The 144,179-nt window shown below is 39.6% G+C and overlaps 4 protein-coding genes across 5 annotated transcripts; 2 read left to right on the forward strand and 2 right to left on the reverse strand.

Moving 5' to 3' along the window:
- The first annotated feature begins 631 nt into the window (after nucleotides 1-631).
- LOC103044888 (protein FAM124A) lies at nucleotides 632-24,372 on the forward strand. The gene is made up of 3 exons (XM_007238331.4): nucleotides 632-820; nucleotides 11,653-12,416; nucleotides 20,794-24,372. Exons 1-3 carry the CDS (start codon nucleotides 787-789, stop codon nucleotides 21,640-21,642), a joined length of 1,647 nt encoding a protein of 548 aa, XP_007238393.3. The 5' UTR covers nucleotides 632-786; the 3' UTR covers nucleotides 21,643-24,372.
- A 5,452-nt stretch (nucleotides 24,373-29,824) lies between these two features.
- ranbp2 (RAN binding protein 2) lies at nucleotides 29,825-68,087 on the reverse strand. 2 transcript variants are annotated; one of them, XM_049484754.1, is made up of 29 exons: nucleotides 67,877-68,087; nucleotides 62,479-62,546; nucleotides 62,278-62,389; nucleotides 61,342-61,494; nucleotides 59,913-60,143; nucleotides 58,715-58,857; nucleotides 57,575-57,770; nucleotides 55,940-56,240; nucleotides 54,287-54,465; nucleotides 53,079-53,260; nucleotides 52,845-52,968; nucleotides 50,229-50,390; nucleotides 50,002-50,139; nucleotides 48,880-49,011; nucleotides 48,576-48,782; nucleotides 48,401-48,484; nucleotides 48,049-48,190; nucleotides 46,470-46,564; nucleotides 42,142-46,348; nucleotides 40,946-41,023; nucleotides 37,063-37,242; nucleotides 35,378-35,446; nucleotides 34,884-35,080; nucleotides 34,031-34,202; nucleotides 33,798-33,890; nucleotides 33,202-33,356; nucleotides 32,771-33,044; nucleotides 31,911-32,245; nucleotides 29,825-30,828 (listed from the first exon to the last, which is right to left on the reverse strand). In XM_049484754.1, the coding sequence occupies exons 1-29, from the start codon at nucleotides 67,946-67,948 to the stop codon at nucleotides 30,523-30,525; spliced, it is 8,787 nt and encodes a 2,928-aa protein (XP_049340711.1). In that variant the 5' UTR covers nucleotides 67,949-68,087; the 3' UTR covers nucleotides 29,825-30,522. The 2 variants fall into 2 exon arrangements, with proteins under 2 accessions (XP_049340711.1, XP_049340710.1); XM_049484753.1 differs by lacking the exon at nucleotides 40,946-41,023.
- Nucleotides 68,088-68,813: 726 nt separating this feature from the next.
- Nucleotides 68,814-84,938, reverse strand: LOC103044279 (LIM and senescent cell antigen-like-containing domain protein 1). Its single transcript, XM_049485100.1, has 11 exons — nucleotides 84,613-84,938; nucleotides 81,728-81,887; nucleotides 80,288-80,354; nucleotides 79,983-80,103; nucleotides 78,594-78,743; nucleotides 77,262-77,412; nucleotides 76,375-76,467; nucleotides 74,884-74,932; nucleotides 72,071-72,146; nucleotides 71,366-71,520; nucleotides 68,814-71,276 (listed from the first exon to the last, which is right to left on the reverse strand). Exons 1-10 carry the CDS (start codon nucleotides 84,783-84,785, stop codon nucleotides 71,382-71,384), a joined length of 1,179 nt encoding a protein of 392 aa, XP_049341057.1. The 5' UTR covers nucleotides 84,786-84,938; the 3' UTR covers nucleotides 68,814-71,276; nucleotides 71,366-71,381.
- A 3,923-nt stretch (nucleotides 84,939-88,861) lies between these two features.
- LOC103046118 (GRIP and coiled-coil domain-containing protein 2) lies at nucleotides 88,862-114,750 on the forward strand. Its single transcript, XM_049484974.1, has 23 exons — nucleotides 88,862-88,945; nucleotides 90,648-90,704; nucleotides 90,796-90,880; nucleotides 90,998-91,065; nucleotides 91,406-91,510; nucleotides 92,492-94,720; nucleotides 94,839-94,881; nucleotides 95,772-95,872; nucleotides 96,055-96,153; nucleotides 96,668-96,787; nucleotides 97,897-98,061; nucleotides 98,759-98,863; nucleotides 99,776-99,938; nucleotides 101,096-101,196; nucleotides 103,188-103,265; nucleotides 103,467-103,604; nucleotides 106,696-106,817; nucleotides 107,752-107,928; nucleotides 108,659-108,876; nucleotides 110,513-110,704; nucleotides 111,346-111,485; nucleotides 111,673-111,874; nucleotides 113,005-114,750. The coding sequence occupies exons 1-23, from the start codon at nucleotides 88,940-88,942 to the stop codon at nucleotides 113,076-113,078; spliced, it is 4,788 nt and encodes a 1,595-aa protein (XP_049340931.1). The 5' UTR covers nucleotides 88,862-88,939; the 3' UTR covers nucleotides 113,079-114,750.
- The last annotated feature ends 29,429 nt before the right edge of the window (nucleotides 114,751-144,179 follow it).

Genomic DNA, 144,179 nt, shown 5'->3' on the forward strand with positions numbered 1-144,179 from the left:
ACTACAAATCAGCACACAAACACAAATCCCAATAAATCATCACAAATTCCCAGAACTCACTATAACTTATCACACAAACACAAACCAACACAAATCCACACGAATCACCACAAATCCACACAAATCTACATTAAACACCACAAATCGACAGAAATCTACACAAATCCACATGAATCACCACAAATCCACACACATCCACACAATTTACCACAGCCCACTCACTATGACCCAACCGTGCCCCAGTTTGACCAGGTTACCTCCTGTTTACTAAAGCGGTTTTGTTTGTCAGGCTGAGCTGCAGTGTTCCTCCACCTGCACTACATGATGTCCAAAGTTTGCGGACACCCATTCTAATGAATTTATTCAGCTACTTTAAGTTTACTGACCCAGAGCATGTCTGGCGCCTTTAGAGAAGTACAGCCAATAGAACAGGACTCTCTGGAGCTGATAAATAACCAACATCAAAACAGATATGAGTTTTCTCAGTTCTCGCGTGCTCCGATCTCGGCATAACTTGAAGGAAGGATGAGCAGCCAATCCCGGAGGCATACTGCTCCACTCGCCAATCCGGGTGCAGGGGGCGGGGCTTTTGTGAGTGGGCGACAGGAACGCCCCCAAAAGGCCGAGTTTACCTGCTGTCCTGAGGAGCTCGGTGAAGCGCGTGCTGCGCTGTAGTTCGGAGGCTCGTGCAGAGGACAGGGGGCAACAGGTGCCGCGTGAAGCCCGCGCGCGCGCCCGTCCCGCCCCGCTCCGTCCCGCGGGAGATGGAGAAGAGCCCAGCGGAGGATGAGCGCACCGAGCCGGGAGCCGAGACCGCGGGGTGAGCGCCCACTGCTCCGCTTCACCACACACCACTAAACCCGGATTATACCGACTTTAGAACTAAACTCGAGCTCCTGAGCTAAACTAACTGAACCAGAGGGGTTCTAGATCAGTAGAACAGCAGAAGCTTAGATCATTAAATCATTACAACAGTAGTAATTAAAACAAAAGAGAACGGTAGATCATTAAATCATTAAAACAGCAGATCAGTAGAACACTAGAGAATGGTAGATTAGTAGAACGGTAGATAACTAAATCATTAGAACAGATTAGATCAATAGTATGATAGAGCAGTAGAACATTAGAATAGTATATCATTGGACCAAAGAACATTAGAACAGTAGATTAGTGGAACAATATACCAGTAGAACAGTGGAACAATACAACAGTGATCAGAGGAACACTAGAACAGTGGTAGAGTAGGTGATTGGATCAGCAGAACAGTGGAACAGTAGAATAGTGGAACAGCAGAACAATATACCAGCAGAACTGTAGAATAGTGGAAGGATAGAATAGTAAAACAGTGGAACATTAGAACAATAGAACCGTAGCTCTGTAGGGAAAAGTTACTGTATTGTATTTTCAGGCTGATCTTTGTGCTCCATCTGTTGCTGGGTATTAAGGCTCAGGGCATCTGGCAGAGCTTTACACTGCAGCCTAATGCGGTTATCAGCAGCCAGGACAGCTAAAGAGCAACCCATAATATTCAGTCTCTGTCCATCCTTCTCTGTATTTGATCAGTGTATTGATGGCTGAACAGGTTTACATGGCCTGATTAATAGTGAATGTATTGACTGGATCTGTAGGCCGAGCTATTTCACAGACAGGGATTAAGACTAGTCTCTGACTGAACAGCATTTTGAATAGAGATTTTCCATTAAAAGGTATGGCATCACATCAATGGCAGTAGCGCACATGATTCCCCCCCAAAAAAAACCCTCCCTCAATATATTTTTCGCCCTCTTGGGTGTTTTTTTCCCTCTTGAATTCATAGGTTGTCCTTGCGTGCAGTGTGAATTGTATGATTTTGTGCACAAGTGTTTAAAGGGGTGGGTTTGACAGTTTTGGGGTGGGGTCAGGGTCACCTCCCTCAGCGAATGCTATTGGCTGATATCTCCAGGGTTTGTGACAAACCACCTACTACCAACAGCCGGAGAAGGGTGAGAAAGGACAGCAGAAGAGTTAGCTAGCTATGCTAAAAACCAAACAACCTGCTCTCCGGCAAGAACTTTTGTAATATCAGTCAATAGCATTTGCTGAGGGAGGTGACCCTGACCCCGCCCCCAAACTGTCAAAACTACCCCTTTTAACATTCGCTTGCAAAAGCCTCACTCCAGCAAAAAGAGTCACTGCAGGCAATTTGCATACTGCGTAAGGACAACTGTGAATTAGAGAAACAAAAAACAGAGAGAGGGAGAAAAATGAAGCTTAGAAGCGATATTTTGTTCAACTAAAGGAGCTAAAGGAGAATTTAGTCTATGGCTGGGTTAGTTGGTGGTTTAGGCAGAGGTGTGTGAAGGTAGAGCTGGCCCGTGTTTAGGAATGTATCTGTGGTGGTGTAAAAGCTGCCACTGTGGGATTAAGTTTGGAGTTTAGGATTAACACTGACTGCAGCTTCATGGATTTTCAGATAAAGCTGTGCTTTACTCCCAGTAAAGACTGGAGTCAATCCTCAGCTCCTCTTTACCCACAGCTTATTTGTTGTGACAGTGAATTTTATGGATTTGTTTATGTTTCACTAGTAAATGACAGCTGCCTGTTTATTAGGTATTAATAAGGCACCTTGCAGGCAAACCATTGCAGTTAGAAGTATTTATATTTAAGAATCAAGGTGATAAATGGTGTAGCCGGGTGAATCTTTACTTCAACGATTTTAATTAATGAAAATACATATTGCATTTTAAACCCACCATGTAACTGAATGAATTTATTGCTTTAAATTAAGTTTTTGTTAAAATTGTGTTGTCTAGTAGTAGACTGGCAACATATTTGCATATCCCCACTGACCATCATTACATTTTCAGTGAACATCAGACATCAGACAAGTGGATATTTGGTGCTAATGTGTTTAACTAAATATCTTTATTATTTTCTTTTTTTTCAAAAAAGTTTTATTCAACCCTGTCACATTATCCAACTTAAAATTAATAAATCAGTTCCTGTGATATCACTGAGGAAATGACATCATGTTTCTTCAAGGACAAACGGCAAATAACAGCAAGAGTCACTTTTTTAGCTTAAATTGCAGGTTTTTTATTGTCAAATGGAAACAGGCTCAACATTTCGACTGCAGAAAATTACTAACCCTAACTGTCACTTAACCCTCTGAAGTCGAACAGGTTATTTAAGCTATGATTTCGCGTATATAATGTTAAAGACCTGAATTAGCACGACAATCAGATATAAAATATTATGTAAGTGCATAATTTTGGATAATTGGAAAAGTAGAATAGTGGAACAGTAGATCATCAAAACAATGGCGCAGTGAAACAGTAAATTATCAGAACAGTAGAATATTGGAACAGTAGAACAGTGGAACAGTAGATTATTAAAAAAATAGAACAGTAGATCCTTACAACAGTAGATCAGTAGAATGGTAAAACAGTAAATAAAATGGTAGAATGGTAGTCCAGTAGAGCGGTAGCTCATTGGAGCAGTAGAACATTAGAACAGTAGATCATTGGAACAGTAGATCATTCTCAGCTGGACACCAACGTCAATATGTTAATGTTAATGTTAATTTCAGGTTGAATGTTGGTCGTGACGTCAGATGACAAAAATTTACTGTCAGGATAATGTCTAATACTTTTATGTGCCTGCAGGGATTAGATCATTGGAACAGTAAATCATTAGAACATTAAAACAGTAGATCATTAGAACATTAGAACAGTAGATTGGTAAAATGGAAGACCAGTATGCCGATGTACTGGTCTTCCATTTTACCAATCTACTGTTCTAATGTTCTACTGATCTACTGTTTTAATGATCCAATTATCTACTGATCTAATGATCTACTGTTTTAATGTTCTAATGATTTACTGTTCCAATGATCTCATTGGAACAGTAAAACGTTTAAACAGTACATCATGAAAACAGTAGATCATTCGAACAGTAGATCATTAGAAGAGTAAATCATTAGAACAGTAGATCACTAGAACAGTAGATTAGTAGAACAGTAAATCCTTGGAGTAGTAGAACATTAGAACAGTAGATCATTGGAGTAGCAGTACATAGGAACTCTAAAATATATAGGCAAAAACTGGAAACATTTCTCAACTGCTTTTTAGTCAAATAGTGATCATACTTGAGGGAGGAAAACATACTTAAACCAATTGTTTAATAGGGCTGCAACTAATGAGTAACTATAACTATAAAGTTACTATAACATAATATTAATGGAATGGACAAAAGACAGTATTTCCCTAACACTTAACCAGCTACGTTAATGTAGCCAACGAAGCAGAAGGAGAGGCCAATCGGGATGCTCTACTTCTCACTATGTACGCTCTCTGTCTCGCTCGCTCCATCCTAATAATAATAGCTTTTCTAATTTAGGTGTTTGTATATAAAGTTGGGACTTTAAAGCAGGACTTTTCTTTATCCTCCTTATAGAAAGCCCTGTAATGTTTGGACAGTAGCTTTTCTAGTGAGTTTGTGACGAGTTTAAATGCTGTATTAGTGTAGATGTTCTGCATGTAGTCTTGATCTTATACTTTTTATTATCTAGTCATTTATGGAGTCATTGCTGTTTGTCAGTAACTGAAAACTGGAATCAGTGAAAACAATTTAACGGCTTAGAAAGAAGAATAAAATCATATAACACTGATCAGAATTGACTGATTATTATGATTAATTATTTGGGCAAGAAAAAGTTTTAACCAGTAGAATTAACTGTACAGATTGGACAGATTAGATTATGAGTCTGTCTGAAAACATTTTGCGCTGCACCTATTGCTGACAGTGATGTGCAACAAATATATACAGGGGTTGGACAATGAAACTGAAACATCTGTCATTTTAGTGTGGGAGTAAAGTAATATTTTGTACATGTAAAGAGGTATATATTAATTTATGACTTTACATGCACAATTCAAAGAAGTAAATCCCTCTATATTTCACAGAGCTGTCTAGTGTTGAGTGCTGACCCGGTGACTGTGTTTAAAGTTCTGTTTTGAGTGTGAAGTAAACAGTGTGTTTTTGTGCGCTTCTTACTAAAGATAGGACCTTATAAATTCACTGTGTTTTATTTTAATGTAATTAATGTATTGGATAATAGACGCAGCATTACCATCAACCACAGCAGCTCCAGTCTCTCCGTGAGCTAATAGCGTTAGCTGTTGGTTTGAGTTAAATATCATTTGTGATAAATGCGATGTGTATGCCAAGTGACACTGTACACTAACACTACCAGACGAGGACTGCATGATATTTCTTAAATGTTCTATTCCACAAGTAAGACACAAGTTTGTTATCAAGTTACAGTATGTTATTATTAAAGCCATCAGAGACATTAATGTAGTTAAATGGCTGTTTATCAATCACAATTCCCTTGGTTCTCCAGTCAACAAATTCATTAAGTTCAGTGTGAATTAAAATGATCTTCCAAGCTACAGTATTTATATATATTTAAAAGGGCAATAGTTACTGCTCTTGATTTTTTTTCACCTTGTATTTAGAGTTAGGAAGGTTTATCTCTTGTGCTGAATAAATGATTCTGTACTCAGGAACGATTCTGAACTTTTTTTCTGAGCTGTGAAACGATTGCTTAATTCCATTCCTCTCTTTTTTTCTGAGTGAATAATTATGAAACTTTGTTCGTTTGCTGTTGTTTTTCTGTTTTACTCGGATAAAATCTTACAGTGAGGAACAGCAGCAGGAGCTACTGTTCTCATATCACAATGTTTCTCCTAGTAGGACATTGTGTCATTCCATTGTGTTAGCTTGTTATGCTAACTGGCTAGCGTTAGCTAACGAGCTGTACTAGTATGCTTCTTTGGCGGTGCTGTTTTACACAGTGCTCGGTAGCGCCTCTAGTGGTATGGTGGTATGTGAAAAATGGGAAATGAATAGCCGGTATTCCATTAACCGTTTTTTCACCCAGCAATATCAGTGAGTGAGTTTACACATATTTCATAATTAAAGTTTGCCAGTAATCTAATCAACATATTTACATGAACTTGGATAATCAGATAATGGGAAAACTTATCGCAGCAACCAGCCAATAAACTCACAGAATAAGAATTAAGGTAAACATGTAAAAAACAAGCTTCTCAACGCAGCCTTTTAAGCACACAGAGTTGCAATAGGACCATACATCAGCTAGAAGATGAAGATTAGTGAACTCTTTTAGTTTCAACGCCACTCCCAAATAGGGTTGTCACAATATCAGAATTTTGACTTCGATACCGATACCAACTGTAGTATCACGATTCTCAATACCAATACTTACCAGTACCAGTACTTAATGCCAGGCATGTCACAATTTCTTTCTAACTGCTGTATCAGATTTCTGAATTCGGTTTTCTAAATTGTATATACAGGCACTTGCTCAATGAATGTATGATGTACTAAGCTACAGATTTATCATATTTTCTGTGTCTGTGTAGCACAGATGTAATGGTAGCCTGACTGTATGAAGGGGTGGCAGAAGTTAAGTTCTAAATATGGAAAATAGAGTAAGTAGAATGTTTAGTAATGATATGTTAATTTGAACACTCATTGCTCCATTTTATTAATCAACATTTTAGCATTTTAAATAAGCCCACGCTCATTGTAACGATCAAGCAGGCTACGTGCCTGATATTCAATTTGCAATGGAAACAAAAAATGTGAACATCTCAAGTTTACACAATAAGACGGTAGTTCATCTATCTGAGTGGGTTTATATATGTGAGTGGTTTATCTATCTGAGTGGGTTTATATATCTGAGTGGGTTTTACCTAATGAGTAGTTTATCTATCCGAGTGGGTTTATGAGAGTGGGTTACACCTGGAGAGTGGGTTTATCTATCTGAGTGGGTAACACCCGCCTAGTCGGTTTATCTATCTGAGTGGGCTTATGTATCTGATTGGGTTCATCTATATGAGTGTGTTACACCTGCTGAGTGGGTTTATCTGAGTGGGTTACAGAGTGTTTATTTGAGTGGGTTTATCTATGAGGAGGTTATACCTGCTGAGTGGGTTTATTTTTCGGAGTGGTTTTATCTATCTGAGTGGGTTACACCTGCGAAGTCAGTTTATCTGAGTGGGTTCATCTCTCTGAGTGGGCTCACCTGCAGAGTGAGTTCATCTATCTGAGTGGGTTTATCTATCTGAGTGGGTTACACCTGCAGAGTGAGTTTATCTATCTGAGTGGGCTCACCTGCAGAGTGAGTTCATCTATCTGAGTGGGTTTATCTATCTGAGTGGGCTCACCTGCAGAGTGAGTTCATCTATCTGAGTGGGTTTATCTATCTGAGTGGGTTACACCTGCAGAGTGAGTTCATCTATCTGAGTGGGTTTATCTATCTGAGTGGGCTCACCTGCAGAGTGAGTTCATCTATCTGAGTGGGTTTATCTATCTGAGTGGGTTACACCTGCAGAGTGAGTTCATCTATCTGAGTGGGTTACACCTGTGAAGTAGGTTTATCTAAGTGGGTTTATCTATCTGAATGGGTTACACCTGCCAAATGGGTTTATCTATCTGAGTGGGTTTATCTATATGAGTGGGCTCACCTGCAGAGTGAATTTATCTATCTGAGTGGGTTTATCTATCTGAATGGGTTACACCTGCCTAATGGTTTTATCTATCTTAGTGGGTAAATCTAAATGAGTGGGCTGCACCTGTCGAGTGGGTTTATCTATCTGAGTGGGTTAATTTATCTGTGAGTTTGGGTTTATCTGAGTTATATTTAATTTGTGTAATATTCTTGCCTTTTGCTTCACTAACTGTCCAGTACTGATCATGCTCATCTTGTGTTCTGGCTGGTCTTTCTGCTTATGGGTTTTCCCACTTATCTGCTGAGAAACTACAGAATTAAACCAGTGCAGTGTGTTAATCTAGACTAAAGGACTGGGGGATTATATCCAATATTAGCTCTTTAATCTGGACAACAGGAAGCACAGTCCTGATCAGGAGACAGATGGACACACACAAATTAGTTTTGCTATCCTTTTAGGGTCCGTCCATTTACTTAATAAATGTATCTAATTTATACTACTCCTAATACTACCACCATCTTGTCTCTTTCTCTCTCTCTTTCTCTCTCTCTCTCACACACACTAGAATGTGTTGAGAAGGAGGTGAAGTGAAGGTCACCTGAACCACATGCAGATACTGTCTGTATCAGCCCCACCCCCTCTTCCCCCCAGGTTTACTGACTTTATTCTCTTTCATATTGTTCAGAATTACATGACTGAAATAAATGAAAAGGTGGGAAATTATTACATCATCCTGTATATAGTACAGAGTAAAGTAATAAGGATGATTGGGCATATAGATTGTTGATTTTGGCAAATGTTTACAAAAACATGTTTAATGTTTAAATAGAATACAATTTGTACACTAGCATTTTTATAGTTTTTTTTTTCTTATGACGTACATAAATCATGATTTAATTGATTCTGATGGTAATAATGTGGTCATGTGACCTGTGTGTTGAGGCGAGGCAGTGAGAACTGCGTTGTTAGTGTTGAGAATGTCTGTAACATTTGTAAAGGGTAAGAGCGTAGCGTTCCCTCGCCCCGCCGTGCCCCCAACATTAAACAACAAACAAACTGGGACACGTCCCCGGAGTGAAACCAGGAGAACGGGGGAAGGAGAAGGAGTGATAGAGAATAAGAAAAGGTGTAGCACCACTGAACTTTACATACAGCCACTACTGACAAATCTGAGCCTCTCTCTGATCCTGCTCTATATTCCTGATCTAAATATCAGAATTCATAAAGAAACACTAATAATATAAACATATAAGAGTATTAAAAATAAATTTTCCTTTAGATTTTCTAAACTGGAATGAGGAGAATTTCCTCTGCTGGGATTGCTGTGTTTTATTTGTGTGATTTTAGTAATAGAGCAAAGTGTTTTTAAACTTGAATACTCTCGACACTCTGATACCAGGATTTTTTAAAATAATTTTCATACCAAGAACATTTAACACACTTACCCTCCCTCTTCTGATACTAGATTTTTGGTAGGTTCTTCACTTGTTGTTAAAGATCCTACAGTACTCAGAAGTTGAATAAGTGTAGGGTTGTTTGCAGTGTTGTTGAGGTTTTAGAGGCGTGTGGCTGTCTGTATTACGTGGAGTTGTATTCGGTATCGTCCAGTCATCAGGGGTTTCGAGTACTTAGGTTATATATGTAGAAAAACATTGTGTAGGCCATATTTCACGCTCACAGTCAGAAGTACTAAATGTGACTTGAGCGTGAGAATGTGTGTTCCCATACGCTAGTTTGATTTCAGCCGTACATACATTTCCAATAAGTGATGCGTTGAAACCGTAGCAATGTTTTTTTGACTCCCCGGCAGAATCAGACTCCCCTTCGTGTGCATGAGCGTCGTGTAAACACGCGGCCACTAGAGGTTATAGCTCATTAGCTTTTAGCTTGTTGCTGCCTTCTTTGTTTGTCCTATGGTTTGTCCTATAGGAAAATGCACGCAATTTATATGCTGCCGCTGTAGTCTGACTGACAAGCTAAGAGACTGAACGTCATGCAGCCCGTAAGCAGTATACTTTAAATAGCAGGATGCTTTGATTTTTATTTCTCTGCCCGGACCCGACCCGGCCCGAGGAAAGTGATGGAAAATCTCGGGTGGAGTCCTGGCTCCAGGAAATAGTCTGTGAGATAGTCATAAAATTTTTAATACTATTTTTATTTTATATAAAGCTATGGCCTGATAATCACCATATAGCTAAGTAACAAAGTATTATTGTTAACGAAAACGAACGAAATAACAAAAACTGAAAGTGAAAGTTCTCCTTAACTGAAACTAATAAAAACGGTAATTAAAAGAAAAAAATAAAACAAACTGAAATTGCAGATTGAATACCCTCATTTTCGTGTTTGTTAATTTATTTGTAAGCGCTGTTTCCACTACAGCAGTTTAAAAGCAGGTGGTGTTGTGCCGTTTCTGCTCCCAAAGGGGAGACGGATTCTGCAGGGTCAGATTTCGGCAACGCGCTGCAGCGCACAGCGCCTCGCGGTCCGCGGATTTACTTATATTTACAGCGCTCGAGCTAGCCGCGAAATAACGACAGAAAACCCTGAGGAAACTGCAGAATTCTGTATGGGATTAGAATATGAGCGTGAGGGACATAAAAATCTGTTTTGTAGAGAAACAGGAGATGAGGAATATTTGAGAAGCAGCTGTAACTTTACCTGTGAGTAACTCATACACCAGAACACCCCACGCTGCAGGATAAACTGATAAATCTGATCATTTCGGTGGTTGGTTGGTTGCTGGGGTTTTATTGCCACTCCAGCACAAATGTGGCTATTTGTGGCGATAATTTTGGTGAAAACGAGTGAAACCTGTAGAGTTTAATGAGTTTTTGCTGTATGATCTCCTCAGTGAGAATCCCTTACCCATAACCAATCAGTGAGCTGCTTACCCCTCCCACTGCTCTTTCTTTGTGGATGCGCAGAATGTCTTAAATGTCCCGTTTTTCAAAGTACAGATTTGGCACGTCACGTGGTTAATATACCGTCACTATTTTACAATACCATCACCATATTTAAATACCGTGGTATACCGAAATACCGTCATACCACCCAACCCTATACACGTGCCAAAATTATATTTCTCAGCACCCAAAGGTCTGAATGACTTCTCCTTTATGATAGCAGGTCTAGCAGGAACTGATTGTATTTACGTTACTTTGATTGCAATAACTAAAGTAAAGCAGCTAAACTCCTCCACGAACCAACGTGCGCTCTCCTGCAACGGCATCTTGCAGAAGGGCTGCGGAAGTCGAAGCGCAATATAGGTTAGGCTACTGGAAGTGACGCCTCGCAAAATCTGGACACAGTACTATCTAACTATAACACTTAAGCATTAATAAGCAGCAGGTTATAAATGTAGGCAACTGTTCATAACCACAGCAGCCCTGTAACAGGTCATGAGAAGAAAATGCTCTTTTCCCTACGAGCTTCTTAAACAGTGCACTTTGCACAAGGAGAAGCTGTATGGGAGAGTGATGCGAAAGAAGCCATTTCTGCAAGCACGCCACAAACAGAGTCGCCTGAGGTGTAGAGTTAGAGTTAGACTCTGTTAGGAGTATTCAAATTAATAAAATGATCAGGGTGCCCATACTTTTGCACCGGTCCTGAAATATTACTGTGTCCATCAGTTATTAGATATATCAAACTTAAATGGCTGTTGCAAACACCCAAATATTTAGAACTAAAAATGATTAAGATTAATAGGGGTGCCCAAACTTTTTCATAAAGCTGTAGCTGAGCTGACATCCCATTTCAGCTCTGTATATAAACTTCCATATGATGCGGTTTACCAGGCAAACATTAATGTGCAGTTTGCAGTGTCAGCCAGTTTTTCTAATGTAATCAGAGCGATCGACTGCACACCTACTGATATAAAGGAGAATCTGAGGAGGAATTTTCTTATGTGAATAGAAACACTTTCATTCTATAACAAAGGCAAATAATATGTGATGCACAAATGCACCATACTTATGTACTGGCTCAGTACTAATGTAGTTGGACAGTGGATAATAGACCTCAAATTCAAAATGTAAAGCTATTTTCTCATCTGTATCTACTCATAAATACAGTAGTACAATACTCATAGATTAATAAAGAAAGCTTTTTTTGTGTGTATAATCTGTTTCAGGTGATTTATCCATGGGGGACCTACAGGACCCTTTTCTGGTGTCCATTCACATCATTGCAGATCCGGGTCAGGCCAGAATGATCCAGCGTGCTGCGGACCAGGTCCTGTCTTGGCTTCACCCAGAGCTTACACTCTTCAGGGTGTCAGAACGTGCAGCCGGGCCACCCAGGAGGTCCAAACTCTGGCAGCAGAACCCGGCGAACGGCCCGTCGCCCCAGCCCGCCCTCGCCGTCATCCTGTTCCTGCAGGAGGAGTTTGGGGGTGAGGAGAGCCGGGAGAGCCTCTACGATCACCTGAGACAACCACCGTGGTGCTACCACCACACAGAACGCGTGAATGGGCGTGGTCTGCTGCCCCTCTCGTCCACCAGCCAGGATTTCTTCACTCTGGCCCCGGGCACGCCGCTCTGGGCCCTCCGCCAGGTCCACTACGGCAAGGAGATCGTCCGCTTCACCGTGTACTGCCGGTACGAAAGCTACGGCGAGCAGGTGCAGCTGTACCGGGTGCTGCTGCGCTGCAGGCTGGCGCAGAGGAAGGAGGACTTCTGCTTCTGTGTGGTTTATGCCAACCGTGACCTGGAGATCCAGCTGTCCTTCAAACGAATGCCGAGGGGACAGAAACCCATCCCCACAGAATGTGCCATCATGGAGATACGCGTGAGGGACGTGGGCGGGCTTGTACCCCTGTTGCCCCACCCCTGTACGCCCATCAGTGATGTGCGCTGGCAGACGGAGGATTACGATGGGAATAGAATACTGCTGCAGGTGAGCATGTGAGCGTAAACGTGTGTGTAATGAACAGTAGATTACAATGATCAAATAGAAAAGTGCATTTTCTAAAGGAATCACAGAATGGTTGCACAGCTCAACAAACAAATAGACGAGTGCCCGTCAGTTTGGCTGTGGATAAGAGACGTCCCTGTTTAAAGAAGTATATGTAGTTTAGTGGCTGCTGGCTTGGGAGTGTGAGAAAATTTAATGAGAGTAAACAAGGGATGCAAAAACAACAAATAGATGAGTGCAGGTCAGTTTGGCTGTGCATTACAACTTGCAGAACTGTGCTGAAGGATTATGGTGGTGGCTGTTTTACAAAGAGGAGATTGGGTTATGTCAGGAGGCAAGTTATCTGTGTGGGGTTAATCCTCTGAACCTGTCCAGCGCCAATCCCCCAGTCCCAATTCCACACCCCGAGTTGTCAGGTATAGAGCACAATAGCAGAAACACAGTGAGTTGTAGCCATGGAAGAGAGCAAGCAAACTTCTGCAGAAGATGTAAAATATTAAATATAAAGGAATACATATTGGCAGCTAGTTCAACATGTGGAGGACAACCAAGAAGGCAGATGCTGAGCTGAGCTAAATTTCTCCTTTGTGAGTAAGCACTGAGCTTCAGCTATGATTCACCAACCAAGTGGGCTGCATTTTGCTAACTGAGTTATATAAAAATCCACATGAATTTGTTAATAATGTGAAAACAATAAAAACATTGCAAACCTACGTTTGCTGATCAGCTTACCGAGTATGACTCAACTTTTCTCGATCTGGCAACCAAAGTGATCTTCACATCAAGGAAGGGGTGGGCAGGCAGGGCATATTTCTCTCTTCAGTATTTGGAAATTGGACTGGTGTAGCCATTTCACGACCTCACTAGTACTGATTGTTGCTTAAATTAGCAGACCTCCAAATCCACAGAATCCACCAAGTACCAGACTAACTGACTCAAGTGCTGACGATAAAAACTCAGAAACACAGAGAGAAATGCAGACAGACAAATCTGGAATAAAATCACATCAAATCAGAGAGAGGCTGTTCTCACTGTCAAACAACAGACTCATTATACAGCACCCCCTGCTGCTAAACACACACACACACACACACACACACACACACACACACACACACACACAGAAACAACACACAAACACAGAAACAGCACACAGGCATGCTGTGGTAAAACTTTGCTCTGCACAAGGGGGCACATATTTGGGTTCTGCCAGTTATTGCCAGTGTTGTGGCATTACAGAATGGTTGGTTTTGCAGTTACACATATTATTATTATTATTTATTATTATTATTATTATTATTATTATTATTATTATTATTATTATTATTATTATTATTGTTATTGGTGTATCAGGTGACTGGAACTTAACACTAAAGCAGGTTATTAGAACTTGCTTTTTGGTTAGCTGTTGTCTGCTGAGGGACACTGTTGCTGAGGGACTGTAAGGGGGCTCTGGTGCTCGGATAAAGAGAAACTAACTGGCTAGCCTAAGCATTGTGAGTGTGGGACTGGGCTACAAAGTCACCAACTGTGTCTAAGTGAAGAATTCGCCAAAATTTGCCAGATAGAAGTAAACTTTGTCATTACCGGAATAGAGGAACCAACAAACCTCTCATCAGGGCCGTTGCAACAAGGCAAGCAAACTTGGCTATAAATTGGCTATGGCCCCGAGCTGTCCTGGGGCCCCCAGATAGTGACTGATTATGAATTGAATGCAACAATAAACTGTGTGAGCCCCCTTAAATGGGTAATGTGTAATGGGCAATGCAGGAAAATACAACAACACTTTTATTAGAAGCAGCCAGCCAGGTTCGTGATTCCTGCAGCCGGAAAAATATGAAATTCCATCAATCAAGAAGCCAGTGCCTATGTGTAATTTAGCAGCAGATAGGCTAGTAACACAATATATGGGTAATGACTATGTTAGCTAAGCTACCTGCCTGGCAGTCAATGCTAGTAACAGTTAGTACACAGTTAGTATTTTGAACGGGCTGATAATATGGCTACACACTGTAATATGTAATATTTACAGGATAAAGAAAACATACATCTATTCCTGATTCACTCTTTATCATATTTAAACATGACATTGCAATAGTTTAACATTATTAACTTTGATAGTGTCGTAGCTTCTCTTCTATACTAGCTGTTCTACCGTAATAATCTATCTACCACCTTATGATAATTCTAAGCATCATGTAGCCTGATTGTAATGTGTAATGAGGGTTTTGGGGGGAGAAGGTTGGGGCTCCAAATGCCTTAAACGACCCTGCCTCTTATAAACAGCAGCAGTGAAAACGTACTCAAGTTCCAACAGCAAAATCTCACATGAAGAAAAGTGAGATAAAATCTTTTCCGGCTCTGTAAAGGTAAGGAATCTCTCCACTATGGTGAGAGACTGAATGGGTCCAGAGACCACTTTTAAAGGTGTGGGGATGTGCGGTGCCACCCATTTGTTGGTATTGAAGTTTCTCAAGACATGATACACATAAGGAATGTCATCCACTGCACCTAATAGACCAGCAATGAAAGCAGACATCTCTAAATGAAATGGGTTAATCTTTAGTGTGATTGGTTTGATTTGGTGATAAACTGTAAAGCAGAGTGAGACCAAGGAAAAAGGTGTCTGTTCCAAACATTAACACACTGTGCCTAAAGATAGACTTAAGTGTAATCACACACTTTTAATAAGTGCCGGATAAGTCCTGATAAAAGTTTTCCTGTAAAGAGAGACTCAAAGGTTCCTCCCAAGTGCTCCCAGCTGTTTGCCAAATGTCTGATTATTCCAGTATTTCCAGATTTCGCTAACAGTGGCGATTGCTCTAAGACTGCAAGGGAAGCTCAGCTTCCCCTAAAATGTAAAAAATAAGTGATTAAATATATACTATTGTGTGTACATGTCACTGATTAAATATGCGCTACACCGCACTGAACTCAGAATCAGCTTCTTATCACTGGTAACACCGCGGCTTTCCTCTCACTCATTCCCGCAGCTTCACAACACTGCTTTAAACAGTGCGGACGCTGAGCGTCCGCAGACTTCAATAGCGGAGTAAAGCGCACGGCGAAACGAGACGAGTCATTAAAAACGACTAGCGACAAATCCAGCTTCTATTTCTGGTGCTTTTCTGTAGTTGCTTGTGTTTGGAGACTGACTTCTGTACTGTTGTCCATGCCTCTTGATGAAACCATCTCAGGACATAAATGAACAGGGGCCAGTAGTAAGTATTGTGTTATCATTAAAAATAATTAAAATAATTTAAATTAATAAAGGGATTATTTAAGGAAATTAAAACTGTGTGAAATAAATTTTTATGTGCATTTTTTCCTTTACCAACTTTAAAGATTTTGCGTAATGTTTTTTTTTTACTGATCATTTTATGTTTATTCATGTCATAGCGTGTTTTTTATGTCATTGTTCAATGTAGAGAATGGGTACCTTTTTGTTTTGTAGTGAAAACTTGAAAATAATGCCTTTTGTTTACAAAAAAAACATCTCAGGGAGAGTAGAATTTACGTATAAATAAAACTACATATGTTAAGACATAGGCCGAAATTGAGCTTCCTCTCCTTGAAAGACCAGCATCCGCCACTGTTCGCTAACTGGAGTATATTGTGATGTCACAGTGCATGTATAGGGGAGAGTGGGGTGAGTTGTGCCAGTTTTTACTTAAAGTGACTTTAAAGCGAGACCATGACATGATATATAAAAGCTAGACAAATTCAATACAAAAATATAGCCGCAAGCGGCAATCATCGGGTTCAAGCACCAACTGGCACAATGGTGCCAACTAAAGCATTGAATGGTGATGTGTAAGAAGGTCTAATATGATTGGAGATGCCCTGTCACATTTAGAAATTATCAAGTTTTTCACCTGTTATTAATGTTGAGCAGAGGCCTTTCAACCTGATCAGTGCTTAAATTCACATGTAAATCTAGTGAACTTTGTAGGATATTCATTAAGTGAGTTAGAACTAGTCAAAAGGTGTCTACATGTTATTGGTATTGATCAGGTGGCTTTAACCTGAATGTTCACAAAGTGGTATTCAGATTGACCTTTGAACCTGTGCAAAACAAGCTGAAATGTTTGACCAAACAAGTTTAAATTAACACAAAGGAGTGAATGTTCTGATATGACATGTAATTACGAAGTTATTATAAATCTAGTTCTGAATTAAATGGCACTTTATCAAGCACCAACTGGCGCAATGGTGCCTACTAGAGCATAGGATGGTGATGTGTAAGAAGGTCTAACACAATTGGAGACATTCTGTCACATTTAGAAATGATCAAAAGTCTTTCACCTGTTATTAATGTTGAGAAGAGGCACAAAGGAGTGAATGTTCTGATATGACATGTAATGTCAAGTTATTCTTAATCTAGTTCTGTATTAAATGGCGCTTCATCAGAGTGATATTGTACAGAGGTCTTTAACATTGTGAGATTACAGCAAATACTGCAGAGTTACAGCAATTTAGGTTAGAAATTCCAAGGACGCACAGATTGCTTGATGCCTGGAGAGTATTGTATGTGAAATTTTCACAAATGTTTTTAATGAACATTTACCTAGAGACTCTACAGTGTGCAGCAAGACTGACATGGAGGTGATAGGCCAAATATCCAGAGCGTAGTTTCAATATAGCTATTTTCTAACAATTAGCAATTATAAATGAACAAAGCACTTTTTAAACATAGTTGTATTGAGAAATTTGTCAGAGCCACTGTACTAAATATGGCAAAAACAATTAGATGTCAAAATAGTACAGCATGATTGACATATGCTCGTTTTTTTTGCAACAGCGCCCCCAGTGGGCGGATTGTTTCAGCACTTTGCAGGTCACTACAGTGTCTCCACCTGAACATAACTGCCAAATGTCATCCAGATTGGGCAACATTCAGCCTGCCAAAATGTCTGCTGAATGCTGATTGGCTGATGGTGTTCAGCCATGTTGATTGATTTAGTTGCCCTTTGAACATCCTTCAGAGGATGTATGATAGATTCTGCATGCAAAGTTTCAGCTTGCTAGGTTGCACGGTTGCTGAGAAACAGTGCTCCAAATTTACCTCTTGAAGTGAATGGGGCATATATCCGGAAGGACTAATTTGCATATGGCAGCCATATTGTTTACATATTTCAACATTTTTTGATGAATATTGAAGGCCATGCTCTCATGAGTATTTTGATACCAAACATGCCAGGATTGGTCAAAATTCCAAGGACTAGTTTGCAAAAGTATGTTTTATTATGCAAATTAGCAAAAAATCTAAGTAGACGGAAGTGCATGGTCAAAATTGGAAAGTTGTTGGTATTGACCCAAGGAATCCATCAAAAAAAGAATTTTGAATGTAGGTCTTATGGTTTTTGAGTTATTGAGAAAAATGTGAAAAATGAATTTCCTTGTTTATAGCGCCACCACTTGACCAATCGATGCCATTTTTGTTGTCCCCCGAGATGCACTGATCCTACATCTACCTACCAAGTTTCATGTCTCTGGGACTTACAGTTTCGGCTGCACAACTGTTTTTTCTGAGGAAAAAGAATAATAATAATAAGAAGAAAAAATTTAGCAAAAACAATGAGAAGAAGAAGAAGAAAAATCTTAGCAAAAACAATAGGGTTCTACGCACCTTCGGTGCTTGAACCCTAATTACTAATTTAAGGTTTTTTTAAAGTTACTTTACAACATCAAAGACCAGTTTGAGCATATCTCTTAACTCCTTCCTGACACACCTTAATTCCTTTGGACACACCTTCTCATTCAGTGTTTTTTCTTTATTTATTTATTTCATTGATTTTCTACTTTGTAAATTAATATTAAAGAGATGAAAACAAGTGGAAGCCCTGCATGTCTTCCTCTTATAACTCCATGGCATGATATTCTATTTCTATTTTTGGTATAAAATTAAGAATGTCACATAGATTTAGTGATAAAATGTAAGAATACAATGTACAATTACAATAAAATATGTTTAAAATATTTAGAAGTGCACAAATAACCCCAACCCAACCATTTTGGAAAATGTTTTTTTTTTTTTAATAAATGTGCTTACCTCTCATTCAATGAGGCGCTATTCTTTGCAGGATGAGTAAAATGGCTTTTCAAAAATGTGTGGTCACATGACCAATTTCTTCTGTGGTTCCCTAGAAACAGGGGGTGGCACATCTTCCCCACTGGCACAAATCACCCCACTTTCCCCTACTCTTAACCGGAGTATTCTGAGATGTCTCAGTCTGTGCTTAAGTAAAAATAGAGTGTAGTAGTGGAAATACACAAGCAGTGTCTAACACAGCACCTGTGAGATTCCATCCAAACACTTTAAGAGAAACCCTAAAACTGAAGAAGTTGAATAATCTTCATCTTCTAGCTGATGTTTGATTATATTGCAGCTCCATGTGTTTAAAAGCTGCAGTGTAAAGTTCGTTTTTTTTTTTTTTTTTTTTCGGGAGAGTGACAGAGTGAACGATAAATTAAAAGGGAAAGAGATAGGAAGAAAGAGGAAGAAGGCAAAGAGAGGGAGAGAGACAGGGAGAGTGAAAGAGAAAGATAGAGAGAAATGGAAAGAAAGAGAAAGAAAAAGAGAGAGAGGGGTGCAGTGAGGTGTGGAGGAGGGAACAGTGGGTCTTTGTTACAGTGTGATGCTGTTCTGTGGGCGGAGTTATATGTCAGTGTTCTTTCTCAGAGCAGTAATGGTAAAGCTGCGGCGCGTTTCACATCAAGCTGTAACTTTAAGGGCACAGGAATGTCATTGTATGCCCACTCTGGACCGAACACACACACACACACACACACGGGCAATGCCTGTAAAGCTGTGTAGAGTTTTGCCCCTATGAAGATTTGGTGGTGAAATGCGTAGGGCTGGACAATTAATCAAAAAGAACTCAAAACCAATATTTACAACTGATGTATATATATTTACCCACATGTGTGTTCATGTACTGTCACATTAAATCATACTACCATGTGTGTAAGTCACATGACTACACGTGTGAGACAGGGCCATTCTCTGCCTCTATATCTAAATAAGGATATAATGATTTCAAAGAACACTTTAGATGCACATGGACAGACACGTGTTGGTTTAAATAACCTTTATTAATTCATTGATAAGCTGTTTTTGGAGCTGTTTGAGTTTGAGTTTCATTTCAGGTTTCATGGGGGGGGGGGGGGGGGGGGGTAACACTTCTTATGACCCTGAGCACACTATCCCCACTGTGAAACATGGTGGTGGCAGCATTATGCTGTGCTGATGCCTTTCTGGAGCAGGAAAGCTGTTTAGAGTTGATGGGAAGTTGAATAAAAAGATAAATACAGAGGCTGCAAAAGACTTGAAACTGGGAAGGAGATTCACTTTCCAGCAAGACAATGATCCCAAACATACAGACAGGTGTACAGTTGAACAGATTTAGTTCTTTCCAACTATTTGTGTTTAGGTTAAAGCTCTGTTTTATTGCTGTAACGTTACTTACTAAAAATATCAAGTTTAAATCAGGTGACTCCGAAAAACAGGCTGTGAGGCGGCTGATGTTGGGATATACATCATAAACATAATAAAATATAACATAATAAAAATTCTGGTGTCTTAAAACTATTTACACATAACTTATATCTCTCCTAAAAAGCGTTTATTTTGGTCAGTAACTGTCTTCTGTTTATTTTCTATCAGTGTAAATTACCAGTGTTTGCAGTGTTTGCGTGGATGTAATTAGGAGAATCTGTACCAGGTTTGCCTGGCACCTGTGTGGCATTAATGTGGCATTGGCCCCGCCCAAGATTGGTATCGGCGATCGGCCGATCGAGATAAAGGACGATTGGTGATCGGATTCGGCCCCCAAAATACTGATCGGTCCATCTCTACTCTCCAGCCAACCTGGCTGAGCTTAAGCTGTTTTGTAAAGAAGAATCGGCAAAAATCTCAGGATACGCTTGTTACAGAACAAAGCTCATAGAGACATACTGCAAAAAAACTTGCAGCTGTGATTGCAGCAAAAGGTGGCTCTACTAAGTACTGATATAGAGGGGCTGAATACTTTTGCATGTCACACTTTTTAGACATTCATTTGATTAAAATTTGAAAACCATGCATCATTTTCATTCCTCTTCACAATTATGTGCTACTTTGCGTTGGTCTTTTACTTAAATTTACAATAAAATGCATTGTAGTTTGTGGTTGTAAGGTGAAAAAATTTAAAAATGTTCACGTGGTAAGAATACTTTTGCAAACTGTACTTAGTGTATCTTATTCCTAATGTTTATTTTTATGTAAAAATGAGAATAGGTTTAAATACTGAGTGTTGCTTATGTTCAGTGTTAGCATGCTATTCCTGTGCCTTCAGTCCTGTTTTTCTCTCCTCTGCAGGTCGCAGGTCCCTGGAAGCAGCACAGACACTCCAACACCCACCACTCTCAGCCTCCTCCTAATGACTCCGCCCCCTCCCCACCCACCTCGGAGCCCGCCCACTGCCCACCTTCCTACGGCCGAGGCCCTGCGTCTTATCGGAACCGGCGCTGCCGCAGCTCCTCCCGCGCTCACGCTCAGAAGAACAGCTCCCCGCGAACACGGGCGTCCCAGACCTCGCTCCCGCTGCTGTGTGAGCAGGACGATCCGGACCGAGTCCACAGAACCCCGACACAAACGACCAACACGGGACGCATGGGCCCGCGCTCCTGCTCTACCTTCTCCCTACCGACTGAAGGATTCGGTAACACAGGCTCCTCCCCTCCTGCCCCTCGGCCCCGCCCCCGCAGCTTATCCTCGCTCGCTTTGCCTGTGTTCCGCATTAATGTAGACGCGCTGGTGGGGGCAGAGGAGACGGACGTGGACACCGGACAGGCCGTGAGCAGCGATTCTATCGATCTGTCTGTGGTTTCTGCTTACCTGAGACCACAGACGCTCAAGCGTTCCAAAACCACTGGCTCACGGCCGCTCATCACCCCTCTTCACCAGGACAGTAGTCACGACCTTAACCTGCAGCCTGAAAACACCTACCTGTCCCTGAAACGCCACGCCACGCCCCCCCAGACCAGCACAGTGTCCTCAGCAATCACACCCAGCGCCGTTCACGAGCCGTTACCAAAGAACAGCTTCTCGTTACAGGCCCCGCCCCCTGCACCACAGGATACTGACCAGCATCAGAACAACGGCACCGGAGTACCAGACGCTTCCCAGGACGGCGTCGAGGAGGACGGCCAGGAGTTCTACATCTGACGCTCGGTCACAATCACAAAAAGGAGTAAAAACATGTATATAGACTTCTTACCTATATGTTAAATATTACCATGAACGTAAAGTATCCAGGCCTGGAATAATCACATAATGATTACACTAAAGTGGATCATACCATTTCCTCTGAGATATCATTCCTCTCCACTGCCTCATTCATGTACAGGGGTAGGACAATGAAACTAAAACACCTGTCATTTTAGTGTGGGAGGTTTCATGGCTAAATTGGAGCAGCCTGGTGGCCAATCTTCATTAATTGCACATTGCACCAGTAAGAGCAGAGTGTGAAGGTTCAATTATCAGGGTAAGAGCACAGCTTTGCTCAAAACTTTGCAATGCACACAACAGAGTTCAAAAAAGGACAAATTGTTGGTGCACGTCTTGCTGGCGCATCTGTGACCAAGACAGCATGTCTTTGTGATGTATCAAGAGCCACGGTATCCAGGGTAATTTCAGCATACCACCAAGAAGGACAAACCACATCCAACAGGATTAACTGTGGATGCTGTAAGAGGAAGCTGTCTGAAAGGGAGTGCTAACCCGGATTGTATCCAAAAAACATCAAACCACGGCTGCCCAAATCACGGCAGAATTCAATGTGCACCTCAACTCTTCTGTTTCCACCAGAACTGTCTGTCGGGACAATAAATTATTGTTGTCTAAAACCAGGTGTTTCAGTTTCATTATCCAACCCCTGTAACTTCATTAAGGTAGCACCTGCCCACCCTCTGCACAATGCGAGAGAAGCTGCTATCAAGCTTTCTTAAACACACTTTATTACATTTAAGAAATCACTCACACCAAGGCTGGGTCCAGAAACCGCAAAACTTGCTCCTTTTTCCAACCAATCCTCCTCCTCTCCACTGTCACTCGGAAACTGATTGTGTGGTGCCATGTTACCATATGTCCAAATACCTAATAAAATGATAAAAGACGCTTAAAATCCATCTACAAGAGGGTTCCAACAGATGATACACCAGATTATCCTTTTTTTTTTTTTTTTTTTTTTTACATTTTTTTAGAGTGACATCACTGTGGCCACACCCACAGGGCACACGAGCACATTATTTAATGAATGAATGATTTATTTACCAATGTATTTTTGTGAATTGTATATGTGTAGAAATAATTGTGTATAATGTAGAAAAATCTTACATGACTGTAGAAAATTTATATTCACCTATTATGCACAAATAAATACATATATAAAATAATGAATACACAAGGCTTCCACTTTTATCTAATTGGCAAATATTTTATACATTTTCCGAAATGTTGTGTTTTTTCTGCAATGAACAGGAGTTTAAATATCTACTATTAATTAACACAGTTAAAATGATGAGCATATATGTAGACTTTGCAGCAGCTGGGATTGGCTGGGCAGTATTAGGAGAGCTAAAAGCAAGCATTGTGATTGGCTCAATTCATCAGTAGTCCTATCTGAAAGGGATCCCTTTCTCCTCCATTCCTCCACCTTCTTCTAGAGTAGAAGAGGAGGAGAAGCAAATGTATTTGATGTATTTACCTTTCCTCCCTTAATGCTGCTGTGGCAACACACAGGCTTCAGGTTGAAGATGCGTTTTTAAACTTAATATCTTTATCTTTTAAGGTGTAATTTAAAATAATTCACAATCCAGGATTAGTTTCATGTGGACTTTTAGTCATTTGGGCAAAAAGCAGAAATACATATAACTCATAAGCACTGAACATCCACTGCAGACTGCAGAATGTAACACATGCGCCTTTTTAAGGTGGAAGGTAACTATGTTTTAAGGTGGAAGGAAAGTGTGAACAGTAAACTAAAAGCTTAGTACTCTGGTAGCTACAGTAAACTCAAATATTCACCCAGTGAATCAGTACACTGATGTACAACTGAGAAGTTAAAAATATGTTTACTGGTAAAAAATGATTTAAAGTTTTAAGGCAACTATTTACAGATTTAGATTTGTCTGACTATAAAGGTCATTGTGTGGTATGTGCCACATTAGCTGCTGTAAGGGGATTTATCCTTTACATACTGTAGACATTAGTTACAGTAAGCAAGAAAGACACTGTAAGATTGTAAGACTTTAATTCTGGACTGGTTTCCCTTTACATCCTGAATAAAAACTGCAAGGCTCAGTAATGCAGTACTAGCTGTAATGTGTGAATTTCCTGGAATTGGTCTTAAAATCCGAATTGTCCAAAAAAAAAAGTGTCTCACACTGCAAATTAACCTGACCATGATTCATCTGATCCAGACTGAGAACAACTCTTTTGGTTTGAACCCAAACTGAAAAGTCAAGAGTTTTAATGACTTTGTGTCATTAATGTCATTGTATTCTTTTTTTTTGTTGTTGTTGTTGTTATATTTGATATATCAGCCTTGTTTATTATTTGTTTTTTTTTTTTTTTGTTTTTTTTGGAGCAAAGTATAGTTATTGTATTTAAGTTTTATTTAACTGGGTTAGTCCTGTCAGGGTAAAATTACAGCTGTGTGAGATGGTATAGTTGTATTTAAACATATTATAATGAAAGCTTTAATATTGTAAATATATTGAGCAATTTGTGTGGGTGTGTGTGTGCACTTTACTTGTGAATAGCTTTTTTGTGTTTGTTTTTTTCTTTAATTGAACAGAGATGTTTGGACATGATTATCTGTTGTCAATAATACATCATTTTTATTAAAGTGTAAATTAAAAGAATGTGCTATTACTTATGAGACACTTGGTACTTTGAAGATATAAAGATTCATGTGGGACAATAATGTAACTTATCAAATGCATTTTTATTTAATTTGATAAATTATTTTTAACAAAAAAAACTTTGATAAAAAATTTAATATATTTAAAACTGTGAAAAGGGGTTAAAGGTTTGTTGGTATGTGTGTGTTTTGTTCTTTACTGAACATTGTGACAAACTTAAAAAATTGTGAAGTACATTTTAATTTATTTATAAAATAGAATGAATAATGCATAATGGGAAAAAGGTACAGCTATGTCCAGAAATATTTGGATATTTATTTTGATAATAAAATTTTATTGCATTGTTGATCCTATCGTATCGACAATAAACTTTGATTAGCATGTTGAGGATATATCATTAGTGCTTAAAGAACCCTAATACACTACAGAGAGAGTAATTAGTCCTATTTAACTAAATATAAATCACTGTATTACACATGAAGGATCTGCCATTTATGTATTTTACCTCATAAAAATATATTTAAATATTATGATATTATATTTTTACCATCTCACTCAGCTCTGTCAGTGTGATTATATTCATCATAGCTGCTGGCTTTTATATTTTTCATATTTAAAAAAAATCCAAATGATATTAAATAATACATGCTAAAATAAATATACAGTATGCAGCAATATAGGTTTAGAGTCCAGAGTCTGTGTAATTTAGTCTCAGTATAAATACATCTGTTCTGTGAAGGTCTCAGTGGTTTGTTAGAGATCACTAGTGAACAAACAGCAACATGAAGAACAAGCAACTCACCAGACAGTTCAGAGATAAAGTTGTGGAGAAATGTAAAGCAGTGTTAGGTTATGAAAACATATCCCAAGCTTTAAACATCCCAAAGAGCACTGTACAATCCATCATCCAAAAATGGAAAAGTATTCTACAACTGCAAACCTACCAAGACATGGCTGTCCACCAAAACTGACAAATCGAGCAAGTAGAGCACTGATCAGAGAAGCAGCCAAGAGGCCCATGGTCACTCTGGAGGAGCTGCAGAAATCCACAGCTCAGGAGGAAGAATCTGTCGACAAGACAACAAATAGTCGTGCACTCCAAAAATCTGGCCTTTATGGAAGAGGTACAAGTAGTTAACCATTGTTGAAAGAAAGACATACGAAGTGCTGTTTTGTAAAGAAGAATGAGCAAAAATCTCAGTCTCTAGATGATCAAAGCTTGAGGAGACTAGCACCTGTAAATGAAGTGAAAGTTGGGTCCACAAAGCATTGATAAAGGGGAGATGAATACTTTTGCATGTCACACTTTTGAGATTTTTATTTGATATTCCACTTCTCAGTCACTTAAAATCTCTATAAAATACATTTAGTTTTTGGCTGTAAGGTGACTGTATCTGTCTATCGGTAGATAGATATTGACTTTATTTACATATATTTATAGTTAATGTGTAAGTTGCTTGATGTCCTGTATGTGGAGGTGTAATACATTGGCCCACTAGGGGGCAGCAGCACCCTTTAGGAACTGACTGAAAAACCCATAATCTAAAATATACACCAGTCAGGCTCCTGCTTTATAATGATCTCATTAATTGGTAGAATTAATATGAGTCGATTAAAATGTCTGAAAGGTTTATATGAAATAATAAAAATGCAAGGCTTCTATATGACAGAGGGGGTTAAAAATACACAATTTACTATGGTACTATCGGACTACATGACCAAGGTCCATCATGTTTTATTTCTTTAATTTACAAAAGACCACTGAAGCAGTGTCGTAATTTTTTAGTCGGCGCCATGTTGTTTATGTCCATATTTGAGGTTCCGTGTCCAAGCCGCTCATGTACACTGCTCAAAAAAATAAAGGGAACACTCAAATAACACAATATAACTCCAAGTAAATCAAACTTCTGTGAAATTAAACTGTCCACTTAGGAAGCAACACTGATTGACAATCAATTTCACCTGCTGTTGTGCAAATGGAATAGACAACAGGTGGAAATTATTGGCAATTAGCAAGACACACTCAATAAAGGAGTGGTTCTGCAGGTGGGGACCACAGACCACTTCTCAGAACCTATGCTGTCTGGCTGATGTTTTGGTCAGTTTTGAATGTTGGTGGTGCTTTCACACTCGTGGTAGCATGAGACGGACTCTACAACCCACACAAGTGGCTCAGGTAGTGCAGCTCATCCAGGATGGCACATCAATGCGAGCTGTGGCAAGAAGGTTTGCTGTGTCTGTCAGCGTAGTGTCCAGAGGCTGGAGGCGCTACCAGGGGACAGGCCAGTACACCAGGAGACGTGGAGGAGGCCGTAGGAGGGCAACAACCCAGCAGCAGGACCGCTACCTCCGCCTTTGTGCAAGAAGGAACAGGAGGAGCACTGCCAGAGCCCTGCAAAATGACCTCCAGCAGGCCACAAATGTGCATGTGTCTGCACAAACGGTTAGAAACCGACTCCATGAGGATGGTATGAGGGCCCGACGTCCACAGATGGGGGTTGTGCTCACAGCCCAACACCGTGCAGGACGCTTGGCATTTGCCAGAGAACACCAGGATTGGCAAATTCGCCACTGGCGCCTTGTGCTCTTCACAGATGAAAGCAGGTTCACACTGAGCACATGACAGACGTGACAGAGTCTGGAGACGCCGTGGAGAGCGGTCTGCTGCCTGCAACATCCTTCAGCATGACCGGTTTGGCAGTGGGTCAGTAATGGTGTGGGGTGGCATTTCTTTGGAGGGCCGCACAGCCCTCCATGTGCTCACCAGAGGTAGCCTGACTGCCATTAGGTACCGAGATGAGATCCTCAGACCCCTTGTGAGACCATATGCTGGTGCGGTTGGCCCTGGGTTCCTCTTAATGCAGGACAATGCTAGACCTCATGTGGCTGGAGTGTGTCAGCAGTTCCTGCAAGATGAAGGCATTGAAGCTATGGACTGTCCCGCCCGTTCCCCAGACCTGAATCCGATTGAGCACATCTGGGACATCATGTCTCGCTCCATCCACCAACGTCACGTTGCACCACAGACTGTCCAGGAGTTGGCGGATGCTTTAGTCCAGGTCTGGGAGGAGATCCCTCAGGAGACCATCCGCCACCTCATCAGGAGCATGCCCATGCGTTGTAGGGAGGTCATACAGGCACGTGTAGGCCACACACAATACTGAGCCTCATTTTGACTTGTTTTAAGGACATTACATTAAAGTTGGATCAGCCTGTAGTGTGTTTTTTCACTTTAATTTTGTGTGTGGCTCCAAATCCAGGCCTCCATTGGTTAATAAATTTGATTTCCATTGATGATTTTTGGGTGATTTTGTTGTCAGCACATTCAACTTTGTACAGAACAAAGTATTCAATGAGAATATTTCATTCATTCAGATCTAGGATGTGTTATTTGAGTGTTCCTTTTATTTTTTTGAGCAGTGTATATAGGGAATTTGAATGGGCTTTTCAAAAAGCCGCCTCTGTCACATTCTGTGGTAAATAAATATGTTCAGAATCCTGTACGTTTTGTTCTGTGTACATTTACCTCCTAAATATCACTGGATCCTCTGAAGTTCGAGATCGTTTAAAGGTAGTAATTAGAAAAATGCTAACTTTAAACTAATGCTGAAAAGACGGCCCAGCACAGCGGATGGGAATCATAGACATCATATACATAGACACCCCATCGACAGCCGCCGTCTATTGGAGCTGGTGTGCCTGCCTGGCCGCCATATTAGAGGAGGGAATCCTGCGCCATGAGTGCATTAATTTACACAAATACACCTATAATAATCACAACTCCACCAATTTTTACCCGTTTTACACACGTTTTGTTACAAACAGCAGAGATGTAATTATGATACAGGACGCTGTCACACATTACAGATATGAGCTTTCATGCTTAAATACTTTATATTATGCTCTTTAACTAAAACAGACATATGTTATAGCATATTAATAAGGTTTATTCATTTTATATGAAATATATTTATTAAATTCCTTCAGAGATGTATTTTTTGGCCTTATTGTGCGAGTCCAAATCTCATTCATGCTTTTATATTTTTTCATAATCAATCCATAATATTTAAGTTAAATAGGTTCAAAGTTTTAAAAAGATACAAAAATAAGTTTAAACTGGAGATTCAACAAGCAGCTGGCACCCATTAGGTGGAATGGTCCATATATGTATGTGTATATACTATATAATAAACAGTGTATGTTACACTTAAATAATATATGAACAACAATAAATATGGATTAACACCCCCTCCACATACAAGAACTAAACAAATATTATTTTCATTTATTTTTTTGGCCATGTGGAGGCAGCAAAAAGCATTAAACACCACACATCACAGGTTATGTACACTATAGACATTATTACTTTTTACACAATTTTACATGCACCATTTATAGTATCCAAGACCAAGAGGTTGTCCATTTCCCACTGGAGGGAGCATCAGTGAATTTGTGGAGTGGATAACATGTCCTGCTTAATGACAGCTAACAAAGAGCTGTCACCAAATCGTGTGTAAATGGGGTAAAAAAATTGGTTGTGATTATTGTAGGTGTATTTTACACCTTCCTCAGTGTAAATTAATGCACTCGGGGCGCAGGATTGCCTCCTCCAATATGGCGGCCACGCAGGCACGCCAGGAGGCATCTACGTATAATATGCTGGAAATGACCCCGGACTGGATTCTGCATAACAGCGAACTCCTGTCAGATCGTGTTTTGGATTATTATGCTGCTTCACAGAGGATCATGAAAGCATTTAAACAGGTGAAAACTCTTTCAGTAATGTTGAGCAGTGTGATGTTCAGCAGTGAAGTCGGTGTTCTTGCTTTAAAATGCAGATAATAAACAAAAGTGGCTCTCAGTTCAGCAGCGCTTCTCTGCAGGTTTAGTATTTAATTACGGTCATTAGTTTATACTAATTACTACACCTGACCCAAATAATCAACTAACAACTAACTAATCAACTAACTACCTGCCCTCACTGAGGCGACAACCAACCAGAACCACCTATTTATTTCACTGCATAATAAAGACTGTAAATGTTAAACGTGTTACAGCTGGTTCTGGAGTATCACTGACCTGTTTTAGTGATTTTATGCTGTGACACTTTTAGCTCTCCTCAGTAAGTGCAGTTAGTTCATTAGTTGGATCAGTTGTGTTTAATACGCTGTATAGATACGGCCGGAGTTCGCTGGTGTTGTGGCGAAAATAGTCCCCTGCTGATCTCTGCAGCTGCGCTGGGAGTTCAGTTCACTCCGCTGTAGCATTAGCTTAAAGTTAGCAAGAAGATACAATGTCAGTAAATGATCAATTTAGATTGATATGGGAAATAATTATTAAACTACATAAGTTATGTGTAATGTGCAAAGCATGTGTAAAGCTGTCCTGTGGAGTCCTGTGATACTTCATCCCATGCAGCTCAAATATTCATATAGTTGCAGTGGGGTGGAGTAATTAGAGATTTAGAAAGGAAAACAAAGACGTTAAATGTTTACATTTTAATTGGCAAATACAAAGGAAGAAAGGTATAATTCAAAATAGTTTAAATGATGTAAAAAAGCATAATTACCAGAACTCTTCACAGTAAAAACACACAAAATGTACTCTTCAGACCAAGTCCAAACTTTGCACTGCTTAATCCAGGAGTACATACAGCGGACTAAACCAAAACCAGCAAACTGTCCCACCCAGAGAGTTACAGAACACAGTTCACACTCTCTCTGGAAACTCACTGCAAACTGTTACAAACAAATATCACGGTTTAGGATGAGGCAGTGAAAACCAGGCCTGAAGAAACCCCAGCCTTCACCTGCAAAAAGACCTGATTATACAAAACACGCATTTCAGAACCCATGCAGGACAAGAAGCCTAGATAAAAGTGGAGAAAGATTACACTCGTACAGAAAACAACTCCAGCCTGTATCCATCAAACGCTTTCTTTAAGTGCAGCAGTAAAACAGCCAACATCAGCCATTTCACCCATTTTAATCATTTAACAAGCCACTGTTTACACCCCGTCCCCGCCCCTGTCCCCAGCACGTTTATTATAAGACTACTGTAGACTGTCTCTCTGAGCCGGCACACGCCCGACAGACGGAGAGTGAGCGGACGAGTCAGAGGGGAAAGTAGGCGTTATCTGGAGAGGGGCTTCTGAGCTTCAGGAGTGTAGTTAAGGAAAGAGTTACAGCTGTCCACAATCGACAACTTTAATGGTTTTACTGGGTTTGCCGCTCTTAGAACCCATTTCACCCATCTGCTTCACCACGTCCATGCCGTTCCTCACAAAACCGAAAGCCACGTGCTTGAAGTCCAAGTGCTCTGCTTTTTTGAGGGTGATGAAAAACTGGGAATTGTTGGTGTCTCTGCCACGGTTGGCCATGGACAGCAGACCCGGTCCGGTGTGCCTCACATCGAAGTTCTCGTCTTCAAACTTCCCGCCGTAAACGGACTTCCCCCCGGTGCCGTCCTGATTAGTAATGTCTCCACCCTGAAACACACGCAGAACCCACACGATCACCACAGCACACAAAGTTCTTATAAATGTTACAACTGCACCAATTAACAACAAAAAAAACAAACCAAAAAAATATCTGTGTGGGAAAATAGAATTGAGAAACTCTGGTGGGAAATTAATTTGGGGTGTAGTCAAACATGAGGAGTACAAACTTTTTTTGCAGAAATATTAGAGAGATATTTTCAGCAACAGCTGTTAATAGTGTAAGAACAGTTATTTATTTGCATGGGAAACACTATGCCCCTATCGCGAGTATTCTAAGTCTGTTGGGAGCATCGACTAAAAGCGCTGCATTTCAGAATACTGAGGGCGAACAGAGGTGGGCAAGTTTCACTGCACCACAAGTGAATTTTTCACCAGATTTTTCCTTTACTTAAAATGTTAAATATTTGAAATGTAATTAATTAAAATGAATAAGACAGACAAGCATACATTAAGGCAATTTCATCTATTTATTCCACTGGGTGTTTGTGTTGAAAGTGCTGGAAACTTTTTTTCAGTGTGAGCTCAGTCCTCTGTGGAATGTTTAGAAAATATGCATGAGTTGGCCTGTGGGAGGAGCCGGTAACCAAGGTAAGACGGATAAACACTTCAGAAATGAGTAGCATTTTCAGATATTTTAGATTAAAAAAGATAAAATGTCTGTGTGTAAGGATGTGAAATTGCGATAACTCCATTTTGAAAATTGCATTAAATTGTAATTCAAATTAACCAAATGAATTGTGTAAATCGCCTAGCACTACTTTGTGCTACAATAAATGTATTAGTTTCTCTTTGTGTTTTAAGCTGCTGGAGGCCTAATTTCTCATCAGGATCAATAAAGTGTATCTGTCTGAATTAACACGGTACTGTAATCACAGAGAGCCAGACGTCATATCAGTGAGCTGCTTAGGAAATTTGTAAAATAAAAACTATGCTGTATTCAGCCTTTTTTCTTTTGGAGTTTTGGGAGATTTGATTTGATTTTCTTTATCAATGTTGCTACAATATAAGAGCCTTTAAAGATCTACAGTTACTCTGAGTAAGCGAACACTAAATCAGCAGCTGCTTTTTACCTGACACATAAAGTCTGGGATGATCCGGTGAAACACTGAGTTGCGGTAGCCGAAGCCCTTCTCTCCGGTGCACAGAAGTCGGAAGTTCTCTGCAGTTTTAGGAACGATGTGAGAGAAAAGTTCGATTGTGATCTTCCCAATAACGTCGTCGTCAGCGGAGACCGTGAAGAACACCACGGGGTTGTTGGGTCTGGAAAGCTCTGTGATTCTGGAAGACAGGGTGGCGTCTGCCTGGCCGATACGGGTCTGACACTCGGTAAAGGACTTCCTGAAGGACTCGGCCAGTTCCGGGGTTTTGAACTTTGCGGCGAGCTGTTCAACCTTTGCATCGCCCTCTGTTTAACAGAACACACAAATCAAAGAGATTAAAGCTTAAATGCAAATAAACACACTGCCCTCACTGCGATGTATTCTGAACTATAGAAGTATTTAGACCACACCCACAACCAATATTTTTGTTACAGACTCTAGCTAGTCAGCCATGTTTGTTTGCTCTTGGATAGTTAACAAGCTAAATTTTAAATTTAAACACATTTAACTAGTGCGTTTTAAAATCTAATACACACTCGGACGCTGGCCTTGCAGTCAAATATCTTACAGGAATTTTAGACCATGCTGTTGCTAAATAACTGCAATAATCTGATGCATGTAAATAAAATGCATGTAAACCGACTCTGACTGTATTCATCTTAAAACTAATGTGTGGTGTACTTTAATATCTACATAAATCATCATGTACTGTTTAAACGTTGCCATATTGTGTAAAGATGTAAAAGATGTCCTCTTCAATAAACATTAAAGGAAAAGTTTCTATATTATGAAACATTTTAAATGGAAAAAGGGCGTCTCGGGTGGTGTACCTGTATAGTCGTTAGCTGTCCAGACGAGAGCGTTGGCGGACGTGTTCATGGGTTTCAGGTCCATGGCCGTCGTGATGGTGTGGTTGGCGCAGACCTTCAGGACCTGCTCGCGCCTCATCAGCACACGGTAGCACCTTTTACCTGGATGGAAGAGGATCTTTATATCGCCGACGCCTCGCTCCTTCCACTGGTTCAGATCCCGATCCCACCGGTAGAGCTTCGTCCTCTCCTTAAAGATAATCTCCTCATCCTCCTCACCGGACTTCACCTCCACCTGCACAAACACTTCATCATCACATTACTGCAGAAACACCAGAGAATGTCAGTAACCCTGATCAACACCTTCACAAGAACTCCGGTAATCAGATAACTGTGAAGCGAGTCAGACAATAATCAGATTTCTCACAGAATAAGCACTTAAATGCAAATACCTCCGGGAGAGAAACTATCGGTTCGAAGTGGATGTCTGCGTTGTTGGACGCCTCATCATCACTTCCCTCCTCGTCATTATTCTCGTTTTGGGCTGCAGCTGCTGCAGAAACGCCGAACACAGTGGCTCCAGCATTCGCCCAGGAGAAGCTGGAATCTGCAGGAGACGTGAGGCAACACTCCAGAGTTTATTTTTCCCTGAAACTCCAAACTGGCTATTAAAAAGAGCTGCTGCATCACAAGAACTAACATAACTTTGGCTATTTAAACTGTTTACAATTGTATTTATTTATTTTTTAATTTTTTAAACATTTAAAATGACTTTGTTTTTGCAGGTCAACTGAGTTCCATTTATTTTATTTAGAACTATCAAATGTACAAAACTAAAAGAAATAAACGTTTCAGTTAATGTAGTGTAAAATATTTAAATCACTGTAAACCACACAGAAAAGTTCTTTACAAGTTTGACAGAAGCACAGAGATTCCCTCTGCAGCTCCTATATAGAAATATCTACACCACATTAATTTAGAGTTAATCTAAATTAATTGCTCAGCATTAATAGCAGTCGCTGCTTTAAATAAACATCTAAAAGCAAACCTTTTGTCCCAAAAGCAAATTCACTGGAATTCTTCGCCAGATCTGCGAACGAAAATCCTCCTGCTGAGTTAAACGCAAAACCAGGAGTGGAATCTGTGGAGAGAACACCAGATAAATCACAGCCATTTACTGCTTTTCAATATGCACGTGCACACACACATACTCTCTCGTGCAAGCACACTGATCAATCACTATTCCTGCAGGAAAAATCAGGGTCGGAGCCTGAGGTTTACCCTGAGTGATGTTTGAGCCGGTGAGTGATTCAGCTTCATTGCTCTTCTTAGAGAGGTCAATGGGGCAGCCAGCATCAGCGGCAGGCTGGGCAGCAGACTGGGCGGTCTCTGTACTGGTTGCAGGTGATCTCTCCTTGTTGGATGATGTAAACTGTTCACCCTTTATTTCACCCTGAAACAAAACAAAACAAAAAAAATACAAAAAACATTTTTAAATTTTTTTGAGGTGATTACTGCAGGCTGCTCATGATTTCTTTAACATGAGTCAATTATCTCAATTATTACAGATAAGGAAATCTAAAACAAGGACATTTTCAACAAATTATCTCTGTTTTTGGGTCAGTCTAGAAAATTACTCAATAACCTCATTCCCCACATGCAGGGTGCTTCTGGAGGGCCAGACTGAGGTTATCATACTGTTGTGGTCATAAGAGGTGATTGGTGGCGTTTATTGCACTACAAAAACAGTTTACATACAAATTACTAAAAAGAGTAAGTAAATCTGGAGTCAGGTAAAATGTTCCTGAAAACAGTGATTGCACTTTATTCTTAAAGTTGCGCAGCCTGTAAGTGTACACGGTTACTGAAGGACAAACAACCTGGTTTTACATTATTCTATATGAATGCTCTGTTATTTTTTTCATCTGTATTGTATGTATTAGCTCGTATTAGCCCAGTTACACTGTACGTGATGGTAAGCATTTCTCCAATATTCTGACATATTCTGACTTATTTAATGACTGTAAATAAAATGACAGTGTGCGAGGCTGATGAGTCAGAGTTTAGGTGTGTGTACAAAAACACTTTAAATGCTAATGTTTGTAATTTATATATAAAATGATACTCCACTGACCTGAGCCTGCTGTACTTTTCGGAGCTCCGTTCCGAAGTCCTCGGGCCGGTCAGGCTCGGTATCTGTATCGCTGCCGGCACCACAGAAGAAGGTGGGAGGGAGCTGGAGGCTCTTGGCTAGTCTCTCTTCCTCCAGCGTTGGTTTCTTCTCCCAGACCAGCACACAGTCAGAGTCCCTCACAGAGCCACTGGCCCGAGCTGATACACAAGATTTTTTTAATACGTTATATATATTTTTTAATACTAATATTACATTTAAACTTGTAAAGCACTGTGATTCTAACATCATGCATAGGGTAAGATTACATCACACCAAGCAATTGTGGACAATGTTGGTGTTGGGTAATGAAGAAATACAGAAATACATATACCTGCCAAATTGAGACAGTAACTTAACAAATATCAAAATAATAACAAAATATCCCAGCAGGGTCAGGGTCAAGACTGGTCATCTGTGTGTTGCGTTAATTCATTTCAATGTATAATGTAGCTTACCGTGACGTGCAGACGAGTCGGGGTACAATCTCCCGTTTAGATTTCTCACTGCAGTTTCATAATCTTCATCTACACAACAGAAACACACATTTAAACTGATTAAGAATTGAATAAATATCAACAGATTAAATAATGTACACTGGACTATATAATAAAGATTTGCTTGATTAAAGTCAGATTTAACAAAACGTAGTGAAGAAAGGATTCCAAAAAACAAAAAACAAATATTTCACACTTATTATTTATTTTCTTTTTGTAAAACTTGCACATGGTTCCTCTAATTTAATACTGGAATAAACAGTAACACTATTTAAAGGGTACCTGCATTGGGGCTAATAACACATTCATAAGCACAGAATAAGCAGTACATAAGTAAATATTCTGCTGATGTTTGGAAACTGGGTATGGAAACAGTTGGAGAGAGAGGGAGTGTTGAGAAGTGTGTGAGGGGCGGAGACTCCCGACTGTGGTTCAGACCTAGGGGTAAGTACATGAAGTTCTCTCTCATTCTTTATATTATTTCTTTTGTTTGTTGTGTTTTTATTTTAATTTTTATTACTTTGCTTATTAGAGTGTAACATCTGAACTAGTGGGTTTGGGTAAATTTTAAACTTTTATTTGCAAATAAATAAGAAATGTATGAAGCATATTGTGTTTGTTTTATGTAACTGAAATAAAAGTATATATGTTCATACAGCGCTGTTGAAAATGATGGCATCCGAAGCCTCATTAATGTTTTGGAAGCAAGTTATGTTTTACCCACACGTTAACATTTGAGTAAAACGGCCATTCCAAACCCGTATAGAGATGTGAAGCACGGTGTCGAAATTTACTACAGTAAATTATACAAAAAAAAAAAAAAAAGAATGTAACTTGTTTTAAGTCTTCATAATATAAAATCTAATAGTTGAATAAAGGAAGTAATAATGAGAGTTACTTGTATAATTACAACAAATAATCAAACAACAAATTTTATTGTAACAGAAAATTCCCTAAACAAATTGATTTTAAATCGAATCAGGACCTTGTGGTGATACCCATTTCAGACCAGAGGTGGGAAAAGTACTGAAAAATTTTAATTAAGTAAAAGTACCTTTACTTTGCTAAAAATCTACTCGAGTAAAAGTAAAAAGTACTCAATTTAAAATGTACTTTAAGTAAAAGACATTTATTTATTTGATGTAAAAAAGTACAACAAATCATAAATTAAATAAATATTAAATTAATTAATTTGGACCTTTCAGGCAGCTTTTGTTCAGACCACCCTATAAATGAACAAAAAAAAATTTCAATGTAAATTACTTGTTTTTAAAATGTACTTGAGTAAAAGTAAAAATACCTATTTTACAAACTACTTAAAAAATACAAATTACTCAAAAAATCTAATCAATTACAGTAATGTGAGTAAATGTAATTAGTTACTTTCCACCTCTGTTTCAGACCAGTCAGATTTTTGCCACCCGACTCTGGGCATAATTTGGTACTGCAGGAGTTCTTAATCTTTCACTATGTACCCCCTTCAAAAAAACATCTAAACAAATGTAATATAAATATAATAGTCTGATATTCAACACACAGACATGATGGTGTACCATTCATTCTCAATTTCAAAAAATGTTGCAAAATTTTTTTATAATAAAATCATCCACCCACATCCTACATATGACCAAACAGTCAAATCTTACCGTCTGTCCCGTCGCTGACGTATCCTGGCTCGTTTTTGTAATGAAAGAATGCAGGCGGTAGCATTAGGCGGCGGGCTAGCTCTGCCTGCTCTTTAGTCGGCTTTCGTTCAAATACAATTTCAACATCCGAGTCACTCTGCTCTCCAGCGTCCTGTGTATCCGGCTGACTCTGAGAAGGAACTAAAAGGGAGAAACGAATTAAACCTACAGATTTAAGTCAACATATGCAGGAGCTAGAACATTAACATTCAGGTTAGAAGCATTCCTCAGTAAACTGCAAAACAAGCACAAACCATTCATCTTTACACTAGGGCTGGCCCGAATAGCGTTTTTTGAGCTCCGGATATTCGGCACTGATTCGAAGCGAATATTCGAATATTCGTTTTTAAAAAAAGAGGTAAAAAAAATAAATAAAAAAAAGCAAATCACGGCCCCTTTAATCCACTGAAAAATGTTCAATTTGCTCTGACCGACGAGACATATTCACCCCGGATTTTTGGTGTTTTTATCCCCCATATTTTTTCTGTGTTTTTAGCTCAGATTTCTTTGTGTTTTCATCCCGGAATTTCTGCTGCCCCACACCGCGGCTTATCCGCTGCGTAAGCAGGCTAGGAGGCTGCTGCACGGTTTCTCCGCTGCGCAAGCCAGCCCAGTAAATTGCTGTTTGTGTTTTCACACTTAGGCTATTTGCTTAAAAAAACAAACAAAAAAAACGTTTGTTCAGGAAGTATTTTATATTCTTAAACATTGTTAATTATATTAGAGGACAGTCATTGTAAACTGTACTTGGTCTATTTCGGTTAAAGGATTGTGCAGGGCATATTACTGATTTTGTATTTTTGCACTTGGGCTATAAGCTCAATATTAAATATTTCGTTTGTTTAGAAATTATTTTATATTTTAAACCATGTTAAATTATATTAGAGTAGAGGAAAGTCATTGTTAATGACGTTATTGTACTTGGTCTATTTCGGTTTAAGCATTGTGCAGGGCATAGCCGTATTACTGATTTTGTATTTTTGCACTTGGGCTATAAGCTCAATATTAAATATTTCGTTTGCTTAGAAATTATTTTATATTTTTAAACCATTTTAAATTATATTAGATAAGAGGAAATTCGTTCAGACATCATTTTTGTAGGCCAGGCTTTTGTAACCGATTTAGCCCCTACTGTTGCCACATTACCCCTTACGTTTTATTATATAAATCAGTTTCGAAGAGCCTGCATTTTTTTATCATGTATAATAGAGGTCTGCGCGAGACTGATTTTTAAACCCACTCTTCCACGCTCCCGCGTTTCTGTCTCGTTACCGCTCCGCAAAAAAATTGCTTCTTTTAATCCCGCGCCCGCCCGCCACATAGTGCGGTCCCGTTCCTTACCCCAGTCCAAACACCATCGGTGTGTGCGTGTGTGTGTCTGTCCATCCTGCGCGTTGAGAGTTTTCTTTAGGTTTTTTTTTTTTTTTACAATTATTACAGTTTTCTTAACTATTTATTAATTTGCTCCCGCATCGTCTGGATTAAACTCCCGCTCCAGCCAATAACAGCTCAGTTCTGTCCCGCGCGCAAGATATTCTGACGGGACCCGCGAAAACAGAAGTGGTTAGAGTGAGGTGGAACTCTGGAAAGGAGAAAAAAAACGAATATCCGAATACCAAAATTAAAAACCGAATACCTACTCAACGAACGAATATCCCAATACCCGAATATTCGGGTCCAGCCCTACTTTACACGGGTACCATATGGACAGTTACCAACCTGAAGACTTAAGGGTGCATTTCAGTGAGTAGTTGGTTATTTAAAGAACAGAAGCTGCAGACAATTATTTACTAAAGTACATTTATGTTACAATTAAACGACAATGCCCACACACAACCACACAGCTGGCTTTGTAAGTGTGTATTCAATTAAGCTTTGTTCACACTTATAGTTTTGCCTCCATGTCTTCTCTTGTCCATTTTTCCACAGATTGGCTGAGTTTGATTCATTTGGGTTTGGTTTGCTTTCACACAGGAAAACCCAAATGCAACAAAATGAGTCCCAACAAACCACATGAGTATGTTCTCTCCTCTGATTGGTCACAGCTGTGTGGGGCAAGGTTAATAAAGTAAATACACAACGGTGGTGGAGTGTTCTGGACTAGTGAGTATTTCAATGTAATTTAGCACAGAGCAGCAGAGATGCATTAGTTAATAGCTTGTAGTAAACATCTGAGAATTGCAGACTCAGGGTTGTTCTACAGCCGAGTGCGATTACTGTACTCACATCTCCCCAAACAAACCGCACCAGGAGTACAAACCAATCCAATTTAACTGGACTAAGAAGTGCAGGTGTAAAAAACACCCTTAAACAGACTGTTGAATCTTCTCTACTCTAGATAAAGAAATATTAAATATTAGTTAGCAGGCTAGTCTCAGCATGTTCCTACTGATTCAGTCCTGTACCTCCAAGCAGTGCTTCACATCCAGCTACCCTGTCTTTCATATATCATCGACTCTAAGATTCACAGTGCTTTAGAATCTCTGCTTTTTCACTTACCATTTTAAAATACATTTGTCGATTTCTACAATCAACATGTGTTCTTAAAAACTGCATCCAGAAGAAAATGCATGCAAAAATCTCATGCACCTCAGACGACAATGAGGTCAGGTACACAAACTAAGTGTTAGATCATCAACTGTAACTCACACACAGCTAATGTTCCTACAGGCTTAAAAGTAGGCCACACTCACTCACACTTTCAGTATCAGTCAAAAGTTTGGACGTACTCTCTCATTTAATGTTTTTCTTCATTTTTTATTTTATTTATTTTCTACACTGTACAATAATATTAAGACACAACCCCCTGACCCAAAACCAACTGAGACGATGATTTGAGGTGATTTGGGATGAGCTGGAGCTTCACGGCATAAAGGAAAAGGAGCGGCTATTGTTCAGCACCTCCAGAAACTCCTTCAAAGATGCTGAGAAAACTATTTCAAGTGACTCTACCTCACGAAGACCCTGAGATTAAAATACCAAGAGAGTGCAGATCTGTCCTCAACGCTTAACATGGTACTTAAGCCCTATCCGGATGGGATTGGTTTGGTTTCTCAGGGGGTCCTAGGGTAATTTTCTCTTTTATGAGTTTCGTCTTCTCGTGTTTAATAAAATAGGCTTTTGTCCACTGCAGCGCACCGTAATTACACTCTGGCCCTGCATTTCCACAGAGATCCATGTAAACACAAGAGTGAGTGGAAATCGAAGAGCATGGTCATGTGGGTCATGTGACAGAGAAAGCCAAAAAAAAAACTCACTGGTTCTCCTGTTTTTTTCAATTGCAGTCCAGATGCAGGAGTTTGATCACTGAGTAGAAGTGTGAACATTTTTACAGACGCCCCCCTGAGAAACTAATCTCTTCCGGATAGGGCTTATAAAACATTCTGGTTTGTTTACTAAATAATTCCACGTGTTCCTGTATAGCTGTAGGCAATCATAAAAAGAAAGAAAACACACTAAATGAGAAGCGGTGTGTCCAAACGTTTGACTGGTACTGTATATGTCTGCACAAAACACCGGGCACAATACTGATCCACTGTGGAACAGGTTTACCTTCAACTAGCTATTGATAATAATAAAAGGCTGTTTCTCTAGTGATTTAAACTAAAATGTTAGCAAATGTTCTGAACTGTTAATAATAATAATAATAATAATAATAATAATAATAATAATAAATAAAAAAAGCAACTTAATTGAGTAGCTGGTCACACACTAGACTTCAGAAGCATGCTGGTTAGGTTTCTGCCTGCACTAATGCTGTTTCTTTCCTCAAGCTAGAGTTAAATATGCCAACACCACCACACAAGCTCCTACGAGTCAAATCAGACGTGCAGCAACCAAATACCTTCAGAGTCAAACTGGGTGGCAGATGTGCATGTCCAAAATGCCATTGGGTTATCTTTAAAAAGCCTAAAATCCAACCCTAAAACACAACGGACGATGGGTGAGAAGTGCTGTAAGTGGATTATACTAAACAATTAGCTTATCTTACAGAGCATCTCGAGATACCGAATCTAGTGTTCCTCCAGTGCCACTCACTACACAAACTACACACACTACACACACGCGCAGGAGGGTGGGAGGGAGAGAGAAGCGGGGCTGCGCGTGGGAGAGAGGGGCGGGGATAAGCACAGGGGAGCGTCGGTGGTGAAAATTAAAACTCAGAGAAAAGCGATTTTCATAAAAACACATCGTCCTTAACTGTAAATTCGAATTAATAGATAAAATCGATTAATCGCCCAGCTCTAATAGACATATACATACACACAGTACATTATACAGAAGATCTGCATGGCCAGGCCTAAGGGAGGAAGGAGCTTTACAGCAGCATTAGATGCACAAGGTCCCACCACAACCCTTTTACAGCAGAGCCCTCTAAATTACCGTGTATGTTTATGTAAATGTACATAATACACAACGACCAGAGCTGTACAAAGAGAGATAACAAAATAGATTGGGGTAAATTATACAGTGGTAGCAAGATAATTCCATCTATGTTTGTAGGTTTTGTAATTCTTGTTACAGAAGAACATAACATAAATGTTACTTTGCAAATCCTTTTATTGCCATGAAAAAAATAAATGAAGAATGCCCAAAGCAAATAAACTACACACACAATTATGGATAAATTATTTTACTAACCCCTTGTTTTTGTTTTCTTAACCTTTATTTCTTTCTTTATTCTTTTATATTATCCATTATATTTTTATTCTATTCAGTATTATATTACAACTATTTAGATGTCCACTGGGTAATTTACATGGACGCTGTATGTTCAAAAATGGAAAAAAAGGTATATCTATATGAGGTGTGAAGTGATATTGAACAGAAAATTTCATCTGCAGTACAGTGTCAAATTTGTCCTTGTCATTGCAACAGGTGAAAGTATAGTATATTAAAAAGTATATTATTCTAATATTGGTATTATTATTATTATTATTATTTTAATCAGCAGCAGCAACTAGTCTTCAAAAGATAAGGATCTTGTATAAAGCAATTATTTCTGGAACAATTTATAAGTAGTAAAGAGATTGGTCTTACCTCTTTCGGGAACTCGGAATGGAGAAGAGGTTGGGGCTGGACTGCTTCCGAAGGTTTTGGAGTGAGAAGCACCGCTTGAGGTCGTGTCGCTGGAACCTGCAGGACTTCCAGGCGCCATGTCTTTAGAGGACACTGGGCTTCCGAAGATTTTCTGCACGGAGTCCGACCCAAACACAAATTTTGGGGGCGAAACCACATTTTTGGAGCTGCTTTGAGGGCTGCGAGCCTCTGCGCTTTTCCCACTAGGAGTTTGGCAACTTTCGTACGACTGTTCAGTCCGCTCTCTGGTGGTCTCCTCAAGCACTGCAATGGCAGCTTTACCACAAACGGCGGCAGCTTTGGACTCCGACGGCAACGAGACCTCTGTAGGAGACGCAGACGCAAGGGAAACTCCCTTTTCCTGAGCATCTTTGGCTTTCTCAAATATATCTCTGAAGGTATTTGCAGTTTCTTGCAATTTGAAGCGCACAGCTAACTGCTCCACCTTTCCATCTCCTTCAGCGAAGTCATAAGCACTCCAGATCCAGGCCTTCTCCGTTCCTTTCATTGGCTCCAGCTTCATTTCTGAACTTATCCAGTGGTTTGCGCACAGTTTAAGGACCTGGTCGCGTCTCATCACGAGTCTAGTGCGTTTAGTATCATGATGCTGTAAGATCTTGAGATCCCCGATTCCTCTTTCTTTCCACTGGTTGAGGTCTTTATCGTAGCGATACAGCTTAGCTCTGTGACTGAAAACCACCTCCTCGTTCTCTTCTCCAGTTGAAATATCAACAAGATCAGGCAAGGGCACAACCGGCTCAAAGTACTGGCCGTCCCTCTCCTCTTCCTGAGTTGTTTCTTGTTCATCATCTGTGCCCACAGAGGTCCGGCTCTGGTTCAGCTTGGCTGGGGATTTTGAAGGACTAAGTACAGGCTGGAAACTGAAGCTAAAACCAGCTGAAGATTCTCCAAAACGGAACAGGTTCTTCTGCAAAGGGCTGCTGGCCAGTGGAGAGGCGTATATGGACGTGTCTGCGCTTTCATCGTGAACGTCTTTCTGCAAATCATAGTTGTCCCATTCTAAAGTAGTTCCAGCGCTCTCAGACAGTGGCTTGATCATGGGCTCAGAAGTGCTGCTTGGAACTGCGGCGCCACTTTCTTCTGCTTTGGCTTTATTCCCATCATAAGTCAAGAAGGACTTGAGGTCCTTAAGCCCAGACTTCATTTCCTCAGCCTTCTGTATTAGGTGTGCTGTCCTGCCGGAATTCGTAAGCTTATGAGGAGTCTGCAAAGGAATGTCTAGCAGGAACCGCTGACACTCCTCAAACTTCAGTTTGAACTCTTCTGCAAGTTCTGGGGTTTTAAACTTAGCGGCCAACTGCTCCAATCTGGCATCGCCATCAGAAAAATCATTTGCTAACCACATCCAGGCTCGGTCTGATCCAGAAAGGGGCTTCAGATTCATTGTGGTGGTGATCCAGTGATTAGCACATACCTTCAACACTTGCTCTCTTCTCATGAGCACTCTCAGACGACCGTTTGAGTTATTTTTCAGAAGTTTAAGGTTTCCCACCCCTCTTTCCTTCCACTGTTGAATTTCAGGGTCAAATCTGAAGAGCTTTACGCGGTTTGAGTAAAGACACTCCTCATCCTCCTCTCCTGTGACGAGTTCAACTTTATCAGGCATCTTCACCACAGGTTCAAACTGGATATCATCATTCTCTTCAGTTTTGTACATATCTTCCTCATCTTGATCCAAGATATCTGCCCTTTGGTCTTGAGAAGGAGCTGTGAAGAGCTGCTCACCGGCTCCTTCAAAGCCTATAAAGGAGGGATCCTTCTGGCCGAACTGAAAGCCACCCTGTGAGGACTTTGCCAACTCTGCAAAGCTAAAGCTGTTGGGCTTCCCTGTGAGGAGCGGATTGTCATCGTTGCTGACCGTGTCCAGAGACTGGAGAGAGGAGGACGAGCTCATATCCTTTTCTTTCTCTCTGTGCTGCTCAGCAATATTCTTTAGAAAACTTGAGGCAGACTTTGATTCTGGTTCCGAAAGGCCAAACTTAAACCCTCCGGAAGGTGCTGGCATTGAAAAAGAGAAATTTGAGCTTGAAGTGCTTGAAGATGTTTCAGTCTTAGCTGCAGACGGCTCAAACTTAAAGGATGCAGGAGAGCTCTCCTTCTTGCTTTGACCAAACTGAAAAGTGCCGCCTGGGTTAAAGCTGGTTTTGAAGACTGTAGAGGCAGGCTGGCTCTGTTTATCACTGAAGCTGAAGCTAAACGAGGAAGACGATGATGCTGGGGCGGCGGCAGAACTCTTTGCTTTTGGATTGGGTTGCTGGCATGACACACAGTGACTGGACGTTCCTTCATTTCTTACTAGACAAGTGTCACAATCCCACTGACCTTCCTTCATCCCAAACTTGGACAAACTACTGAGAGGGGCGGCTTGACTTTTTGCACTGCTACAAGGTGTCTGGCAAGAAACACACTTTGTAGCAGAGGCTTCATTCCGAACAAAGCAGGTATCACAATCCCACTGACCCTCTTTCATAGCGAAGCGTTCAAGACCAGATCCAGACCCAGATCCAAATGAGAAATTTGATGGACTTTGATCTGAGACAGAACTGTCTGTGGAAGAATCCAGCTGAGTAGCCTTTTTCTCTGTCTGACTGGAGGGTGCTTCAGGTTTTTGAGTTCCAAACTTAAAGGAAAATGGAATCTGAGCTCCAAACCCCTTTGAAATGGTCTCAGAGCTGGTGTCCTTACCGCTAATTCCAAATGTAAAGGCTCCTGAAGAGGGAGGAGCAGCGGGGGCGTTTCCGAATGCCCCTGGTAGTTTAGCTTCGGGTTTTGTGGTGTCATTGGGATTTGGACTACTACAGCACACACAGGTCTTAGCAAACTGGCTGTTCGTCACACAGCACACACTGCATTCCCATTCACCCTCCTTTTTGGCAAACTGAGTTTTCAGATCCAATTTTTTGCCAGATGCCTGCAGTGAAGAAGACTTGGTATCAGGTTCTTTTTGCTGATCCACACCTTTAGGCACAGTTCTCTGAGCCTCCACAAATTTCAGCTTAAACAGCGCAGCCTCGTCCGCAGTTTTAAAGCGAATAGCCAGTTGTTCAGTCTTTGGCATTTCATCAGCGTAATCGATAGCATACCACACCCATGATTTATCTGATCCCGCATTTGGTTTCAAAACCATGTCTGAAGTGATGTAGTGATTTGCACAGATTTTCAGAACTTGCTCCCTCCTCATCAACACTCGACATTTACCCGACATTTTGTGTTTAAGGATTTTGATGCTGCCGATTCCTCGCTCTTTCCATTCTTTAGTTTCAGCCTCAAATCGGAACAGTTTAGCTCGATTACAGAACATCTCCTCCTCCTCTTCTTCGCCTGTTTTTACATCAACCTTGTCAGGCAGAGGCACAATGGGCTCAAAATGGGGTCCATCCTCATCCTCTTCAACATGGGTGCTACCATCACTTTCCACACATCGCTCATCAGTTTCCTCAACGTTTTCTGCTCCAGGCGTTGGCTTGGCCGTATTCGCGAAGTTAAATGTTTGGTCAGGTTTTCCAAAGAACATGCCCTTGCCTTGGGATCCGTCAGTAAAGGAAAACCCTGGGGCGGGTTTACTGCCGAAAGTAAAGATCCCACCTTGGCTTGCCGGCTGGTCTTGTGTTTGAGGCTTGAGAGCAGAGTGTCCCTCAGGTCTGGGTGGGATGTCTGAGGTCAACAGCCCCAAAAGGCTTTCGCTGTTATTCTTTAAGTGTGACGAGGAGAAGGTAAAGTCGCCATCGTTTGATTTGAAATTGGAATTGAACTTAAAAGCAGTCCCTGCTGAAGTCATCTGTGCAGCTCCACTGCCAAAAGAAGGGACTTTAGATGTTTCTACAGGAATCTGGGAGGTGAAGCTCATCTTCATGTCTGATTTGCCTTCGCCGCTCTTACAGGACTGGGCGGGTATGGCGGGGGGTTTGGTGAAGTAGCCGGGCTCTGGCAGGGCTGGGTTTGTAGATGATTGAGAAGCATTGTGACTGCAGTATTCTTCGCTGTATGGGGACAGCAGGGTTGTGGCGGGGGACTCGAACCTCAGTGGGGGGCCAAAGACCTGCTCCTGTGGATACATGCACGCAGTCTGGAGAGGCGGGGTGTGCGTCGGCTGTTGGTAGGCGTACATGTGTTGCTGCGGGAGACGATTGACTGCATAGACAGGAGCCTGAGGAGGTTCAAACAATACTGTATTAAATACCATTTTGCTTTTGGAACCATGTTATCATACGAGAAACATTCCAATAAAAAAGACTTTCTCTGAAGCCGCATGAATGTTCTGCTTATACCTTTGTTGGTGTTACACTGGCAGCAGGGCGAAGAAGATACTGAGAGTTATAAGCAGGGGACTGATTGTAGTAAACTGAAGGTCCAGTGGTGGCAACTGAAAAACAAGCAGAGAGAACATCCTTTCAGTACCACAGGCACTGTATTATAAGGCGTACTATCAATGAACGTCTATTTACTGGTCTATTTTCATACATAAGGAGCACTGGATTATAAGGTGCATTTTAAGCGACACTAAAGAACTTTAGTTCGGCAGGTCTCGCTGCTGGACGGTGGTGGGGTGTAACGAAGTTAAATAAAGCTAAGCTAAGTAAAAAAAAAAAACTAACAAAATCAAGCGCTGGAGGTTAATCTACACAGATTTCTCCCCTAAAACCGTTTATTTGGGTAAAGCGATTCCAGATAGATAGATAGATAAAACAATGAAAAACTTACTATACAAGGTAAAGATCTATCTGTAAACAGAGCAGTGCAATAGATGTTGCTAATGGTCATTAAACAATTAAATATTTAACAGAGCAAAGTGCAATGTGAAATGACATTGATTATGAAAGTGACTTATGTGACATAGAAATATAATATAAATATGCATCTGTAACAAATATAGTTCTAAAAAGAGAATGTGAACATGTGAATACCCAATCATGAGTAAAGTGTACTTGAATGTAAGTGAGGTTGGGGAAGTGTTAGTGTAAATAAATAAGCGGTTGAATAATGTCCATGTGGTGTGACTGGGTTAAACTCAGTCGGCAGCAGCATCCCGTCCCCGATGGGAGGAGTTAAAGAGTCTGATGGCTCTCGGAATGAAGGATCTTCTGAGTCTGTCTCTTTTTATTTACAGTAAGCTTAGATTTATGAATTTCTCCAGCACTAAGGCTGGAGCATTAGCAGCTAACAACTCCAGCAGTGCTAGCTGGGGTAAGGATCAGACTACCACCGATCATACTCACCACTGAATGGGGAATTAGCAGTTAGCGGCTAATGCTAAAGCCACTCCAGCACCGATGCTGGAGAAATAAACTGAAACGCCTGAACAGCATTACAATTTGGTGGAGTGGTTTTACTGCTCCTTACAACCTGACTGGTAAAATTTTATAGAAAAGACGCACTGGATTATAAGGCACACTAACGATTTTTGAGAAAATGTAAAATTTTAAGTGCACCTCACCTTATAGTACAAAAAATACGGTACCTGGCAGTGTAAAGCCATTTAATGGTAATAAAAAAGTGGATACTGCCCAAACCCAAAGGATTACATTAAAATTCCCAGGCACACTTACTAATGCACATCATATACAGGGCTTCTGTTTTGTTCTGAACTGTTTCTAAGGTGAACTTTAGTTTTTGAAAAAACAAGCACATTTAAAACACTGTAAACTTCAAACAGCCACAGAGCAGAGCAGAGCACAAAACAGGTTATTCAGAATGATTGAAAAGTTAAATACCTATTTGTCAAATTTATATATAAAAACATATTTTACTCTAAATCAGACAATGCCAACACATAGCCTATCAATTACTCAAGTCTAACACTGATCAGAGTTCTGCTGAGACTTTCTGTGAATTGGGTTACTGACTGACCTGTAAGTGGAACTCCATGGAAGGTCTGCTGTGCTGAAAAAGGCTCCTGGAGGGTTTCTCCTGAATAATTTCCTGTATACACTCTACTGTACGGAGGCTCTGTCCCCTCAGACGTGTTGTGCCTCAAGTCGTGAACCTCATTCTGCAAAACAAGAACACAAAGACTTACACTGACTGTCATTTTATGCAGCTATAGTCACAGCTGATCCAGTTATCTCTTAAGAGTTCATGATCCAAGTTACTGGTAATACTACAGTTTAAGCAAGTCTTTGTTTTTGACCTGTGATAGTGTTCTTCTATTGGACACATTTAATAAAATACTTCATGTATAAATTACTGGTTGAAATCTAACCTTTAAAGCCTCGACCTGGTCACAGAGCATCTTCAGGAGTGATTTCTGGTCCTCCACCCAGTGAGGGGGCGTCTTGGGAGAAAACTGTTAAAAAATAAAAAAAGAAGCACGTATAATGTACACGACAAAGCACCCAGAACCTTTTTTAAAGAGAGAAAATAAAGCAGTGTATTACCACTGGTCTTTTGGAGGGGGAAAGCACACTCTTGGCTGGAGAGGACATGGAGAATTTGTGCGACCCGGCCACGGTCGGATCGGCCAGAGATCTAGGGCTAGAAGTCATTGGAAGTCCGTCGACCCGGTCCATCCCCTCTCCGCTCTCTCCGAGCTGATTATTCACCTCGTTCAGTAAATCAATCACCTCCTCCATTGACACGGGCAGCTAAAATAAAAAGACAAAGAACGTAACTAATCATCCATCCTTAACCAGCAACAAGACAAACAGAAATAAAGAAATAAATGAGCTTTCGACAACAGACCTTTTCCATATCGTCTGCACTGGCATGGTAGATCTTTGATAAGTATTTTTTGAACTGGCGCAGAAAGTTCATGCACATGTCTTGAGTTTCTTCAACGCCGTTTCCTGCCTCTTCAGAAAGCCTCTGATAGATCTACAGTTCGCAAAACAAACGAACGAGACAGTCAGATCGACCAATCAATGAATCAATCAGTCAATCAGCACACACTGTACACTACAGTAAAGTAGCTGGCAGAAGAGTTTCATTAGCAAAAGCTCAGCAGCGTGAGGAAACAAAGAGGCAATTCAAATGAGGTGACGTGTGGCTTATCAGATAGCAGGTTTGCACATTCCCTCAAAACCACACCCGATTCCGGTTTCCATTGAAGATTTGTTAACGATAGGGCTGCAACTTATGATTATTTTGGTAGTCGATTAATCAGATTATCATAAAAATTTTTTTCAATTAGTCAGCGATTATTTCTGCCATGTTCTCCGCCTCTAAAAACGATAGAAAACAGCTGAACATAAGACATTAATATAACATAAGACAGTAATTTAAATACCTAGATGTTTAAATGTGGAAAGTACTGATATTTTGTGAGTACATATGTTGTGTTTGGGCACTTTTAGGGACAGTGAGTGAGCCATTTACCCATCTACCACTGTACCTCTGTCCCCAGCAAAGCAGTACTGTTACAAAAAAACGATTAGTCAAAAATGAAATTTGGAGTCAACAAATTTAAATAATCAACATTGTCGATTATATTGACTAACGGGGTCAGCCCTAGTTTATGGTGGAGTTGGTAAAGCACATTAACAGACAGCAGCAACAGTTTCTCTTATCTCTAACATGATGAATGTTAAATACCATATAATAATCTGGATTTTTCCCGGGTGATTTCCTTCCAGAAAAAGATGGGAATGCTGCCTATTTGTTAAAATCCATCAGCAGATTCTAAGGGAACATGTAGTTGTGATTTCTTTTTTAAAGAAATTTTGGCCAGGATCTAACATTTAGTGAATAGAGTTCTGCTTGCCAGGCGAAAGATCACGTGTAATGTGAACGCAGGTAAACCAGTTAAGCAGTGTTCAGTCAAAAATGTATTAATGGGAAAAAAAGTCCAATAACTGATTGAATTACCCGAGCAAGATGCCAGTGGGAGGAGACGCAGTTGAGCTTCTCGAGTTTGGAGATGGCCTGATCAGTTTTGCCCTCGATGTCCAGAAGAGTGGCAAACGCAATCATGGCCTCCTCTTCAAAGAGTTTGACTTCAGAAGCCTAAAATACACAAACCATGAGCATGTTACCTTCTCTAATCAAAAAGCAGTGGATCTGCAGACGGACGAGCGAGCGCAAGTTCTCCGTACCTGCATGTCCTTACTGTTAAAATGCATAAACAGTGGATCCAGAGGTTCAGCGATGCTGCGCCGCTTCTCAATACTCTCCAGCAAAGGAAGAACAACATTCCAGTAGTGAACACTGCGACCCACGTACTCCTTCTGATCATAGTAAGAGTTCACTCCATCCCCCTTCAATAAACCAAAGAGCACAAAGCCTTCACTTTACACACAACATTTATTATACAAAACATTTCACACAACATAATATTACAATTCTTTAACAAACAAATTAATTAATTAATTAAAGTGTGTGACAGACTCTGCACCTAAGGGGGAATTGATTTCCCAAATTAAAGTTGTACTATTAGGTCACTTCAGTTGAGGTTTTTGAAGACACGGTTGGAGCCTTCTGTGCAAACCCTTTGGCGAGTTATACAACAAGCTATGATTGCACCACATAGACATCAGGATGTACCTTTTCTTAGGGCTCAGGGTCTGTTTTACTCACTCTAGGACTTTTAATAAATAATACATTGAACATTTGGATATTTAGAGCTTTCAGATCATTTTTATAAGTCTTCTCCTCTACAGCATAATAATTATTTATTGACATAATCTAAACTATTCACATTCCCTCCTTGGTGTAATAAGAATATTCATATTTTTGATGATTTATAAGATAAAAACAAAATATGTTTCTTTCAAAATGTTGAAAGAGACCTTTTCTTTTCCATGAACATCCAACTTCATGTATTTGTGAATTCGATCTGCTCTATGAGCTCACCGAGTCCCCTGGAATAACCCACTGAAAAACCATTGAAAATCCATTGGTGTAAATTCATACTTCCTAAGGTAGTTTAACTCGGGGTCTTGTGTCATCACTTTACAGCTAATCATATCAGCTAAGGATCATGCACTGGGCACCACTGCTGTTTGGGAGAAATGTTTCTCATACTTGGGTATCAGTGTATCAGTGTAAATTGGGATGTAGGCTGAAACTCCTTATTTATGTGATCTATCAATCTAAGACATCAGTTAATTCATTACCAGATTATATACAAGTTTTACATGACTGTTCTTTTGTGCTTAAGAATGAAACTCTGCTGATTAAATTATAATAGATGTGGTCTTACACTGTTTGGTACTTTTGATTGTTTTGGGTGGAACTTCCAGTTGTAGTAAGGTTTTGGACTTTCGTTATAGTTAATTATTTTATTAGTTTATTACTGTTAAGATGTTAGACGGTGACTATGTCCAGCTCTTTTGTTATTATGTGATGATTTGGTTTTAATTTGAAGCTAATAGAAAAGAAGATCTTGATGGCAGGCATGACAGCCTCTATAAAAGGCTATTTAAAAGCAGTACGATCCTAAGACTCAGCACCACAGTATAACAGAATAAAGATTCTAATACACATTACAGAGTTAATGCATTTTGATATAACTATATATAAATGATAGAATTTCAGTTTGACAAATTATCACACATTTCACCAAATTACAAATGTTGTACAAACGCCATCCTTGGTTGTGACGATTTATATATTTGATCGAAATCGATCAAAATTATGTCATGGTCTCGAGCATCGAAGTCAAAAAGAGGATCGCCGATCCCTCCCTCTAAGCTACGCAAGCACGCGCTACACAAATGGAGCAGCACACTGTAGCTCAAAGAGCAGCCCTTTCTCCAGAGAATGTGGACATTCTCATCTTCTTAAAGAAAAACTTGAAAATATAAAATTAACAGATGTTTTGTCTAGCCTCAAATATGTTAATAGTTTTGATACCTTAAGGAGCATCTTTGTCTCAGATAAAGTTAATAATATATCTCTGTTAAAGAAAAACACTTGTCATTCTCAGGGACCGAAAAAGTCTTAAAGTCTTATTTTTCATGTTTAACTGTTATAGTAGGATAGAGTTCAGTTTGTTACGGCTCTAATTGTTCTATTATTTTGTACATGACTGTACCTGTATTGTTTTTATTATTTATTTTGTTACACGCAAAATAAGCACACTGCTGCTACCAAAAAAAGCCACTAGATGGCATTACATTTATATCTTAATTAAATTATTTAAATTTGACCATTAGTGCCTAACGTGGTGTATTACAGATCACTTGTATCACTTTGCATCACTTATATCAAGCCCACCTTTTGAAATAAGATATTGTAAATTTGATGAATCAAACCAGTGAATGACCAAAGATTAATCTAAAACTTGCATAGCACTCTCTGCTGTAAAAAAAAAAAAAAAAAAAAAGAAAATCGAGAATCAAATCGAATCGTAACGCTAAAATCGAATCGAGGATTTAGAGAATCGTGACACCCCTAGTACAACCCCAACACCATCTCCATCACTGGGGACAATATGATTATGCAATTTGCTGTCCATATGACATGCAATCACTGTTGATGAATTAAAACAAAGTACATAAATAATTGCACACTTTGCTGTGATTAATTACTATAAATAGCATTAATCTTAAACAGTGAAACTTTTTTTTTTTTTTTTTTTTTTTTTAGAGAATGGGGGGCTGTTTCTGTACTTAAAAGAGGATAATAAATTTGTAAGCATTTATGAGAGGGTTCTTAAAGATTATTTAAATCTACAGCAGGTTTTGCAGAATGACTGAAACAGTGATTACCGCTATGCTGAGGTGCCTGGACCAGTGGATGAGCAGCGCTGGCTGAAGGCCGTGTTTCTCTCTGGCGCGCAGCGTGTTCAGGCCATGCTGCACAATCATGCGCAGTTTAGCGGACATATTAGGACTGAAAGAATAAAAATAAATAAATAAATAAATGATGAATAAATTAACGAGAACTACTCCGGTAAAATGAATACAGCATTAAAAGCGAAAACTGTAATTCCGTAAACTCACACTGCTCTCTTGTGAATGAGGCTGTAGACTGCATCCCACCACTCGCGCTGTCTCTCAGAGGACAGGAGTTTGAGGAGCTGCAGGGGTAAACAGCGCGGCTCGTGCAGCTGAGAGCTGGCAGAGATCTTCGCAGTCTCCTGCAGCTGAGTATGACTCGTGAACACCACACCACAGAGAAACACCTGAAATAAATCAAATAAAGTGATAAACAAACAAAATGTTTCACATGGCAGACAAGTTTAATATCAATTTACTATATATTATTATTCTATAAATTATATTATTCCTGAAGTCATCAGAGGCATTACAGTATTAAACCCAGCAGCAGTTCCCTTCGTTCTCTAGTTAAAAATACATTCAGTGTGCATTATTATTATCCTTCTAGCTACGGTATTAATTTATTTAAACATGGCTATAGTTACTGCGCTCCTCATGTGCAGAGTTTTAATGAGTTTTATCTCTTGAGCTGAATAAATGATTCCACCAGGACCAGTTCTGGCCACACCTGGGTAAATTATTCTGTTTGTTATTTCTTTTTTTTATTTTACTCTGATAAAAACACTCACTTGTACAAACTCATGCTAACTGGCTAGCGTTAGTAAGCATTCTGTGTCTGCTTCTTTAGTGGTGCTGATCTACACAGGGCTTTGCAGCACTTCTAGCGGTGTGGCGGTATGTGAAAAATGCATACCGGTTCTAAATTCCCCTCCGGTACACCGGATGAACTAGTATACCACCCAGCACTAGTTTATTGGTGTCACAGAATTTAACAACCAAAATTTTTCATTGCAGGTTTGATTATAGCGCCAACAAGTGCAGTAATGAAGCAGTAATTTTATTTTTAATTTTTAATTTTAAGTCCAATGCAGGAGGCGAGGCTTAGGGAGTTTAGAGCGCCTATATATCAATATCAATATTTAACACCTAATATTGATATTCTGTCCCAACTCTCGCCACGATGATTTAGTTTTTTCAGCAGCTAAATCAAACTCAAAATCTACAGTTGATTCAGCCAACCGTTTTATTTTTGCTCAGTTTCATCTCAAAACTTTTTTTCAGTGCATTTAATTTTGGAGATGTTCATTTGCACCAGGTTACCAACATTGGAAATCTCCTAGAAAGGCAATAAGAACCCAGCCTTTTAATTGCAGCTGTAAACCTACAAAACGTATTGATCTCAGATTAAACAGAACATAAAGACCCTTCACCTCGAGGTCCAGCAGACAGATGGACTCGGGGGCATTGGTGTCCAGTTTAAAGGTCTCCAGAGTGAGGCGAGGGAACAGCTGCTTCAGCCACTCTTTCAGGGCTGGCCTTTCACCCATCAGAGACCACTGCAGGCCCAGCCAGGTCAGGTATTGCAGATCCCCATAGTGCACGATAGAACCTGCCAACACATACAGAACCATGAATCCAAATCCACACGCACAACTATTACCTTTAAGTTTTTTTTAACCTAATTTGTAAGCATTTTAAGCAGGACTGGTAAGTTATTATTACAGAGCAACATATTAAGACATATATGAGTGGCCTATTATCATCTTAACATAAACTCTGGCATATGTGAGCATCTCCTTTAAATTCTCTGTAATTTTTAAAGGTTTAAACTAAACTTGGTCTAGTCTTGTAAGAGATACAGTATTTACAGAATCTGTTACTGACTGATGTTCATTACACGGAGCTGTCTTCACTTCACTGCATTCAAGCTGAGCAGATTCAGCCGAACACTAAAGAGTACTGCAGCCTGGCAGTGTCAGCGGGTGATTATGTACAAGAGAGGTGGTCACTTTAAACTGTCCATACCCATATTTTAATAAAAATTAAAATGAAATAAATTGACATTAATTTTTCTCCTACACAGCTGTTTATTCCCAAACTTTTGAGTTCCCTTCACTGCATTGTGCATGTGGAAAAGCTCTTACTTTCACTATTAAACAATATCCCGAGTTAGTGTTATTTTCTATGATCAGATTTCACCATACATTTAAGTGATCGCTGATGATCATTTAAGATTTTTGCCCCTCCACATTCCTTCCTGAATGATGATGTTTTTATCACTGTCCTTACACTTTCTAATAATGCATTGGACATTATCCATTTTTAGCAGTTTCAGCCATCTCCTTAGATGTTTTCTCTGATTGCTGCATGCCAATAATTTGACCCTTCTGAAACAGAAGAACATCTTTTCCACGACCATAGCATGAGTCTTTAACAATGGTTGTTTAACAAATGAGAAGCTAATTACTGCATCAGTTAGGGTTAAATAACTTTTTGATTGCTGAAATAATTACCCAGTTATTATCCATCGAAAGGCTCTTACCTATTTACTTGCAGGTCATTTTTGTTCCAGTGTATGTATGCATGTTACTGTATTTTTTCTATAAGCCCTAAACTGCCGGTCTCTGCCGGAGACAGATGTGTGGGCACGGCTGTGTTTCTTAACCTTGATCAAATATAATTATATAAAAGTTACGTTCATTGAAATGAAATCAATAAAAAAAAGGGTCACAATAAAACAGGTTGTAAACCCCTGCTCTAAACCGGTCACGAGATTTTTATTGTAAAACTGCTGTTTACAGGAAGTGAACACATGTCAGTGTTTGTTATGGGGAAGTATCTTGGAAAAACTTGTAAGAAAAAAATCCAGTCATACTATATTCAGCTACAAAACATTTTGGTTCCATCAGTTTTATTGATATATGCTGCATTTTACTACTCCAAGTTTATCTCCCTAATGGAAACCAATCATAATGTAGTGATTTACAGTACTAAAGTCATTTAATCCAATAAATCAAATAAATGTTTTTGCTTAACAGCGAAGAAGCGTGTACAATCAAAGTAAAATGTGTAGCTTTACTCACCACTGTCCCACTTGTTAAGTTCTTGTATATCAGGTGCCTGTGCAGTAATGCCACTGATGACATCGTTTCCAATGAATGAAGAGCTAGCAGAGCCTTGTGACCCAAACAGCATCTCCATCAGACTGTCCTGCCCACTCCTGTTCCCATACACCTCCACCACCTCTGTCACCAGGTGCTCCGTCTCCTGGTTCAGATTCAGCAGCATGTGGCCTGCCTGGCTCTGACGATAGCTGGCTAACGACTCCAGAGGTTTCGGTGAGATCTGCTCACCTTTCTCAGGCCTGGTCTTTGGTCTGGGAACCTTTGGAACAGAATCAAAATTTACCATAAATAATATACTAAACTTTACTTAATGATACGCAGACACAGATGCCAAATGAGCAAAAACATTACATTTATGACATTTCTCACAGCTATTAAAAGGGCTTATGGCATGGACAATAGAATTTCTACTTTTTAGAAATAAATAACTCTGATGTTGAATGTAAAACACTGACAACTATGAAAGGTTGCTTTGAAGGTTTGTGAATTCACTGCATTTGTAATTACACAAGCTTCATATGAATCATGAAGCTCATCAGGTAATATTTAGCATTAGAACGAGCAGAAAAGGGTAATCTGCAACTCTAGTGCTGGATGACTAATGGTGACAGTTTGATTTTAATTTAACGACAGCAACTAATGTATACAACTGTGGAGAGGACAAAAGCGCATAAAGAAAAAAAACATCCAACGTTCCTTCCTCTGCTGTCAGCCAAGAACAGAAAGCAGAGGCTGCAACTGGCAAAACCTCACCAACTAGGGATGTCCTGAACACATTTTTTTGTTCCTGAGTCCGAATCACTTGGATTTGAGTCCCAAGCCAATACTTTGGCAAACACACCCAAGCTTTTTCTTTAACTATTCTTACTTTTTTTTTTTAGGAAAACAACTGTAAATATAAGTAGTAATAATTGTTCTAAATGGTCATATAAATGATTTCCATTTAAATAAGCATTTAAACTTAAACGTTTAACACAAAAACAATTGTGTGATAAATAAAATCATGATCTTAATTATGATTTTTTTTAAATGCTGGTAATATACATTATATATCCTGTGTATTATTAGGGACAGTAATAGTGTAGTGTGGTTTACACCTTGCAGACTATATTTAAATTTTTACTGTATTATAATAGGGTGAGTTGCTGAGTTACTAAGTTTAAATAAGAGCTTTAATGGAGGACATACACTAGCGTAGCTTCATATATCTCATGTGTGTGCATACACGTGTATGTAAGAGAGCACGAGAGAGAGACTTCAACACAACAGTGTGAGCATTCTCACTGCACATATGCAGGAGATTCTATAGTGAACTCATGGAGTAACAACAAAACATTACATTTATGATAAATCCGTTATCTGGATCTTTCCTTTGAAAATTACATGAACAAACCCGATTGTCGATCACGTGATCAGATCAGGGACAACCCCATCACAAACATTAAAAGTCCATCTAATTCTAAACATCCAGCATTACACCTGATTCCACTCGTTTAATTAGTTAGTAAGTGTTCAAACAGCTGATCACAAGGGCGTGGATAGAGTACCAACTTCCACGCCTTCAAATAGATTAAAACATGGCTCAACAATTACCTGATATGCAAGAAGGTAACAGAAAGCTGCTAAATGAATAACAGCTCTCCACTGATGCTCCTTCTCTACAGCCATCTTCAGCAGCAGTGTTCCAGCATACAGATACAGATGACCTTTCATTTCAGTATACACCTCCGACAGTTCGTCCGCCACACTCAGGGCCGTGGACTTTAAGGACTGCATAGCATGGTCAAAACTAGAACCACACACAGAACACAGGCACACACACATCAGGTTACATAACAACTACACTTACTGTACACCATTTACACAAATCACACACAAATAAATTAGGACAATATAGTTAAAACTATTAGCTGGTAGCTGAAGGTAATATAACACACAAAAAAATAAAGTTTAGAAAGTAAAGATTTAAGTTCCTCATCCATAAAATTAACATATACTAACAAATGCCTGTAACTGCCACGCTATGCTGTTAAAATGTACAAACTGTAACATTAAAGGACCAATAATGAATATTGGCAGTGAGTTTGAAAGTTGGAGACTTAGAGCTCAAATAGACGACAAGACTGACCCAGAGCGGCTACTTTTGTCCTGAACAGGTACGCTAACTGGCTAGCTAATTTAGTCAGGTACTTTATCACTACCACTAGATGTGCTTACTAGGGACTAGAGCTGTTTCTTATGCGGGGCATAGCCCCGCCGACCGCGGCGCTCCCTCGCACGGGGCACAGCCACGCTCCCTTGTGTAAAATACAGTCAATATAACGCTAAATACGGGTAATAGAAGAGTTTAGAATTGCTGTATTTCTCCTCTCTCCTCTCGATCGTACTCTAAGTTCTCTGCCTCTCCTACTACTCTAAACATTGTGTAGATTGTGTAGATTCAGCTTGCTGAATTTGCCAACCCGATGTAGTTTTATGGCTGGGGATGGGTGGGCGGGGCAGACTACTCTCTGTGGTGCTTTAAAACTGGACTGCTGTAGCCATTTCACACTCTCATTCTCAGTTCCTACAGAATGTACCTTTAAGAACTGCCATTAACTTCTGACGTATAATAAATCACATGTATGTAAATGAATATCTCTATTGTCCAAAGACAGCTTTCTACGACACTCTTAAAAGTTGTTGTGAGCATTTGATAGCATTCAGCAACAGAAACCGTTCACACACACTTACGTCTTAAGTGCATCCACACTTTCCTGGCATCCTTTTTCTGAAAGTGTGAGTCTCAGAAGGCTGCAGTGAGCCAGTAAAAGCTCTTTTTTAAATCGGCGACATACTTTCTCATTAGCAGATACACTCGGCTGAGACAGGTACTCCTGTAACAGATCAACAGGTAACATTTTAACACCAAAAAGTGCAACTAAACACTGCAATGTGGTCATAAAACAAATTATATATTATGAATTTTAGCTACTTAATGTTACTTAGAAAAAAGGCTTGCTTAAAAAAAAAGGGAACATAACGTATTCTTTGCACTATAAGGCACCCACCCATTCAGAGGTTAAGTATTATTGGCCTGTAGCCTGCTGCTAAACATGGCTAGCACTACTGGAGCAGCATTAGCATTACCTGCTAACTGCACTCTTTTGCTGTTTAGAGGTGAATATATCAGCCTGTAGCCTGCTGCTAACCACAGCTAGCACTGCTGGAGCAGCGCTAAAATAACCAACTAGCGGTTAGCCGCTAATGCTTATGCTGCAGGAACCTAAGCTTACTGTAAATAAACGAAAGCATTTTACTCACCCAAATAAACCGTTTTCAGGAGAGAATTTTGTTTAGATTAACATCCAGCACTCATTTAACTTTTGTTTAATTACAGTTTTGTTTACTTAGCTTAGTTTTCCTTAACTTAGTTAGCTACCCCCCACCAACACTTAGTGGCGAGACCTGCTTAACTAGTGTTTCTAAAAATGAGCCTTATAATAATGTGCGCTTTATGTTTGAAAATAGACGTTCATTGATAGTGCACCTATAATATGCGCGCCTTATAGTACAAAAAATACAGCATTCATTTTAAGACAATTTTACCCACTGTGATTATTACAGCATAACAGCATAATAATGCATGATTTAACAGCTTTATCATGCATTTACACATTATTTTTTAAGTGCAAAGAACTTCAGTTATTTAAAATGTTCTAATTCACTGTTCTTAACTAAAGTCAAAGTTCTGGTTTATTCAAGGTAATGGTGTATTCTCAGTGAGTAAACACAAAGGTCAATACTGAGGTCAGAAAAAACTACTGACATAATTATATACTGTACGAGAAGTTGATATTGTTATTACTGTGACAAGCACAGTGGGGTAGCAGTAAAAATCAGAGCGTTACACTCTTTCAGCGCACCAGGCTAATAAAGTGGTTCCACACACCTGGATAGTCTGGACGGCTGTGGTGTACCAGAACAGGCTGTGTCTCAGCAGTCCCGCTTTCTCCACAGACAGGCAGTGCTTGGCCGCATCCTCCAGGCGGCCGTCGGAGCAGTAGAGCTGCACCAGCTTGCTGTTAACATGAGCGTCGCAGGGGCGCAGCTGCAGCTCGGACTGCAGCAGATCATACAGCTGGTTCCAGCCCTGCTGTCCCTTCACACTCAGCAGCTTCTCCTACAGAAGACATGACAGAAACACGTTGGTGATTCATTTTAACACATGACATTCCACAGGAAAAAAAAACATAATGATACTGGTAAGCTTTGTAACTTTGCTTTCAGTATTCCCATATTTTAAAACAGTGATATACAGTGTGAACCAAATGTGGCAGGACACCCTTTTATTTCAGAAACTAAATACGCTAGCTCTCAAGACAGAGCATAAAGGGGACATTTGCTACTATAGATCAAAGTGTACCCTATCCCCTAAAATATTAGTTATATGCTGATTCCACTGTATCTAAGATGTATAGTGAATAAGAACAATTGTGGAATTACAGTACAACAAAAAAAAAAGAATAAAATCCAACATTTTCTGTCCTTCTGTTTATTATTAGATAAAGCCCTTTAATAGTAAAGACCTCAAGTTGAAACTGGGTATTGTGCGTCCCCTGTCGCCAGTGCATACACAGTTTCACCTTGGTATTCTGCTGCCTTTAGGAGTTTATTATTTAAGTGCTTTAAATACAATTAGTTTCAGTCATAAATAAGGAACATAATGCTTTTACTGATGCAGTATGACTGGTTGGTGGATAACTCGCATGACACGCATTGGCCGCACAAAATGCAAGAAGTTAATAAAAAATAAATAAATAAATTTTTAGGTGGTCTCTTATTTTTTCCCCCAGAGCTGTATATTATTCTGTACCTGCAGTATAAGGCAATGAATGGTTGTGTAGAATTTCCTTAAAAATGAGAATGAATTACTAACTAATATGGTGTGTGTATACATTGGTGTGAAAAAGTGTTTACCTGTTGTGTTTACCTGTTGTCTTTGACTGATATTTAAATTCTTTTGATGTTCCGATACACACTGTGCACAATACCAGGGCCAACTCACCTGATGCTTTAGCAAGGTGAAAGATGGGTGTCTGTGAAGCTGTCTGATCTGCTGCCAAATCTTTATTCATTTATTTTTTAAACAGTTTGTGGTATAATATTTTTGGTTTCCATTTCTGAACTTAAAGGCTGCCCTCACCCTGTATGATCTGCACAATATAATCACTTAATTTCAAGCCCGAGCACCGGGACTCCAGACACCTGTCTTTCTATTGCTAAAAGATATACTCTACAGAACAGAGAGTAAAAATCATGTTTAATGGCACAATGTGCAGCAAAAATGGAGTAAAAATCAAACAAGGTTGTGTACTAACCCTGAGGTCAAACACTGCAGGATGACCAGGCAAAAGCTTGGCAGCTTTCTCTACCCAGAATTCTGCTCTGCTGTCCAGCTCTGGTTTACTGCACAGAAGTTCAGCCACTTTCAGCACCAGGTCTCGCTGAGCCGGGTTCAGATCCACCGAGCGCTGAGGCACAAACAAGTACAGTTCAAACAAATAAACAAAACAAACAAAAAAAAAAATATTGGCCACATGCTCCCAGCACCAGGAACTTCATTAACTTTATTACTAGGGCCGTCATATTTTTTGCAATTAATAAAAAAAATATTAATTCAGGTTATCAGATTTACTGTTCTGATTTTTTAATTTTCCAACTTAAAATATTTTTATAGCAAAAGAAGATGCAATACATTTTGATCAATTAATCACAGAAAGTAATTATATAGATAATTTTTATTATTATTTTTAAAATCACCAGACTGCTCTAATGGTACGTGTCCACTAGCACATTTCTTCAACGCATTCCACCATGCCGGAACTCTCGGCTCGCTGCGTGGGCATTTCCGTGAAGTTTTTAAATTCAAATGAAGCAACAGAAATAGGCAACCATAAGTTTAAGATTTAAATGTTTTAATCAACCTCACTGTAATCTATTGTCCTTTAAATCCAAATTCTGCCATTTTTAGCTTCTCTTCCGTGTTTGAAAGGAATCTGTTCTGTATGTGGCACTTGTATGTGTGTGAAGTCACTGTCTGCTCTTCTCCAATTGGCTGGTCACAGCGCGGTGGCTGGATTCATTGAATAAAGTTGAGCTCGATTTAACTTCTTCACTGGACGGCGAGGCTGTGTTCAACGCAATGCAACCCAGCATGCATCTTACCATACAGTGGCTCTCCATTAAAATTAACAGGATTCGTTGAGGCCTTAAAGTGCTAGTGGACACGTACCGTAATAATTACATATAATTACCTTGTAACATCCTACAGCTTTTTCTATTTCTCCTTCTCTTTCATACAGCTGCCCGAGGAACCGGTGTGCTTTGGGATCTCGGACCTGTACTGTTAAATAATCAGATACATGCCTGCAGGAAACAAAAGAAAAAGATTATTAGATGGCACATTTCACAACAACAAGAAAGAGCTTAAAAATCAAACATTAAGATGGTATTACCTTTTAGCCAGCTCATACTCCTTAGCTTCAAAGTACAATTTTGCAAATAAAAATCCTTTCACTGGTTTCTGGAAAAAAAGATAAAAAAAAAGAGAAGTGTGATTATAAAAGCATATAAAAAAGTTTGTGATTGAAAGTTTCACCTCAATACCTTAAAAATTAACAGCTTCATAAGTAAAGTCTAACTATGGTCTAATGTAAACGGAGGCGTTGTTCAGGGCAATAAACTACATGTTTTTGCTTACTATAATAAACCTGATCAAAAGGGTCTCACTGTTACTAACAGAAAAAATATTAACTAATTAAGTAAAATGTGATGATTGCTGGCTTTCTCCAATTACATAGCAATTAAAAATATTTTGAATATGGAACAAACACTACTGGTTTATCCAGGGGGCTGTGTGTGTTGTAAGAACTGCTGAAGTCAGACACTGGCCCAACACCGTGAGATCCAGCAGCTGCTGTAGAACACACTGACTGACTGTAGCTGTGCATGTGCTGAGAAACAGCAGGTCTGCATGTGTTCCTGCACAGCTGTTCTTTACAACACACACTTACAAAACACATCAAAATCTCTGAAGCCAGAAAAATTAATTCTGAAATTGCAGAACTCAATTTTGACCAACAAGCCTGTTCACATCTGACATGAACATGTCTTAGCTCTCCTCCACAGTTTCATTAGAAATTGTAATATCTAAACACTGCCAACAGTGATTACATGCACAACAACTAATGATTATTTTGGTAGTCAACTAATCTGAAACATAATTTTAGATTAGTCAGTGATTGTTTCTGCCTCCTTATTGGCTCCTATTCCTAACATTCTTAATCACTTAAAAACAATAGAAACAGTAAATATCTGGGCTTTTAAATCCCATGTTTAACTGAGTAAATATGTACGTGAATATGTTGCGTTTAAGCCCTTTTTTTGAGACACAGACTGTGTACTGAGTAAGTAGGCTCATTACCTGTTACTGTGTTTGTCCCCAGCACTGTGTTGGGAGGTGCTGTTACAGATTAACCAGTACTCCACCCTGACATTTGAAGTAAACTATTTTTTTATAATCTAAATCTTGTCATTTATGTCAACTAAGCATGGCAGGCCTGACTGCAAATACACAGTATAACACAGATAGCACACCTGTAGGAAACCCCAGACTCATAGTTTTTAAACCTGTCCACTATGTAGAACCTCAAATATACTTTGAGTTCCACTCACAAAAACTGCTTTTATTTTGCAGACATCTAAGAGGGTCTGGAAACCTGTTAAAACTTGCTAGACTATGTCAGATTTCACAAATACTTAAATGCTGCTTACTATGAATATTAGTGCATGAGTGGTATTTATTTATTGCCTTAAACTTAAACTTAAAAAGCGCTATACAAATTATTTGATTTGAATTCTCTGACAGACCCTAAAATATATTTTTCTCCTTTTCTTTAACTTATAAACTTTTATTTATAAAATATCTAGACTATAATACAAAATGATTATCATATTTTAGTGCTGTCAAGCAATTAAAATGATTTTTTTTCCAGCACATTTTAAAAACACAGTAATAATACAAAAAATCTGTGATCATTTCTCACTTGCATATGGTCAGCGCTCTGATTCTTTATAAAAGTAAATGTGTAAAATGTGTATCATGGAAATAAATTATCACAAAACTATATACAATACTAATATTGTCCACACCTATACGCCAACATAAAATGTTTGTGTAAAACAGATTGTTGTTAAGCCTAAACGTCCTGATATTTTTCTTCAGCATTGTTTTACCAATTAGGGAAACCACCCTGACCCAGATGCAGCAAAACTCAAACCCAAACCGTAATACTACTACCAACGTGTTCCACAGATGCAACACCTTGTTTTCCTTTTACTAAATGTAACATTTCTAACCATTAACGTTCTGTACCATGTCAACCACAGTAGTTCAGTGTTCTTCTGATGGTAGACTCAAGAATATCAGTATTAAGCAGTGGGAGAATTGGGGCCTTTAGTTGCTCAGAAGTAATTTTGTTACTTTCGCTGAAAGTGAAAAATAATTTTTATTAACTGAAACCAATAGAAAAAAAAAAAGGTTTTAGTTAGGATACACTTAGTTTTCATGTGTTTGTTTATTTATAAGCGCTGTTTCCACTCAAGCAGTTTTACAGTGGGTGGCAACACGTTGCACCTCACAGTCAGTGGCGTCACTTCTGTTTACAGTTGCCATCTAACTGTGAAATAAAGACAGAAAACTGCAGAATTCTGTATGGGATTAAAATATGAGCACAACGAAGATAAATGTGTTCTGTAGTAGGGGTGGGCAATATGGCCCTAAAATAATATCACAATATTTCATGGCATTATCGCGATAACGATACTATAGGTGATATGATAAAAATAAACTACTGCAGCAAAACAAAACTTACATTTTATCATTGTATATGATATGACATGCACACCTCTAACTAAGATATTAAAAAAAAAAAAAAGAATTCTAGCAGATTTGTAACAGAAGTCAATGATTCAGAATGTCATGATACTACTAATAATAATGCACTCCAAATATCTCCATTTATCCAGGATTAAAGTAAAATAAGTGATATTGAACAGATATAATATGTCTCTAGTAGATATATAATAGGAATTTTCTTTTGCTTAAAACAGCCAAAAAAATAGTACCCTGATGTGATAATTAGGGCACGATATTTCAGGATAAAATATTGTACACTGTATTCAAAAATGTTAGCGATATTATCGTGTACGATACGATATGGCACACCTCTATTCTGTATTTAAAACAGCAGATACCGTATGCGGAATAAACATCACACAGCTGTAAGTCTATTTGAGAAGCAGCATAAGAGCCCTAACTGTGAGTACCTTTACCAGCCTTACTCTGAGTAGCTCATACACCAGAACAACTCAAGCTGGAAGATGAACTGATAAATATGTCTCTTTCTCACTCTTTCTATCTCTCTTACATACACACACATTCTCTAACTCACACACACTAAATAAACTGTATTTCAGACAGCTGTGATCACTTTCTGATGTTATATATGTGAGCTACAGTATAGTTAGTTCTGCACTAATATAGTAAAAAGTTTTATCTTAGCTGTATCTAGTGCCAGGTGTCCATTTCAATTTAATTTCTGACTTGATAATTTTGGTGAAAATGAGTAAAACCTGTATAGTTTATTGGGTTTCTGAGTTTGTTTCTGGGTTTCTCAAGTTGAGCTCTCTGATGTGATGTGCGTGTCATGTTCATGTGTGTTCTTTTGGCTATTTTAAGCAGTTTTTGGGGACAGTTAGTTGTTTCACAGTAACTGATTTTTTTGTTTTTGTTTCTTTTGTTGAGTTTTTTTTTTCATAATATCTTTTTGAATCCTGATCCTCACAAAAGTATGAAAAAAAAAACAAATGCTAGAATTAATAAAAACTAACGTTAACTAAAACTAAGCAATAATAAAGAAAATAAAATAATAAAAACTGGCACACCAACTCTAAAAACTAATTAAAACTAACTGAATTGAAGGAGAAAAAGTGGAAAAAAAAAAAAAAAAAGAATCTAGAATGAAAATTTCAAAACTATTATAACCTTGCTCCGTCCATTATCACTGAAAACAGCCGACACTAATTTCACTCTCAAATGTAAGAATCTAGAAAATTCTAAAGGGTTCACAAACTTTAAAGCACCACTGTACATCGAACATGATCTCACAGCTACAGTGAAATTTATCTGGAGTCTTTATATTAAGGTAGGATTTTAAACCATTTTTAAATTCCCTGTCTAACTTACTTGACTAATATCTACATATTTATACACATAAAAAGTTTCCTGTTATGTAAAAGGGTGTAATTGTATAATTATGTTTTTAAAATGATTAATTATTAATAATCATAATTATAATAATAATAATAATAATAATAATAATAATACTTAAATTGCTCACTGACATATTGGGGACAAAAACATCATACCACACAAGAATAAAGACAATATAAAACATACTTACAAAGCTTACAGAAACTGTATTTTCAGATATAACGTTATATAGACTAATTCTGACGAATAATACGACTAGTTTTAGGCATTAATAACAGTAATCTTACTATTTCTTTAAAAGATAGTTGTACTTTAGCTCTGATACTGTTCAGACATGTGAACTGCATCTCTCAGCCAGTCAAGGCCGGTTTAGATATGGTGAATTAGCATCAGCACCAGTAAGGATTTATTACAATTATCAGACTTGTGAGATTTGTACGGAAATGTGGAATTAACGTTTAGTACATGTAAAATAAATCAGTGTAGAGAGAGAGAGTTTAACTTGATCTTTAGAACCTCCCGCCCGTTTACCGCGCTTTCCTACAGTCAGCGCTAATGCTAATAGCCGGGTAACTGCGACTGTACAGCAGGGAGGTGTGGATAATGCGGTATAAATTATTAACGAAGAGATACGGGGTTTATTAATCTGGTGTTTATAACCCGGTTCACATTCACAGTGAACAGCTAAAAGCCCGCAGTGTACCGACTGTTCTCACTGAGGGACCGCTAGCCTAGCCTAGCCTAGCATAGCATAGCTAATACCGGCGACTCTGACACGCGCAGGCCTTCAGCTCCAGCCCCGCGCTGCCCTCACACACTGCGGCTGATACACACCCTGATCTACAGCTGGAGCTCGGTCAAATTCAATTCCGCAGTTCTACACATTAAACTTTAAACTGACCAAGTCTGAAGGAAAACTAAATAGCGCTGGATTCAGTAGAAACGTACTGATAGAAGAAAACACTGAATACAAGCTACTTTAATACATTTTAATGTTGATTATGGAAAAAAAACTTTAGTTGTTAAAATTCTGACACTGAATAAACCATCATTTAAAGGCTTTGGCTGGTTGGTGCTCTTCTACTCTCAGAACACAGACAGTTACCCTAGTTAACTGACGCTACCTAGCGTTAGGTTAGTTAGCTATTTAACGCTCAACGAGCTCGCTCACTTTCGATCTCTAATGCATTAATGTAACGTTAAACTCCGACATCAGAATTCGTTGAATTAACGTTGATTAAACAGTATGGTAGCGTTATGTATTGTATTTGCATAACGCTGTATTGTTAGTATTCAATTCTTATAAATTCTTAAAATAAAATATCTTAACTGTGATCTTGCATTGTAGCTGACGATAATGATGATGATGATTATTATGATTATTATTATCATTATTATTACTGGGGGGGGGGGGGGCTGGGGGGGGGCGTGTGAGCGTTAAAGTGCCACAAACACTAAAAGCCCATAACTAAATGAACTTAAGAAAGAGGGGGGGGGGTCTTCTCTACACAGAGCTGCTTTTGCTGGAGCCGGCCCTGGTAATGCTAATGCTAATGCTAGCGCTGGCGGGCGGTTGGTACCTGTGTGCGGGCGGGGGAGAGGCTCTCTACGGAGGAGATGTAGCGCTCCACGTCGGCTTTACTCCGCCTCATGTCTGAATCTGTCTCTGGGGTGGCGGGTGATCTGTGTTTCGCTGTTGTTCCGCTGTTACTCCGTTAATACACCGCTCTGTTTGAACACTCGCCGGGACCGCGCTCTTCCCCGAACCTGTCAAATATGGCCGCTCTCGTTTACCTTATCGCGAGATTTCCGTCCGCATCACACAATCCTATCACGCCTCCCAACAAACCATTCAGCCTATGAGGATTGAGGACGAACGTCCCGCCTCTAGAGTCGCAGCCAATAGAATGAAAGCTGCGTGTTTGCCGTCAGTGCAAGCGTGCTGCATGGAGAACAGGAGCTCCAGTGTTTTACAGTATATTACCTACGCTGTCCTTTATACGGTATATACACACTGTTCTTTCCACAATATATACACTCTACTTCACACAGTATATACACACTGTCCTTTATACAGTATATACACACTCTCCTATACACAGTATATACACACTGTCCTTTATACAGTCTATACACACTGTCCTCAACAGTCTATATACACTGTGCTTTATACAGTCTATACACACTGTCTTTTATATGATATATATACACACTGTCATCTACAGTTTGTCCACACTGTCCTTTATACAGCCTATACACTGTCTATATGCATGGTAGTGGTGTGTGAGGTGATGGTGTTTGTTTTGCTACAAGTTGATTAGATGCAGCAGTGCTGCTGGTGCTTTTTTAAACACTGCAGATATTTATAAAGATATAAATATATGTACATACTGGCTATACAAATTGTATTATAAGTAGGGTATTCTTTTTTTATTATTAATTTATAACTGGTATTAATAATAGGTGTGGTGTGAACAGAGTGGAGGCGTGAAACTCTGATGTCAGGAATCTCGAGTATTTTTTTTGGTATACATTCATTTTATTTAAATTATTTTCATTTCAAGCAATAGGCAGTGAATACTAAATAAACTCCAAACAAATAACATATACAATCCAAAGAGAAGCTGAGGCAAATCAGTGCACCTCATAGCAATACAATAACAATACATTCCACAATATATGCTAAATTAATATGCTGTATAAATGAAGTAGTAATATAAACTGAGTTTACACTGACTTCATACTGAGTATGAAGTCATACCCTCTATGGCATGGATTGGCTTTTAGGCACCAAAGAATATTTTTGATAATTGAATTTTCCTTTTAATGTCTTTGTCATTATTGTGGCTAGTTTATTTTCATTTGCATACTAAAACAGGGTTTTTTTATTTTTGTCTCAGTGCAACATTGTGCAGTTATTTTTTAATGGATATATCAACAGGCTACAATATTTGTTCCCAATAAATATGAAAAAAATCATGCTACAGTGGGCTAACCGGAGTATTCTGGGATGTGCATGAGTGAAAACAGGGTGGAAATAAGCGAGTTTAACACAGCACCTGTGAGATCCCAACCAAATACTTTGTGAGACACCCTGAAACTGCAGGTTAAATAATCTTCATTTTCTAGCTGTTCATGACCATATTGCAGTGTGAAGTTCATGTTTTACGCAATGTTTTTATCACGTCTTATTCTGTGAGATTATTGTCTGGCTGCAACAAAAATCTGATTATTGTCTGATGAGTTTTTATCTGTATTATGAAAAGCATGTAAATGCACTCAGTGAGAATCTAACTTAAAGCTACAGTAATCACACCACAGATCTAGGGACAGTGTTAGGCTTGGATTTTTGTTTTGTATTGTTTTTAATTGATTAACCACATCTCCAAATGTTTTTAGAATTTTCACAAAGTTATAAGATAATCTAAAAATTATGATTAAAGTCAAACAATATTAAAACATTAAAATCCTGGTTACATTGGTATTGCAAAGTTTGGGCATCCCTGATAATTATCATGATTCATCAGTCCACAGCACCTTATTCCAAAATGAAGCTGGCTTGTCCAAATGTGATTTAGCATACCTCAAGTGACTCTGTTTGTGGCGTGTGCTCAGAAAATGCTTCTTCTGCATTAATTACTCTTCCATACAGCCACTCCTTGTGTAAAGTGCTCTAAATAGCTGAATGTTGCACAGTGACTCCATCTGCAGCAAGATGATGTTGTAGGTCTTTGGAGCTGATCTGTGGGTTGACTATGACTGTTCTCATCATCCTTCTCCTCTGATTATCTGAGATTTTTCTTGGTCCGCCACTTGGGGTCTTAACTAGAATTGTGTCTGTGGTCTTCCATTTCCTCACTATGATCCTCACAGTGGAAACTGACAGCTGAAATCTCTGAGATCTGAGCTTTTTGTATCCTTCCTCTAAACCATGATGTTGAACAATCTTTGTTTTCAGCTAATTTTAGAGTTTTGTTTTGAGGCTTCCATGTTTCCACTCTTTAGAGAAGATGCAAAAAGAAAAAAAAACTTGCAATTGGCCACCTAAACCTTTCTCATAAATAGATTCACCTGTGTATGTAGGTCAAGAGACAATGAGCTTAAACTATTTTGAGAACGAATTAGTGCTAAAGGTATTTAAATTAATAAAACAACAAGGGTGCCCAAATGTATGCACCTGCCCAATTTTTCTGTTTACAGAATTATTGAACACTTTCTGTAAATCCAATAAACTTGTCAGATATTACAATATCATCTGATATATTTCACTGAAATTGCCGATCTGAACAACCAGTGATTTATAAAGGAAATCATGAAAATGATCAGGGGTGCCAACTCTGTATGCATAACACTGTATGCTGGTTTAAAACTTGTCAATGCATGTGTACATTTCATACAGTGACATTTTGGACACACCTTAAATTCAGTGTTTTTTCATTATTTTAAAATGTTCTGCAATAAAGATTAATATTAAAGTCATTCAAACTATGAAGAAACACATATAGAATTATTTAGTAAACAAAAATATTAAACAAACCAGGTAATGTTCAAAGTATCACCTTTTGCTTAGATGACAGCTTTTTCCATCTTAGCATTTTCTCAGCCAGCTTTATAAAAATTCATCATAAACCTAATGATGAAACTGGCTCTCATCAGAAAATCCCCCAAAAAAGAAGGGCAAGAGTTACCAGTGTTGCACAAGATAAGTTCAACAGAGTTACCAGCCTTAGAAACCACAGTTAGTTAACAGCACCCCATATAAGAACCCACCAGGGTATCTGGGTATTGCAGAATATTTTGGGTTTGTTTAACACTTTAAAGTTACTATATGATTGAGTATGTGTTCCTTCTTGGTCTGGATGACTTCAGTATTTATGTACAATATAGGATAAAATCATTGAATATTTATAACAAATACTAGAAAATACTACAGTACACATCATCAAATTTCTGCACTTTCCTCATAGAACTGCAACATTTCTGAAAAAAAAAAAAAGAAAAATTTGATTATTGAAAGTGTAATAGATGATAAACACAGTGAAAAAATGAAGAGAACGCAGAACACTAACCAACTGCTGGCGAAGATCACAGACAGATACCCATCTTCCTCTTTCGCTCCTTGGAGTCGTGTTCACGCTTGGCCAGTCTGCGCTTCAGCTCCTCCGGCATTCTTTCATAGCACTGTTTACACACCGGTTTCAGATCCAGCTCCACAAACTTCTCCCTGATAAAAACCCAAATCACTCACAAATCACTCTATTGGATATAATTACATCATGTATTTATGCTCATTAATCTAGTAAACCTGTGCATCCTGAGTACTGACATTCTCTACTGTAAGAGTGGTATTTTCACATTAGCTTTTTTTCACTGGTCCTTGTAGTTCTTTTTTTCTTATTTTTGTGAGTTTGGTTTAGTTTGGTGCAATGTGAAAACTGCTATGAAGCAGGAAGCAGTCTGGTCTTCCTGAAATCAGTGACCTTGGTTTATTTTTTTAAGTGGACTCTAGTGCAGTCCACTGCAGGTGTTTGGAACATTGATGATTCCACTTTAACATTACTTCCCTTTCCATCAGGATATCTTTAAAGTACACTGGAGTGAGGGTACTACTGTACTAATAAAGGACACTGTGATAGGACTGTAATTACACAGTCATTGAGAAAAAAGGAATTACTAAATAATAAATTCTTAATTTTAATGAAGTTATGGTGGTGAGGATGTTAAAGGGTTAAACACGCAGTGTCCTCAGTAAACAAGGTTTAAAGGGAACTTACTTAAGGGTGAGTTTAGTGCTGCAGGTGGAGCAGGTGAAGCAGCCGATGCACCATGCCTTATTCAGCGCAGACACCACTGAAAATACAGGAAATTAATCAGATTTATTATTTTTTTATTGTATACCTGCAGCAGAAATATCCATTCAGTCAACTCTAAATATTAAATATATGAACAAAAACGATTGAGGGTAAAGAGGTGACTATCTACAGTCGGGTAAAAAAAAAAAGACCTTTGTCTTTTTTACATGTATTTCTAATTGTATTATTTTTTTCCCCAATTTGGAAGGCCAATGCCCTAATTTCTGTTTATATTTACCCCCTACTAGGAATGCCTCTGATAATAGGAGGGTGATGTGAGTGCACACCTTTGTCTTTTTCTGCTGCCAATCAAAATGTTACAAAAAGCACTAGGCAGCAGCACTGTGATCATGGAGGAAAGCAGCGGATCCCCAGGTCTGATACATCAGCTTACAGACACCTGCACTGAACAGGATCACAATGGGAGTGATGAGCGGAGAGAGTGCCACCTACTGTACCCACCCAGAGAGAAACAACATGACCTACTGTACACTCTTGGACTCGGCTGCTACATCTACAGTACTCCCTCACTCTCTCTCAGACTCCGGCTGCTGATGGAGTACTTTCTCTGTCTCTTAGACTTCAGCTGTTGACGGAGAAACAGCATGACCTACTGTACTCTGTCTCTTAGACTTCAGCTGCTGACGGAGAAACAGCATGACCTACTGTACTCTCTCTCTTGGACTCCGGCTGCTGATGGAGAAACAGCATGACCTACTGTACTCTCTCTCTTGGACTCCGGCTGCTGATGGAGAAACAGCATGACCTACTGTACTCTCTCTCAGACTCCGGCTACTGATGGAGAAACAGCATGACCTACTGTACTCTCTCTCTCAGACTCCAGCTGCTGATGGAGGAACAGCATGACCTACTGTACTCTCTCTCTCTGACTCCAGCTACTGATGGAGGAACAGCATGACCTACTGTACTCTCTCTCTCACACTCCGGCTGCTGATGGAGGAACAGCATGACCTACTGTACTCTCTCTCTCAGACTCCGGCTACTGATGGAGAAACAGCATGACCTACTGTACTCTCTCTCTCAGACTCCAGCTGCTGATGGAGGAACAGCATGACCTACTGTACTCTCTCTCTCTGACTCCGGCTACTGATGGAGAAACAGCATGACCTACTGTACTCTCTCTCTCGGACTCTGGCTGCTGACGGAGAAACAGCATGACCTACTGTACTCTCTCTCTCAGACTCCGGCTGCTGACTTAGGAACAGCATGACCTACTGTACTCTCTCTCTCAGACTCCGGCTGCTGATGGAGGAACAGCATGACCTACTGTACTCTCTCTCTCTGACTCCGGCTACTGATGGAGAAACAGCATGACCTACTGTACTCTCTCTCTCGGACTCCGGCTGCTGACGGAGAAACAGCATGACCTACTGTACTCTCTCTCTCAGACTCTGGCTGTTGACGTAGGAACAGCATGACCTACTGTACTCTCTCTCTCAGACTCCGGCTGTTGACGTAGGAACAGCATGACCTACTGTACTCTCTCTCAGACTCTGGTTGCTGATGTTGGAACAGCATGACCTACTGTACTTTCTCTCTCTCTCTCAGACTCCGGCTGCTGATGGAGAAACAGCATGACCTACTGTACTCTCTCTCTCAGACTCCGGCTGCTGATGGAGGAACAGCATGACCTACTGTACTCTCTCTTTCTCTCTCTCAGACTCTGACTGCTGATTGAGAAGCTATTTACTTAGAAGTGATTTTATTTATGTAACGCAGCCTTAATTCTTATAGAGCATGAGAATTATTTCTGGAGTGTTGCTATGTTTATTTTAACTCTCTAATGGAAACCTCCACCAGGGTGGACAAAATAAATATAAAAACTCCACAAAACAAAAGCAAAGAGTGGTGACTGGGGTTGGCCTTTACAATGTCAAAGGGTTTTGTGCAAACAACCACTCTTTGGAGTGTTGTGGAGTGTTTGCGACAGTGTGGGGTTTAGACAAAGAAGTTTAGACAAAGAAGAAAGAAAAAGGCAGGAAAACAAGATCAAAGACAAAACACAAACTGCAGGAAAAAGGCGATCAAAACCTAGGCGCTTGATTTGTATCAAAAAAAATAAAGACTCAGGTAAATAAGTATATTATGGAGACCAGCTTCTGTTTCTTTTACTTAGAAATGAGGAGAAAGAGGGAGAAAACACAGAAGTACCTCAAAAGAGGGGGAAACAGAGCAGCCTCAAGTGAGAACTCCTAAAGAGGCTTGAGTTAGAAACTAAGGGTATTTATCTTTTTCCTTTTCTTTCAAACAAACAAAGACTAGGAAAGCTGACAGCTACCAGTGTGAACTGAACCGAATCAAGACTGTCCTGCACTGTCTGAACAGTGTGCAGCGCCTATAAAGTCACTAACCAGGTGTAATCAATCAGCCTGATTATTGCGTGACCCTCTTCTCCCTCACAATTTATAAAAGTAAACACAAAAAATCTAAATATTATGCCAAAATATATTACTATGTAATATTAAATGTAATTAAATAATTACCAAGCAATCAAATAATTTTAATCATTTTCTTTACTGTATCAGTCTGGAAAAGGTTACAAAAACATTTATAATTTATATTTATTTGTATTCATTCAAGTTATATTTCTCTAATATAAACGTTTGTTTGATAATATGAAAAATATAAGTACAATTAAAAAAGAAAGAACAAAATAATGAGGACAAATAAGGGGCAAATACTTTGTCACTGAACGGTATATGTAAGTGTCCTACCTTCTCCTCCAATAACTCGATTACAGTGATGACACACATTCCCAAAGAGCTGAAACGACAAAAAAAAATCTTCTTTAATTTTTGCTGTTACACCATCATTCATTCATACACTCATAGTCAGCAGTGTAACTCAACTGTGTGGCCCAAAATTATAAAGATATTTTATTTATTATTTATTTTTTACTTTTTTTGGAAAAAAATAAAATGTTGTGAAATGAAATTCAAAACATGGTTCATCTATTCATAGTCATTTCTTTATGTTCTCAAGATCAAAAGCTACTTTTTAAAAGCAGTAGCAGATATACCATAAATAATAATTATATACATGCGTTTCTCAAAACTTTATAATGCTAAGAAACTCGTTAACTTGTACTTATTATTGTCAATTAAAGAGTTTTCCAAAACCTTAAATAACTAAAGTACTATGTGAACTCTTTCGCAAATTAACTAGTAATCCGACCCTGTTGTTATTTAAGTGGCTTCTGCTTGCAGTTCAGCACCTTAAACACCAGAGGCCGCCAATTCTAGGAGAGAAAATGGCATATAATCAATAATAATTATGATTTCCAAGGTTGATTCCATATTATATTATATTATATTATATTATATTATATTATATTATATTATATTATATTATATTATTTTATATTATATTATATTATATTATTTAAACAACATACATAAACAAAAAAATTCTATCTATATATCCATCTTTGGAAATAAATAAGAGACCACTTTAAAATGATAAGTTTCTTTGATTTTACCAAATTAAAAACCTCTGCAATATAATCAAAAGGTAGGTGGATGATCACAAACCATCAAACCAAACTGAACTGCTTGAATTTTTCCACCAGGAGTGGCATAAAGTTATCCAAAGGCAGAGTGTAAGACTGGTGGAGGAGAACATGCCAAGATGCATGAAAACTGTGATTAAAACCAGGGTTATTAAGCTCTGCATCTTTTTTGTTATTTAAGCCATTTCTTATTTTCTGCAAATAAATGCTCTAAATGACAATTTTTTTGGGGAATTTGGGAGAAATGTTGTCCGTAGTTTATAGAATAAAACAACAATGTTCATTTTACTAAAAAAATATACCTTTAAATATAAATAACAGTTTGCTATTCAAATTTCAGAATATGTATATTGATATTGATTACAACACATTTCTATTTTTTCAGGCATAATAGTGAATAAATACTGGACATTTGTCAGAGTTGAATCAATGTTTGTGGTTCAATTAAGCGCAATGTTTCGGTGGAGGAGTCAACAAAAATGTTCTTTAATCTCATTTGTTAAGTTCCGCTTTGTGAAGTTCTTTGGGAAACGCTTGCTGTACTGGTTTGTTCTTTTCTCACGTCCTGTGTCATAAAGATTGATCGCTTTTGGGAAATGCAACCCTGATCATTTGAGTGTATATTTAAATATACCTAAATGTATATATGTAAGAGCTTTTACAGTTATAAATTTTACACAGGTAAAGTTAACTGTACCTGGTTATAATGCGTCTCACAGTAAGCCTGGCTCTTCCGCTCATAATGCCGATGACCCAGGAATGGCTTCTCACATTTGGCACAGACAAAATGCTGTATACACACACACAGGCACACATTCATGCATTAATGCATACTCTGGCATATGTTCATTTATTTAAAAAATATTTTGTGACAGGTGTGATAGGTCTTGCTGTTTGGGTTGTGTACTGTAGCTTCTAAACAGATACTCAGCAGACGTGCACTATTTGACTGTTTATCTCACCTGTCTCTCTTCCTGATAGGGAACTGGTTTGGCAGGCTTTACCCTTAAAGGGCTTAAAGGGCTGTCCCATTTTTTAGGGAGAGGAGTTCAACCACTTACATTTTTAATTCTGTTTCAGGGGGAGTGTGACATTTGAAACAAGCGTTAGGGTACAAATGAGAAATGGGAATTGGTCCAAGAGTTCAATTTGTCAACAGCTGACAAACCTACAGAAATGATAAACATAATACTGTTGGGTTGCTTGGGTGTAACTAAATTCAGTCAAGCTAAGCTAAGTAAACAAAACTTTAATTCATAAAAAAAAAGTCAAACAAGTGCTGGATGTTAATCTACACAGGATTTGGGTGAGTAAAGCACTTCTGTTTATTTACAGTAAGCTTAGATTTCCAGATTTCTCCAGCACAAGGTAGGAGTATTAGCATTAGCCGCTAATTGCTTGTGGTTCTTTACAAACTGACTGGTAAAATTCATACATAAGGATAAGGAACTACAACAATTCAACCAGTTTAAAAGGCGCACTGACGATTTTTGAGAAAATGAAAGGATCTTAAGTGCACCTTATAATGCGAGAAATACAGTCAGTGGTCAGCAAATACTACATCAGCAGTTCTGTGTGATTTACCTCCACGTGCCACTGCTTGCCCATGGCGTTCACCACTCTGCCCTCTATTGGCCGCCTGCAGGCACCGCAGATTGGCACACCCATTTTGTCGTGGCACGGCAGGCAGTACAGCTCGTTCTTTAGCTCTTTAGCGTCAGCGGTCAGCTCCTTCCTGTGGACACAACACTTTCCCTTAACCATGAACAGAACACCCCAAGACTAATCAGGTTAAAGGTTCTTCAGATGGTTCTTGGCATTGTTTCTAAACTCTGGTACTGGTGCCACCCTGCCCTGCCCTGCTCATTTTATGGCTTTTCCTGTTTTAACACCCCCTTGATCTGATTGGTTGGATTAGGCGTGTTGGGAGAAAGGTGAGCAGTGAATGTGGCAGGTATAAGGGTTCTATGCCACACATTTTAACTCTGAAGTAAAGACTCTCACACAAACACACTCACACAAAGCTATAATAAATATGGTTGTGATACCCCACTAATATCCACACATAGAAACATAAATACCAGCTAAAAAAATGGATGTATGTGACTGGCAGGCGACTGAACTACAGGTGACTGGTCATTTTCTGTAGGCAAAGGTGATTTGTAGCCGTGATTTGGCGACAAGTGGCAATATGATATCCTTAGCAGTGTAATACTGAATATAACAGAGAAGTTTATAGCCACTGATTCAGCTTTTCCTGTTTATATGATGCATCTTTGCAATAATACACAGACAATTTGGAAAAAACTTGAAGCGTGGATAATAGTGGTGAATGGCTTGATGGATAGCTTCTTAGTCACCATGCTATCCGGCCATATGGATAAAGACCAACACACAACAGCTCAAGCTGCCTCCAACAGACTCACAAGAGACAAACTTGAGGTGATGCAAGCATCTCACCACCTGCCAGTTTGAACACAGAGTTGGGCTGCTTTCACACCTGCATTTTCAGTTTGGGTCAGAACCAAAATAGCAGATATAAAAAGTCCTTCAAAACACCTGACCAAAAGCGCTGGTCTTGTTCTGGATCAGCTGATCCATGATCTGGTTGGTTTGCAGTGTAAACACTTTTTTTTGGATGGTTCAAACTTTATTCAGACCAATTACAGGGAGTTCAGTCAGGCTTTCATCTTCCATTAAACAATAGAAGAAAAAAAAGAAGTGGTGTTGTGCTGAAATCCTCCACTTGGTGCGCAGGCATGTCCCGCAGCAGTATGGGTACAGCAGAATATGGTGCTGGTGATTCATGCATCTACTGTAACTGTAGATTAACCCCTGTTTACCGAAATTGGATGCTGGCAGGTGGACATAACTGACACATGCACATGCACATGAGTGTTGTGTGCTGGCACTCACCCGCAGTTGCTGCAGTTGAAGTGGTCAGGGTGGTAGGGATCATTCCTGAACATCAATGGCTGTTCTTCAATCATGGCATGACACTTCTGACATACGTACTTCCCAAGGCTGCACGCTCTCTCACGGATGTGGCATGGGCGGCACAAATGTCTGGCAAGGTAAAATCAAATTATGTGCAGACAATTTTTTTTTTTTTTTTAAATGGCATTATACAATCCCTACTTCAAGAAAAGATAAACAGGGTGACGAAAGAACAGAAAAGTGGTGCTAATAAAAACAGCTGCAATAGGACTGTGAATTATTCACTATGACAGCGTGTGCTTATAGAATATTTCATATTATCTGTATAAGTATTTAAGTTAAAGCAGAGGTGGACTATGCAAAATAACAATAACTAAAAAACGTAAGTAAATTTACTGAGAAATGACTTAAAATACTTTTTTGCTGTAGTTCTGGGATGGCTTAGGTCTTAGTCCTACTAAGATTTTGTGATTGTGTGTATACAAGATATTCCTTAAACATCACACAGATGAGAGAATAAGTGGGAAAAACTCAGCCAAAGGGAAGTCCAGCATAGGGTGTCCTAACTTTATTGTCAGTGGTCAGTGCCAGAATTTTCAAACAAATGCTTTAAATGATAGTAATAAGAGCTCTGTTTTTGAGTTCAGGAACTAGCTCTTTTTATTAAAAGCGCTGTAAACAAAAACTTGACTCGTGTTATGATACAGAGATTACTCCATATATTTAGCGAAACTGTAATCAAGGTGATTTTATTAATATTAACAAGACATTGAGATTGCTCAAATCATTTTTGGGGGAAATCTGTCATAGTATTAAACACACTATCATATTTATAAAACCTAAATAAAATAACTCTTTATTCCATCAGAGAAGTGGGATATAAAAACAGAGTACAACACTATTATCACTTCTGACACCAATCTTTACACTTAAACTAATAATTAAAAATCTGATAATGTGTTTTAAAAAATCAATAGGTCATCAATAATTTCACACATCCTTATTGTTCTTATGATGTTCTGGGTTCAGATGGACATAAATATATTAAAATTCAAACTGGTCTGCTCTACTGGACTGAAGTAGCAGGGGGCCTGACTGCCTTTTTTGCTTATTTACAGGTATTTATCAAACTTGTATATTCCAGTGTCTTATTTAACTGTAATTAGTGTGTGTATGCTTGGGCCTGTGAGGTCATATGCAGAACATGTTACTAACTAGCAGCCCAAAAATATGCTGGTATGTCTGTGTGTTACTGCTGTCCATATTACTCTAAAAACATGCTGGTGTTCATTTCAGCTAAACTGGGAGAGAGGGTGCTCAGTGTCACAATGCCCTGAGGAAACTCAGCCTGGTCCAGGATTAACTCACCTGCCTGCATTCTTCGCAAAACCAATGTCAGCCAGAACGGCCTGGCAGATATCACAGCAGAAACAGTCCGGATGCCAACTGTTATTCATGGCCTTAATCACCCGGCCGATTATAAACTCCCCTTAGAAAAAAAAACACAGTATATAATCAAAAATACAGAGTAGAAACACACACAGACTGGAGAATACACAAGCACATAACACCAGAGGACTCAAAGGGGGCCCCCAGGTGCCCCCATGGCAGAAAATGTATTACTAAACCATAACATTCCTATTTTAAAAAAATATGTAATCCAGAATACTCACCGCACTGATTACAGCAGGGGGCGAACAGCATCTGAAAATCATGCTCACAGTACTTTCTGCCCTCAAACTGAAAGAAAAAAAAATAGATCAGATACAACATTTATAGATTGCTCTTAACTGGACTCCTTGTCTGGACTCACACACTCACACCTAGGAGGCAGTTTCAACCAGTACCCAATTTGCCTTTAATGTGCCATCTTTGGACTGTAAGGGGAATGACTAAACACTGACAGTGAGTGTGAGAAAGTGGGGGACACATTCAGTTTGCAAAAAAATGTTGCCAGAAACCACTGAAAAAGAAGCTGCAAATGGCAAGAGACTCAGTTATGTTGATTCAACTCAAAGATTCTATGTGAGTGTATATGTAACCACAAATGTTCACCTAACTCAAAGTTTAAACAAATGGTGTGGTTTACAGTGTGGTAGGAAGCATAGCAGCCGAAAGCGTGGGCAGTCCTGTTAATTTTGCCTGACTGAGAGGAAGATTAACAGTACAGTGTACTAATGTGGAATAGGGCCAGGCAACATATTGTAAATACTGTATAGTCAAAACCAATTTATACAAGGTATAAAACTGCTATGCAGTTCATATAGTGGCCAAGACTGACAAACCAAATGAACTGACACATCTTAGCCTTGTGTGTCTTGTTTTCTTACTTTCTTGTCTTTCGTGTTCCTGTCCTGAGTTCCTGTCTTTTCCTTAGCCTATTTGTTTCCTTTCCCCATGTGCTCTTTAAGCACATGGCCCTGTTTTGTTGTTTTGTTAGTGTTCCCACATGTCTTGTTTGATAGTCTTGTTTATTCTGGTTTTAAGTTTACCTACCTGTGTTTGCCTTATGTTTTGTTTTTTTGGTAAATCTTATTTCCTGCACTTACGTCCACCCTCTCATCCCTCATCATTCGTAACATAAGATCTGACCTAAAAATAGTAGCAGGTAAGCCCTGGGCCAGGTGTACCATTATATGGACTTCACCTCCTAATGGCACACCTGTGGAGTATGATTTGGAGGCAAAGGAGGCCTCCACTACCTGAAGAAAGCATTGTAGACAGTGTGCTAGGTTGCCCCCTCCACAGGAGGATCTCCCCTACAGAAGTGAGGAGGATTTTGGGGGGAGGTCAAGGTTGGTGCTACTAGCCTCATGCCTCAGGACTCGAAAGGTAAAGCTTATCTCTACCAAACAGCAGACTTTATGCTAGGCTAATAAAGTCTTCCACTTGTTTGACTTTTTTAATTCTTATCCATAAATTACACCAGACTTGGATTATTTTGGTGGAATTTATTTAGGTAATCATAGATTTTTTAGCATATTACAGTTTTAGAAGTTTGATGAACAGGACTTTATAACTTCATACAACATACACTATACTATGTTCAATAGAGGTATATATAACAAACCTGAAAAATTAATTAAAATGAATGTTTGAAACAGTAGACGTACCTCATAAAATAGTCCTTCTGGAAACTGCTGGAAACACTGGGCACACACGAAGCACTGCTCGTGATACAGCTCTCCATTACTGTTCACAATCTTCTCCGCAGGGGAAAAGCCAGCTTTACAGAGTTCGCAGATAGCATTCGCAAGAGCACTGGCCATATTACTGCAGGGAGACAAATACACTCACTTTAATTCAGAATTATAGTACAGCCTTGAGTCACACAACCAGTGCCCTGCATATCAGCAGCAGTGGAGCAGTAATATTATACATTTTATTATTGATACTAACTATTAGTGCGGCATTACATCAACCCTACTCACACTACTGTACTACCTCTTCCTCTGGAGATGCTAATTTGCTGTTTAATGTGTAAAATGCTGCATAATGTGTGATTATCAATCAGGGACAGTATTAACAATGCTAACCTAGGACAGTGCTAACCTCGGACAGTGCTAACAGTGCTGACCTGGGACAGTGCTAACCTAGGACAGTGCTAACAATGCTAACCCGGGATAGTGCTAACCTGAGACAGTATTAACAGTGGTAACATAGGACAGTATTAACAAAAAACAAAAAACTGGGACAGTACTAACTGTGGTAACACGGGACAATAATACCAATGCTAACTTGGGACAGTGCTAACAGTGCTGACCTGGGACAGTGCTAACAATTTTATCCTGGGACAGTGTTAACAATGCTAATCTGGGACAGTGCTAACAGTGCTAACCTGGGACAGTGCTAACCCGGGATAGTGCTAACCTGAGACAGTAGTAACAGTGGTAACATAGGACAGTGTTAACAATGCTAACCTAGGGCAGTGCTAACAGTGCTAACCAGGGACAGTGCTAACCTAGGACAGTGCTAACCTAGGACAGTGCTAACAATGCTAACCTGGGATAATGCTAAACTGGGACAGTACTAACTGTGGTAACATGAGACAATAATAACAATGCTAACTTGGGACAGTGCTAACAGTGCTGACCTGGGATAGTGCTAACAATTTTATCCTGGGAGAGTGTTAACAATGCTAATCTGGGACAGTGCTAACAGTGCTAAACTGGGACAGTGCTAACAGTGCTAACCTGGGACAGTGCTAACCCGGGATAGTGCTAACCTAAGACAGTACTAACTGTGGTAACATAGGACAGTGCTAAAAATGTTATCCTGAGACAGTGTTAACAATGCAAACCTAGGACTGTGCTAACTGGGAGAGTGCTAACAGTGATAAACTGGAACAGTGCTAACAGTGCTAACTGGGAGAGTGCTAACAGTGCAATAAGCATACATATTTTATATGTGTATTTTATTTTAGTTATAATATATGCTAATAAAGACTTCCACAATTATTTTGTCGAAAATGTAATACCAGATATTTACACTGTGATCTGAAAGTGAAATTTGTAAAAGTAAACACTACATTATATAAAAGGTCTGAGTTGAGTTAGAGATTGTGTTGCTGGTGATTTTAGGCTAGAGCAGTTGCCATATAGCAGCTGTTTAAATATCTAATTTTGTGACTCCTGTTTCTGGCATAAGCTGATACATAAGTGTGGCGTTACCATGACTCATTTCTTAAACAAGAGCTGCTCAAGGAAAGAATTAGTCTGGAATGTTGTTGTGTGCAGCTGGCACAGACATAATCCAGACAGGTCAATATCAGGATAGCGTGCCTTGCCTTTCCACAAACGCTGCCTCTCCTCCCTTTTAAAAATGGACTGTAAATAAATTTGGGTTCCCAGGAGGGGTGAGTGTTTTATATCAGAAGAAATTTAATATATAGAAAATAAAACTTTTGGAGAAACATCTTTACATGTTTTTATCAAAAATACCTCCAACAGGTGCAGTCTCCATTATCTGGTCTAATTAAATAACTAAAAGGGGTAAGCTACTTAAAACTCATAGATTTTTTTTCAGGGGATCTGTGTACACTGTGCAATGAAATCCCATCATGTATTTTTTTTTACCATTTTGTTTTAATTGAACCTGAACCACACTCACACACATGTACACACATTTACACATATACAGAACATATCAAGACCGGGACACAGAGTCAGACAAAAACAGAATAAAAAGTGCGTGTGCCCAGTGCATGCCCAGCTGAGATTACCATTTACACGAGATAAGGGGAAGACTGCTGTATTTTTATACACTGTCAAATATATCTTATCAAAGACACTTCTGCTTTCTCTTTTAGGGTTGCTGGGAGGAATATTAATCTTTATTTTATATAATTTTCTACACTTTCTGTAATGTGTGTGGAGGTGTTTTTGGTTAAGGGACATAATATTTTAAGTGGTTAAAATATATATATATATTTTGTACTATTTCAAGAAGTGTTAAGGATGTTTTTGTAATAATGTAAGTGTTCTGACAAATAATTTAGCAAGTTTTTAAACTCTCCAAGCATTTCCCGTCCACCCTGTCATCTCAGGATAACTCCGCCCCTTTAAATAAAGAACGTCTGACATAATCAACATGATAACCTGTTTTATTTTCAAGGGACTGAAAGCACTTACTGCTGAATGTTCAGCAACTAATAACATTTATTTACCTTAATATTTCTCATATTGACTCTATACTGACTCTATACTGACTAAACAGAATTCAACGTGTCTGCAGCTCTAGCTCAACTATGTTTCCATCAAATGATAATTCTTTACTATTATTGTCCACCCTGGCACACAGCTTGACACATGCATGACAGAAAAAAATTAAAATACAAAGTGGCCAAAGGGAACAGTGTGCTGATAATAGGCCGCCTCACACTGTGACAATGTGTATCAGGGACTGTGTGTGAACAGAGTTAAGACATATTCTTATTTTAAAACAGGAATATTTATAATCATATTTTATTTACAGGGAAACAACCTGCAGCTGAACTCACCTGCGAACATAGAAGTCGCAGAACTCCTTGTACACTTTGACATCACTGCGCCTCCTCTGGGAGCTGGAGAGGGGCAGGTCGGCCTCCATGCTGCCCAGCCTGGGCTGGACCCCATTTAGATGCACCCGGACAGCCTGTCCATTCTGAACTACCACCTGGTTCTGGTCTTCCATGATTTCTGTCCAAATGATCCAAACAAAAAGATTATGCAGATTTCCCACAGTAGATCTACCAGCCCAACCAGCACCACTTCTGTCCTTGATCTCAAACTGGGACAGTGCTTTGACCAGTAAAGGCCCCCTACCCACCCACTTCTCTCTCTTCCTCTCCCCCCCCCCTCTCCCTCTCTCTTTTTCATGGTAAAGGTAGGGTCACCCTTTCAAATTAAGAGCCTGACTGTAACAGGGGTCAGACCTCCTGGTCATGCATTAGAATCCTGTTCCCCTGGCAGGACTCCGGGTCTAAGCTGATTTTCCAGTTGTCAGAATAATCACATTCTGTGCTAAATAAAATGGTTCAAAACCCATTTCTATACATTGTAATTTTATTGTCCTTGTGTGTCTTTAGTGTCTCAATTTCCAATATGTTTATATTCAGGACCTTTTATATTCATCTGGTTAGAGCAAATAATTCATTTTAATGTTTATTGCTGCACATTGGTCAGATAGTCTGTATGGCCTGTAAATATCACAGTGCTGACATCATTATTAACTTGGACAGGGCTCTCAGTGGTCTAATATGATCTGAGGATCGTTGGTGCGAATCCTGGTTTATGCTGCTAGCCATTAGCAGCCGGAGACTACAGTTGACCATGCTTTCTTTGGGTGGGTAGTTGGCACTCTCTACCCTCATAACTTCCTAGGCGTCTAACTGATGTATTGGAACCAAATTGCTGCGCTTTCCTCTGAGTTGGCTGAAAAAAAAATGTTTTTACTTACATTTTTCTTCAGGACCTTACTGAATCCTCTGAATTACAAAATTGTATAAGAGTCATAATAAGAATATTGCTACTGATTGTAGCTGCTGGCATTAGCATGGATTCTGGGTTTCCACTTTCCAGTCTTTATAAAGGGTTGCTGTAACACACCCAGCTTGTTAGTTAATTATTTAGATCAGGTGTGCTGTAATTAGTATAAAGCTCGTGGGGGAACGCTCCCCCAGAACCAGCACTAAGAACCACTGAGCATAATGCTAATGCTCACTATCTGTTCTTATCTTAAAGTGGTTTTCATCTCTTTGAATACTTTAATGATTATCTGTAAATAAGGATAATAAAACCAAAACGTAATACGACCGAAGCTCCACAGATTTAGGAAACTGAATCAGCTAATCTCTACGTACCAGTAACCCACTAAACGCCCTCTCACCAGGAGGTCATGAGATCCATCTCTGGCAAAGCAACAGAGAATGCGAGCACAGAAGCCCACAGCAGTGCCAGTCAGCATTAGCATTTATTTAGTTTTTCAGAGGCATTACTTAGTAAGATTGGGTGGAAAGAGACAAATGAGAAAAAAAAAACTATTAAAATATTATACTCATATTTCAAATAAAAAATTGGAATTCAATCCAATGCAGTGTTGACTGATTCTGGTCTGTAACAGTCTCAGCTATTAAAAAACAATTTTGCATTGAATCCGGGCCAAATTAAAATTATGATAACTTTCAAATTGTGGAAACGTATAGGACAGCACTTCATTTCCCAGAATACCTTGCTTTATCCAATTCTTCAAAATGGTTGTCCAAACATTTAGGCCATTTGAGGTACATTTACCAAAACATTGTTTCATTTTATTACAAGGTAATTAGAGCTTAATGTTAGTGCTTGCACTTCCACTTAGTATTTTTTATTTATTTTAAAGTTTCCAAACACAGAGGACTTTTAACACAGCAGTTTTTCCCCAACTCTACAAATAGACTTGAACCGTCATCTCCAAATCAGGCACTGCCAGCTGCCACTGTGAGTTCTATAGCAGACAGGGGGAGGGGAACACTCCTGACACTCAGTGTAGAGTAACTGTCCTGTGTCACACTGTCCGTAACATTAAACACAGCATGGTCTGGTGTAATCAGACAGAATGAGAGGTCTAATCAAATATTTCATATTATCAGGGTACTAGCTTACACAGAAGAACAAAGTGAAGTTTTATTTAGAATAGGATGCTAATTAGTTTGCTTATTAAATAGAATAATGGCAGTTGTTTACTGATATAAAGAGTAGGTGAGAAGTATAGATACAGTCATGGCTGGAAGTGTTACCACCCCTGTATGGAATCAATATACCCCTGAAGGTATTTCTTTTTGGAAATTACCGCAACTACACAATTTGTTATCCACATGTTTATTTCCAAAATTGCTGTGATTTCACACAAACTCCAAATAATGGCCGAGACAAATTATTGGCACCCTCAACTTATTATTGGGTTCACACCCTTTTGGAAAACATAACTGAAATCAATAATTTAGTCAAATTCGATCTTTTTTTCCTCTGTTTTTAGGTGTGATTCTTATATTGCTCACACCTGTTGTTTGCCACAGATGAGCTTAAACAAGCGTCTTATGCTTGAAACTAAGTTATTTACTTACAATTTTAAAAAGATGCCAATTTTGGCTGGCTCATTTTTGGAGTTTTGTGTAAAATTATGTTAAATTTGCCGTTTTTTGTGATGTTCCAATTTACACAAATAAAAAAAACATATCTATAACAAAAGATGTATAATTGCAATAATTTCTGGGAGAAATACGTAATCTTCTGGAAATATTTTATTGGTGCCAACCCTTCTGGCCATGACTTTATCTAGTGCCAGTGATCCTTCTACCCCTAAAAATACCATCCAGTTCCTGTGAAGAGAAAATACCTCAGTGTCAGAGGATTACAGACCCCCGGAGAGCAGCTTTAGAACCACCGCAGAGTCCACAGCTTACACCTTATACCAGGAATACCCACACTGTTTCATAAACTGCTGGACAGGACCATAGAAATACATTAATAATTCCTAAACTATTATTTATAAATGATCTAAAACACTGTATTCAAACTATGAAAACAAACTGAACAATTATTAAACACATGTAGCAGGATATAAAAGGAGTAAAAAAAATAGCACACCTTACAGCAGATTATTCAGACATTCTTTTATGCATAATACTGAATCTTTAGAACATCAAGAACCTCATGAGAGCATTATAAGACCTTAGGAACTCAACATTAAAGCCAGATCAGATCTCCTAAATATTAGACATTCATTTTTTTTAATTCCCTGATTCCCAATGTTTATTTGTGCTTTTTTTGCTCAAGCATCACTAAACGCTCTTGTGTAAATTCATAAGCAGTCCAGTGAGAGAAATGAACAGTTCTTATATAGATATCTAACTTATATAACACAGCGATGCAGCACACTGTACACTTATTAACGATCACTACTGTATTTTTACTGTATTTTTAAATCAGCCCCTGCCTTAACTGATCTGAGTTCTTTATTAATCGGTGTAAATTAAATTTGATGCTAAAGAAAAAGTGCCTTATGCACTTGCACTCTGAATTTTGCTGCTACCTCCATTTTCTTCTATTTATATTATACATAATATGTCTATTTATCTTTTTTATCTAATTGATTATTTATTTTATATTTTATTCTTATTTTATTTATTTTCTAATATAATTGCTCTTTGGGTTGAACTAGATGATGATATTTAAATTTCGTTACAGATGTACCACATGTGATAAAGAGAATGACAATAAAGTGTCCTTGAATCCTTAAAGTCGTATATAAAATAAAACTTTAACATGTATATTATTGCCAGTAGTATACTCTCAAAATTAAATTGTTATATAAAAATGATCAAAATATTTAATAAAACATATTATTTTCATAGAATAGTTTGTCAACATATTTACAGGCAGTGCAAATTTTGCAGCTTTTCTGGCACCAAGTAAATGCACAAAATCAGCCATAACATTATGAACACCTCCCTGGTGTTGAGTAGGTAGTATTAGTTCTCCCATGTGAACAGACTGGACTCTACAATCTGCATTTAACCCGCATTTAAAACCTAAAAGGAAAAATTATCGAATTTAAACGCTTTTAAATTTTTTAAAGTTTTAAAGTTTTAGTTGATATTTTGGGTCCTGCCGTTCAGTGCGCATGCGCCAATCCAGGAGCGTGACGCAGCACCGACGAAGGCGGAAATAAGGCAGCTGTGGTGCTGGTTTAGCATTAGCAGCGTCTCACAAAAACTCCAGAACCTCGTTAATTCTCCGCTAAAATTACCCCGAATACCCCGATCAATATACTCTTATACACCTTTATACCATCACAGCGGCGGCGGAATGCAGGTCAGTGGTTTACTGTTCATCTCTGCAGCTCTATGAGCAAAAGCTAACAGTGGAACTGAGCTCAGTCTGATTATACATTTACTTTATTATCGCTGTATGAACTCTCACACCGAGTCAGCGTGTTTATAACAGAGTCTGCGTGTTTATCACAGAGTCTGCGTGTGTATCACAGTCAGTGTGTGTATCACAGAGTCAGTGTGTGTATCACAGAGTCAGTGTGTGTATCACAGAGTCTGCGTGTTTATAACAGAGTCTGCGTGTTTATAACAGAGTCAGTGTGTGCATAACAGAGTCAGTGTGTGTATCACAGAGTCTGCGTGTTTATAACAGAGTCTGCGTGTTTATAACAGAGTCAGTGTGTGTATAACAGAGTCAGTGTGTGTATAACAGAGTCAGTGTGTGTATCACAGAGTCTGCGTGTTTATAACAGAGTCTGCGTGTTTATAACAGAGTCTGCGTGTTTATAACAGAGTCTGCGTGTTTATAACAGAGTCTGCGTGTTTATAACAGAGTCTGCGTGTTTATAACAGAGTCAGTGTGTGTATAACAGAGTCTACGTGTTTATAACAGAGTCAGTGTGTGTATCACAGAGTCAGTGTGTGTATCACAGAGTCAGTGTGTGTATCACAGAGTCAGTGTGTGCATCACAGAGTCAGTGTGTGCATAACAGAGTCAGTGTGTGCATAACAGAGTCAGTGTGTGCATCACAGAGTCAGTGTGTGCATCACAGAGTCAGTGTGTGCATAACAGAGTCAGTGTGTGTAAGTGTGTGCATAGCAGAGTCAGTATTTTAGGACAGAGTCAATGTGTGTATAACAGAGTTAGTATTTTAGGACAGTGTCAGTGTGTTTATAACAGAGTCAGTATTGTTAAGACAAAGTCATTGTGTTTAGAACAGAGTCAGTCAGTGTCTTTAGAACAGAGTCAGTACTGTGTTTAGAACAGAGTCAGTACTGTGTTTAGAACAGAGTCAGTACTGTGTTTAGAACAGAGTCAGTCAGTGTGTTTAGAACAGAGTCAGTCAGTGTGTTTAGAACAGAGTCAGTCAGTGTGTTTAGAACAGAGTCAGTCAGGGTGTTTAGAACCGAGGCAGTCAGGGTGTTTAGAACCGAGGCAGTCAGGGTGTTTAGAACAGAGTCAGTCAGTGTGATTAGAACAGAGTCAGTCAGTGTGTTTAGAACAGAGTCAGTACTGTGTTTAAAACAGTGAACAGAGTCTACCTCACTCTGCCCCTCACTCTACCATCACTCTACCCTACACCCCACTTTCACTCTACCTTACACTTTACCCTACATTCCACCTTACTCAACCCTACACTCTACCATAGACTCTACCCTACACTCCACCCTCACTCTACCTCACTCTACATTACACTCCACCCTTACTCTACCTCATGCCACCCCCACTCTACCCTACACTCTACCCTACACTCTACCCTACACTCTACCTCACTCTACACTACACTCCATCCTACACTCTACCTCACTCTACCTTACTTCACCCTAGACTCCACCCTACACTTCTTCCTCACTCTACCTCACTCTACACTACACTCCATCCTCACTTTATTCTACACTCTACCCTCACTCACTCTACACTCACTGTAACTTGTTAAATATTTTCTTTAACCAGCAATAGTTCTCCTGAGTAAACAGGTTGATATAGATCGCTGTGTTCTTATTGCTGTATTTATTCACAGCAGGACTCTGAGATGGAGTGTGTCAGTCCATCCCCTGGTGCAGGGATTGGAAAATCCAAGGTTTGTGAAGCATATTTTAATTTCTGTATGCAAGCATTACTGTTATATGTAAGTGTGTTTCACATTTGTTTCTTGTATTTTCTCTTTAAAGTTGGACACACTGTCTAAAGAAGACCTAATTAAATTTGCAAAGAAACAGATGGCTATAATGCAGAAGTTAAAATCTAAATGTGGAGGTAAGCATTAAAACGTTGATGTCTGCTGAACATAGACTTCTTTCTAAGTTTATCTTGTAAATATTTGTTGCGTGCATGTGTGTGTGTGTGGTGTGTGTGTTCTGTGTGTTCTGGAAGATTTGGAGAAGGAAGTGGGAGTGTTAAAAGCCAGTCCGAGTGGGAGTTCAGACGGCTCAATAATACAGGTAAATGTCTGTATGTATTTATAATAGTTTTCAAGATATTATAAACATATTAATCAATCAATTAACCTTTATGTATAACACTGAATACATTGAGGGTGACTCTCATTTACAGTGTAGCTGAACTTTATATAGAAGAAGAGATTTGATAGTAGTAATTACAAATTTAATTTTCAGAATAAAGCAGGAACATAAAAAATAATACCATATAATGAATCATTAAACTTTTAACATAAAATTCAAAAAGTAAATTCAGCAGAGATCACCCTAAAACCCTATATGACTATATACTATGATCATATTGCCCAGGCGTAGTTATAGCTGCTGTGTTGTTGTGGAACAGGAACTGACAGAGAGGATGGACGCTGTGCTGCTGGAGAAAGCCGAGACCCAGCAGACCCTGCTTTTACTGCGCAAAGAAAATGAAAAGGTCTCGAGGCGTGCAGAGGTACGTTTACTGTGTCTGTGATAGGGTTCCTGGTCCTGGTCCTGGTCCTGATCCTAGTCCCAGTCCTGGTCAGAAGCTAGTTTAGAAATCGTCTGATCTGAAGTGAGCCTGTTTGCTGGAGCTTCAGAAAAATAATCTTAAGGAATATCAGTATTGTAAAGTAAAGAGGGTGGTTGCTGAGGTCATGTTTGCATTTTGTTCAAGGCTGAACAGTAATTTAATATTAATTTATATTGTGAAAAAAAAATCACTAATGGTGGTAAGACATTTAACTTATTTGCAATATTTTTGGATGTATTATTTTCAGCATATCTCTCTTGACTGACGTTTATTACAGGGAGCCAAATATAATTTTAAGATCTTTATATTTCAGACAACCATTGTTGGAATTAAAATGATTCTTTAATGATATGTCGACCATGATAACAATGATATTCTGGTACTGTGACTCTGAGATTCTTAATTTATTTTAAGACAATTCTCAATGATACTTCACAGCATCTGTCTTAATGAAGAGGAAAAATACTCCTAAATAAGCAAATACCAGGAATTATGGATTTATTGCTGTCAGTTTGACAGAATTTAACAACCAATATTCTTCACCACAGGTTTACCCTGTTCATTTGATTATAGCGCCACCATGTGGAGCAAAAAGCAGGAATTTTAGTAAGTAAAATTGGTTGGCGAGTCTTATCTATAAAAAAAATAAACATCTATATTTGACACCATGTATCCATAATGTATCTCAAATTATAAAATATCAATATTTTGTCCCATCCCTATTCCTCACAGGTATTGTGTGGCTTTGATACTTTTAAATACTTAAAAACAAACAAACAATTAAATTGTATATTTTCATTCAGTCAAACAAGAATGAATAATTTCACAGTTGGACTTAAAATAGAGTAGAATGCTTCATTTTCACTGTCTGAAGACTTTTATAACTTTTATCATTTTAAAATGTATGTAATTTCTCTACAGGAGGCCGAGGGGCAGCTAGCTGCGCTCAGGGAGGAAGTGAAGCTGACCAGTGCAGAACACGCAGAAAAGATCAGAATAATGGAACAAATGTTACAGACTTCTGAATCAAAATATAAAGAACAGATTGAGAGTTTTAAGAAGATGGAAAGTGAGCAAAACGAGAAGGAGGAAATCCAGAGGAGAAGAATGACCGAAGAATTCACTTCAAATGTCCAATCACTTCGGCAGGAATATGAAACCAAGATCTCTAACCTGCAGCAGGATCTGGAACTGGCCAAAAAAGAATGGACGGCAGAGACTGAAGCTCAGATTAAGGTCCTCCAGACTGAGCTGAAGGAGTCACAGGACGGCAGCGCGAGTCTGTGTGAGGAGATGGCGAGGCTGAGCGTGCGCCACGAGGCAGAGCTCCGGGATCTGGAGGAGCAGCTGGAGGTGAATGCTGCACATTTCGAGATGGAGAGGGAGCGGCTTTTGCTGCTTAATGAAGAGTTAGCGGAGCAGCTGGCGCTAAAGGAGAGCTACCTGCAAGACGTCCAGGAGGAGGAGGAGGACCTAAACAGGAACGGTGCTCAGAAGACCTCAGGACCAACCAGCACGCCTCACTCCTCAACAGAAGATGACCCGGATAACGATGAGACAGATGGGCTGAGATTGACCCTGCATGATTTACAGTCCCAAAACACCATGGTCCAGGAAGAGCTCACATTCCTCCGAAACGTAAAGATGGAGCTGGAGAACGAAGTGCAGCATCTGAAAGAAGAGTTCACGATGGAAAAGGAAGAGCTGGAGTTTAAGCTGAATGAACTGCAGATGACCAAAGAAGACTGCAGTAGCTCTGGGATGGAGATAGATGCTCAGACAGAAAGCGACGAAAGAAACACTAAGAGTTTCGTGCATGAGCCTGAGCATGATCAGGAGCTTCAGCAGTTAAAGGAGGTTCACCAGCTGGAACTGAGGGAGCTGGAGTCTCGGCTGGTGCTTGACGCTGAGCGGGAAAGAGAAGTTGTTATGCAGGAGTTGAGGGAGTTACGGCAGAGGAGCGAGGTGCTTACAGAGGAGAAAAACGCTGCAGTTACTGAATATGAACACACCAAGCAGATACTGCACACTCTGGAGCTGGAGCTCGGAGAGAGGACGGAGGATTTCGTGAAACAGTACGATGCTATGAAGGAGAGAGCTGCAGCGGCGGTCCGGGAACTGCAGGAACAGCTGAATGAGAAAGACACAATAATAAAAAACCTAGAAAGTTTAACAAAAGCGCCAGAGATCTCAGAACAAAACGCTCAAATCCCAACCTGCCCAGAACCAGCAGCAGAACTGCCAGAACCGCTGGAAGGAGGTTATGTGAGCGTGAGCTGGGACGAAGACAATCAGGTAACGCTTGAAAAAGTAGTAACACACTTACACCACATTAAAGATGAATGTAAAACCAGACCAGCAGACTGGGCCCGGCTCAGCTTTCAGAAGCTGGAGGATCTGTCTGTGGTTTTAGACAGCGCTTTGGGAGAGAGGGAGGATATTACGAAGCGAATGGCTGATCTGGAGAGCCGGCTGTCGTCTTCACTCACTGAGAAGGAGCAGCTGAGCGAGCAGTGCGATGCTTTAGTGCAGAACCTGGATGCTCTGAGAGCAGCAGAAGAGCAGTGTCAGACAGCTGCCCGAGAGCTCAGCAACACGGCCGGCCAGGAAAAGGCTGAGCTACAGAAACAGCTCCACCTGGTGGTGGAAGAGAGGGATGCTGTAAGGAAGGATATGGAAACGATTGAGCAGAAGCTTTTGGATGCGCAGACTCGTATATCTGCAGTCCTGGAGCAGGAGTATTCTACACCTGTAGCAGAGCAGGACGATATCTCTGTACTAGTGAACCGTCTTGTGTCCAGAGTTAAAGAAGAAACAGCTGTTCTGACCCAGCAGCTTAAGGAACAGTCGGAGCAGCTGATAAAGATCAGCTCACAGAGCGGCTCAGAACAGAGAGCTGCCGGGCTGGGTGCAGAGGTAGAGCTGCTGCAGCCGGTTGCAGGAAGTTTACAGGAGCGTCAGGCTGAAACACAGTGCCAGGACGTGAGGGACTCTCAGGGCACTGAGATCACAGCGGCTCTGATGGTTAAAGAAGATTCTCCAGATGATCCGGGGTCTCCCGAAACAGACGACCTGAAAAGGTTCCAGCAGAAGCTGAGCGAGAAAGACTGGAGAATCTCCCAGCTGAAGGAGGAGATTTCCCAGTTACAGGTACACTCTCGCACTGGTGGAGTTAGGAATGTAAATCTCTGACCTCACATTAATTTATACTGTTGTGATTCTACAAGAAATAAAAGCATCACTAATCACAGACTAATCTCACTTTCAGGAATCAAATCTCTCCGCCCTCAGTGAACACACCAGACAGACAGGTACATATGCTCTTATTCTTTATCATTTTGTTGTACGTACAGTTCTAATCACATATCATCACCATTAATTGCTTGTTAGAGGTGGGACAAAATATCAATATTGTGATATATTGTATTGTTTGTGATACATTATCAATTTATGATGTCAAGTATGGATATTTTTATTGTTACATAGGTGCTCTAAGCTGCCCAAAATGTGCGTCCCCAAATTTTACTTACTGAAATTACTGCTCCATTACTCCACGTAGTGGCGCTATTATCAATTAAATTGGGTCAACCTGCGGGGAAGAATATTGGTTGTTAAATTGTGTGAAACTATCCATAAGTTCTGGTATTTGCTTACTATAGGAGTATTTTATCCTCTTCAGTAACACATATGCTGTGAAGTATTATAGAGAATTGTCTTTGATCTATCGAGTATCAAACAATCACAATATCGTGATGTGATATTGTTATCGTGAGATAACCCTGTGATACCACAAGATTCAAAATGTGTGTATAAATAAATATTTATGCTAAAATAAGTGACAGTGATTTTTGACTGCATGTAACTGCACTGTTTGCCAATTTATTAATTTAACAAAATTATCTAATAAAGCAGTTTTCAGCATTTTTCAATAAAAAAATATAATTAATGTTGGTGGATTATTCCAATTCTGCCAATACAGCAGTGGGGTGGTAACTAAATATTTAACACAGTAATGTGGAAGAGAAATGGTGAGAAATTGAATTTATATTATTTATGAAACTAAAAATATTTTATTATAATAAATGGTATTTATTATATGCGGTACATTGTTTGCTCACCTTTTTAAGTTCTGAACTTTTGTGCACTTTATCATGAAATCCAGTTGCTTTTTGTAAAGTCTTTTATAATTATTATTTTGTAGAAATTCTTGAGAAGGAAAGTAAGGAGAAAGATGAACGCATGAATAAGATCAAAGCTGTAGCTGTGAAGGCGAGAAAGGAACTGGAGGCCAGCAAAAAAGAGGTTTATGTTTTTCTGTATACAATCATGCATTTATTAATAGCTAGGTTTATTTAATAAATAAAGAAATGTGTTGTCAGTCAGTGTTTGCTTATGCAATGTGATATACTTTACGTATTTTGTATTTTTTTTATGTATTTTTTTTATTGAATGAAGATGACCTTTTTCTGAATTATCTGGAACAGGCGTCTGATCTGAGAGCGGAGCTGGATGCTCTGAAGGCTGAGCGAGACCGGCTGTCTGACTCTGTGAAGGTCATCATTCACGGGGCAGAAGATTACAAGGTATAAAACTCAACAACAGATGTGTGAACACACTGTAAGCCTGGATAAGTTGAATTTACTTATGTTTGCTATATAAGTTGCTTTGCACAATTTTAGTCATATGAATAAAAGATTTGTGTGTTATCTTCTTTTTTAATGCAATTTAACTAAAATATATATTAAACAATTAGATGTGGAAAGAAAAGATGCTGATTGCAACAGACTAAACTCAGTTATTATAAGTGGATTCAACTCAGATATCTCTATTTTAACGTATATGTGGCTGCAAAGTTTCATTTGCTCAAAACAGTTTAATAATGTTTGCAAATTTTACATAATATTTGTATGAGTTTAAACTAATTTGTGCAGATCATTTTATGTAAAAATACCATTTGCAATTCATACATGACAAAATGTTTCATTCTCTTCTAAATATATTTATAAATCTTTGAACAGTCCTGAGTTTATTCCTGGATTTAAGCTGAGTTGGAGGCTTGGTTGATTATCATGATTGTGTTTGATATATATTTTACAGAATCTGATGAATGATTATGACATGCAGACAGAGTTACTGGATAAAGAGAAGGAGAAGCTGGAGGCAGCAGAGAGACTCAACGCAGATCTCACCAAACGACTGCAGGCAGCTATCGAACAGGTAATTTATTTAATACCTGTAAATTATCAGGTCACAGCCGCTGTCAGGGCTCTCTGCACCGTGTGGTCTTTTTTACTTAGGTAACTCGGGTGCCTTTTTAGGACCAAATCTTCTTGAATTCATATAATTAAAATTGATATGAAATCCACAGCTTCATGATAGAGCTTCATGCCCATTTTTCACCTCTTTTACTAATCACACATTTTTAGGCCTGATGCCAGTGTTTTATATATGCTACTGTTTATTCCTATAAATTTTATCTGTATGGACAAAATGAGTAATGAATAAATCAGTTTATCTTTCTCAAAATGTGACCATGTGATGTCAAACTGATGGTAACTGGTGTATGTATAACCATATATTGTACTGTTGGTTTTACATCACAAGCTCACATTTTGACTGCTGTGTGGAGAGTTTGAGGGTGAGTGATACAGCAGATCTGGACCATGTGGTGCATAAATCATGTGTTGCATTTTTATTTTTCCAATGTTTTTTGACTATTCTGTTTATTGGGTTAGCAAGATGGAAAGAAGTTACAGAGCAGAGATCAATTAGATACATGTATTTTGTACAATAGTTTCCATTAATTACCTTACCCCTTCACTCTCCCACCCAGATATATACATATATATATAGGTGTGTATATATATATATATATGTGTGTGTGTGTTGGTGTGTGTGTGTGTGTATATATATATATATATATATATATATATATATATATATATATATATATATATGTATATATATATATATATATATATATATATATACATATATATATATACGTATATATATATATATATATATATATATATATATATATATATATATATATATACGTATATATATATATGTATATATATATATATATATATATATATATATACATATATATATATATATATATATATATATATATATATATATACATATATATACACACATATATACACATTATTTAAAACTCTGATTGACCAGATTCTAACTGATGTAAGAGCCAGCACTGATTTATTTCAGCTTCAAACATTTTAATTTATCAAGGAATAAAACAATAGAAACTTTAACAATATATATTTAACATAACTGGCATTCTGTTTCTCTGTCAGAATAAGCAGTTGTGCTCTGAGCGGGAGGACACGATGGCCCGTATGGACACTCTTCAGAATAATGTCCGCCAACTGGAGGCTCAGCTACTGGAACTGCAGCGCATAAAATCTGGGTTAGAGAGAGACCTGGAGACAGAAAGGCTTTTAAAAGAGCAAAAAATAAAGGTACAACACAGTCAAACTACAGTTTCAAATTCTATAACTGCACGATTCTCTGTGCTCTGGGCTCTCACAAAATCAATTTTTACCTCTCAGTTAAAAAAAATACAAATTGCAGTTCAGATTTTTTTTGGTATTTTCTAGGCTGGCTGATTTAATTACTCATTCAGTATTTACTAGAGGGGAGATTCACTGACAGTGGTTAAGAAAGAAAGAAAAAATATTGATTCAGACCTGGCATTTTAAACACGTCTCCTGTGAGGCTCCCAGTTCTCTGTGAGTGGTGCCCGAATCCAGATGAGCAGCTAGTTTAGCTTTTGCTGCAGCCATGAGTATCACCTTTATCAGTTAGCTTGTTATTGTAGAGTGCTCAGCTAACCCGTGTGGACGGTGGACGGAGTGGTATTGTGGTTATTAATGTGGTATGTTCTGGTGGGGGCGTTGACTTGGGTAATGTAGGCTTTAATGCTAATTTAAGCGGATATGAAGAGCCATCAGTAACGCCCAAAAATATGTTTAGAAAGCAATGATGATTACATTTTGATTATGGTGATTAATTAAATGATTTGCAAAACAGAAATCTTTGTTTCGTAGTATTTCTTCAGATTTATGACTTCAGAATGTTTATTTTTTCAGTTTTAAACTGTGTGTACAGTTGCAGTGTGCAGTTACTGTGTGTGTGTGTGTGTGTGTGTGTGCGCAGGACCATCAGTCTGCTGTTAAAGAAGCTGAAGATCTGAACGCTTTACTGCAGAAACAGAAGCAGCAGCTTCAGCAGACGGAGCAGGAGCTGGAGCAGCTCAGAAAGGCATGTTCTAGAATCCCTATACTGTGCTTACACTGTTTATCATACACATTGTGTATCACCACATTTCTGGTGTGCATGTGAAACATGTTTAGGCTATGTTTAGGCAAATCCTATGTTTATTTTAGTATGTTTACAATATGATTTTAATGTCTATATCCAACATTTATCTGAACAGGTGTGTAACTGATGCTCATACGCCAAATAGGATCAGCGTTTCTTACTTTCTCTCCAGTATTACAGGAGCTAATAAGCAGTTGCAATGTCTGCAGATGGACTTATCACAGAGAATATGCTCCAGTTCACTGTAAAAAGGCTAGCGTTATTCTGCCACGCCCACTTCTTTAGATTATGTATTTAGTTTCTATAAACATTTTATGCCTTTCGTTTTCCTGTAATGCTGCATCAGCTCCCTCTTGTGGCCACATTCGTCCATTTCATCTGAAACACTGAGAGGTTGTGATGCAAGCCTAGTAATATTACTGGAACAGAGACATCAGTCCAAATATTTTTATTAACTCTGTTACCTCATTATCCCACCACTGAACCCCTCCCTCTCTGCTGTACTCCATTTTTTCTTATCCTCACAGCAATTTTTCATCTCTTTGTCATCAAATGATTTCTGATTGACTATTTACAATCACATTGCCATGTATCAAATATGTATCGAATTTCGATGCCACGTATCAGAATCGAAAATATCAAATTCAGTGTGTTTTGCCTTCACACTTATTTTTATCATAAGTGTCCAAAAAGATCAGATTTGGACCACTTTTACCTGCTGTTTGAACGCAGCCTAGGAGAACTATTTACCAATACTGTGCTATAGTTAAAAAATAGACGATAGAAGAGTTTTAGTTAAAATTTTAGTTTAGTTTTTAGTCTAATAGAGTTTTTATGTGGATGTTTTTATAGGATGCTCAGCAGAGTACTCTGTTGGATATGGAGATGGCTGATTATGAGCGACTCGTCAAGGAGCTTAACCTTCAGCTCTCAGAGAAGGACCGGCTGATCGAGGAGCAGGACAAACTCGCCCAGACCCAGAGAGACCAGGAACAGAAACTCAGCCAGGAGATAGGTACCATCTGCAACAGATCACAAAAACAACTTTAATCAATACACAAATGAAAAAACACAAAATTAGAAAGATGTACAGACTCTTAATAAACAATAGAACAAAAAACAAAACAGAATTGATCACTGTAACCCCTAATAAAATGCTCTGTGATTGATTTGATTAACAAGATTACATTTAGCATGACATAATACAATGTGTAATAAATTACCATGATCTAGTATATAGTATATATAGTATATATATATACATGGAAAGTAAATTGTTCTAGACTTAAGAAAATCTTTTATAATGGCTGAGTGATATTTTTTTTTGTAATCAAGTTTTTTTTATTGAAAGTTTTGTAGACAACATAAATTCCATCCCACCCCACCCACATCCATCCCACCACACACACATCCATCCCACATCCATTCACTTCATGAATAAATCTTCAGATGTTCAGATTGTGAATTTATTCTCTTGCAGACAGAAAATCATACACAGGCACAGCTTTGTTGGTCAAGAGCGGCCACAATGTGGTCCAGTTGCCTTACATTCCTCTCTCTGTGTCACTGACTTACATACATTGGAAACTGCTTTGAATACTGTAAAAGGAGTAAAAAAATAGGGAGGGGTATGTGTGAGATAATGTAAGGGCACTTGGGGTATCATCATTGAAGAGGTTCATGGTTGTGACCTTAGGGGGTGTTTGAATTAACTTATGATGAACAAAGGGGCTCAATATCAACTCTATGCAGAGATAGATGGCCACCAACTTTCTTCAGGTGGTTAAGGGTTGCAATGTTATTACTATAATCAGAAAAGGGGAATAGGGAGTTAGACAGTTATAAACCTAAAGAAAATACAATTTGTTGTAGACATAATCTCTTAAAGATAAATGTGTCAGTTTGCCTTGGTGCATCCTATTATTTTCATGTTTGTAGTTATTTGACATGTTTTGTAGAATTCAGAGCTCAACTTTATGCAATTGAGTATGGCTGTCATTCTGCATCTAGCCAATTAGAGTCAGAAGTGTAATGTAGATATTAGTCATATTATTCTTGGTCTGATGAGTTATTGGCTGCAGTAATGATTGTGATGATGATTAGCTGTGTACGATGCTGAAATATTGATAGTTATGGTTATTTTGCTCAGTTTTGTTCTTTCTATCTGTTCAGAGTCTCTGAAGACACTGGTGGATACTGGAGAGGAAAAGGCCTCTAAGATGAAGCAGCTGTTGGTAAAGACCAAGAAGGATTTAGCAGATGCCAAGAAGGAAGTGAGTTCTTTAAATTTCCTTTTGATGTTCACACCAGATTACCCGTCTCTTTCTGATCATACTGTAAATGCGGTATCTGCTGTTTAGTTTAATCAGTGATGTGTCAGCTGTCCCACAGGCTGCTGAGTGTTTTACATAGGTAAAAGTGCATGAAACATGGGGAAAGGTAGGGCTGAGTATCACAATTCGTTTCCAAAAAGGCACTGTCCGAAAAGTCTCGGTACTACAGAGTACTGATAGGTCAAAAATATTTAGTTCCTGTTTTTGATACTTTGCATGAAACACGTATACATGCGGCAAATGCCTGAAACATAGAAAGCATGCACAGCGAGGTAAAAATCCACAGCGACGGCGCCTTGACGCGCACCAATGCAAAGAAACGCAGTGAGCGTGTTCGCAGTGATCATTCAAATTGTGGACACACCACTGCTGTGATTAAATTTCAGGTGGCCCCTCGTTCTAATACTGTCTCTCGCTAACTCACTTTCTCTCACTCTTACTGTCTCTGTCTCGCGCTAACTCACGCTATCTCTCCCTCTCGTTCCCTCTCTCTCACTCGCAATGATTTTTATTTTTAATAAAGCACCACAAACATGTTCACTGTTTGCTCCAACAAGATCCAGAAAGATGGAGTCTCTTCTGGTGACAGTACGAGTATGAGATTACTCATGTCGGTAAATAAATAAATATGTTGTTTTTTCTATTTTTTGGTTACAATTTAAAAAAGGTATCAAAAAAAGTATTGTTTGGGTATCGGTACTTCAAAGTATTGTATCGGTACTGGCATCGAAATTTTTAAAACCAATCCCTAGGGAGAGGTGCGTGAAACGGGAAGAAGTGCATGAAACACGGGCAGAAGTGAGCGAAACATGGGGAGAAGTGCGCGAAACACGGGGAGAAGTGCGCGAAACACGGGGAGAAGTGCGCGAAACACGGGGAGAAGTGCGCGAAACACGGGGAGAAGTGCGCGAAACACGGGGAGAAGTGCGTGAAACACGGGGAGAAGTGCGTGAAACACGGGGAGAAGTGCGTGAAACACGGGGAGAAGTGCGTGAAACACGGGGAGAAGTGAGCGAAACACGGGGAGAAGTGAGCGAAACACGGGGAGAAGTGAGCGAAACACGGGGAGAAGTGAGCGAAACACGGGGAGAAGTGAGCGAAACACGGGGAGAAGTGCGTGAAACACGGGGAGAAGTGCGTGAAACACGGGGAGAAGTGCGTGAAACACGGGGAGAAGTGCGTGAAACACGGGGAGAAGTGAGCGAAACACGGGGAGAAGTGAGCGAAACACGGGGAGAAGTGAGCGAAACACGGGGAGAAGTGAGCGAAACACGGGGAGAAGTGAGCGAAACACGGGGAGAAGTGCGTGAAACACGGGGAGAAGTGAGCGAAACACGGGGAGAAGTGAGCGAAACACGGGGAGAAGTGAGCGAAACACGGGGAGAAGTGAGCGAAACACGGGGAGAAGTGAGCGAAACACGGGGAGAAGTGCGTGAAACACGGGGAGAAGTGCGTGAAACACGGGGAGAAGTGCGTGAAACACGGGGAGAAGTGCGTGAAACACGGGGAGAAGTGCGTGAAACACGGGGAGAAGTGCGTGAAACACGGGGAGAAGTGCGTGAAACACTGGGAGAAGTGCGTGAAACACGGGGAGAAGTGAGCTAAACACGGGGAGAAAGTTGGTGAAACTCTGGGAGAAGTGAGCGAAACACGGGGAGAGGTGCGTGAAACACTGGGAGAAGTGAGAGAAACACGGGGAGAAGTGTGCGAAACACGGGGGGGAAGTGAGCGAAACACGGGGAGAGGTGAGCGAAACACGGTGAGAGGTGAGCGAAACACGGGGAGAGGTGAGCGAAACACGGGGAGAGGTGAGTGAAACACGGGGAGAGGTGAGTGAAACACGGGGAGAAGTGAGCGAAACATGGGGAGAAGGGCTCGAAACACGGGGGGAAGTGCGTGAAACTGGTGCTGACGGTTTGTTTCTGATGCAGGAAGCGTCTCAGATGATCGTACAGTCGTCTCTGAGAGGAGAACTGGAGGCTAGTCAGCAGCAGCTGGAGAATTATAAGGTAAGATTAGGAACTGAACTGATTGTATTTTGTGTTCCAGTGTTCACTATGCTGCTGCATTCTAAATGTGAGCACAACTTTACAGTTTATTAGAAAGTACCTTATTTCCTTACACTTTATACATGTATTCCCCGATTCTTAGAGCTGGGAATTGTATTTTGGGAACCAGAAATGCATGTTTTGTGTGTGTGTGTGTTTCAGATTCAGTGCAGTGAACTGACTGCAGATCGGCACAGACTGCAGGAGCAGCTGAAGTGTGTGAACGACCAACAGCAGAAGGCCCTCAGCTCCTACCAGCACCAGCTAAGCAGTCTGCAGGAGGAGCTGAGCTCCAAAACAGTACTGAAACTTTTACCTCACCTTTTCTCTTTTCACACAGTGATTATTAAGCTGATGAATCTTCACAAGGCCTATCCAGATAATTACATTATCAACTTTTCATATACAGGTGCTGGTCAACTAAATAGAAAAATTTGAAATAGTGCAATCATGAAATTCTTTGAATGCATTTTTTGTGCAGAAAGCAAATCAGGTGTTCACCGCACCTGTCCTACTCGTTAGACTAATCACAGAACTCGTTACCTGGAAAAAAATTTGCTCATCTGAGCTTTCCAAAAGGCCCATTTAGGCCATTTAACTGTGACACTGTTGTTTTATTGAATTAGAATAATGGAGAAACCGTTTCATTGAATTAGAATAAATGCTCGAATTTTTGTTTTCTGTGAAGAGTGTTCACTGTGCAGTATAAAGTCAGGGTTGAGTAGAATTTCTAAGTTGTAAAATCAATCATGGGTAAGCAGCGCGACCTCTCAACCGGAATAGTGGCTCAAATTCAAGCCCTTCGCCAACAAGGCTTGACCCAAACTAAAATTGCTGAGCAGCTCGGCATCAGCCAGTCTTCCGTCTGCAAAGCTCTCAAGAAAAACTGCAGCAAGCGCACCAACTGTTCCGGCGTCCGAAAAACTTCTGCTCGCGACAACAAGCAGCTGAGAAAGATCGCAGTCAGCAACCGGTTCAAGTCCACTTCCGAGCTCACCGACTTGTGGAACAAGCAGACCGGCGCTGACGTCTCCAGATCAACCACTTACCGTCGTCTGCGCGAACTCGGCTTCAAATCTCGCGTTCCAGCAGTAAAACCGATGCTGAACAAGAAACAAATGGAGAAACAGCTGAAGTGGGCCAAAGAACACGGCGAGTGGACTGCTGAAGACTGGCAGAAAGTGGTCTTCAGTGACGAATCACGCTTCTGCATCTCCTTCGGTGACCAAGGTCCTTGTGTCTGGCGTCGTGGTGGCGAAACCTACAACCACGAGTGCGTGAAAAGATCCGTCAAGTTTCCCCAGAGCGTTATGGTCTGGGGATGCATGTCCGCTCGAGGTGTAGGGAAACTCTGCTTCCTCAAGAAGACTGTCAATGCTGCCGTATATCAAGATGTCCTGGAAACGTTCCTGATTCCGACTGTTGAGGAACAGTTCGGCGAAGAAGACTTCATATTTCAACAGGATCTTGCACCGGCTCATGCGGCAAAGTCGACCAAAGATTGGTTCACTAAAAAACAGCTTGAAGTTTTGGCATGGCCGGCCAACTCGCCTGACCTCAATGTCATTGAAAACCTTTGGGCCATCGTCAAGCGGAAAATTCGCGACAGAAAGCCTACTACGCTGGACCAACTGAAGCAGAACATCGCCACTGCCTGGGAAGCTGTGAGTGCGGAAACTTGCGACAAGCTGGTCAAATCGATGCCGCGGAGACTTCAGGCAGTCATACAAGCCAAGGGGGCAGCCACAAAATACTGAGAAAGTGATGATTGTAATTATAATAAAAATTATTCTAATTCAATGAAACGGTTTCTCCATTATTCTAATTCAATAAAACAACAGTGTCACAGTTAAATGGCCTAAATGGGCCTTTTGGAAAGCTCAGCTGAGCAAATTTTTTCCAGGTAACGAGTTCAGTGATTAGTCTAACGAGTAGGACAGGTGCGGTGAACACCTGATTTGCTTTCTGCACAAAAAATGCATTCAAAGAATTTCATGATTGCACTATTTCAAATTATTCTAATTCGTTGACCAGCACCTGTAATACATAGACATGACCTCAAACATGTTAGCTGACAGCTTTGTTTAAAAAGTGTTTTATTTTTTCATTTATTTATGGTATTTAAACACTTCATCTATTTAAATTCCAATGTTTTTTTCTGTAAATGGTCTTAATATGACAATAACATTTTGGAACAATCAATTATCCAAAAGAAATTATTATGACACGGTATGACTGTTAACAATGTTTAGCATTCTCTGTAGACTTAAACCTAAAATCCCAGCCCATCAACTCCCATATGAATTCCTCACTGTATCACAGGGAGCTTGCCAACAGATGGGGCTCTTCATCATTTATTTGAACACCCTGCGACTGCAAGTTCTTCCACTTAGAAATCATGGAGGGGTCTGACATTTTCATCTTGGGTGCATGTCCACTGTGAGAAACATAATCTAAAAAACAAAATCCGGAAAGCACAATGTATGATTTTAAAATAATTTATGTATGTGCTACTGCTGCAAATAAGTATTTGAACACCTGTGAAAATTAATGTTAATATTTGGTACAGTAGCATTTGTTTGCAATTACAGAGGTCAAAGGTTTCCTGTAGTTTTTCACCAGGTTTGCAACAAACACTGCAGCAGGGATTTTGGCCTATTCCTCCACACATATCTTCTCCAGATCAGCCAGGTGTCTGGGTTGTCACTGAGAAACATGGTGTTTGAACTCCCTCCAAAGATTTTCTACAGAGTGGCTAGGCCACTCCAGAACCTTGATATACTTCTTACCCCCTGTAGCTCTTTCCAGCCAAACAGGTGCTTCTAATTTAAAATAATAAGTGAAGTAGAGGTGCACTTTTTAGAGGCAGAATAACAGGTCTTTGAGAGCCAGAATGGACATGCACCTAAGATGAAAATTTCAGACCTCTCCATGATTTCTAAGTGGGAGAACTTGCAAAGTCGCAGGGTGTTCAAATACTTACTTTCCTCACTGTATATCCAGTATAAATTCCTCACTATGTCAGAGGGGGCTCTCCATCATAGATCCAGTACGAACTACTCACTGTATCAGAGGGGGCTCCCCATCATATATCCAGTATGAATTTATCACTGTTTCAGAGGGAGCTTTCCAACATAGATCCATTATGAATTCTTTACTTTATCAGAGGGAGCTCTCCATCATAGATCCAGTATGAATTCCTCACTATGTCAGAGGGGGCTCTCCATCATAGCTCCATTATGAACTTCTCACTGTATCAGAGGGGGTTCTCCATCATAGATCCAGTGTGAATTCCTCATCAGGGAGTTTATATGAGCCTTCCATGTTGGGGATAAAAAAAATAAATTAGAAATAAAATAAATGAACCAATTGTAATTGATTTGTCTTGCAGGCTGAGCTTAAGTCGACTATGTCGGAGTTTGAGGGGTATAAAGTGCGAGTGCACAACGTGTTGAAGCAACAGAAGAGCAGAAGCTCCACCCAGAGTGATGGAGAATTTTCTAAACAGGAGAGGTGAGAGTATCCAGGGTGAATTATGCTGCATGTGTGTCTCCAGAACCCTTTGAGGTTCTTAATGTTCTAGTTCAGAAATGTTCAGATGGATGAGTTCTCTTTTTTAGATTTCACTATATTTGTTTGTAATATTTTTATTGTTGATTTTTTAATGTTGACATATTGTACAGTTATATTTAATATCTGCTGATTTGACTCACTGAAAATGACATGCAGGAAACTTTTTTGTACCCAACCTTATAAAACCTAAAAAGGTTGTTTGTGTATGTGATGTAAGGATAAACATGTCTTAGCAGTACTGTGAAATACAGCTGGGCAATATGAAAATGTGATATTATTATTATTATCATGATAAATTTTGTTATAATGTTTTTTGGAGAATACAGTGGATATCGTCAGTGCTTGAAGAACAGTGGCTGACTTCATCTTTTATGAAATAGAGTTTAATTTCTCCCATTAAATTGGATGTAGTGCAGCAAAGTTTGAATAAAAATTCAAACAAAATCTAAAACTAGTAAATACAAATACATTGTAAAATATATGCTGTATATATTGATTTTTTGTTTTTTTAAATACAATATTTTACCAAATACTTTATTGCCCAGTTTGGAAGTGAAGGCCTACTGAAGAGTATGAAGAGTATAGAACGTGTCTTAGTTTGGTGTGTGAAGGGAGTCTAGCTATTTTTATTCTTTAATTGTTTATACAAATGTATTCCCTATGATATAACTATATAAACTGACCACCAGGGGGCACTAAAGCCTTTGTTTCTCAGCACAGGCCAAATATTATTAAATTCCCACAATAGAAACAGAAATTGCCACATCCTGAGAAAAAAAAAAAATTTATCCATATGATGTAAAGCTGTTGGTTACATGAATAAATATTAACTTGCATACTTTAAACTACAGTTAATAAAAGTGTGTGTGATCAGGGAGCACATGGAGGCATTGCTGGAGCAGTTACACTCTAAGCTGCAGGAGAGTCAGCTGAACCTGCAGAGCAGCAGCACCGAGTTACAGCAGCTCCACACCGAACATGACATGCTGCTGGAGCGCCACAACAAGATGCTGCAGCAGACCGTCGCTAAAGAAGCAGAACTACGAGAGAGGTAAAGATCCACCTTCCACCACAGAACCCGCACACAGAACCTGCACACAGCCTGAGAATACAACACAGAACCTGCACACAGCCAAGAGAATACAACACAGGACCCTCACAAAGAACCTGCACACAGAACCTGCACACAGCCTAAGAATACAACACAGAACCTGCACACATCCTGAGAACCCGCATACAATCCGCACACAGAACTCGCACACAAAACCCGCACACAGAACCTGCACACAGAACCTGCCCACAGTCTGAGAATACAACACAGAACCTGCGCACAGTCTGAGAATACAACACAGGACCCGCACACACAGGACCTGCACACGGAACCTGCACACAGCCTAAGAATACATCACAGGACCCGCACACACAGCCCTGAGAACACAGCACAGAACCCACGCACACAGCCCTGAGAATACAGCACAGGACCTGCACACACAGCCCTGAGAATACAGCACAGGACCTGCACACACAGCCTAAGAATACAACACAGAACCTGCACACATCCTGAGAACCCGCATACAATCCGCACACAGAACCCGCACACAGAACCTGCCCACAGTCTGAGAATACAACACAGAACCTGCGCACAGTCTGAGAATACAACACAGGACCCGCACACAGGACCTGCACACGGAACCTGCACACAGCCTGCACACAGCACACTGTTTTAGAAATATTCTGGCAGACTTTATTGCACTCTTACACTGTATGGTTGTGTTTCTCAGGGTTCTGTCTCTGCACTCGGAGAACGCAGCACTGAGGTCCGAGCACAGCCAGGCCGTGTCACAGCTAACGGCTCAGGCCGAGGCTCTGCGCAGCTGCTTCAGAGAGCAGACGCACCACCTGCAGGAGGAACATCGCAGCACCGTTGACACGCTGCAGCAGCAGATCAGCCGCCTGGAGGCCCGGCTGTTCCAGCTGCAGAAAGAACCTGCCAGCACCGGTATGGTACAACCAGCGTCACATCACCAGTTACTTTTCCAATTTCAGACCCTCCTTTTGCAGCAATAACCTCAACCAAACATTTCCTGTAGCTGTAGATCAGACCTGCACAACAGTCAGGAGGAATTTTGGATCATTTCTCTTCACTAAACTGTTTCAGTTCAGCAATATTCTTGTGATATCTTGTGTGAATCGCTCTCTTGAGGTCATGCCACAGCATCTCAATTGGGTTGAGGTCAGGACTCTCCACAAGGAGTATTTTCATTCGGTTGTTGATTTATTTCTATGTGTTGGGTCGCTGTATCCTCTGTTGAGCTTCAGTTGTTGGACAGATGGTCTTAAGTTTTCCTGCAAAATGTCTTGGTAAACTTGAGAATTATTTTTTCCCGTTGACCGCAATCTATTCAGACCCAGAGGCAGCAAAGCAGCCCCAAAACATGATGCTTCTTCCACCATATTTCACAGTTGTGATGAGGCTTTGATGATGGTGTGCTGTGCCTTTTTTCTCCACACATAGCATTGTGTGTTCCTTCCAAACAACTCAATTTTGGTTTTATTTGTCCACAGTATATTTAGCCAGTACTGCTGTGGAACATCCAGGTGCTCTTTTGCAAAATTTAAACGTGTTTTTTTTTTTTTTTGGACTGCAGTGGCTTCCTCCATGGTGTCCTCCCATTAACTCCATTCTTGTTTCATTTTTTCCTCATTGTAGATTTTTCAACAAAAAATGTTAGCATGTGCCAGAGATTTCTGTAAGTCTTCAGCCGACACTCTAGGATTCTTCCTCACCTTATTGATCATTCTGCACTGTGCTCTTGCAGTCATCTTTACAGGACGACCACGCCTAGGAAGAGTAGCAACATTTATAAACTGTCTGTCTTACTGTGGACACATGAACATCAAGGCTTTTAGAGATACTTTTGTAAACCTTTCCAGCTTCATGCAAGTCAATAATTTGAGTGCAGGTCTTCTGAGAGCTCTTTTTTGTGGGAGGCATGATTCACATCAAGCAATGCTTCTTAAGAACAGCAAACTCAAAACTGGTGTGTGTTTTTATAGGGCAGAGCAGCTTTAACCAACACAGCCAATCTCATCACATCCTGGCTCCAATTAGCTCTTAGAAAAGTCATTAGCCTAGGGGTTCACATACTCCCACCCCCCCTCACTGTAAATGTTAACATGTTGCGTTCAATAAAACCATGCAAACATATCATTTTTTGTGTGGTATTAGTTTAAGCAGACTGTGTTTGTCTATTGTTGTGACTTGGATGAAGATAAGAACACATTTAATGACCAATTTATGCAGAAATCCAAGTAATCCCAAAGGATTCACATATTTTTCTTGCAACTTTATATATGTGTGTGTGTGTGTGTGTGTTTAGATGATAAATATAGTGTGTTAAAGGAAAAGCAATGCAGTGATTTGTGTTTTAAGGACCTCATATTAACATTTTAGAAGTCTAGAGTTATCACAGCTATGGTTGTTTGTGTATATATTCAGTTTATGTTGTCAGGATTATAAAAGCGATTTTTTTTCTTTCTAGAAAGCAAGGCTGTAAATTCTATATAACAGAGTTTTACTGAAAATTTACAGTCAGCAGCTTCTTATTATTAGCATATCTGTTTTATTGTTGCAGGTTCAGCCCCTGTGCTGCAGAGTCGGAGGCCCCAGCTGGACAGGAAACTCACAGAGCTTCCACTGTTTGATTTGGAAAGCATGGCTCGTGAAGAGGGCGAGGGAATGGAAACTACAGAAACTGAGTGCATTACTGCGGGCACCCCGACACCGACTCTAGAGCAGCTCCTCACCTCTCCAGACCCCAAACAAGGTTCAGTTTTAACATGTTTTATATTACAGTGCTGAAGAAGAAGCTCTGTGTTGCTGTTCCTCTTGCCTCTTATAATGTCAAATGGTTCTCCAATTTTCTCCAGTAATAATATGTTAGCTAGTGCTGTAAGTGCCGTGCAGTACTGAAGTCTCAGCTGTCCACTTCTTCTTCCTCCTCTTCTTCTTCTTCTTCTTCTTCATCATCCAGTCCCACAGCTGTTCCAATCAGCACTGAGTGCAGTGGCGATCATTTTTGCTCCCTACTCAAATCAGTTCAGTCCCACTTTAGCTATTTATTTATCATATCTATATGTATATCTATTTATTTATTTATTTATTTATTTATTCAGCAGTGATATAAATGTAAAATGCTAAATGTAAATAATATTTACAATAAAAGTTTTTAGATTTTAATGAACATTATCACAGACCGAAGCATTTTGAGTCCACTTCAATGCCCCCAGAGACCGAAAAAAGCCTGATTCCCATTGTGACCTCATTGATTCTGTTCTTATGATCAACTGCAAGATCAAGAGTTGGATTATATAATCTTAGACTAGTTAGTGTCTTTTCTTATGTATTCTGTGTTTTGTGTGTGTGTGTTTTGTGTGTGTGTGTGTGTGTGTGTGTGTGTGTTTGTAGAACCGTTTGTGTGGCAGGTTGAACCAACTAAGGAGGAGCTGACACAGAAACTCAGTACAGCCAGTCGTAGCATGGAGCACGTTAACAGCCTGCTGCATGAGAGCGAGGCTACAAACGCTATCCTTCTGGAGCAGAATAACGTAAACACACACACACTCATATACACAAACACATGCGCAAACATAGAACAGTATGAAACAGATCAGAGCACTGAACCTTTCTACAGCTGCAATCAGAGATTTGTAGATTTTCTAATAGAATAAAAGAATTACCGTGGGAGATAATAGTTATGATTTATAACTGTATCTGTTAATGCTTTTTTTGTAGCTTCTGAAGAGTGAGCTGCGCCGTCTGGAGCGAAATCAGGAGCGGGAGAAATCAGTGGCTAATCTGGAGTATCTGAAGAACGTCCTGCTGCAGTTTATCTTCCTCCGCTCAGGCAGCGAGAAGCAGGCACTGCTGCCAGTTATCCACACCATGCTGCAGCTCAGCCCAGAGGAGAAGAGCAAGTTAGCAGCCATCGCTCAGGGTAAAGCCATGCCTGTTCATTCTGCTACTGACTGGCAATCTAATAAAATGTGTCTGTGTCTCAGCTGTGAGATGGGTGAGATCAGCTGAGATGAGTTGTGGGATGGGTGAGATGAGTTGAGAGACAGGTGAGAAAGACCGAGAAGATGAGCTGTGAGTCAGGTAAGATGAGTTGTGAGATAAGATGAGCTGTTAGACGTGTGATGAGCTGTGAGACGGGTGAGATGAGTTGTGAGGTGAGATGAGTTGTGAGGTGAGATGAGTTGTTAGATAAGATGAGCTGTGAGATAAGATGAGCTGTGAGACATGTGAGATGAGGTGTGAGAGGAGCGGTGAAACAGGTGAGATGAGCTATAAGAAGTGTGAGATGAGCTGTAAGACGGGTGAGAAGAGCTGTGAGATGAGCTGTGAGACGGGTGAGATGAGCTGTAAGACGGGTGAGAGGAGCTGTGAGACGGGCGAGATGAGCTGTGAGACGGGCGAGATGAGCTGTGAGACGGGCGAGATGAGCTGTGAGACGGGCGAGATGAGATGTGAGACGGGCGAGATGAGATGTGAGACGGGCGAGATGAGCTGTGAGACGGGCGAGATGAGCTGTAAGACGGGTGAGAAGAGCTGTAAGACGGGTGAGATGAGCTGTGAGACGGGTGAGAGGAGCTGTGAGACGGGTGAGAGGAGCTGTGAGACGGGTGAGAGGAGCTGTAAGACGGGTGTTATAAATATGTGGGAGAGTTGGCTCAGTGATAAGAACTCTGGATTGTTGATCATTAATAATCACTGGATTATTAATAATAATTAGCCAAGCTGCTGGTTTAGGCTCTGATTGGGCGTTTGACTGAGTGAGTTTTTTTCGTTGGCACTCAATAGAAAACTGGACTGAGATAGTGTAGCGTGAACCTGTAGGCCTATGCTGTCCATGAGGCAGGGTGACTGGCAGGGTGAATGGTAGGTATGATGGCTATCAGGCAGGGTAGCTGAGCTGGCATGGTGATTAGCGGGGTGGCAGGCAGAGTGGCAGGCTGGCAGTACGAGATTAGAGTGTGATGTGCAAATGTTTGTGGGTATTTTACAGTAGTGTTTTTTAACAAGTCAGAACGTTCTTTCTCACGTTTCTGTTAAATCTCTGTACAGGTGAGGAGGAGGCGGCGGGTTCCCGAGCATCAGGCTGGACCTCTTATCTCCACAGCTGGTCCGGGATCAGATGAGAACCTCAAACCTGCACATTCCACACTGACTGTGAACACATCCGTTTGTTTATATGTAAAAGGTACTTTATTGTAAACATATGCATATATTAAAAAGAATGGGTACATTTCTATTTTTATTAATATCTTTACTGATGAGGCATATCTGCACTGTGTGAATGAAACTTTAAAACCTGTATATTTTTCTGTTTACGATTATCGTGTGGTAAAGAATGAAAAAAAAAAAATCATTAACCTTTCCAGATTTTTGCTTTCCTTTGCTGGTGTTTGACTGATGCTGCTTATGATTATGACACTAATCAGCCATAACATTAATACTACCTCCTTGTTACTACACTCACTGTACATTTGATATAGTAAGCTCCACTGCTCAGTAGCATCTGTATACAGCCCTACAGTTTCTCTGCAAACTCTGGTTGATTGGTGGACTATTGTTAGTGCAGCAGTAACACTGAGGTGTTTAAAACTCCAGCAGCACTGCTGCTGTATCTGATTAACTCGTACCACTAATAGCTGCTGTGTGGTGGTCTCTCCTGTGGGGTCCTGAGCATTGAAGAATAGGGTGAAAAGAAAAGGGTGATAAAGTATGAAAAAAAACAGGTACAGAACTACAGTCTGTAATCATTAATTACAGAACTACAGAAAACATGGATAGTGGGTGTAGAAACATGGATGTGGTGTTAATGTTATGGCTGATGGGTATGTGTAGCATACATTTAGCAACCTATAACATTTTTATTTTGTCCCAAAATCTACCAAAGAAAGCTCTCAACATTTTCTACAGTCAGACATAAATAACCTCCTGTAGTTCTGTTATTGTTTTGTATTATTTCAAATATGAAGCCAGAAATAATATTGCAAAATTTAGATAAATATTTAGCCTAAAGAGTAAAAGCATCCTTAATTTCTGTGATCTGTAAAAATCATACTGTTATTGTTTTTGTTTTGTGAATTTTTTTTCAGAAGGCCAGTTTTATTTGCATATCAGAATGACTTGGATCTGTTCTGTTTACTGTTAATCTGTATATCTGAACCTCTGAGCAGACCCGGGCAGCATTAATGTTTTTGTGTGTTTGAAATCTCAGTGCTGTTTACTCATTGTAGCACTGTTTTAAATAACACAATCATACTGAAGAGTCATGTTCATGGCTTCCAAAGGAGTTACAAAAGTGAATTTCTGCACGTAACGTATGTAGTGTGCAGAAAAATGGACCATAAAAGGGCTTACAATAAAGTAATCTGTTAATTGTTTGGTAATCAGTAGGGGGTGGTTGTAAGGTAGTGTGGGGAGCGCCTTCCTACTGTTGAGTTATTATGGAAATGAGACAGATTATTTAAGTCTAATTACAGATTACTGAATATTGTTGCTAACCATGTGCATCCCTTCATGGCTACAATGTACCTCTCTACTAACTAGTGCATCATCATGCTCCAGATCACAAAGCAAAACTGATTTCATTCTGGCTTCATGAAGATGCAAGTTGTTAGGTTGCGTTCCTGAGCACAAGTTCTTTATTTGGCAGAGCACCTGCAAAAACACACTGTCTGTTTATTAATAAAGATTATATTATATTCTACTTCCAACATTCAGGACATTCCAACATTTACTGTCATTTACTGTAATGATTATCATCATGTGATTAAATTATTAAAGTTAATATATACAAGACTATTCATTTTTCTGTTTCATGTTTTTTTATATTATGCTTATTTCAAAATCAAAGGGGGTCAAGTTACATTGTTCTTAAGGCTTTTGTGGATCATGAGACACATAATAAAGAGTTTTATCTGTATGTTTATACAGTATAGGGGATACAAACCTCAGAGTTTTATGCTTCGCTATAGAATTTGTTTGATTAATATATACACACTGATATGAAAAGGTTTGGGCACCCTGGATAATTTTCATAATTTAATTTATAAATCATTGGTTGTTTGGATCAGCAATTTCAGTTAAATACAGGTGCTGGTCAACGAATTAGAATAATTTGAAATAGTGCAATCATGAAATTCTTTGAATGCATTTGTTGTGCAGAAAGCAAATCAGGTGTTCACCGCACCTATCCTACTCGTTAGACTAATCACAGAACTCGTTACCTGGAAAACAATTTGCTCAGCTGAGCTTTCCAAAAGGCCCATTTAGGCCATTTAACTGTGACACTGTTGTTTTATTGAATTAGAATAATGGAGAAACCGTTTCATTGAATTAGAATAATTTTTAATATAATTACAATCATCACTTTCTCAGTATTTTGTGGCTGCCCCCTTGGCTTGTATGACTGCCTGAAGTCTCCGCGGCATCGATTTGACCAGCTTGTCGCAAGTTTCCGCACTCACAGCTTCCCAGGCAGTGGCGATGTTCTGCTTCAGTTGGTCCAGCGTAGTAGGCTTTCTGTCGCGAATTTTCCGCTTGACGATGGCCCAAAGGTTTTCAATGACATTGAGGTCAGGCGAGTTGGCCGGCCATGCCAAAACTTCAAGCTGTTTTTTAGTGAACCAATCTTTGGTCGACTTTGCCGCATGAGCCGGTGCAAGATCCTGTTGAAATATGAAGTCTTCTTCGCCGAACTGTTCCTCAACAGTCGGAATCAGGAACGTTTCCAGAACATCTTGATATACGGCAGCATTGACAGTCTTCTTGAGGAAGCCTCGAGCGGACATGCATCCCCAGACCATAACGCTCTGGGGAAACTTGACGGATCTTTTCACGCACTCGTGGTTGTAGGTTTCGCCACCACGACGCCAGACACGAGGACCTTGGTCACCGAAGGAGATGCAGAAGCGTGATTCGTCACTGAAGACCACTTTCTGCCAGTCTTCAGCAGTCCACTCACCGTGTTCTTTGGCCCACTTCAGCCGTTTCTCCATTTGTTTCTTGTTCAGCATCGGTTTTACTGCTGGAACGCGAGATTTGAAGCCGAGTTCGCGCAGACGACGGTAAGTGGTTGATCTGGAGACGTCAGCGCCGGTCTGCTTGTTCCACAAGTCGGTGAGCTCGGAAGTGGACTTGAACCGGTTGCTGACTGCGATCTTTCTCAGCTGCTTGTTGTCGCGAGCAGTTTTTCTTGAGAGCTTTGCAGACGGAAGACTGGCTGATGCCGAGCTGCTCAGCAATTTTAGTTTGGGTCAAGCCTTGTTGGCGAAGGTATTTGGGATCATTCTTCTTTACAAAACATCTCCAGTTCAGTCAGGTTTGATGGTTTCTCAGCATGAGCAGCCCGCTTTAAATCACACCACAGACTTTCAATAATATTCAGGTCTGGGGACTGAGATGGCCGTTTTAGATCGATAGATTTAGATAGATTTAAGCGCATTCTATTCTAAGGCGCACTGTCAATGAATGTCTATTTTTTGGATTACAGGGAATACAGTACTTGTTTCTCTGCGTGAATGTTTTAGTAGATTTTGAGCAGAGTTTAGGGTCGTTGTCTTTTTAAAGTATCCAGCCTCGACGCAACTTCAACTTTGTCACTGATTCTTGAACATTGTTTTCAAGAATCTGCTGATATTGACTGAAATCTATGCGACCCTCAACTTCAACAAAATTCCCAGTACCTGCACTGATCACACAGCCCCACAGCATGATGGAACCATCACCACATTTTACTGTGGGTAACAAGTGTTTGTCTTGGAATGCTGTGTTCTTTTTCCACTATGCAGACTGCCCTCCAAATAACTCAATTTAAGTTTCATCATTCCACACACAGCACCTTATTTCAAAATGAAGCTGACTTGTCCAAATGTGCTTTAGCATACCTCAAGCAACTCTGTTTGTGGCGTGTGCACAGAAAGGCTTCTTCTGCATCACTCTCCCATACAGCCTCTCCTTGTGTAAAGTGCTTTGAATAGTCTAACAATGCACAGTGACGCCATCTGCAGCAAGATGCTGTAGATGATGCTGTAGATCAGGGGTCAGCAATTAAGTTTTTTTAATATTTTCCAAGTCATTATGTGGCGGCCCACAAGTGGGGGGGGGGGGGTTTGGGTTGAAGGAAGAAAAAAAATAAATACACCGCTCCTCACACTGTCACGTCTGGTGTTGTAGGCGCTCCCTGTCCTTCCACACTTAGCTCCAACGGAGGTTCTCAGTCAAACAACTACAACACCCAGAATGCACCACACACTGACATCACACACTCTGCCGATCACGTGACACCTCACCTGCCCTGGCCAGGAAGTCCTGAATACTGATGATTGCCTGTAGTATTTAAGGACAGCTCACACACACACACACACGCCGCGTATTGCCTGGTTCGCCCACTTTACAAAGCGTTTATCTCTGTGATTGTTTTTCTCGTGTATGACCTTGCTTTTTGTTCTCTCGACTCTGATTTTTGCCTTGCCTACTCTGTGGATCTTCGTGTATTACCTGGACTATCTATCGTTTCTGTTTGGATCCCCTCTGATACTGCCTGCCTCGTGTATGACCTCTGGACTGTGTATTGTTACTGTTTTGTGGATTATCTCTGATACTGCCTACCCCGTGTATGACCATTGGACTGCCTCACTACCCGGTAATGGTCTTTACCTCTTGGTATCTGTTTACCAGTGTTGTTTACCATCTGCTACTGTTTATTGTACCCTGTGGGTTTTTAATACACTCCTTAACTGGTTCCGCGAGTGTCTGTATTCTGTACCCCACCATGACACACACTGGATTGAACCCGGGTCATCAGGGTCGTGGTCCAATACACTACCGCTGCTTCGGCTACTGAATTGGGATGTTTCCGAGAAAACATCCCAATTAAGGAGTTAGGGAGCCCAAGAACGGGTAGAAAAACAAAAACGACTGGAAACTAAAGTTACGCCGAGAGCGTCAGAGAGACAGGGAAGGAATGTACACAAAATCTGGCCAAAAAGGCAATTTATTTATTTATTTATTTATTTTTTCATTACAGTTCAAACAATCATCTGGCCCGTGGGCCGCCTATTGTCGACCCCTGTTTTAGGTCTTTGGAGCTGGTCTGTGGGTTGACTTTTTTTTTTTTATCCTTCTCCTCTGCATATCTGAGATTACTCTTGGCCTCACACTTCTTTCTCTTTCTTAACAAGAACTGTGCCTGTGGTTCTTCCATTTCCTCACTATGTTCCTCACAGTGGAAACTGACAGCTGAAATCTCTGAGAGCTTTTTGTATTCTTCCTCTAAATCATGATGGTGAACAATCTTTGTTTTCAGGTTGAGAGTTGTGTTTTGAGGCTCCCATTACCACCAACTCTGCCCTTTATCAACCAAAGTGGCCTTTTGAAACTTTGTTTTTTAAAAAATTAATCTATATTATTATTATTATTATTAAGATTTTACTGAGGCCGGTTTGAAATGATCTTTTGAAAACCTGAGCGATTAAAAACGAGTGAAAACAGAATGCCCTTAAATCAGCTCGCACACACCCGACCTCTCTCTTCCTCTGTCACGTGACCCCTAGCAGTTCAGTTCAGCGAGTCTTCAGCACAGCACGCGCGGCAACAGATAGGCTTCTTCTCCCCCATGTCCCACCAGCCAGGTAACATACACATAAAAAAAATATAAAAAAAGTGCCCTTTTTCCCCCCTGAGCACTTGCCCCCCAAAATGTCTGTGCACGTCACTGAATGTGTGTGTGTACAGTAAATTTTATTAAAATGCTGAGTTGATTAAGGAAACGGCTGGTATCAACATTTTTCTGTAAGATCAATTTGGAGAAAGGAAACAGCAAAATCAGGTTTGTGTAGTTCAGTGCCAGGCGTTTCTTGTTCAGGATCAGGTGGCAGGTCTAGGATTGGCACGTCCTCCGGCGCTGGCAAGTGGCTGCTAGGGTGGCAGTTAAGAGAAGGCAGGCTGGCGTTTATGTGCCCTCTAACAAACCCCCATAAATCACTGTTTTGACATGTGCAGCCAGGGATTCTGGGAAGCGGTGTATATACTGTCATCCACTGAGAAGATCCCAGTGATCATATAATACGATATATTATTATAATAATATTTTACAAAATATCCATATATTTAAACAGATGTTTGGTGAAATCTGTAAAATAGAATTTGCTGTAAGCACAGTACAGAGCTGGGTATGTGTTATCTTTATTCTCTGGGTTTATATTAATATAGTGAGTTATTCGTGCAGCAGCATAGTTGATTCAATTTCATACAAATTCTCTTTAGCAATACATTTATCAACATTTTAGAAAATTTAAATGTATCACTGACAACAGAACAAGAACAGCATGAACAATTCAGCATGTCTGCATCTCTATCTCAACCAGGTTTCCCTCAAATCATAATATACACTAAAATTGTCCTCCCAGTCGCAAAGCCTGTTGGTTTTAATAACTGTGATATTTTTCAGTGACAGGCTTAAAGTATGAAGACAATATGATGAATAAAAGTGATTGAATTAAATTAATATTAATTGCTCAACACGCAGCAGCAAGTGAAAAGTCACAGAAAATAAAAAGTGATTAAGTGAAATAAAGTGAAGTTATGATTTCTGTGTAGTGTGAAGTCTTATAAATATAATAAACAGTTAAAGAATGGTTTGCTGAAAGTTTGGAGGGTGCAGTATTGTGCCGCTGTGTGCAGTAATTAGGCTCCTGTGCTGAAACATGGAAAACAGCAGGGCGAAGTATTGCCAACTCCCTCAGCCTGCGCTGCGTTTTATACCGACTGACTGCTCGACACAGACCAATCAATATGTCTGATTCTGAAGTTTCCTCTCTCAGAATCGATCTTACAGAGAAGACACAAACACTAAACTACAATACCTTTTTAAGCATGCTGTGTATATAATCGCATATATAAATATAAATAAGAAGAACAACATATTCAGTGTAAAAGCTCTTTTATTTGTAAATTTCTCACACTGCACAGGGAGATGAAACCAGTTACAGCCTTAAGACTGTACAGAGCAGAGAGGACACTATTGGTGATAGTAAGCTTTTTCACAGTGAACAACATGATAATAACTCATCACATATATCAAAACCTTAATCATCAATCACTAAGAGTCATAATTCAACAACATTACAATAAATGCAGCACAGCGCTTCAGAGAGAGACCGCAATGCATTATAGGGATACAACTCTGCTCACTGGACACACCTTCTCATTCAGTGTTTTTTTTATCTTTATTTAATTGATTTTCTATCATTTATATATTAATATTAAAGAAATGGAAACAATGAAGGGACACATATGGAATTATGTAATAAACAATAAAGAAAGAGTTCTTCCTCCACAATCCCCTGATCTAAACCTGATGAACTGAGGTGTGTGATTTGAGGTGATTTAGGATAAGCTGGAGCTTCACGGTGTGAAACAAAAGCAGCAACTAATGTTCAGCACCTCCAGAAACTCTTTCAAGGTGCTGAGAAAATTTTCCAGCTGAATCTACCTCATGAAGACACTGAGATTAAAATACCAATAGATCTGTCCTTAAAGATAAATGTTGCTAATAAGAAAAATCTAAAACATATTTAAACTGTAAAAAAAATCATAAAAAGGAAGAAAACACATTGCATGAGAAATGCTCCAAACTTTTGACAGGTACTGTACGTTAGTTTATTCAACATATAATATATATACAGCTCTGGAAAAAATAAGAGAGCACTTAAAAATGATGAGTTTATTTGATTTTACCAAGTTGAAAACCTCTGGAATTTAATCAAGAGGAAGATGGATGATCACAAGCTCATCAAACCAAGCTGAACTGCTTGAATTTTTGCACCAGGAGTGGAATAAAGTTATCCAAAAGCAGTGTGTAAGACTATATATATACAATATATATATATATATTGTGGCGTAAGGAGGAGGGGGGGCGTGGGTCCGCCCCAAGCTGTGACGCACAGCCCCTACCTGCCTACCTGTCCCAGCTGGTCAGCATCTGGACTGATTAAACAGCCAGCTGGGACAGGCTTAAAGACTCCGCCTCACTGAGGAGAGACTCTGCTGGTGAGAAGAGGGCTGAGGCAACAAGGACCATTAAAGTCAAAAGTAAAGCAACTAAAGCCCCATTGGTCCAATTATGTTTCTTTAAGTTGTTTTGGGTGTGGCGGAGGGTGTTTAAACCAAATAAATGGTAAGTTTGAGTTCATCTAATCCCTGTGTCCATGTATCTTTGAGCTTCCTGATTTCCGGGACGTCAGTACAGGCCAAAAGTTTGGACACACCTTCTCATTCAATGCGTTTTCTTTATTTTCATGACTATTTACATTGTAGAATTTCACTGAAGGCATCAAACCTATGAATGAACACATGTGGAGTTATGTACTTAATAAAAAAAGATTAAATAACTGAAAACATGTTTTATATTCTAGTTTCTTAAAAATAGCCACCCTTTCCTCTGATTACTGCTTTACACACTCTTGGCATTCTCTCAATGAGCTTCAAGAGGTAGTCAGCTGAAGTGGTTTTCAGGTGTGCCTTATCAGAGTTAATTAGTGGAATTTTTTGCTTTCTTGCACAGCTGACAGCCCTATTGGACAACTGTTCAAACTCATATTATGGCAAGAACCAATCAGCTAACTACAGAAAAAGGAGTGGCCATCATTACTTTAAGAAATGAAGGTTAGTCAGTTCGGAAAATTGCAAAAACTAAATGTGTCCCCAAGTGGAGTCGCAAAAACCATCAAGCGCTACATCGAAACTGGCACACATGAGAACCGCCCCCGAAAAGGAAGCCCAAGAGTCCCCTCTGCTTCTCAGGAGTTAATCTGAGTCACCAGCCTCAGAAATCGCAAGTTAACAGCAGCTCAGATCAGAGACCAATTGAATGCCACACAGAGTTCTAGCAGCAGACGCATCTCTGGAATAACTGTTAAGAGGAGACTGCGCAAATCAGGCTTTCATGATCAAATAGCTGCTAGGAAACCACTGTTAGGAGAGGCAACAAGCAGAAGAGATTTGTTTGGGCCATGAAACACAAGGAATGGACTTTAGACCAGTGGAAATCTGTGCTTTGGTCTGATAAGTCTTTGGTTCCAACCGCCGCGTCATTGTGATATGCAGAAAAGGTGAATGGGTGGATTCCACATGCCTGGTTCCCACTGTAAAGCATGGTGGAGGAGCTGTGATGGTGTTGGGGTGTTTTGCTGGTGACACTGTTGGGTATTTATTCAAAATGTAATGGACACTGAACCAGCATGACTACCACAGCATCCTGCAGCGACATGTCATCCCATCTGGTCTGCGTTTAGTTAAATGATCATTTATTTTTCAGCAGGACAATTGACCCCGAACACACCTCCAGGCTGTGTAAGGGCTATTTGACCAAGAAGAAGTGTGATGGAGTGCTGCGGCAGATGACCTGGCCTCCATAGTCACCGGACCTGAACCCAATCCAGATGGTTTGGGGTGAGCTGGACAGCAGAGTGAAGGCAAAGGGGCCAAAAAGTGCTAAACACCTCTGGGAACTTCTTCCTTCAAGACTTGGAAAACCATTTTAGGTGACCACCTCTTGAAGATCATTGAGAGAATGCCAAGAGTGTGCAAAGCAGTAATCAGAGCAAAGAGTGGCTAATTTAAAAGAAACTAGAGTAAAAAACATGTTTTCAGTTATTTTACCTTTTTTTGTTAAGTACATAACTCCATATGTGTTCATTCATAGTTTTGATGCCTTCAGTGAGAATCTACAATGTAAATAGACATGAAAATAAAGATATATATATATATTATACATTATAGGTAACATATGGATATGGATGGAGAGAGTGCGAGAATAAGAGTAATAGAGAGACAGAGAGAGAGAGAGAGAGAGAGAGATCCCTGCCGTCCACTTCGCCCCCTGGGATGGAGGCTAATTGTGGTTTCCTTGGATTCGAGTCGGGGACAGGAAATTGCAGGGCTTGTTTTTTCAGCTGAGAGCGTTTCTCATCGATTCTGCAGTTTAGGATCTGTCTCAGTTTTTAGTGAAGCGCTCTCCCGAGGGACACTCCCACTGAGTGAAGTCTTCACACAAACAGAGGCGTACAGTACTACAGCAAATATCACACATCCTACACTGTAATCTTTTTATCTATTATACCCCACAGGCAACGTGTGACAAACACAGATATAATATAGTATTTATCAAAAGTGAGTACATCCCCACATTCCTGCAAATATGTATTATATATTTTCACAACACTATAGAAATGAAACTTGGATACAGTGTACATCTTGTATAGCAGTACAGATTTACTATCCTCTGAAAACAAGTCAAGACAGCCATTCATGTTTAAATAGCTGCAACACCAGTGAATACACCTCACACTGAACACGTCCACATATTGTCCATAGTGTCAATATTTTGTGTGGCCACCATTATTTTCCGTCACAATCTAATTTTATTACCGAAATCTTCTACTTCTATTTCTACCCTTTGTTCGAGGATGCCCCACAGATGCTTAATTGTTTTAAGGTAGAGACATGCTTTGTCCAGTCCATCTCCTTCCACTGCAGTTCAGTTGACATCTTGGAGGTGTGTTTGGGGTTGTTATTATGTTGGAAAGCTGCTATGCAGCCCAGTTTCAGAAGGGAGGGATCATGCTCTGCTTCAGAATGTCACAGTTAAAATTCTGCACCCCCCCAGCCAGCAGCACTCATACAGCCCCAGACCATGATAAACTGTTTGCAGGCTTTCTTGTACTTCTGCATCAGAAGAGGCTTTCTTTTAGAACAATTCCATGCAGACACCTGCTTGTATTACTTACGCTGGGCAATACCCTGCCTGTATTGCATTCTTTTACTGCAATTTTTTTTTAAACTACCCTAAGATATTATAATACAGTAAAAAAACAACTTTAGTAATAAACCTTTTAAACTCTAGTTATAGCCTTTTAAACTCAACTTACAAAGCTTTTAAACTCCAGTTATAGACCTCTTAAATTCCAGTTGTGAAGCTTTTAAACTCCAATTATATATGGAGTAATTCTCTGATATAACATGAAGATATGAAGTGGGTAGGCGCTCCATACACCACCTCTGGATTGACCCGCTTTTAGTCACGTGAGAGTGAACGACGCTCACGTTTATTATTTTTAAACGTAAAAAGGTTTTCAGTTCAGCATTCAGAAGAAGAATAAACGCAGTTCATGCACAACACAGCTCATACCTCTCATACCTGCCTCTTTTTAATAAAATACCAATATACTTATTAATATATTTAGATTTATTTAGTCCTGTTTTGGGATTGGCTGTTATTTTCTGTATTTATCTGTAAGAGTTGTGTCAGTGGCTGTAGAAATATATATGTTGAAGGTGTGTGAGTTCCTGTGTGAACAGTGCAGGATAATGCTGGTTATTATGGATGCTGATTATTAAGGGAGTTTGAAGTCGTGTGGGGAGCAGTTGTGACGTGGTTGTCTGATGGGCAGCTCTGTGGTCATGCCTGGCTGAGCGAGGGCTGCCTCCGGTGTTGGCCGATGGCAGAAGATCCGTCTGGGAGGCAGCTGTTCTCGAGACACTGAATGGAGTGTGCCATCATTCATCAACAGAGCCCTGTCTCCAGCACACCACGCACCCGTCTGCTTACCACCATCACATTCATCTCCCATCCTAACAGCTGTCAGGGTGGGACTGTTCAGTAATCTAGCCGAGCTGTCAGCGCTTCGTTAGGAACAAACAAATAGCCTATTGGAATCAGTCCCACTCACCACTGGGAATCTGAGCTGGAGCAGATACTACATAAACCCATCCAGATACCACATCAACCCATGCATAGAGCACAATGCAGATACCACATCAACCCATACATAGAGCACATCAACCCATGCATAGAGCACATCAACCCATGCAGATACCACATCAACCCATGCATAGAGCACATCAACCCATGCAGATACCACATCAACCCATGCATAGACCATATCAACCCACGCATAGAGCACATCAACCCATGCAGATAACCCTTACATTAACATTAACCCTTGCAAAAAACCACAGCAACCAATTCATATACCACAGCAACCCATACAAATACCACAGCAAACCAGGCAAATACCACAGCAACCCATACAGATGCCACAGCAATCCCACAGATACCACATCAACCCACGTAGATACCCCAGCAACCAATCCTAATACCACAGCAACCCACATAGATACCACAGCAACCCAAACATGTACCACAGCAACCCATACAGATACCAGAGCAACCCAAACAGATACCACAGCAACCCAAACAGATACCACAGCTACCCACACAGATACCACAGTAACCCACACATATTCCACAGCAACCCATACAGATACCACAGCAATCCACACAGATGCCACAATAAACCATACATGTACCACAGCAACCCAAATAGATACTACAATAATCCATACAGATACCACAGCAATCCATACAGATCCCAAAGCAATCTATACAGATCCCACAGCAATCCATACAGATACCACAGCAACCCGTACATATACCACAGCAGTCCATACAGATACCACAGAAACCTTCTCTTGGGTGTATGTTTGTATTTTGAATATGGTGGTTTGAAAGCAGTGTTGTAGGTTGTAAGAGCAAGTTTTATTTATGTTGTGCTGAGGTGGTGCAGTGTTTATTGTTGTGCTACTTCATAATTATTATTGTCATAATGTTATTTAGTTCAGCTAAGTTTAAACTTAATATGCCATTTCTTTACATCTTAACTCAGTCAAAGAAAAAAAGCTTACTGAAATGAGTTAATATTTGTTGGTGTGAAGTGGACACGCCGACCTCTTTAAAATGTTTTTGGTCTTAATTAAATTAAAGTTAATCCCCTTCACTCAGTGCAATTCAACACCACAACCAATGTCAAGTTATTCACATTTTTTCTTCCTTCCAATAACTAATTTACACTTTATCTATTTTTTACTGTTTATGTTGTTTATTTTTTTCTGTGTACATGGTTTGTCTGGTTGTTTATATGTACATTTACATCTCTTCAGAATTATACATTGGAAAGTAAAATGCAGTTTAAAATAATGGTCCTCCAAAGAGGGTGGCAATATATAGATATAAAACATATATGCTGTTTATATTAAGCATTTTTTTATTGTGTGGTGTTAGAGATGAGCCCAATCAGTGTTTCCTCCCAGGATGCACCACAGCCCCCTGCTGCAGGGCAGACAGACAGACCCCTACAGAAATAATCATCTACCCACTGACAGTCTCCACCAAAACACTCCCAGCCCTTGCCATGATTGGCCCTGTAGAGAAATCTACAGGCTGAGGAGCTGAAAACTCCACCTGAAAACCCAGCACTTCTATTCTGACTGTACCAGCTATACCAACTGTACCAAATATACCAGCTACAGAGTTGTAATGTAACTACGCAGAGTTGTAATTCCAAGACTGGTGATGATGGACAGGAGGATCTGGTGCTTGGCTTTGTCGAAAGCTGCAGAGAGGTAAAAAAAGAATCAGGACTGATTTTGCAGAATTGAGCTTCTCTGTAACTTCAATATACCAACTGTACTGACTGTACAAATTGTACAGAGTGTACCGGCTGTGCCAACTGTACTAACTTTACTGCCTGTACTGGCTGTACCAATTGTAATGACTCTATTAACTGTACAGACTGTACAGACTGTACTAACTACATTGACTGTACCCAATGTACTGACTGGACCATCTGCACCGACTGTGACAACTGTACCAACTGTACCTACTATACCAAATGTACCATCTGTACCAACTATACCTATTCTACTAACTTTACAGACTGTGCTACTGTGCAACTGTACTAACTGTACCAACGGTACCAAATATACTGACTGTACTCACTATATCTACTGTGCCGACTGTACCAGCACCAGTTTATCTTTTTTCAGCCCTCTGATTGGCCCTCTGGAGAAATCATTTTCCAGCTGAGGACCAACTGTACCTACTGTACCAACTGTACCTACTGTACCAACTATATCTACTGTACCATCTATACCAACTGTACCAACTGTACCTACTATACCAAATGTACCATCTGTACCAACTATACCTATTCTACTAACTTTACAGACTGTGCTACTGTGCAACTGTACTAACTGTACCAACGGTACCAAATATACTGACTGTACTCACTATATCTACTGTGCCGACTTTACCAGCACCAGTTTATCTTTTTTCAGCCCTCTGACTGGCCCTCTGGAGAAATCATTTTCCAGCTGAGGACCAACTGTACCTACTGTACCTACTGTACCAACTATATCTACTGTACCATCTATACCAACTGTACCTACTGTACCTACTATACCAACTGTACCTACTGTACCAACTTTACCAACTGTACCTACTGTACCAACTGTACCTACTGTACCAACTATACCAACTGTACCTACTGTACCAACTGTACCTACTGTACCTACTATACCAACTGTACCTACTGTACCAACTTTACCAACTGTACCTACTGTACCAACTGTACCTACTATACCAACTGTACCTACTATACCAACTGTACCTACTGTACCAACTATACCTACTGTACCAACTATACCAACTGTACCTACTGTACCAACTATACCTACTGTACCAACTGTACCTACTATACCAACTGTACCTACTGTACCTACTATACCAACTGTACCTACTGTACCAACTATACCTACTGTACCAACTATACCAACTATACCAACTGTACCTACTGTACCAACTATACCAACTGTACCTACTGTACCTACTATACCAACTGTACCTACTGTACCAACTTTACCAACTGTACCTACTGTACCAACTGTACCTACTGTACCAACTATACCAACTGTACCTACTGTACCAACTATACCAACTGTACCTGTACCAACTATACCTACTGTACCAACTATACCAACTATACCTACTGTACCAACTATACCAACTGTACCTACTGTACCAACTATACCTACTGTACCAACTATACCAACTGTACCTACTGTACCAACTATATATATTGTACCAACTATACCAACTGTACCTACTGTACCAACTATACCAACTGTACCTACTGTACCTAGTGTACCCACTATACTGATTGTACTGACATTACCGAATGTACCAATTATATTGACTCTACCAAATGTATCGACTGTACCAACTATACAGAGTGTACCAGCAAACAAATGCTAGATCAAAAGTTACACTATTCTTATAAAAACCCAGTTACAGTTTATTAATGTTTCTAGTGTATTTTGCATTAACTGGAGATGAACTAAGATTAAGAATGGTTTATTTTGCTTTTATTTTCAATATTGATTGATTAAGTTTGGAGCAGTGAGGCAGGTGTGTGTGGTAGCTCTGGTGTTCTGCATGTGTAACGTTTTTTTGGGACTTGTTGTGGTTGTTAACGAGCTGTGTCAGTCAGACTCGCTCTGCTGGAGGGCGGATTTTTCGCCTGTCTGTCAGGTGGAGAGGTAAACACAGCACTTCTGTCAGTCAGAGAAACAGCTCACTCATTCATCAGGCCGACTCATTAACAGAAAACGCTACTGAAACAGCTTCTTCTGCTCTCAGTCTCAGCCAGCGGCTGAGCGCTTTATGTTCACAGCTTCATATTCCTGTTTAACTTATCAAAATTTACTCCAGTTCCAAAAAAGGGATGCTGTGTACATTTAAATAAATGCAAATGAAATCAGTACTTAATGATTTGTGAGTCTCATATACCCACTTTATTCCCAATATAACACATAGCAATGAGTTTAAGCCCAGAACACAGCGGTGTTTCTGGATGAAGTCCATATGTCTCCTTCTCTTCTTCGCTTTAACCTGCATTTGTGGATGAACTGAGTTCACAGACAGTAATGATTTCTGAATGTGTTCCTGAGCTCATGCAGTGATTTCAAGTACAGACTATGTATAGCCTGTTATTAATTTAGTGATTTCTATTACAGAATCAGTACAGCCTGTTATTAATGCATTGATTTCCTCTACACAATCAGTACAGCCTGTTATTAATGCAGTGATTTCCAGTACAGAATCAGTACCTACTGTACTATACCAACTGCCAGCTACAGAGTTGTAATGTAACTATGCAGAGTTGTAATTCCAAGACTGGTGATGATGGACAGGAGGATCTTGTGCTTGGCTTTGTCGAAAGTTGCAGAGAGGTAAAAAAAAAAAAAAAGAATCAGGACTGATGATAGTAATTTTGATAGATAGAAATTTTGCAGAATTGAGCTTCTCTGTAACTTCAATGAGGGCAGTTTCAGACTGTGCCAACTGTACTAACTATACCAACTTTACTGCCTGTACTGGCTGTACCAATTGTAATGAATCTACTAACTGTACAGACTGTACAGACTGTACTAATTATATCGACTGTACCCAATGTACTGACTGTACCATCTGCACCGACTGTAACAACTGTACCTACTATACCATCTGTACCAACTGTACCTATTCTACTAACTTTACAGACTGTGCCAACTGTACTAACTGTACCGACGGTACCAAATATACCAACTGTACTCACTATACCTACTGTGCCGAGGAGCTGAACACTGCACCTGAAAACCCAGCACTTCTGTGCCAACTATACCAACTGTACCAACTATACCAACTGTACCTACTGTACCAACTTTACCAACTGCACCTACTATACCAACTGTACCTACTAGAGTTGCACGGTGTACCGAAGGTTCGATTCTTTTTCGATACTACGTCATCACAAACGATTCGGTTCTTTAGCGTTCGATGCTTTCGATACTGTATATAGCCCAGTCACTAGCTTCAAATGAGTCAAATTAGTAGGCGCGATTTGATTCAGTTCATAAGAAAACTGATTCACACCGCAGCAGTCGGTGTGGCAGGATTCAGATAAACTTAGTGTTCTGAACAAATGAATCGATTCACGCGCAAGCCAGCAGAGCAGCAGCGAGTGTAGAATGGCGCCGGCTAAAATAACAGATGTCTCTCGTCCGCGACTTGTGGACAAAACGGGCGCGAGGAGTGAAGTGTGGGAAAATAGTCTGAGATGTAGGCATCTGTTTTTTATTTATATTTTTATTTTTAAATAAAATAACGAAAACTGAAAGTGAAACTAAACTACTTTATTTATTAGCGCTGTTTTCACTCCCGCAGTTGTACAGCGGGGGGTGTTGTGCCGATTCTGTCCGCGAAGCGGGAGTCGGATTCAGTAGCGGATTCGGCACAAGCGCGGCGGCACCTCGCGCTCCGCGGTGTTAGTTGTAAGCGCTCGCGCTAGCCGCAAAATACGGCAGAAAACACTGAGGGAGCTGCAGAATTATGTATGGGACTAGAATATGAGCATGAGGAGATAAAAGAGAACCTTTACCTGTGAGTAGCTCACACCAGAACACGCAAATCTCACTCTCTCTCACTCTCGCTGTGTCTCTTTCTCTCTGTCTCTCTCTCTCTCTCTCTCTGTGTCTCTCTCTCTCTCTCTCTGTCTCTCTCTCTCGCACGTGAACGCCTCCGCGTTTGACCTGCAGCACTGTGTTTAGCTGTTCTTAAAAATCATTTTAATTAAATAATAGTTCTATGCTTCTATGTTACAGTTTTATTTAACATAATTCTGATCATATTTCGCTCATTCATTTAGCAGACAAGCACCCTGATCTCTACAAAGAGCTGAGAAGTCGACAGGTTAGTGGAGTTAGTCAAGATACACTCTGTCTGTAGCTTTACTAAGATTTACTAGCGACTGCTAGTAAATCACGTTAACACGGAGAGGAGTGTGCAGGAGTTTTGTTTTGGACCCGTGTTTTTCTCTATTTCTCCATTATCCCATTGGCTGTGAAACATGAACTCAAGATGTTTTCGCGTTTCCATCGCAAATCTGTGGTCAGGCACGTAGCCTGCTTGATCGTTACACTGAACATGGGCTTATTAAAAACGGTAAACGGTTGATTAATAAAACGGAGAAGTGAGTGTTAAAATGAACATAACATTGTAATGTTCTTCTGTCTCTTTATTTTCCTTATTCAGAACTTAACTTCTGCCCGCCCGTCAGGTTCACATAGTCAGGCTACCATTACCTCTGGTTTTAGTTTTAGTTTTTAGGAAGTGGAAGTAGATAATTATGTTATAGTTAAGGTTATAATAACGAAACTTGTTTTTTGTTCAAATGTTTCATTTTAGAATAAAAACGTTTGCACCGATTGTTCAGTGTTCAATCCAGTTCAGTCAAAAATAAACATTTTATGTTCAGATATTTTTATTGTTTTTTTTTCTTCCAAGTATCGTTTTGGTATCGAGAATCGTGATACTACAGTTGGTATCGGTATCGAAGTCAAAATTTTGGTATCGTGACAACCCTAGTACCTACTGTACCTACTGTACCAACTATACCAACTGCACTTACTATACCAACTGTACCTACTGTACCAACTGTACCAACTATACCAACTGCACCTACTATACCAACTGTACCTACTGTACCAACTATACCAACTGTACCTACTGTACCAACTATACCAACTGCACCTACTATACCTACTGTACCTACTTTACCAACTATACCAACTGCACCTACTATACCTACTGTACCTACTGTACCAACTATACCAACTATACCAACTATACCAACTGTACCTACTATACCAACTGTACCTACTGTACCAACTGTACCAACTGTACCAACTATACCAACTGTACCTACTTCACCAACTAGACCAACTGTACCAACTATACAAACTGTACCAACTATACCAACTGTACCTACTTCACCAACTAGACCAACTGTACCAACTATACAAACTGTACCAACTATACCAACTGTACCTACTGTACCGACTATACCAACTGTACCAACTGTACCAACTTCACCAACTAGACCAACTGTACCTACTTCACCAACTAGACCAACTGTACCTACTGTACCAACTATACCAACTGTACCTACTGTACCTACACAATACAGGCTGTTATTAATGCAGTGATTTCCACTACAAAATCAGTACAGGCTGTTACTAATGCAGTGATTTCCACTACAGAATCAGTACAGCCTGTTATTAATGCAGTGATTTCCACTACAGAATCAGTACAGCCTGTTATTAATGCAGTGATTTCCACTACAGAATCAGTACAGCCTGTTATTAATGCAGTGATTTTCACTACAAAATCAGTACAGCCTGTTATTAATGCAGTGATTTTCACTGCAAAATCAGTACAGCCTGTTATTAATGCAGTGATTTTCACTGCAAAATCAGTACAGCCTGTTATTAATGCAGTGATTTTCACTGCAAAATCAGTACAGCCTGTTATTAATGCAGTGATTTTCACTGCAAAATCAGTACAGCCTGTTATTAATGCAGTGATTTTCACTACAAAATCAGTACAGCCTGTTATTAATGCAGTGTTTTCCAGTACAGAATCAGTACAGCCTGTTATTAATGCAGTGATTTCCAGTACAAAATCAGTACAGCCTGTTATTAATGCAGTGATTTCCAGTACAAAATTAGTACAGCCTGTTATTAATGCAGTGATTTCCACTCTCAATTTATTCATACAATTATGAGCTGTAGATGGAGGGACATCCAAAGTTTTCATAGTTTTCATTTGCAAATCATTTGATGCTGTTTTAATCACATTTATTTACATTTGTCCAAGCGTCCAAAGTTGGGTTTGCATATATGACTGTATTAAATACAGGCAAAACTGTAAATTTTGTAAATATTGTCATGATACACAATAATGGTCATGATTCATCCAAAGATCCCATTGTATAAAATAGAATGTATAGTGCATAATTGATTTAGTAATTATTTCATAATCCCTTAATTTGTCTCACTTAAAAGAAAGTGTTACCCCGCAAATGATAAAGCTCAGCTAAAAAGAGTCAATTTCGGTGTGATAAAATAATCATGATATCATTTTTGGAAGTTTCAGAAGCTCAGTGTTTCTGATAGATGAAGTTCAGTTTTGATGAGAAATGATATGTGGCAGCTGCAGAGTGTGATTTATGAGAGGTGGAGAGTGATGGCTGAGGTTTGAGGCTGTAATTGATGATAAATCGTAGATCAGACTGTGAATAACGCTGTGAGTGATGAGAGCAGCTCAGGGATGAAGCTGTAAGTAACGTACAATATCAGGAGAGGGGGGACTGAGTGCTGATCATGGCAGGAAAAGGCAAAGATTCCAAATCATTATTAATTGTAAAACATACATTATACACATGCATGGATACAGAATAATGAAATGCTTTTCTGCTGGTGCTGAGAAACAGAAACACAGTAAACAACAAACATATCAAAGACCTGTGACAGTAAACAAGATCATGAAGTTATAAAAAAATTATGGTGCAGTTTTCTAGACAGGGATTAATCCTAGTCTTGGACTGCACAGCATTTTGAACGGAAATTTTCCACTGAAGGAAAATATAGTATAAGACTTGTCTGAATCCCTGTTTCTGTACCTATAAGTGAAATATTATAAAGAAGTGTAGGAATTTAGGACTAAACCTGTTTATTTTTGTCTGTTCGCATACAGTTCATGCTCCTAGACTGATGTTTATGCACTACAGAGCAGCGCTTCAGGTGACGTTTCGATTTAATCTTTTTTAGCATCACGGGAGCTATGAATTAGTTCACTATATCAGTGGTTGAGACAAAAGTCATTCGGACACGGTTTGTTGTTTCTTCCTGTAGCTGTGCATCAGACCCGCACATTGTTCAGGAGGAATTTTAGCCCACTCTTCACGCAAAACAGGTTTACCTCTGTCATATTCCTTGGACGCCTGAAGTGTATGTCTCTCTTTAACTCAAAATATAGTATCTGAGATCTAGGCTCTGACTTCAAAAAGCAGATTATGTTTGTCTTAAGCCATTCTGTTCTGGACTTGCTTTGGGGTTTTGGGTCATTGTCCTGTTGCATCACTCAACTGCTACAGAATTTCAGCTGATGTACAGGCAGATGTACATAGTGCACTGCTTTTTTATGTCAGATGTGATGCAGCAATAGTTCAATCTAAGTTCATCTGTCCACAAAACATTTTTCCAGTTCTATTGTGGAGTGTCAATGTGCTTTTTCACAAACTTCAGGCATGCAGATATACACTTTTAGCAGAGGCTTTTAAGCAGAGGTTTTCTTCACAGTGTCCTGCCATAGACACCCTGCCTGTTCAAGGTATTACAGACTATACACTCACAAACACATGCCTTCACATTCTTGTCAGTGACTCTGGCTTGTTTCTTTACCTCATTGATGATTCTCTGTTGTGCTCCTGGGGTCATTTATATTGGACAACCACTTCTTGCACAATTGGTCCTGCTCCCTCCGGGTGGGTAGATGGCGCTCTCTCCCCACATCACTCCTACGGTGATGTCCACAGCACAGGACGTCTGTGAGCTGATGTACCGGAGCCCTAATGAGTGGGTTGGGTAATTGGCCGTGTAAATTGGGGAGAAAAAAAAAAAAGGGCGGAAGCGGGCAGTAGCGGGACAAAAACACGCAGGAGCGGGTTTAAATAAGCAGTCCCACGGCAATCCAATCCAATCCAAAGAGCTGTCAGTCAAACTCTTTTCTGTAGCACAGAACATTTATTATGGTCACTAACAGGAATGTGAGGATTTTGGCTTTTTTTTTGGAGGTTTGGATGATTGAGGTCAGAGATAATATTAATGAGGAGAAACCACAAATATGACTGGGAGTTCTTGTAAGGTCCAGCCCTTAAACAAAAAGAGCCAATTAGCTTACTGTTTACTCTGCAAGTGACAGCAGGTTAATGTGCTAGTGGGGAGGCTCTGCCCCCCGTCAATGAGGAGATCTGCATGAGCACAGTAGCCAGAACAAGCTGAAAAATTGTAGATTACTGATCCAAATGCTATTTACTGGTCATTAGGTGTAATGCAAAATATTTTGAAATGGTAAATTGAAATTAGAGTTTTTCAGTTTTCAGTATTGTGGCCTCTCTTGCCTATAAAGAGTTTGATTCAGTATTACAGTAGCCAGCAGCTCAGCCTGTGACTGGACTGCTAAGGAAAAAGGGTCTCCAGATCCAACTGCACATCGATGCCCCACCCCCATAAAACCAGTCCCACACACACACTCAAATATTCGCCAACACTTACTCCTGTGGCCATCCATTAACATGGCGTGGCTGTAATCAGTTGAAGGACCCTCAATGGACTCTGGTGGTGCTTCATTTAGCCTCACAGCTCCACCTGAAGAGGCTGACTGCTGACCACTCGCCGCCGGCCTGCCCTCTACACTGTCCCTGATGAAGGCAGTCACTCATGTGTCCTCGGCCACTCTGTGTGACAGGTCACAATTACCAGCCCTTCCTTTACTGGGTCGATAAAAAGATAGAAGGAGGAATTAGGGGAGCTACACTGTAATACATTTCTGTAGTCTTCACTGCATTACTATTGTATAACTGAAGACAGCATATTACTGTAGATCTGCTGTAAATCATCATGTTTAAATTTTATTAGACAAATTATCCAAATTATTTCTTTAAAATGTAGACATTATGTTTTAAATTTAGGAATGAAATTGTTTTTCAGCAGATAACAAACTGTAAGATGCTAGTTTTTGTTATCATGCAGACACAATCTTTATCTCATCCTCCATAACTGTATATAGACACAGAAATCTACTGCAGATTGGATTATCTTTATATCCATAACTGTATATAAACACAAAAAATAACAGCATATTAGATAGTCTTTAAATCCCTCGTAACTGTTTATAGACACAGAAAACTACAGCAGGAAAGATAATCTTTATATCCTCCATAACTGTATATAAACACAGAAAGCTTCAGCAGGTTAAATGGTCTGTAGTTGAAATGTATAGAGAAAGGCTGCCAGTCTTTTAGTTTGCCGGTCGTATGCTAAAGTCGTAGGTTACCTCAGAGTGCTAACGCTAAGCTAGGCTTTTTTTTAGCTGGTATCTTTCAGGTGATAAACAGTAAGTCTGTGTTTGTAAAGATGTAGTAACTTATACCTAGCGTGAAACGAGGAGTTAAAAGCTTTATTTCCTTCAGTTTTTATTAGTAGAGTATATTAATAAACTTTTACTGTAGTGTTTATCGGCTACATAGCTACATAGCTACATAGCTAATGCTAGCTGCACTGCACTGTGAGAGAGAAACACTGGAGAGGAGAAACTAGTAAACTAATCACCACTTAAATACACTATGTATTTTCTGTCAACCTTTAAATGAAATTGGATAAAGTGTGGGTGGTAAAGCTCATCACTGTTGTTACTTTTGCTTTTGTACAATTCTTTGCATGTTACAAAATTGCTTTTGTAATTTCAGAAGTGTTGTAGTTTTATAAAATACAATTAAATATTAAAGCATAAAAAACATATAAAAATATTGAAATGAAATCTGTAATAAAAAAGTGTCTTCTTTTTACACTGTACAGTTATTGTTTATTTAAAGCCTTTTGTAGTAATCTAGCATTTGCTGTGATAAAAATACTGTACACCCTAATGTGATAATAATGATAGTACTGTGATTATTAGCCTACTGTAATATAAATTATAATATTTTTTTAATGCAGCAATTTACTAGCTAATTGCTGCAAGCAAGTTACTTTACATTTTACAGTGTAGTATCAGTAGTTGTTACTGACAAATATTTGTTATGTACATCAGAAAGCATTGCTATTAAAATATTTTAGAACTAAAATTTCTGGAAGGAGCCCATCTGAATCAGTTATTCCTACTAAAGATTTGTAAAAGTAGGTGGTTTATGGAAGGATTTTCACAACATTACAATGTTTCACATCAGCAAAATGTAAAACTTAAATAAATCGTTTTTTTTGCTGGGTAAAAATATAACTATAACAAACAGCGCTGCTAAAACTGAGCTGCGAATTCACGCCTATGAGAACAGTATTTTATTTATTGTATTCTGTTTTTGTTGATGTAAAAGTTAGGTTTGTGCACTGCTGCTTGTTCATAAGTTTGTTACAAGCAGGGGTGTATGCGCAGTGTGCCTGTGTTGCCAAGGTTGTCTAGGTTGTATTCAGTCAATTGTGCAATGGTCAGTAGTTCTCCAATGCCAGGTTAGCAGCGCTCCAAAAATGTATCTTAACACACCTCACTTCCAGACCACCACGCCCATCAATGTAGATATATTCACAAGTGCTGTTCCTGTTTAAACAGGAGCATCACACTATAGCTTTAAAACCTCAAAATCAAAACGAACATCTTCAGTATTGCAAAAATGTATTATTAGTTTGACTATATTGTTCCAATAATCGAAAAAGAAACCCTGTTCCAATCACATTTAATTCACCCCAAAAATTGTATAAAAGTAAATAGTATTCAACTAAAGGATAATAAGAGTCATAAATCACATGAATAAAAGACATGACTGTATAGAGTGTACCTTTGAAAGATGTAAATATCCGTGTCGGGTCGGGATGTGGTGTTTACTGAGGAACTGGATGAGTTGCTCCATTAAAAACAACATTTGCATGACTGACCTTCACACACAAATTACATTACACTGACAGCGGAGGAAGGGTGGCGGCCATCTTTCTTACACTTATTTCATTAATGCTGTAGCTGGGCCTGGTGAAGAGGGGGCGGAGTTAACCCTTTAAACTCTTCTAAATGGCATATTAGGGTCTGATTCTCATTAAAGACCTGTGTATCTGTGTAATAAGATTATCAGCGTGTGATTTATTTTATATTAAAGTCACTGTATTGTTCTGATCTTGCCTTGTTTATAAATTACTTCTGTTCTTGTGCTTACATTGTCCATATGATTGGTTGTTCAAGTCTTATCTCTGCCTTTTGTCCTGCGTGTTTAGGTAGTGTGTCATCTTGTCTACTGCTAGCCTTGTTGTTTTCCCTAGTTATTCCTCATTTTACCCAGTCCTCATATACTCCATGTTTCCCTTCTGGATCGTTCTTTGTATAACCCACTGTGTTCTGTTCTGTGTAGTTTGCTCTGCTTTGTAGTGTTAAATGTTTTATTTTTTGTCCTTTACAAAATTTTGTCTAGTTAGTCTCAGGTTGTTTGTTTTCCTAGTCTTTAGTACTGATTGTTTTTTTGTTCATTATGGAGTTCATTCGTTATAGTACTACTTTCATCCTGCCTCCTTGATTGAGATGTTACACAAACAGGGTTCTTAAAAGGTTTTTTATTTAAAAAGCTTTGAAGCATAATGATTTTAAGCAGATGCTGTGTCAGTTGACATTATTCAACTTCAGTTAAATAGTTTTTTTTTATAGTCAGATAACCTCTTAAGGACAGATCCTAATTTTTCTGGTAGCATAATTCTACATTAGTGCATTGAGTGATCACTGTGGCCTTTAGCCAACATAAAGCCTCTTTTAGAAGAGAAAGGGTTGACTTGCTCTTACGGCCTTCAACACTGAGCCCAGGCAAGCTGCAGTTGGATAATATGAATATGAGAAGGTAGCCCTGGAGGATGACTAAACACTGACAGTAAACATCAGTGCAGAAAGGACAAGTTCACTATGAGAATGAATGGTGCAAGGAGACAATGGGAAAATGAATGAAGTTTTACTCATCAAGATTGTTCTGCCTAAGCATTAGCCCCACCATAAAGATCAGCATATTTAACTGAAACAGCTTCACAATAAGATCCACCAGTCCTGTCTAAGCAGAAGAATAAATGCTGCTACTGAGCATGCTCACAAAACAGTTTTTATTAATACCTAATAGTTCTGCTCTCAAAACGCTGTGTTATCCTTTTGTTCTTTAGTCTCCTGTAGACAACATCATGTATCTTTCAGAAGGGTAGCCGTTTGTTTGACACATGCGCTGGTTGTGATAATAGACCTAAACGGAAAATGTCCTGCACAAGGCCAGCGCTGACACGTTTTACATCCACAACAAGAATAAGGAGCATTTTGATTAATATCCCAATTAGAGGAGGCTGGATGCAGTGGCGGGCAACCATTCTTTACAGGGTAAATGGCTTGTTATTTTCTGCTGCTGAACGGCGAGACTGAACGAGGCGTGCTGCCTCAGTGTTGCTGTAATTTAATTGTGGTTTAACTTATTAAGGTGCAAAAAAATAAAGGGTGCTTTTGCGTTAAGGTGGTTCTGTGTTGAACTGAGATTATAATTTTGCTTTGCTTTCTTTAACATGTTTAATTCTATGACTATGTTTAGTGCTTTTGATTTTTTGATAAACTGATTAATCCGGAAAATGTAGCGTCAGTTGATTTCCAAGCATGAGCTGGATGATGAAGCATACAGTGTGTGGCTGCAGTCTTGCAGTGGATTTGTGGATTAATTTGGATAACGACTCCACTGTTGTGACTGGTCATCGCTGCAAACATCAGTGCAGACAGCCTGTGTGAATCAGCTAAGAGCTGGAGAGAGGCTAACTCGGTCAGCAAATGGTTTTTTGATGTGCTTTTACCTTTTTCCTGCTGCTCTCGTTTAACAGAGGAAAAAACAGCAGAGGAGCGCTCATCCATCCTGGTAACAAACCTGCTGCCAGCGTCGTTTCGCACCGTGGCGGTTAATGCTTTACAGGAGTGTCTTTTAAAAATGACGCATGGCGGGGGAGGCGCGGCCGGGCGATATTGGCGACGGAGGCCCAGACAGCTGAGGCTGCTGCGGAGGCGGACGTGGGCCGGCTGATGGATCGGCTGCCGCTGACCAGAGGCGGTTATTTATTTGATTATTTTTCCAGGTTTAACTCGGACATGAATCACGGGGAAGGGTGCGGAGGCTGACGGCCGGCCTGCGCTGTCAGAATCTCTGAGCGAATCAACCGAGCCGATACGGCCGCGGCGTAAATCACTATAATACCGTCAGGTTCTGTCAGCGTAAATCTCCTGGGGCGTACATGAGTTCATAGTCTATGGACTAAAACTGAAACACGATACTTTATATCTGAAAGCTCATATACACCAAACGTCCAAATATTTGTGGACATCTGCTGTAATGAATTCATTCAGGTACTGCACACACACAGCCTGCCTAGTTCCTGTAGAAGAGAAGTACAGCCAATAGCATAGGACTCTAGCATAGGAGTAGATAAATAATCCTGAACATGTAGGCACTATGCCTTATGCCAGGCACAGGCTATAGAGGATTATAAACCCCCCAGTATTGAGCTGTGGAGCTGTGGAACTGGGTTCTCTGGAATGATGGTACTCTGTTCAATACTTTAGGATGTACAGTAATGTGTTGGGGATGAGGTTGGGTGATGATCATCATCAATCAACATCCTGACCTTAGTAACACTGCTCTTATGGTTGAATGCAATCAAATTCTTACAGCAATGATAAGCAGGATAAACTCAAAATTTCCATAATTTCAAAAGAAACAATGAATGATCAGGTTCAAACAGTATATATTAGTATGAGCTCCAGACCTTCGAAAAAGTCCAAAGCCAGGTTCTGGGGGTTCAGGTATGGGGGCATGTGACTACACTTTAATGTGACGTACATTTAAAACTTTAAGATTAAAATCTCTCAAATATTAAGATCTTAGAGCAACTGCTTTCAACACCAGATTTTACATCCACTTTTACAGACCATACATATTTCAACAATGAAAAACCAAAGAAAAAAAAACATAGTGGGGTCCAGCCGTCTAAAGCGCTGCCACTGTGAGCGGGAGGTCGCAGGTTCGAACCCCCACTCATGCAGCTTTGCCATCAAGCTGCCGCTCCCTCCAGGTGGGTAGATGGCACCCCCTCCCCACATCACTCCTAGTGTGATGTCCGCAGCACAGGGCGTCTGTGAGCTGATGTATCAGAACCGAGTCGCTGCATTTTCCTCCAAGCGCACTGGCTGCTCGGCAATGCTGCATCAGCAGCAGCTCAAAAAGGAGCGGTGGCTGACTTGTTATGTATCGGAGGAAGCATGTGTTAGTCTTCACCCTCCTGGCGTGTTGGGGCATCATTAGTGATAGGGGGAGTCCTAATGAGTGGGTTGGGTAATTGGCCGTGTAAATTGGGGAAAAAATGGGAAAAATTAGAAATAAAATTATAAAAAAAAGACAGTGATAGTGACCCCATACTGTTACACATCTTAAGACATGTTTACAGAAGATATGGGACAAAATATCTGAAACACTATAATGTCTAACCATAGTGTCTAATTATGTTTTGAATGCTGTGAGAAGAAACAGAAAGAACTTTTTAAGTGGTAAATGCTTTACTGTCTTATATTATTTTAAGAATGTGTTTTGGGTCTGAAATGTAGGATAAAATGTATACTAATATATGAAACAAAGCTGAGCAGATAAAAGATGACATATCTTGCGTGATTGCAGAAGAAACAGCATGACATACTGTACTCTCTATTTCGGACTCTGGCTGTTGACGGAGGAACAGCATGACCTACTGTACTCTCTCTCTCGGACTCCGGCTGCCGATGGAGAAACAGCATGACCTACTGTACTCTCTCTCTCGGACTCAGGCTGCTGATGGAGAAACAGCATGACCTACTGTACTCTCTCTCTCGGACTCTGGCTGTTGATGGAGAATCAGCATGACCTACTGTACTCTCTCTCTCGGACTCCGGCTGCTGAAAAGAAGCAGCATGACCTACTGCATTCTCTCTCTCTCTCTCTCTCTCTCTCTCTCTCTCTCTCTCTCAGACTTGGCTTCTGATGGAGGAAGAGCATAAGCTGTAATATGTAATATTGAATATACTACAGTTAACGCCAGCATTTCAAAGCACACGTTTATCTCTCCATTACACAAAATCAATGTCTTTAAATTTAAGATTGTGACAAATCCATTTACATACACCATTTTAAGTTGGTACCTTGACAACCAACTACTGTGCTGTGGGCAAACATCTATTTATATTTATATGACTTACAAATACAGTAATCAAGATCAGATATGTTATTACACAGTTTAAATGTTACTGTTCTTCAGAAATGTGTGGACTGGACAGTCAGTATAAGCCTGATTAGCCTGAAGTGCTAACTTTTCATAGACATGAACTGCAGACAGTGCATGTTTTCTTTCTCCTGCTGTGTTGTATAATTAGTACTCGTGTTAGCAGCTCGTTTATTAATTAATAACCTCCTGCATCTTTTCAATTAGATATCAGCTGTGGGAATTTAACGCCCTCATCTTGTTGTTCAGCAGCTGTTCCTGCTAAATTCACATTATCAGCAGAGGTGGGAGACATGCATCCCATCCCACACTAAAGTATCCTGGTACTATGATATGTGTAACTTATTAAAGCAACTCTAAACAACAGAGGTAACGCAACTGATAACCCCTGTTTATTCATTTAGGTGGTAGTCCAGGTTCAGAGAGTACAAATACCAGGATTCGGTTCTGACTAGCTGGGAATTGTTTTGGAAATTAACATATGTAATTAGATACAGTTGCAAGAAAAAGTATGTGAACCCTTTGGGATTACTTGTATTTCTGCATAAATTGGTCATTAAATGTGTTCTGATCTTCAACTAAGTCACAACAATAGACAAACACAGTCTGCTTAAACTAATACCACACAAAAAATGATATGTTTGCATCGATTTATTAAACAAAACATGTTAACATTCACAGTAAGGGTGGAAAAAAGTATGGGAACCTTTAGATTTAATAACTGGTTGATCCTCCTTTGGCAACAATAACCTCAACCAAACTGTAGTTCCTGTTTCCTGTAGTTACAGATCAGACCTGCACAACAGTCAGGAGGAATTTTGGACCATTCCTCTTCACCAAACTGTTTCAGTTCAGCGATATTCTTGGGATATCTGGGGTGAATCGCTCTCTTGAGGTCATGCCACAGCATCTCAATTGGGTTGAGGTCAGGACTCTCCAGCAGTCATATTTTCTTCTGTTGAAGCCATTCGGTTGTTGATTTACTTCTATGTTTTGGGTCGTTGTCCTGTTACATCATCTATCTTCAGTTGGTGGACAGATGGTCTTAAGTTTTCCTGCAAAATGTCTTGGTAAACTTGAAAATTCATTTTTCCATTAATAACGGCAATCCGTCCAGGTCCTGAGGCAGCGAAGCAGCCCCAAACCATAATGCCCCCTCCACACATAGCGTTGTGTTCCTTCCAAACAACTCAATTTTGTGTTCATCTATCCAGAGTATATTTAGACAGTAGTGCTGTGGAATATCCAGGTGCTCTTTTGCAAACGTCAAACATGCAGCAGTGTTTTTTTTGGACTGCAGTGGCTTCCTCTGTTGTGTCCTCTAATTTTTTTTTTAGTTTTTCTTTGTCAACAAAAATATTTGCATGTGCCAGAGATGTCTTTAAGTCTTCAGCTGACACTCTAGGATTCTTCCTCACCTCATTGATCATTCTGCGCTGTGCTCTTGCAGTCATCTTTACAGGACAACCACACCTAGTGAGGGTAGCAACAGTGCGGAACTTTCTCCATTTGTAAACCGTCTGTCTTACCAGGGACACATGAACATCAAAGCTTTTAGAGATACCTTTCCAGCTTTATGCAAGTCAACAATTCTTGAACATAGGTTTTCTGAGATGCTTTTTTGTGGGAGGCATGATTCACATCAAACAATGCTTCTTAAGAACAGCAAACTCCAAACTGGTGTTTGCTTTTTACAGGGCAGGGCAGCTTTAACCACCACATCCAATCTCATCACAATCCTGGCTCCAATTAGCTCTTAGAAAGTCATTAGCGTAGGGGTTTACATACATTAATAAAACAATGAAAACATATAATTTTTGTGTGGTATTAGTTTAAGAAGACTGTGTTTGTCTATTGTTGTGACTTAGATGAAGATCAGAACACAAAACGTTCACAAACGTTTTCTTGCAAGTGTACATTGAATACTTGAACATTGAACACTTGTTTTCATTGAGTAGCATTGAAATGACATAAAAAAGCAAGATCATCCAGATCATATTACTAAAATTAACAGCCAAATTAATGTTCCACATTAATTATTAACTATTTAAACAAAATATTGTATTCATAATATCTTGTACTTAATAATATTGTGTCTTGGTAGGTTGGTTGGATGTAATTGCTTTCTATATTTTGACATTATTTAATAAATGAACATTTATAACATATATAATATACTTTAACCTGAGTGTAAACAGGGATATTTACCTGAAGTCTGAGAAAGTGTTTTGCTCCTTCACGCTGAGACACTCCACAAACAGAAAAAAATCAATCAGCACCGAGCCATCGCCATTGCTCATCCCTTAACTGAAGACTGCATAGATATAAATATATAAGTTTCAATTGCAATAAACTTAGCATTTTAAATATAGGTCTGTATTTACAGTACTGGTCCCAGTTTCTGAAAAAAAAAACTCTTCTTAACTTTAAGAAGATTTAACAACCCA

The sequence above is a fragment of the Astyanax mexicanus genome, chromosome 11 (genome assembly GCF_023375975.1).
Source record: "Astyanax mexicanus isolate ESR-SI-001 chromosome 11, AstMex3_surface, whole genome shotgun sequence".
In the NCBI taxonomy this organism is placed as follows: domain Eukaryota; kingdom Metazoa; phylum Chordata; class Actinopteri; order Characiformes; family Acestrorhamphidae; genus Astyanax; species Astyanax mexicanus.

What these genes read in the sequence shown, in the direction of transcription:
- LOC103044888 (XM_007238331.4), top strand. Translation starts at nt 787, where the DNA reads ATGAGCGCACCGAGCCGGGAGCCGAGACCGCGGG. An exon ending in CCGGGAGCCGAGACCGCGGG is followed by an intron (nt 821 to 11,652) that starts GTGAGCGCCCAC and finishes AATCTGTTTCAG; the next exon opens with GTGATTTATCCATGGGGGAC. An exon ending in GGAATAGAATACTGCTGCAG is followed by an intron (nt 12,417 to 20,793) that starts GTGAGCATGTGA and finishes TCTCCTCTGCAG; the next exon opens with GTCGCAGGTCCCTGGAAGCA.
- ranbp2 (XM_049484754.1), bottom strand. Translation starts at nt 67,948, where the DNA reads ATGAGGCGGAGTAAAGCCGACGTGGAGCGCTACATCTCCTCCGTAGAG. An exon ending in CCATGGAGTTCCACTTACAG is followed by an intron (nt 46,565 to 48,048) that starts GTCAGTCAGTAA and finishes CTTGTTTTTCAG; the next exon opens with TTGCCACCACTGGACCTTCA. An exon ending in GACAGCTAACGACTATACAG is followed by an intron (nt 32,246 to 32,770) that starts GTACACCACCCG and finishes TCTGTTAAACAG; the next exon opens with AGGGCGATGCAAAGGTTGAA.
- LOC103044279 (XM_049485100.1), bottom strand. Translation starts at nt 84,785, where the DNA reads ATGGAAGACCAGAACCAGGTGGTAGTTCAGAATGGACAGGCTGTCCGG. An exon ending in TGCGACTTCTATGTTCGCAG is followed by an intron (nt 81,888 to 84,612) that starts GTGAGTTCAGCT and finishes GTCTCCCTGCAG; the next exon opens with TAATATGGCCAGTGCTCTTG. An exon ending in GCAAGCAGTGGCACGTGGAG is followed by an intron (nt 76,468 to 77,261) that starts GTAAATCACACA and finishes GTGTGTATACAG; the next exon opens with CATTTTGTCTGTGCCAAATG.
- LOC103046118 (XM_049484974.1), top strand. An exon ending in GAAGCAGAACTACGAGAGAG is followed by an intron (nt 107,929 to 108,658) that starts GTAAAGATCCAC and finishes TGTGTTTCTCAG; the next exon opens with GGTTCTGTCTCTGCACTCGG. An exon ending in CTCTCCAGACCCCAAACAAG is followed by an intron (nt 110,705 to 111,345) that starts GTTCAGTTTTAA and finishes GTGTGTTTGTAG; the next exon opens with AACCGTTTGTGTGGCAGGTT.